This window comes from Pyrus communis, chromosome 2 (assembly GCF_041283825.1).
Source record: "Pyrus communis isolate YQ-2024b chromosome 2, ASM4128382v1, whole genome shotgun sequence".
Classification (NCBI taxonomy): domain Eukaryota; kingdom Viridiplantae; phylum Streptophyta; class Magnoliopsida; order Rosales; family Rosaceae; genus Pyrus; species Pyrus communis.
Genome location: NC_142566.1, coordinates 2,040,001 through 2,156,542, shown reverse-complemented (window position 1 = coordinate 2,156,542; position 116,542 = coordinate 2,040,001). Strand labels below are relative to the sequence as shown.

The window sequence follows — 116,542 nt, the reverse complement described above, 5'->3', positions numbered from 1 at the left end:
TTTAACAAAGAGTTTATGCAAAAGCTCAAATAGAGTTAGATAAGAGTAGAGCTACTGCAACATTTCACGAGGCCTTAATCATACCAAGTACAGTTTAGCAAGATTAGTTTGAGTAGTTCTTAATTTTTAGTTAGGAATTTAAAAATTCATCGGGTTTGCACTTCCACTGCTTTTAACTTCAGCAAACAGTAGCACTTATGAAACTGGGTAAAGTATGATCAGTATATCCACATATTTCTTGTACAACCATTCAAGTTTATTCAATTATATGAATTTTTACAAAGATCTAAACAAGCCTAAAAGAGTAGTTAGTGCCATATTAAGTTGCCAATTGGTTAGTGCCTAAGTGATTTTGGATTTGTCAAATTTTTGGCAAGCGTGATCTGTGAATGATGAATTTTTAGATGTGGGCAGTTTGAGTTTTTTATGTTTAGGTTTAAACATCTTTTGCTTAAGTTTCAGTATTTAGGGATGACAGTGAAAAAATCAATTGGATGCATGGAAGCGAGGAATGATGTATTTTTTTAACTTTTTGTAGGAAAGGGTATTATTTTACTTTAACTAATTTAAACTACAGGTAGAGCGATTTGTGCTCAGGTGGTGCATAAAGGGAGCACATCCACTCCAGCCAATATGTCTATGCTCAAGCTTGCGGGAAAGACATAATTTTGAACATAAGAAATATTCTATTTTAACTAATTTAAACTACGGGTATAGGGATTTGTGGTCAGGTGCTCAGTTCGAGGGGACAATTCAAACCTTGGAGGACATGTTGAGAGTGTCTATTCTCCAGTGGAAGGGTAGTTAGGATGGTTATCTGTCGTTGGTTGAGTTTGCCTCCAACAACAACTATCACTCCAGTATCGGCATGGCACCTTTTGAGGCACTGTATGGGAATACGTGTCGGACACCATTGTGTTGGATAGAGGTTGGTGAATGGGTGTTAGTGGGGCCAAAAATTGTTGATACCACTAATGCTAACATCTAACTGATTAAGAGAAATCTGAAGGCAGCACAAGACTGACAGAAGAGTATTGCGAACCGACATTCCAGGGATTGTGAGTATAAGATCGGTGACTTTGTCTTCTTGAAGTTGTCTCCCTGGAAAGGTGTGGTTCGATTTGGTAAGCGAGGGAAATTGAGCCCTCAATATGTTGGTCCCTACCAAATTACAAAGAAGATTGGTGTAGTTGTTTATAAGTTGGAGCTACAACCAGAGTTGGCGCAGATTCACAATGTTTTTCATGTTTCTATGCTTCAAAAGTATGTGCCAAATCCCTCTCATGTTATTTAGCCAAAACTGCTGGAAGTAAATTAGGATGCAAGCTATGTCAAGGAGCATGTGGCGATCGTCGACCGACAAGAGAAAACTGAGAAACAAAGTCATCCCATTAGTAAAAGTGTTATGGAGAAACCATGCCATCGAAGAAGCAACATGGGAAACGGAGGATTTGATAAGCAACCAGTACCCATATTTGTTTAGTTAAGGTTGTAATTTCGGGGATGAAATTTCTTTTAAGGAGGTAGATTGTTAAACCCCACCCCTAAATTATTGTAAATTTCACAATTTCCCTAAAGGTTTATTGAATTTACAATTTAGTCCCTCACTTCTTACCCAATTCGGATCCTCTTTCTAGATTATCTCCCTCTCCTTGACTACCACGTGGCAGCCCACTAACTCACCCTTATCTCTCTTTCTCGAGTCTCTCTTAACTCACTCTTCTCTCTCTCTCTCTTTCACTCTTTTTCATTCTCACAGATCTCTCTCAACTCACCCTCCCTCTCTCTCGCGGCGACGACACCCCCACACCCAAGGAGATCCATCGATGACGACAACACCACCACCATCACCGTGCTAACTCTCTCTCTCTTTCTCTCTTCCTCTTCACCTTTGTAAAGCACAAAGAACCCTGGCGAATCCTTAGACTTTTGAGCAAGATTCTGGCCATCTCCGGCCATTCCTCAACGATCCAAAAGTAAGAAACCCTTCCTCTTACCTCCACCTTCAATTTCATAGTTAAATCGTAGGGTAAGGTGGAGTTTTGGCGTCGATCGAAGCATGGAAGGCTCTAACCTCTTTCCCCAGCGAAAAACCAACCCAAGCCTTCGGGCCTAGAACCTTTGGGCTGGGCTTCCAAGCCCAAGGCCCGTGAAACCCCGAGCCCAAACGCTTTCGTAACCTAAACCAAAACCCTTGCTAGTTTAGGCCTTTAGGCCGTATAGGACTCGGGCCTTAGGCCCGTTAACCCCAAACCCAAACCCATTTAATTTTAATTATTTTATTTATTTTCTTTTAAAACCCAAAAACACTTAGGCCGGGCTTTCAAGCCAAGGCCCTTTGACCCAAAACCCTTTGGGCCTTAGAACCCAGCCTAGTTGTGAAGCCCAGGCCCACCGAACCTAAGCCTAAGCCCAATCCGGCCCAACCCAAAGAACCTAGGAACCCCAAGCGTGTAAACCTATGCGTGAAGGGTCATCAGTGCCGACGTGTGGAGCTCGCATGCCATTGTCCAAGGCGACGCCATCGAATTTTTCGACCACCCATGGCAGTGCGTGAGGCGACGCATGACCTACCCGAGGTCCCTTTTTATGTTTTTCGACGTCCTGAACTAGTTTATGACGTCTGTTTTTCGAAATTCAATCGTTTGAGTATAGTTTTGTTAATTGTACCCTATATGTGCCTAGGTGCAATTATTAGCAGCGATTCCGTCATTCTTTTTTTCTACGGCTCTTCAACGACGGAGTATCTTTGAGTGGACCCCTTCTAAAATGCATGTTTTAATGGTAGAAATGCATACATGAAAAGCATAATTTAATGATTACGTTTTATGAAATGTTTTACGAGATATTATGCTTACTGAGAATATTTTGATATGTCATATTTTATCGAATTGATGTTCTTTGTAGTATATATGATGGATGACTATATGCTATGAATATGTTTTGAGATATATGTACCTATGTTTGGAAAGACTATGTTAAATGATTTTGTGCATATCTAGTGGTCACTGTTCTACCTACGGGCGAGGGAGATATATGTTGATGGCTTTGGGCCGAGAGATATATGTATTGGTTTCGGGCCGAGAAATACTGATAGTGATACCACTAGTTTGCACACTGTATACGGGATATGTTTCATGAAAGGTTTTATGGCATGCTAGGGTTTTTGGAAAACCTATTACTTATTATGTTATATGTTTTCATAAAACTTTGGGGGTTCGTATGTTGATTAACTGTTTCAGTATTATATATATATATATATATATATATATATATATATATCAACTTGGACCACTCATGTTTGTTTTACGTCCCCTCATGACATAGGAACGAGGATTACAACCTGAGCTACAAGGCATTCCTTTACCAATGACATCGTGCCATCTCTTCTGCTTTGACATCATTGTAATAGTACCTTCCACTTGTATTCTGAATTAGAATATGCTCTGATCTTTTCATTGTTGGCAGTTGAATATTATTTTATTATATTAGTATTTCCACCGAAATTTATATGCATGTTTCACATGTTCTCAGCATTTGCATTCATAAATGGCTTGCGTGGGACATCAAGATTGGGGCGTGTCATGTGGGGATATCGGGGTTAGGGCGTGTCACTTCTAGTGTTCATCTATAGTAGTGCAATTATTGATCTCTTACCTATTGCTTAAGTCTCATAATATTTCTTACTAACTTAACCGTCTGAGAGCCTTTGGCCAGCACCTCCAATCCTTGGCTGTTTATGGTTTTTTGTTGTTTTACAGGCTAAACGACTTTGTGCATCTCCTCACACATGGTGTTTAGCGAATTTGGTTCCAACAATTGGTGCTTTCGTTGAGAGTTGAACTCAAGATCTTCCTGACCAAATCACTCTACTACCACAACCATGACTGGTGAAGAAAGTTCAGTTAATGCTAATGTTAACACAGTAATGGGAAACAATCCACTCACCGACGCATCCCTCACCCTGCTGAGAAAACCGCTTCATGACATCTTCATTGCTCTTGGTGGGGGTAACCAAACCCTGATGCTACAACCATCCCAGGAAATGATGAAGCTCCTGCAACTGGACTCCCTCCCACTATGGGTCATATTTAGGAGACTTTGTTAAGAATCAACACTTCAGTTGATAAACTATAGAAGACCCACACGTGTTCTCGGTAAAAAAAAACCAATGGGACCACTCCTACGAGACACCAATGCCTTGGACATTGCATGACCACATTGAATGGAGCCTCGTCATTTGAATTTCGATCACCAGGAATCCTGATAAGAACAAGAACAGCGCGTGCCGCATGTATTCACACTTCTTAAAAATTCCCACAATCTAGGGATTTAGAGTGCACTGCATGTAACCACATTTTTTAAGAGGACGTAATATCTACTATTGAATATCCACTGGAATTCTTCCGATTTGACATGGATTCTATATCTTAAAAAGACTCTATTTTGACTGTTATAAATACACACTTTTAGGGTTCATCTCTAATAACATAATTATTGTATATACCTTATTCTCTTACTTATTGCTTGACTCTCAAATGTTGCCTACTAACTTGACGGTCGGAGGCCTTTGGCCGGCACCTTTCCGGTTTCCATACATTTTCTCCTTCCATCAATTTTAAACCAATTTTTATGTAAGTTTTCTTTATTGTTTTATTTTCTTATAATTATCCACACACAATGTGTGAGCTCTATCTGATAATATGAATAATAATAAAATATCGTGCTGGCTTGCATAAATATCAATGATCATTTGTAATAAAAATTCTTGCTTAAATAATTAAAAATCAAACTAAATGTCACATCAGATTCATCCATCAAATCTTGTGTTAAATATGTGATTATCCGCTGCAAAAAAATTGTGCAAAGAAATGCATTTGTTAATTTACAAAACTAAAGGATCATATGCAATGACGTCGATATAGGGGCCGGTGTGACATCCCGTCCCGGGATTATTAAACGCACGTGTGAAATTACCTTTTTGCCCTTAGGTTGTTTTGTCACGTTGTGGGTTGTTTTGTGTGGTGTGGCATGTGTTGGACCACACACACACTCCCACACACACACACACTGACACTGCTCTCTCTCCCTCTGTCTTCTCCCTGTCTCCCTCTCCCCCGAGCTCCCTTTTGCCACTGTACATGTACGGACACACACCAAGAACCATTATCCCGTAGCAGATCGAGGAAACCAAGGGTGGATTTGTGATCGTGAGGTCGAGGGGAGCACGAATATACCCTTTTCAGGTAAGAACATCGATGTTTTCACGTCGATTTCTTAAACTCCGTTTTGGGTACTGTTCATGCAAAGCTTGTACATTAAGTTTTTGGGTTTTCTGAGCTCGTGGTTGTGTTTGTGAGGTTCCCAGGAGCGTCGGAGTAGCTCGTTGGACGACTTTGGACGTCGGGAGGGCCTGGTTCGAGGTTGGCCGAGCTTGGAGTTTTTGGACAGGTATAATCTCGTGGTTTTAGCCCTTAAAACTTGTTGGGACATGTTCTACTAGCTTAGGGCTTTAATTTGGTGCAAGAAACGTGGAAAAAGGTGGAGAAACGAGAGAGTTATAGCGATTTGCAGGTTTTCCGGCGACGGTGCCGGCGACGGCGACGGCGCCGGCGTCGGGGGCTGGCCGGAGAAGAAGCAGGAATATTCCGTTAAGTTTAACGGAATATTCCTGACGGCAGGGGTTAAGTTTAACGGAATATTCCGTCAGTTTGACGGAATATTCCTGACGGCGTCAACTGACGCCGTCAGTGTGCTGTGCACGTGGCCGCGCGTGGGGGCGCGTAGGTCCGTGCCTGTGCTGGCGCGTGGGGGCGCGTGCGGGGTCCAAAAATTATTTTAAAATTATGGTTGTGATCCTGAGGTTGTGTAGAGCACGTTGGTATATTCATTTGTCCATTTTGAGCAATGTATGAGAAGTTATTACGAGAAACGGGTTATGTGCTTTAAAGTTAACGTTTTTATAGTTGTTTCGCATTTAGGTGACACGTACCCAGAGGACGAGCGTGCACACGCGAGACAGGGGGGCTACGACCCTTCTACATACCAGTGAGTGGGCTTTTGTTTTCCGTATATACCTATATACATTTATATTCCCAGAAATTGATTTAAAAGGGTTATTTGCCTTATGCCATGCATGTTATTATTAACGTTTATGCATCATCACATTCATTAGTAGTAGCATGCATATACATATTTATATGTGGGTGCTGTGGAGGCATAGGTAAGTGCCAGGTAAGAGTTATTTAACGATTGCATTAAATAGTGGATAGAGATGCTTAGAGAGCTCATAACCTGTACCCCCGTGTTAGTGCTCCCGCCCTGAGCAGGGCACAGGCCTTCACGTGATGTTCACCTCCCGCACCTTAGGCTCAGCTTGGATCCAAGCTAGGTGCACAGGCCTGTCGTACAGACCACATTAGGTGGTTCCGACTTGTAGGTGACCCGCGATTATTCGCCCAGGCTTCACGTGATCGTAGCACTTATTTACACCCAGTCCTGTCGTACAGACCACTTTAGGTGGTTCCGACTCGTGGGCAGGTTTAGATATTGGGATTGAGATTTGAGCTCTAGATGTAGCCGTACAGGTCACGTAGGTGACTCCGGCTGCCTGATTTCATGATATTGATTATGATTATACCTGGGCACTTGCATATCACTTTGAGATTTTGGCATGGCATATCTTGAGCATGATTGGTATACCCTTGAGCATGTTTTGCATGTTTACACATACGTACATATGTTTATTTTCTGGGAAGTATACAGGTTTTACGGCGAGGGGTTAGAAAGTATTTTATGAAATGGTTTTCAAAGAGCTTTGTTTTTGCCCACTCACGTTTTTGTTTTGCGCCCCTCCAGGTTCTAGTTGCTTAGCCGTTGCGGTGGTTTCCCTTGAGAGCTTTTCGGCGTTCTGACAGACACTCCCCATTGTAGGGTCGCCTTCGGGCGTACTACTGTTGTTGTTTTAATTGGACTGCTATAGACCTGCTCTGAATTTGTATCGCACTAACTAGCACTCATTCTAGTACTTGCTTGCTAGTTTTTAATTATTCGTACTTTCATATTACTACTTTAGCTTCCGCACGTGCACATGGCTACGTCACCTTTGTGTGACGGCCAGCACGCTCCGATCTCGGTCGGGGTGTGTCAGTTTGGTATCAGAGCCTAGGTTTGGCAGTCCTGTGTCCTTGTGAGTATTCTAATAATTTTGGTGTCTTCTGTCAGAACTATGCCGCCTCGTCGGGAACCCCGTCGCTCTTCTGAGCCTATGTTCCCCGATATTACTCAGTTGGGGGAAGCTTTTGCTACAGCCCTTCAGGCAGTGATGCGCCCTCCCCAGAGGACTCCTCTGGAGACCATGTACAATCTGAAGTTGGATAAGTTTAAGGGCAGTGAGGGACCCGAGAGTGCAGAGCGCTGGCTAGAACACATAGAGAAGACTTTCCGGGTGCTACATAATCAGGGGAACTTGCCTATGGAGAGGTGGGTCGAGACGACCGCTTGGTTTCTAGATACGGAGTCGGCAGCTTGGTGGGAGCAGGAGCTCCGTAGGTTGACTCCGGATCAGAGGATTGATTGGAACGTGTTTACGGGGTTGTTTAGGAGAAGATATGTACCCCCTGAGTACATTGACCGAAAGAAGCAGGAGTTTTCCGAACTGAAACAGCGGAAGATGTCAGCGAATGAGTACTACCGTAAGTTTACGGACTTGTCCCGTTATCACCCTGATGTCGCTGGTAATCCGGCGGAGATGCTCCGTCTTTTCCGTCTGGGCACAAGGAAGAAGTGGCGTTCTATGGCGTCTACGGTCCACAGCGAGACTTATCGGGACTTCTATGAGATACTGTTGAGGATCGAGGATTCTGAGAATATGTCGAGCGATACGGATGAAGAGAAGGACGGCAACCAGAAGAAAGATGACAAAGGCAAAGGTCAGGCATCGCTCGGGCCCCGACAGACTCAGAACTTCAAGAGAGGTGGAGCTAGTTCTAGTTCTTCGAGTGGTGGCTTCAGTGCCACTGGGCAGGGTCGTGGAGGTAGATTTTCTGGTGGCGCTAGAGGCCAGAGGCAGGGCGATGGTGGGCGAGGCAGAGCCCCTATTTGCCGCAGGTGTAACAACCGACATTTCGGTGAGTGTAGACGTGGTAGCAACGGTTGTTTCACATGTGGACAGGTGGGACATAGAGCGGCAAATTGTCCCCAGGGTCAGCAGCAGCAGAAACCACAGCAGACCTTTATGCCACCGCCTGCACCACTCCAACAGATCCAGGGTCCTAGTAGTTACGGCCAGACGGGTCGAGGTGGTGCTTACCACTATCAGGGTGATGCTGTCCCTTATGCTCCGGGGCAGTATCAGTACCCTCAGGATCCCTATTCCCAGGGTGGCTATCCCCAGTATTCAGGCAGCTATATGCCGTATCCTCCAGCCCCAGCGGGTGGTTCACAGTGGTATCAGGGAGGACAGTATCAGCAGGGGGAGATTGCCATTAGCAGTGCAGGATCTTCGAGACAGTCAGGCCAGCCCAGTCAGGGGCGTGGTGCTCAGGGACGCGGTGTTCAGGCGAGCCGAGGCCGCGGTGGGCGTCAGCAGGGACAGGGGCGTCTTCACAATATTTCTCTGCAGGACGCCCAGAACAACCCAGACTTGATTATGGGTACGTTGAACATTCTTGGTTGTTTTGCTAGAGTCTTAATTGATTGTGGAGCTACACATTCCGTAATTTCTCATACATTTGCTCAAGCGACGCAACCTCGCCCCACACCCCTAGGGTATGATTTAGAGTTTGTTATGCCTAGGGGAGAGAGTTGCGTTGTAGATTGTGTGTACCCGGGGTGTCCAGTGATCGTAGAGGGTGTTGCTTTGTCAGCCGATCTTATCCCGTTAGATATTGTGGACTTTGATGTGATTCTGGGCACGGACTGGTTGCACTTCTATCGTGCCAACATTGACTGTTACGGGAAAGTAGTTACGTTTCACCGACCTGGACTACCTGTGGTTACTTTCGTGGGTGAGCAGAGTGGGGTGAGATATGGCGTTATTTCGGCGCTACGAGCGAAAAAGTTGTTAACTAAGGGTTGTCAGGGGTATCTGGCTCATGTGGTGCTGGATGAGGTTATTACTAGCAGAATAGAGGATGTGAGAGTGGTCAGACACTTCCCTGATGTATTTCCTGAGGATTTACCTGGGTTACCCCCAGATCGAGACGTAGAGTTCACCATTGAGTTGATTCCAGGTACCAATCCTATTTCTTTAACTCCTTATCGTATGGCTCCTGCGGAGTTAAGGGAATTGAAAGTTCAGCTACAAGAGTTAGTAGATAAGGGATTTATCCAGCCTAGTACTTCGCCTTGGGGTGCTCCAGTGTTGTTTGTGAGGAAGAAGGATGGAACTTTGAGACTGTGCATCGACTACAGGCAACTCAATCGGGTGACGATTAAAAACCGTTATCCATTGCCTCGTATCGATGATTTGTTTGATCAGCTGAGAGGTGCTTGCGTGTTCTCTAAGATAGACTTGAGGTCTGGTTACTATCAGCTGAAGATCAGTAGGGATGATGTCCCTAAGACGGCGTTCAGGACTCGTTACGGTCATTACGAGTTTCTGGTTATGCCATTTGGATTGACGAATGCACCAGCCGCCTTTATGGATTTGATGAACCGAGTATTCCAGCCTTACTTGGATAGATTCGTCATTGTCTTCATTGACGATATTCTGGTGTATTCTAAGTCGAAAGCGGAGCATGTTCGACATCTTACTTTGGTGTTGAAAAGGTTGAGGGAACACCAGTTATATGCTAAGTTTAGCAAGTGCCAGTTCTGGTTAGACCAAGTTGCGTTCTTGGGACACGTCATTTCTGCTCAGGGTATTTTGGTTGACCCTCAGAAGGTTGCAGCGGTAGAGAGTTGGGAGCAACCGCGAACCGTCACCGAAGTGAGAAGTTTCCTTGGTTTGGCAGGGTATTATCGGAGGTTCGTTAAGGATTTTTCGGTGATTGCCTTGCCGTTGACGAGGTTAACGAGGAAGGATGTCAAATTTGAGTGGGATGATAGGTGCGAGCGGAGTTTCCAACAGTTGAAGCATTGTCTCACTCATGCACCTGTTTTGGCACTCCCAGACGATAGTGGTGATTTCGAGGTTTACAGCGATGCTTCCTTGAATGGTTTGGGATGTGTATTAATGCAGCATGGTAGGGTGATTGCTTATGCTTCGCGGCAGTTGAAACCTCATGAGAGGAATTACCCTACACATGATTTGGAGTTGGCCGCTATCATTTTTGCGTTAAAGTTGTGGAGGCACTATCTTTACGGAGAAAAGTGCAAGATCTTTACGGATCACAAGAGTCTCCAGTATCTCTTTACTCAGAAGGAACTCAATCTTCGTCAGCGGAGGTGGTTGGAGTTGCTCAGCGATTACGATTGCACGATTGATTATCATCCTGGTCGTGCGAACGTAGTGGCTGATGCACTTAGCAGGAAGTCACAGGGCCGTATTAATGCGTTGTACGCTAGTCGTGCTCCTCTTTTGGTGGACTTGCGTACTACGGGGGTAAGGCTAGAAGCCGAAGATCGAGATGTGGCATTACTTGCTAATTTCCAAGTTAGGCCGATACTTGTTGATCGGGTGCTTGAAGCCCAAGTAACTGACCAGGAGACTCAAGAACTTATTCAAGCTCGAGAGCAAGGAAGGAGGCGGGACCTCAGAGTTCGGGATTCGGATGGCATGTTGATGCTAGAAGGTAGAATGTTTGTGCCTAAGAGTGTGGAGTTGAAGAAAGAAATTCTCGATGAAGCACATATCTCGGCTTATGCCATGCACCCAGGAGCTACTAAAATGTACCATACTGTTCGACCGTTTTATTATTGGCCGGGTATGAAGAGGGAGATAGCCGAGTATGTGAGCAGGTGTGCTGTTTGTCAACAAGTTAAAGCAGAAAGGAAGAAGCCGTTTGGGTTGTTGCAGCCGCTTCCCGTTCCAGAGTGGAAATGGGAAAATATCACCATGGATTTTGTGTACAAGCTCCCACGTACACATAATGGCTTTGACGGCATTTGGGTGATCGTCGATCGACTCACTAAGTCGGCTCATTTTATTCCTGTGAGAGAGAAGTATTCTCTGAGCCGTTTAGCGGAGTTATTCATTTCGAAGGTTGTAAAGTACCACGGTGTCCCAGTGAGTATTGTTTCGGATCGAGATCCACGATTTACGTCGAAGTTTTGGGTAGCTTTCCAGGAAGCTTTGGGCACGAGATTACTTTACAGCACGGCGTATCATCCACAGACCGACGGGCAGTCAGAGAGAACTATTCAGACCTTGGAGGATATGCTGCGAGCTTCGGTGTTGCAGTTTGGTGACGCTTGGCACCAAAGATTGGATTTGATGGAATTTGCTTACAACAACAGTTTTCATTCGAGCATTGGCATGGCGCCATTTGAGGCCTTGTATGGCAGAGCTTGTCGCACACCGTTATGTTGGTCAGAGGTTGGAGAAAGAGTTTTAGTGGGTCCAGAGATTGTCGAGGAGACTACTCAGAACGTTCAGGTGATTAAGTCTAACCTGAAAGCAGCTCAGGACAGGCAGAAGAGTCTAGCGGATCGGCATGCTACGGACAGAACATATGAGGTCGGAGATTGGGTATTTCTGAAGCTTTCACCGTGGAGAGGTGTTGTGCGGTTCGGAAAGAAAGGGAAGTTGAGTCCCAGGTACATCGGACCATACGTGGTCACAGAACGAGTTGGCGAGGTAGCTTACAAGTTGGAGTTGCCCCCGGAGTTGGCTAGAGTGCATAATGTTTTTCACGTGTCTATGCTCCGACACTATGTTGCTGATCCATCTCACGTGATACCTCCTCAACCGCTTGAGATTAACCCAGATTTGACGTACGATGAGGAACCGGTGACGATCATTGATTGGAAAGAGAAGGTTTTGAGGAACAAGACAGTGAATTTGGTGAAGGTTTTGTGGAGGAACCATTCAGTCGAAGAAGCTACGTGGGAGACAGAGAATCGGATGAGGGATTTGTACCCTCGATTGTTCTTTGACTGCTAGGGGGTTGCTGCGTTGTTGTTTTGAATTTCGGGACGAAATTCTATTAAGGTGGGAAGGTTGTGACATCCCGTCCCGGGATTATTAAACGCACGTGTGAAATTACCTTTTTGCCCTTAGGTTGTTTTGTCACGTTGTGGGTTGTTTTGTGTGGTGTGGCATGTGTTGGACCACACACACACTCCCACACACACACACACTGACACTGCTCTCTCTCCCTCTGTCTTCTCCCTGTCTCCCTCTCCCCCGAGCTCCCTTTTGCCACTGTACATGTACGGACACACACCAAGAACCATTATCCCGTAGCAGATCGAGGAAACCAAGGGTGGATTTGTGATCGTGAGGTCGAGGGGAGCACGAATATACCCTTTTCAGGTAAGAACATCGATGTTTTCACGTCGATTTCTTAAACTCCGTTTTGGGTACTGTTCATGCAAAGCTTGTACATTAAGTTTTTGGGTTTTCTGAGCTCGTGGTTGTGTTTGTGAGGTTCCCAGGAGCGTCGGAGTAGCTCGTTGGACGACTTTGGACGTCGGGAGGGCCTGGTTCGAGGTTGGCCGAGCTTGGAGTTTTTGGACAGGTATAATCTCGTGGTTTTAGCCCTTAAAACTTGTTGGGACATGTTCTACTAGCTTAGGGCTTTAATTTGGTGCAAGAAACGTGGAAAAAGGTGGAGAAACGAGAGAGTTATAGCGATTTGCAGGTTTTCCGGCGACGGTGCCGGCGACGGTGCCGGCGACGGCGACGGCGCCGGCGTCGGGGGCTGGCCGGAGAAGAAGCAGGAATATTCCGTTAAGTTTAACGGAATATTCCTGACGGCAGGGGTTAAGTTTAACGGAATATTCCGTCAGTTTGACGGAATATTCCTGACGGCGTCAACTGACGCCGTCAGTGTGCTGTGCACGTGGCCGCGCGTGGGGGCGCGTAGGTCCGTGCCTGTGCTGGCGCGTGGGGGCGCGTGCGGGGTCCAAAAATTATTTTAAAATTATGGTTGTGATCCTGAGGTTGTGTAGAGCACGTTGGTATATTCATTTGTCCATTTTGAGCAATGTATGAGAAGTTATTACGAGAAACGGGTTATGTGCTTTAAAGTTAACGTTTTTATAGTTGTTTCGCATTTAGGTGACACGTACCCAGAGGACGAGCGTGCACACGCGAGACAGGGGGGCTACGACCCTTCTACATACCAGTGAGTGGGCTTTTGTTTTCCGTATATACCTATATACATTTATATTCCCAGAAATTGATTTAAAAGGGTTATTTGCCTTATGCCATGCATGTTATTATTAACGTTTATGCATCATCACATTCATTAGTAGTAGCATGCATATACATATTTATATGTGGGTGCTGTGGAGGCATAGGTAAGTGCCAGGTAAGAGTTATTTAACGATTGCATTAAATAGTGGATAGAGATGCTTAGAGAGCTCATAACCTGTACCCCCGTGTTAGTGCTCCCGCCCTGAGCAGGGCACAGGCCTTCACGTGATGTTCACCTCCCGCACCTTAGGCTCAGCTTGGATCCAAGCTAGGTGCACAGGCCTGTCGTACAGACCACATTAGGTGGTTCCGACTTGTAGGTGACCCGCGATTATTCGCCCAGGCTTCACGTGATCGTAGCACTTATTTACACCCAGTCCTGTCGTACAGACCACTTTAGGTGGTTCCGACTCGTGGGCAGGTTTAGATATTGGGATTGAGATTTGAGCTCTAGATGTAGCCGTACAGGTCACGTAGGTGACTCCGGCTGCCTGATTTCATGATATTGATTATGATTATACCTGGGCACTTGCATATCACTTTGAGATTTTGGCATGGCATATCTTGAGCATGATTGGTATACCCTTGAGCATGTTTTGCATGTTTACACATACGTACATATGTTTATTTTCTGGGAAGTATACAGGTTTTACGGCGAGGGGTTAGAAAGTATTTTATGAAATGGTTTTCAAAGAGCTTTGTTTTTGCCCACTCACGTTTTTGTTTTGCGCCCCTCCAGGTTCTAGTTGCTTAGCCGTTGCGGTGGTTTCCCTTGAGAGCTTTTCGGCGTTCTGACAGACACTCCCCATTGTAGGGTCGCCTTCGGGCGTACTACTGTTGTTGTTTTAATTGGACTGCTATAGACCTGCTCTGAATTTGTATCGCACTAACTAGCACTCATTCTAGTACTTGCTTGCTAGTTTTTAATTATTCGTACTTTCATATTACTACTTTAGCTTCCGCACGTGCACATGGCTACGTCACCTTTGTGTGACGGCCAGCACGCTCCGATCTCGGTCGGGGTGTGTCAGCCGGGGTTTAAGTTTTGTAGGTCTATATGCGTCTTTTGATTAAATTTCGGTTTTTAATGTTGCTAGTGAAAAAATAATTGTATGCACAGAAGTGGGGAATGATGTATTATATGTTTTTTCGAATGATGAAATTGTATTTTAACTAATTTAAATAATAAGTGAGAAATTCGAACTTTTATGCATATATAGGGAGAGTACATCTATTTTAACCAATATGACCATGTTTGCGGGAATGATGCAGATTCGAATATAAGGAAATATTTGCATAACAAATACAAAGGATCGTGACAATCAATACGATAGGATACGATTTGACAGACTACGTTATGATCATATGTGATTCTAATTAAAATGGAATTGAAATGGAAAATTTATTCATGGATTTATGGCTTTTGGAAGACAAGAATAAAAAGAAAGATTTCAAACAATAGTTGTAATCTGACCTTCTTGGTGATGGTACAGTTGCCAAACCAAAATTTATTACACAATATGAATTGCATTAGACCTTTGGATTTGGCTCATCCTGTATGGAAATAAATTAATTTTCATGTCCATGGAAATTGTGGTCGAGGAATAAAATTGATTCCAAAATATCCAACGTTGAAGGAAGCAAAATCTGGATGTTAATGCACACAAGATTTTTGTGGTCCTTCATCCAACTATAAAGTACTCGTCACTGGTTACAATTATCATCATCAAAACAGAAACAATGGCAAAGCACGGAGCTCTCCTGTTTTCTTATGCTTTCTCCATTATTCTCTTGCTCACTTTGAGTTTACCGTCTGAAGCCGCTGATCAGGAAGAAAGAAAGACGTATATTATCTACTTGGGATCACTTCCTAAGGATGAGCTGTTCTCGCCATTGTCTCACCACATTGGTATTCTCGAAGGAGTTACCGAAAGCAGCTCTGCTTCGAATCTCTTGGTCAGAAGCTACAAAAAAAGCTTCAACGGATTCGCTGCAAAGCTCACTGACCGAGAAGGAGAAAAGCTTGCTAAGATGAAGGAAGTTGTCTCCGTGTTTCCGAGCAAAACTTACAAACTCCAAACAACAAGATCCTGGGAATTCTTGGGCTTCAATGAGAAGCACAAACGAAATCCTACTGTCGAGAGCAATGTTATTATTGGTGTCATCGATTCTGGGATATGGCCTGAATCTAAAAGTTTTAGCGATGAAGGTTTTGGTCCAGCTCCAAAGAAGTGGAAAGGAGTTTGCAAAGGAGGCAAAAACTTCACTTGCAACAACAAGATCATTGGAGCTCGGTTTTACACTGATTCCTCAGCTAGAGATGAGAATGGTCATGGAACTCATACTGCCTCAACTGCAGCAGGAAATCCGGTAAAGGGTGTGAGCTTTTATGGACTGGGGCAGGGAACTGCAAGAGGAGGCGTTCCCTCTGCGAGGATTGCTGCATATAAAGTTTGCAATTCTAAAGGTTGCTCTTCCGAAGGGCTCTTGGGTGCTTTTGATGACGCTATTCATGATGGAGTTGACATCATTACAATTTCAATTGGAGCCGAAACTGCAGCCCCTTTGGATCAGGATCCTATAGCAATCGGTGCTCTTCATGCAATTGAGAAAGGGATACTAACCTTGCAATCCGCAGGAAATAATGGCCCTGACGGAGGTTCTGTATCAAGTGTAGCACCATGGATTCTTGCAGTTGCAGCAAGTAGCACAGATCGTCGCATTATTGACAAGGTTATTCTTGGAAACAGGACGCTTGTCGGTAGTTCAGTGAATGCTTTCAAATTAAATGGAACAAGTTTTCCGTTGATAGAAGGCAAAGATGCAGGTCAATGCTTGGATTGTGAATTAGGTTGCATGGACCCTAATTTAGCTAAGGGAAAGATTGTGGTATGTTCTGATGCTGGGGGCAGTATTGAAGCTCATCGAGTCGGCGCAATAGGTGCGCTAACTAGCACTACCAAACCCGATGTTTCTTTCATTGTCCCACTACCTGCAGCAAGTTTTGGCAGTAAAGATTTTGGCGCCGTCGAGTCATATCTCAGCTCCACAGCCAACCCTCGAGCAAAGATACTAAAAAGTGAAGTCATAAAAGATCTTGCTGCACCTACTATCGCTTCCTTCTCTTCACGGGGGCCTAATTCCATTTTACCTGAAATTATCAAGCCGGACATAACTGCCCCGGGGGTTGATATTTTGGCTGCATATTCACCTGTTGCTCCTCTCACAGAGAGCTCTGAAGACCAGAGGCATGTAAAATACAGTATCTTATCTGGAACCTCCATGTCTTGCCCGCATGCTGCTGGTGTCGCTGCGTATATCAAGACATTCCACCCCAACTGGTCTCCATCTGCTATCAAATCATCTATTCTTACTACAGCTGGGCCTGTGAATGGCACCAACAATTCCACCTCACCGGGCGAATTTTCGTATGGATCTGGGCATATCAATCCTATAAAGGCTGTAAATCCGGGGCTTGTGTACGAAACTTCTAAGAATGATTACATTAAGTTGCTATGCTCTATCTTGGATGAGTCCAAAGTTCGACTCATTTCTGGAGACAAAGGCCCTTGCTCTGCAAGTACTGGCAATAAATCGGCCAAGGATCTCAACTACCCTTCGCTCGCTGGTAATGTTTCTCCGGGAACTTCATTTTCGATTAAGTTTCCAAGAACAGTAAAAAATGTTGGCGTTGCAAACTCCACATACAAGGCAAAGATCATCTCAAAGCTGGGAGTTAACATCAAGGTGGCGCCTCAAGTTCTTTCCTTCAAGTCTTTGAATGAGAAAAAGACCTTTAATGTGACAGTTTCTGGAAGAGGTATGCCATATGGTTCGTATGTATCTGCGTCATTGGTGTGGACGGATGGCACTCACAGCGTTCGAAGTCCAATTCTTGTAACCAGCTTCTCGGCTTGATCATGAGTTCATCAATGGGCCTTCATTGCTGCAAATAAAACGTATTTAGTGATTGTATATCTTTCCATTCTTCATTCTGTTCAAGTTGTTGTAATAAATATGGCCAGAGTTTTGAGCACCATGTTGAAAATCTGTTTGTAATATATAATTTCTCATTTGTGGAGCTCCTTGTTTTAGCTACTTTTAAAAATTCTAACAAGTGTTCTTCTACTGTTATTGGACGTTCTGAAACATCCACACATGGTAGCATAAGTGCGTTTGTTCTTGTTTACTTATTTCCGGTGTACAATCAAGCATAATTCTCTCATCACTGGACACCAAGATTTTATTTTGAAAGGATCTTGACAATCAATAGGTGAAGATTTGGGGTCCAATTAAAATGGAATTGAATAGTAGATTCGCTAATTTCATTGAGTTGAGATCACAATCTTTGTTACATTATCTTTCACTGGACATCAAAATTTCTAAACGCATTTTTTGTCCCTTTAAACCTTTTATTTTGGACGAAAATTCTAACAGAGTCAGTCAAAAAGACCATTAAGGCATGGGTTTGGGCTGCGTCTCCTTGCGCCTAAACCCTTAATTTTATTTATTTTATGTTTTAATTTTTGTTTTTCTCATACCGTAACTCCAAACTATCATCTTCATACAAAATATATATTCGGTGAAAGTTTTCTTATAATCTATCAAAAAATTCAAAACAAGGATATAAATCTAAATCTTAGGGTATTTTGAATCTAAATAAAGTAACGTTGGAAGAAAAAAAGAACTAATGGGGAAAGAAAAAAAAAAGGAGAAATTTTTTTTAAAAAAATAGAAAAGAGTACAATCGGTACTTTTGTAACGATTATCCTTGAACAGAGTCACTAAAAAACTAGCGACTATTATACATATAGTCGCTAGTTTCATACCGATCCATTCTTTTCAATTTTTTCCCATTCTTATTTCTTTTATTTCTCTTACAATAACAACAAATTATTATACTGATGTTCTTCAAATATATTTTCCGTGCAAAATCTATTATAATTCATAGTTTAACATTTGAAATCAACGATTTAAACCATAAATTTAAAGATATTTTTCTATTTTTCAACTTTAAAAATCAATAAAAAATAGTTTCAGGACCTAATAAATGGTAGGATCACATCCAAAAGGTCTTGTAATATTTCCTTAACTCCGACATAAAATCTTTCATAAAGCTAAAAATTTCAATTTTTTCACAAAAACTATGAGTTTAACCCCCAATTTTCTAATCGATTTTGAGAACTTTTACAACATTTATTATAAGCCAAAGTTTGAGTCATTCTACTCCACCACATGTTTCCTAAAATTAATTTAGGACATTCCCAAGATTTCGAACACCTACAATTTTTTTGGGGGCCCATTATGTAACATCCCACATCGCCCAGGGGAGTGGATCATGTAAGCCTTATATGTATATTCTCATCTCTACCTAGCACGAGCCATTTTGGGAGCTCACTGGCTTCGGGTTCCATCGGAACTCCAAAGTTAAGTGAGTTCGCGGGAGAGCAATCCCAGGATGGGTGACCCACTGGGAAGTTCTCGTGTAAGTTCCCAGAAACAAAACCGTGAGGGTGTGGTCGGGGCCCAAAGCGAACAATATCGTGCTACGGTGGAGTCGAGCCCGGGATGTGACAATTTGGTATCAGAGCCAATCCCTGGCCGAGTGTGTCCACGAGAACGTCGGGCCCCTAAGGGGGGTGGATTGTAACATCCTACATCGTCCAGGGGAGTGGATTATGTAAGCCTTATATGTATATTCTCATCTCTACCTAGCACGAGGGGATTGTAACATCCCACATCGTCCAGGGGAGTGGATCCTGTAAGCCTTATATGTATATTCCCATCTCTACCTAGCACGAGGCTTTTTGGGAGCTCACTGGCTTCGGGTTTCATCGGAAGTCTGAAGTTAAGCGAGTTCACGCGAGAGCAATCCTAGGATGGGTGACCTACTGGGAAGTTCTCGTGTGAGTTCCCATAAACAAAACCATGAGGGTGTGGTCGGTGCCCAAAGCGAACAATATCGTGCTACGGTAGAGTCGAGCACACCCTCACGGTTTTGTTTCTGGGAACTCACACGAGAACTTCCCAGTAGGTCACCCATCATGGGATTGGCTTCAGAGTTCATCGGAACTCCGAAGTTAAGCAAGTAACTCTCGAGAGTAATCCCATGATGGGTGACCCACTGGGAAGTTCTTGTGTGAGTTCCCAAAAGGTCTCGTGCTAGGTAGGGATGGGAATATACATATAAGGATCACTCCCATGGGCGATGTGGGATCTTACAATCCACCCCCCTTAGGGGCCCAACGTCCTCGTCGGCACACCACTGCCAGGGTTAGGCTCTGATACCAAATTGTCACATCCCAGGCCCGCTCCACCACTGTAGCACAATATTGTCCACTTTGGGCCCTGACCACGCCCTCATGGTTTTGTTTTTGGGAACTCACACAAGAACTTCCTAGTGGGTCACCCATCATGGGATTGCTCTCGCGCGCTACTCGCTTAACTTCGGAGTTCCAATGAACTCTGAAACCAGTGAGTTCCCAAAATGCCTCGTGCTAGGTAGGGATGAGAATATACATATAAGGATCACTCCCTTGGATGATATGGGATCTTACACCCCTTGTCCCCGTTTCTATTTTTAATTTGTGTTGAGGGGTTTTCGGCTTTATTACGTAGACGGGAGGAACGGGGATCCTTACATGGGGTGCGAGTAGCACCTAGTGCGATGCCTATATCGCATTTATTTTTTTACAGACGATACGGTTATTTTTTGTAAGGCTCCGGAGGATGAGGTTCAGAAGGTGATGGTAGTGTTACAGTGTTATGTGGAAGCATCCAGACAGGTTATTAATCGAGAGAAAAGTTCTTTGTATTTTGGGGCGCAGTGTTCGCGGCAGCTACAGAGGAAAATTATCACTTGTACTAACATTCCACATTGACCAACAAAGAGGGGGTGATGTGCCTTCTTCTTATCATTATTATTATTATTATTATTATTATTATTATTATTATTATTTTGTTAAAGTTTGTATTTCATTTTATGTTGCGTGGTTTCGGCGCAAATTTTATATGCATGTTTTACATGTTCTCGGCATATGCATAATTAAATGGGCTTCGTCACCCTTGGGTGTTGGCCAACACGTGGCCATCCTATTGTGTAACATTCCACATCGACCAACAAAGAGGGGGTCATGTGCCTTATATGTACATACTTCCCTCCCTATAGCACGAGGCCTTTTGGGAACTCACTGGCTTCAGGTTCCATTGGAACTCTAAAGTTAAGCGAGTTCGGACAAGAGCAATCCTAGGATGGGTGACTCATTAGGAAGTTCTCGTGTGAGTTCCCAAAAACAAAACCGTGAGGGCATGGCCGGGGTCCAAAGTGGACAATATCGTGCTACTGCGGAGTCGAGACTGGGATGTGATAGAATGGTATCAGAGCCATTCTGCTGTGTGGTGCGAGTATGCTGACGAGGATGTCAGGCCCCTAAGGGGGGTGGATTGTAACATCCCACATCGACCAACAGAGAGAGGGTGATGTGTCTTATATGTACATACTTCCCTCCCTATAGCACCAAGCCTTTTAGGAACTCACTGGCTTCGGGGTTCCATTGAAACTCCTAAGTTAAGCAATTTCGAACGAGAACAATCCCAGGATGGCTGACTTAATGGGAAGTTCTCAAGTGAGTTCCCAGAAACAAAACCGTGAGGGCATGGTCGATCGGGGCCCAAAACAGACAATATCGTACTATGATGGTGGAGGGGGCCCGGGATGTGGTGAACCCCGGGCCGGGATGTGACATGGGATCCCTTTGCCGCAACCCTCTCTGAGGTCGAATAAACCCAGTGGACACTCCATTGATTAAAACGCTATTGGACACCGTAGTAATACACTATGCAACACGCTGACAAAACTCCGGTGAAAACCCTATAGCATTCATCATTGACAATAAAAAACTCCATTCTACACGATCATAAGCCTTCGTCATGTCTAACTTCATTGCCAACGAGACCTCCTCATCCTCATGTGGGTGATTAAGAGAATGCAACTACTCATGCACCACCAAAATATTATCCTGATCTGTCTCCCAGCCACAAATGCCGATTGGTTTTGACTAATGAGCTGCGGCATAGCGATCTTCATCCGGTTCGTCAGCAGTTTGGCAATCACTTTGTAAACCACATTACACAACGATATCGGTCTTAACTGGGTCATATTCCTCGGACTAGGTACTTTAGGAATTAGCACCAAATGAGTGTGATTCAATTTCCGTAAAAGCCTCCCAGATAACCAGAACGCTTGTGCGGTGATTCAATTTCCGTAAAAGCCTCCCAGAGAACCAGAACGCTTGTGCTTCGAATCTCTTGGTAAGAAGCTACAAAAGAAGCTTCAACGGATTCGCTGCCAAGCTCACTGACGGAGAAAGAGAAAGGCTTGCTAACATGAAGGGAGTTGTCTCTGTGTTTCCGCGCACAATTTACCGCCTTCAAGCAACAAGATCTTGGGACTTCATCGGACTCAACGAGACGATCAAACGAAACCCTACTGTCCAAAGTGATGTTGTTATTGGTGTGATAGACGGTGGAATCTGGCCTGAATCGGAGAGCTTTAAAGACGAAGGTTTTGGTCCAGCTTCCAAGAAGTGGAAAGGTGTTTGCAAAGGTGGCAATAATTTCACTTGCAACAACAATCTCACTGGAGCTCGGTCTTATATTGATTCTACGGCTAGAGATAAGATTGGTCATGGGACTCATACTGCTTCAACCGCAGCAGGTAACCCCGTAAAGGGTGTGAGCTTTTATGGACTAGGGCAAGGGACTGCAAGAGGAGGAGTTCCCTCTGCGAGAATTGCTGCATATAAAGTTTGCGGTTCTCAATGGTGCACTTCAGATGGGATCTTGGCTGCTTTTGATGACGCCATTGGCGACGGAGTTCAAATAATCACAATTTCAATTGAAGGCGACCATGGAGTGCCTTTTGAGAACGATCCTGTTGCAATCGGTGCTTTTCATGCAATGGAGAAAGGGATACTTACCTCAAACTCTGCAGGCAATAACGGTCCTGTAGAGACTTCTATAGCAAGTGTAGCACCATGGATTCTTACAGTTGCAGCAAGTAGCACGGATCGTCGGATAATTGACAAGGTTGTTCTTGGAAATGGAAGGACGCTTGTCGGAAGTTCAGTGAATGCTTTCAAATTAAATGGAGCAAGTATTCCTTTGATAGAAGGAAAAAATGTTTCAAGTCAATGCTGGGATTGTAACGTAGGCTGCCTGGACCCTAATTTTGTTAGGGGAAAGATTTTGGTATGTCTTCGTTCTGTTGCCAATATTGTGGCTCATGAAGCCGGTGAACCCGAACCCGATGCTGCTTTCATTGTCCCGCTACCTGCAGCAACTATTAGCAGAAAAGATTATGATGTGGTGCAATCCTACCTCAACTCCACAAACAAACCTCAAGCGAAGATACTAAAAAGTGAAGTCATAAACGATCTTGCTGCACCTACTGTTGCTTCCTTCTCTTCACGGGGGCCCAATAATATTTTACGTGATATTATCAAGCCGGACATAACTGCCCCGGGGTTGATATTTTGGCTGCATTTTCACCTGTTGCTTCTCTGACAGAAAGCTCTGAAGACCATAGGCATGTAAAATACAGTATACTATCTGGAACCTCCATGTCTTGCCCGCACGCTTGCTTCTCTGACAGATAGGTCGGAAGACCATAGGCATGTAAAATACAGTATACTATCAGGAACGTCCGTGTCTTGCCCGCAAGCTGCTGGTGTCGCTGCTTATATCAAGAAATTCCACCCCAACTGGTCTCCAGCAGCCATCAAATCATCTATCATGACTACGGCTGGGCCTGTGAATGGCACCAACAATTCCACCTCACCTGGTGTATTTTCATATGGTTCTGGGTATATCAATCGTCTAAAAGCTTTAAATCCGGGGCTTGTGTACGAAACTTCTAAGGATGATTACATTAAGTTGCTCTGCTCGATCTTGCATGAGGACAGTGTCCGACTTATATCAGGAGATGAACACCCTTGCTCTGCAACTGGCAACAAATTGGCCAAGGATCTCAACTACCCTTCAATGGCTGGTAACGTTGTAGCGGGGACTTCTTCGTTTTGGATTACGTTTCAAAAAACAATTACAAATGTTGGCCTTGTGAACTCCACATACAAGGCAAAGATCATCTCAAAGCCGGGAGTTAACATCAAGGTGGTGCCTCAAGTTCTTTCCTTCAAGTCCTTGAATGAGGAAAAGACCTTCAACGTGACAGTTCCCGGAAGAGGTATACCATATGGATCACACATATCTGCATCGCTGGTGTGGACGGATGGTACTCACAGCGTTCGAAGTCCAATTCTTGTAAGCAGCCATTACGCTTGATCTGAATTTCATCCATGGGGCTTCGTTTTACAAATAAAAACATCTTTTCTGATTGTATTTCATCCGTTATACACTCTAGATTTTTAAGCGGTGTCTTTCTGAATTGCTGAGATTTCTCTACTCTATCTTGATGGTTGTTTGAAGAGAAACTAACGTCTAAGCCAAGGTAGTGTGCTCGCCCTTGCACACAAGTTCGTATCCCTCTTTACTTGGATCAAAACATCGTCTTGTCAAAATAAAAAGTATTGCCTATATATTATTTCCAACATTCGTTTGCTCTCTGGTTTCCCAGGAGCTGGAGGGTTTAATTTGTAGAAGTCTTTAGGAAAATTAAGAGGGGTAAAGGAAATATGTTAGGTGAGGGGATAGTTCTGTGCCTACAAGTAGGAATGTGCTTAGATTAGCAACAAAGTTTCATCATTTTGTTGGAGAATGATATCCAACATCAATTTTTACTTTCTACACACACCTCTTAATTGTGGGCCTCGATTCTCTTTTGATATGTTCAGTCTAATGCCTTGAAAAGAGAGACGGTGTGCAGAAATCCAAAGTAGTACGTCTCGTAACTTGAGTGCTTAGTTCTTAAGAGAAGATTACCAAATACCAGAGCAATGATAAAATCCCAAATCTTGATTTGCTAAATTTAAGTCAAGTAGATGTCGATTCATGAATTTCCAAATTTCCCAAACTGGACAATGTTTTAAAAAGTTCCCTCCAGAATAAAAAAGAACCAAAAAAAAAAATCAAATCCATCTGCGTACCATGAAGTGAAAACCTAACTAAAATTTTTATCCACAGATTAGAAAGCAAAAAACTACCGCAACATACAACCAAGACTCGCTTGACAGAGCTATCGATATAATGACTTCTACAGTATAACATACATCCATCTCTCGTGGTGAGTTGCAAACCTCGGCATCATAAAGGTCACGTAATTTCATTTCCTTCTAACTTTCTAGGCCAATGCGGGCTATTGATTAAGAGGCACACATTCAAGCTCGATCTCCAGTATACCCCTCTCAACATTCTGCAGCCTGAGAGTGATCTGCTGTCTCACTCTCCCGTCTACTAGGTTGATGACACCATCTTTTACGAGTGTATTTTCTTTGCTGGCTACCCACTTTCCAAGCTGCATCGGCTCATTGATTGAGGACTTCTCATAGGCTATGGCAGCACTCACCAAAGGTTGAATGTCAATCTCAGCCTCACCCATAAAATCATCAGCTTTGAACGTATCTTTGTCATATACCAGCTGAATGTAACGATAGAAACATTACTAGAAAACTTTGTCAAAGACAGAGATGTAAAGCACATAAACATCTTCATCAAACTAAGGGAATGCTTGTATATGACTATAGATTACGCCCATATAACAATGATAAATCAAGTAAAAAACAAAAGCAGAGAATCATTATCAGTTTCTTACGGTAGGCTATGAGTTTTACGCACTTTCCTGTAATTTAGAGGAAATTGCATGAACTGGGGGATTCAATCAACCGTCCCAAACTAAAGGGTAAAAGAGTTTCAAATATTTATTAACCGCTTCCTTTGACATTAGTGCTCAATAAACGATTAATTTCTGTACGCACACTGTAGGAGAACAAATCCACTGGATTTCTTCACTCATTTTCAGTTTATCAACTGTAATACCAGAAAATGTTATCCTGTTAAAAACTTCAAAAATCTGAGCAACTAATGACCTACGTTATTAACATAGGCCAAATAGTCCTGTTGATGCACAAAATTGCGTCTGCATAACTTACTGCTTAAAACACAAACAAAAATATAAAACAGGTCACTGCACAATGAAGAGAGCACATCTTTAGCATCCATACGTAATTAACCATCTTGCATTAAATAGCAATCTCAACACGACACACATGAAATTGCAGATATTATAATACGCAGTTTGAATTTCAATGTAACACACAGTGCATTGCGGACTTGATGTCATAGTATTTTCACAGGAACCGAGTAAAACTTACCACTTTTAGAGGAGGTATGTGATCAGGAATTGACAGCATCAGGCTCTCATTCCATACTGGATTAAGGTTGTTCTTTATGACACGCGTCTTCACCGACTGCAACAAATATATAGGGAAAACTGCATTTTAAGTTTATTGACTATGTTGAATTCATTTCATAAATAATAGCTTAAGTAGCAGAAACTTACTTGGTGACCCAATGCAAGGATGACGTAAGGGTCACTTGTCACCATATCCCGTACAACTAGGTTGGTTCCTCTAACCACATTCACCTTAATTAGTCCAACAAATTCAACCATACCTGCCTATAACGTACACATTAAGCAGTGAGATTCTACCCATACCAACAAAAATTTCAAATTTATTCAACCAACTTTATTTTATCCTTTGTGGTTGTCATGAATTAAAACTATGGCACAACTATTTCTGGTTCGCATTTCAAAAAGAAATTTTTTTTTTTTTTTTTTTTTTTTTTTTTTTTTCAAATAATGAAAACATAGGCATGGTAATGTAGAATAGACCCTCGCTCCAAAGGGACTAAGGGTATAAAAACAATTCAGAAATAACAAGATAAAACAACACAGTAAACAAACAGAAAGGCCATTACCATCGGCATTGAGTAGCCCTTCTTTGCGGTCTTATGTTCAGAGTCTTTTCTTCCCCAGCTGTTACGAAATGCCTGACCAATACGGTGTTTCGTTGGTTGTTTCTCATACTGTTTCTTATCTTGGGTAGAACTAACAGTTGAATTGCTTGATTTCTTATTAGGTGGGAAAGGACATGACATCTGTTCATCAGAGTTCAAGAAGTCTAGCAGCTCATATTTTCTCCTGCATATTCAAGAAGTAAATCTCAGATTTAGAATCGTATAGGTTTGAAAACAAAGTAATGAAAAAAAATCTGTACTTGAACTACCTAATAAAATAAAAGCGCTCCTCTATAGAAGAATCTGGTTTTGGTTTGCTGACATTTTCCGGCAAGTGAGCCTCATACTTCTTGTTTACAGTAGTATTTCCTCCCATACTTGCCAAGATCTCAACTTCATCATCTGTCCATTCATCTAGCTTCACTGATACAACCTATCATATGTCCAGATCAGATTAGAATATCCAAATTCCAATACTCAAACTTCTGTGTCATACAATTTTTGGGTAAATCCTGAACAAGGTTGCATAATCCACACCTTCGAAATGTGCACTCCAAGGCTTCTATGTACACCAGAACACTTTATACAAATAAATACTCCGAAGGTTAAAGATCTGATATGAATGAATTGGTACAGTCAAAATACAATGTAAGCAACAAAAACAGTCATAACTTACGTAAATCTAAGAAGAGGTGGTTGATGCAAAAATTCTAAATATGAAGTTATTTCATTTACTAGTCATCAATATCATGTTGAAAAACATCAAATAATTGTGCGCATGGTCAGTATTATGTACCCCTGAAAACCTACAGTTTCTTGTTGTAACAGCGAACTCATAAGTTGTGAAAAACTCATAGTCAAATTATTAAGCAAAAGATAATCAATATTACCAACAATTGTAAGATCAATCGTCAAATTCACAACTACTACTCATTAAGCATCATTCTCTAAAAATGTGTCATTACTCATTACTCATCACAAATTTTGCTTCAATCCACCTATGTGCAGGACCCACTCTCAAACTGTCAATATGTATGAAATTTGCACCGTCCACATTGTGATAAATAATTAACTCAAAATTGAGCTAAATAGGATGAAAAGAAGATTGTAAAGATATTAACATAATTAACGGTGAACAGAAAAAAGACAAGGTAAGATAATAAAACAAGTTCTATTAGGTTGGAATAACTTCATATAACTTTCGCTTCAGTTTTATTAAAATTGGAGAAGGATTGATGTCAAAACTTTCTCTTCATGAAAATATGATACTCACACCCATTTTGGATCTAGAGCTTCACAATCTGCACAGGACCTGTTGGCAGATTGATGCAACAAAATCTCCAGCCTTTCTTGTGGACCTGTTCATTGAACTATAGAAGTTACAAAATATAGGATGTGCTCTTATTAGAATATCACAGGGAGACCACAACAAACAAAGGAAAAACACCCGGAAAATAATGCTTATATCAGACAGACTAGAGAGCTTGGTAATGCAGAACTCATTTTTTGGGATTTAATTCAATTGGTACATGATTTTTAGATACTTATAATCCCACCCTGGGTTCTCTGGACGTATCCCCCACATTCCCACTAACACTTTTTACATCGTAAACCTTCTATTTGAACTTCATGTTGACACTTTCATTTGACCAATCTCCATGAAGGTAAACTAGAGGCAAGGCAACAAGATCAAGTGGAGGTATTAGATCTTCCATGAGCTATCTATATACTATATCTATATGTCATTTTTTTCAATTATACTGATCCACGGGAAAGATTTGACATGTTTCTTGGAGCAACTCATGTTGTTTACTAAAAGCTGATATCATAAACTTTTGAGTATCATCTTCAAATGGATTGAGTGAATTGTGACACGCCGCTAATAGCTAACTACAGCATGTCAAGACGAGGAAAATATTGGCAAAGTCAGAACACAAACAGATTCCTAAACAAGTATTTGATGTAAAGAGTAAAAAGTACCAGATAATGTACGTCGATCACTAGGGCATCTCCAAACCGGTGTGTCTGAACATAAGAGATCATAGAGGCAAGAACCTGAGCCTACAAATGAAACATATTCTTTCATTAATGAACCCCGGTATAATTCATTTGTGCAACACAGTGCAATAAATTCATCAAGTTTTGTATCGTAGAAATGTTGATATCAACAACTGCTGACATTAAGAAAATCAAAACCATATATAAGCGTCAAGATGCTGAGGAATAGAAGCAAATTTTCCCAAATAAGATGTTGACCTTACCGAAACCAACTGTTTCATTCAAGAAAAATTATCGTAAAGTTACTTTTCTTTAACAATTACAGTTGAAATCACTCAAGTGATCATTAAAATTTATACACATAAATCCTCTTCAACCTTACACACATTCTCCTCTTTAGGAGCATGAATCATGTTAATCCCTTCCAACTAAATGAATTTACAGGACAAATCTTCTCAAATATTAAAAATCATTCCAAAAATAAAATTTGAGGACGAGCCTTGGCGCAATGCTCCTTGGTAACCGAAGGGTCACAAGTTCAAAGTAGTGGAAATGACCTCTTTGCAAAGCAAAGGTAAAGTTGCGTACAATAGACGTTCCCCAACCCTCACAAAGCGGGTAGCCTTGTTGGCTTAGGGTCGCTCCTTTATTCCAAAAATAAAATTTATACCTGAGACTTTGTTGGGAACAGAATTATCTTGCTGGGTAGACATCTCCATCCTCCAATGATTCAGACCCAAATCATGAAAAAGTGCTACCTTCTGAGGACACCCATTTAATCAATCAGCAGTTCCTCTGCATCCAATTCCACATTAAATTAACAAAATATCCATTTAATAAAAAACTAAAGGAAAAATTAAAACAGATAATGAAATAAATAATTCAAATTAGTTCTTACAGATTGAAATATAGGGCAGCAAAGGAACAGTAGAATATGTTTTAATCTGAAACAAAAAGGGGTTCTTCTCTTCTCAATTCCTTGCCTGCATCAAACACAGCCAAGTTAGACAAATTGGTAGATCATTAAAATACATATTTCATAAACAATCCACTAAACAAAATCTACCCAGACGGGTTCTCACAGATTGAGAGAAATCCTTGACATTAAACAGTTGAAGCTCAAAATTTTGGCATATTGGAGGGAAAACACAGGAGAAATGGGGGAAGAAATGGTTGGGGGGGGGGGGGGGGGGGGGGGGGGTGGTGGTGGGGCGCCAAGAATGTGAAGAACAATAATTTTTTTGGTGGAATTTGGGAAGAAGCCAAAGCAGAGATTCAGGGTAAGAGGATAGAAACTATGATCCGCATGTCGTTATGTCAAATTTTTCTCAATCCTTCTATTTTCTCTCTTTAATTTTGTATAATAATAATAACTACATTTCAAAGATACAGGTTTTTGTTTTTGTTTTTGTTTTTTTTTTTTTTTTTTTTTTTTTTTTATCTTGGTAAATCAGACGCACTTATTTTTTTTTTTCTGTGACAGAATGGACCCTCTATATAGTCCATGGAAAACAAATAAAATCAGAGTTTGGCGTATCTTCCACCAAAAAGAAATAAAATAAAAATAAATAGTCTCTTTGCTTTCAATAATAGCAAAAAGAAAATCAAGCGTTGTTCAAAAAAAAAAAAAAAAAAAAAAAAAAAAGTCTAGGGAATGAAGCATTTCGTGGTAGTTGGGTGGTTGATTATCCATTCAAGAAGCATTCAAACGTGTTTATGTTTAGTCCTACCAAAAACAAGATATGAAGTCTCATACCATAAATAAAGAAAAAATAAATAAATGAAACAACACGTCTAGGATAAAGACCAATTCACCTACTCCTTGAGATATTTTTTTAGTGTGCAGAGAATACGGTCCAGTAACACTAAATATAACAATACAAGTGGTTAATCAATTGTATTATTACACTTAGTATGCAAGACCATATTTACATTGGTGTGTCAAACCATGTTCCCCACATAATAAAAAATTTATCCTACTCTTGAGTCTCCTATGCTTCCAATGCATGTATAATCCTTCTCATTTTTTCATAGCAAAATAGATTAGAGAAGAAAGAAGAGAATAGAACGAAATAATCAAATTTAAGACCTCAAATACGAGAATAAATATTATCAACGGTATTAATAGCCTCTAACATTTCCCATAAGTCTATGAGAATCTTATACCAAATCAACCCATTACATAATTTTCAGACTTATTCTTATCCTTCCCGTGGTAAACTTTGTAACAAGCCCTACTGACCTCAATAAAGCCCGACTCTTGTCTTGCCAACCATTTCCACCAAGGCCATGCAAAATGGGCAAATCACCAAAATGAAAATGATAAAAAACACTTTTCTAGCCTTTTATACACCTATGTTTAATTATGTTTGTTTTTTGTTTTGATTTATTTAATTTAATGATCAAAATAAATAATTTGTATAAGAACTTAGAGCATGTTCACCCGTTGGTGGAAGATAAGGACAAAGGCAACAATGTTGCCCTCCAGCCCAAAACTCCCCCCCCCCCCCAGCAATCCAATAAAGCAAGGGCGAGTGATGGGCCAACCACTGCCCACCCCAAAAACCTGTGCTAACGTTAGCCATGACTCTTTTTTTTGTCAGCCACATGTAATACACAAGGGAGAGTGGGCCGAAAAAATTGCAGCAGAGGACCCTGCTGCAGCAGAGCACTGACTGCTTATCAACGGCTTGGACATGTAGCGAATGGAGGGTCGTTGGATTTCCAACAGCCAGATGATCTGGACCGTTAGATTTCTAACAGTGGATTTCTAACAGTAAAAAAAATAAAATATTACCAAAGTTAAAAAATTTTAAAAATTCAGAAAAAATAGAAAGAAAAAAAACTATAAATTTTTTTTATATTATTATTTTATAAATACCCAACCATCTTCTCCATATCCCTATCACAACTTTATATGCATTTTTACTACAATCTTCTATATTTGTTTTCCACTTTTCAAATTCTTTTCTTTTTTTTCCAAAAAACAGGTGAAAAGGCAATTTGATCGATCGCAGAAGATGTTGCTTTGCTTGAGGTTTGGGTGCTTGTTACTCATGACCCGATCACTGAAAATGAGATGAGGATGCAGCATATGCAGAAGAAGTCATGCACAATTTGTCGAGAAGATTCAAGGCACATCCTAGACTGAGTAATCTCTGACGAGTATGTACAAACATCTATATAAAGATTTGAAAGCTTGACAATATCTCATTCCAAAAGCGGAAGGAATTTATAAAAGTGGCAATAATCTAGCCAATATGATAATATTATTTTATTATTAATATATTAAAAATGTAATTAATATGTTATTATTTTGACCTTTGTTACGAGCACCTATCAACCGTGAAGATAAGCACGTATTCTGTGTGACTGCTCCGAAGTCATCCGAAGGCTTTATATGAAGTTTCATTCTAGTGTGTCCCCTATGAACCGATGTTCACGTAATTACGTTCCATCGCCTTATGTTGTTAATTTCCCTCAACTCAAATACCTTCGACAAGCAAACTTTGTTCACTACTGTTTTTAAAGTTTTACCCCCCTGCTTGACCCCACAACGTTTGCTAGATTGTCACCGTGGGTGAGAGTTGAACCTCAGAGGCTTGGGAGCAACTCTCACCCACAGTGCGCTTGGGAGCGAATCAAGGACCTGACCGCTAGACCACTAGAGGCCGTGTAAACAAGTTAGGGTTTCCGATAAATATCTTTAATTAAGAGCCTACAGTTTCTAAACAATCTAGTTTACAACGTGTAAACAAGTTAGGGTTTCCGATAAATATCTTTAATTAAGAGCCTACAGTTTCTAAACAATCTAGTTTACAACTAGACTATAGGAAAATGCTAAAGAGATCATTAATCGATTTCTAGTATGGAGTAGTCCAGAAAAAAATAAATACATCATAGTTTGGTTTTCGTAAAACCAAATGCATATTAAAGTGAAGTCTTCTACGAAACGTAAATTGATGAGGAACAGAAAATCGATTTTAGACAGAGGATATATAAGTACGAGGAAAGCTACGTAGACTAAATTTTTCAACCAAACGATTTGTTACTAATAAGAAATAAACACGTTAATCAACATTTGAATAATAATCCTATATGGATATAATACTGACCATATTTTCTGCCATGTTACTCTACAAGAAATCAAAAGCGTGATTAGCACCAAAAAATGCTTCCGATACCTCTTACGAGGACACCTGCACTTGAATTAGTATTCTACCCCACTTCTACTACCCATCCATATTCAACTCATAAGAATTCGTACAGCGATAACAACCAGATTAAACAAGTCACCCGGTCCAGACGCTCTAATTAGTGTTGGCATTAAGCTCGTGTCAAAGTCGAAAAGTGGGAAACATTATACGCAACCACAACCCCAGGACGGCAAAGAAAAACAAAAAGAACACCATCCGCAGATGATCATTTCAACGGATATGGGATTTTTTACATTAGTTGCCAGAACGACATTTGTTCTCAAAACAAAAAGCAATGCTGTTTCAAGCCTCGAACCCAAAGCATTACAAATATAAGAACAACCGCAAAACAAAGCAAACGGGCGGTAGAGGATCCTATGCAGACGAAGCAAGGAAATTTCTTCATTTGTTAGGAATATGAAGAATCAACACGTACACAAATAGGTGTAGCGGATATGAGAATACTTCGTTAAATGTATTGGCACACAAGAAAGGATAAGATTAAGAACGAGGATATCCGAGGTAAAGTAAGGAGTAGCCGAAATTGAAGGAAAAATGAGAGAAAATCGGTTACAGTTGTTTGAACATGTGAAACAAAGACCTACAGATGCGATTACGTGACAGAAGTTCAAGGCTGAAAAGGTAGAGGAAGACCTAGAAGGACTTTGGAAGAGACTCTTAAGAAAATACTTAGACTATTTGGATCTAACGGAAGACGTGACACAGTGACACAGAACCGAACGCAATGACGTTCTAGGATTCATATAGCTAACCCTGGGAAAAAGGCTTTATTGTTGTTGTTAGGAATATGAAGTTAGGGGTTGAATTAAGCCTACCAACCAAGAAAACATATGGCATTTTCGATTGAGACTGCCCGAAAAGCATTACCATTCATCATGATTCAAGTGAAAAGTAAGCATATATAGCAATGAAATTCAAGTAAAAGATCAATCTAAATAAACAAGAAGCGAGCATTGGTTGATGCTTATATTAGGTAGAAACTAGAAAGTAATTCATCAAGCCAAGAAAATCTCTAGGTTTCCATAAGACTAGATTAAACAAAATCGACGCCAATAGTCTAAAACGACATGTAACAATACCCGAAACGACAATTCATCAAAAGAAAAGCATGAGACCTAGGTGTTGGTAGCCCTGGTGTAGATCTGCTGGCTGGCGTGAGCAGAGACCATCCTGATCGAGCCTCTGGCCATCAACTCCCTGATGGCCCTCCTTGCCAGCGAGCCGTTGATCCTGAGACGGTCGGAGAGAATGGACGGTGTGATGAGCTTGTACTTGGGTGCCTCAGTGAGGAGCTTGTCGTAGGTTCCCTGGTCGAAGAGCACCATGTTGTTCACCTTCTCCTTCTGCTTTCCCTTGCTCCACTTCTTCTTCTTCTGCTTGCCTCCGCCGGACTTCGCCGGCTTCGACGACGGCGGCGGTGCCTTGTCCTTCTTCGGCGCCTGAAATATCAAAAACGGAAGATTGTCAGAGGCATTAACGCAAACGGATGGTGGGCAATCTGGAAGATGATTGGATACGGACGTACCATGGGATTGGATTACAGCGACGGGGAAGGAGAGGGGAGAGGAGAGAGGAGGGTTCGGATTCCAGCGGCTGGGGAAAAGGAAAGACTGAATGAGGAAGCGATGTGAGTGGGGATTTTATGACCTAGGGTTTCACTGGGTTGTATCCTGACGACGTCGTTTTGATGTGTGTTGTGGGCTGGTGAGGTCTCCTTGATTGAGTGACAACCCATTTCTGAAAAGTTCAACATGTTTAGGCCCAGAACTGTAACTTTTTATTTTATTTTATATAGAAATGTAATTGAGGAAACTGGATTGCAACTAATGGCTCGTTTGGATATCTTTTTGAAATAACTCAAAGTGCTTTAGAAAAACTGTTTTTGGGTTCCAAAAGCACTTAAAGTGCTTCCTGGAAGAAGCACATAATTGATGCTTCTTGCATAAAGCACTTTAAGTGATTTTTTAGGATTTACTTATATTTTTACTAAGGATTGGTTCTACAAACATTTTCACCAAAAGCACTTTCAGTCATTTTAAAAGCACATCCAAACGAGTTCTAATTTATTATCGCTCATGAAAACAATCAATCAATCTGTTGGTCTTGGCTAATAGCGACATGCGAAAACAACCAAGTCGTTTAGAAGAGTCTAAAAGCCTATTCAAGGGGCCAATGCACCTTTTAACTAACAACTGAGTTCACAATTCATGCAGAGAAAGTCGTGCGTGGTCCATCCAACACGCCCACTCCGGACGAGCAATTGGAGAACAACATACCGCGTTCCTGCCTCCCGGACGTGCCGTCCCGCTGTAGCTCGCTCCCTGTGCATACCGGGGGGGCCTTGCTACACCCCTAACAACAAGGTCGCCACAGCCTCCGCAGCGATGAATGACCAGTACCAGCTCAGCGGGAGGAAGAGTAGCGCTGCCATGCGCTGTTTTGGAGAAGAAGAAGAAGAAGATTTGAAGAAGAATCAAGCAAGTTGGAATGTTTACTGGAAGGCGAACGTTGCAGCACAAAAGTTCTTGTAAGATCGATCATGACAGTGTATTTCACAGACTAATTTCGTCGGACCTCTTCAGGAATCAGAAGCATCTTGGAGTCCTTGGGAACACTCATTCCCTTCCATACTTTTACTTTGCTTTGTTAAAGCTTCTTCTTGCATCAACTTTCCACATTCAGTTTGTTCGTTTACTCCCCTTTCCGTGTTTATGTTTTAATTCTCTTTGTGTTTATTCAATCGTTCTAGTCCAACAACGAGTGCAGTTGAATTCAATGAATAAAACTAAAGTGTGAAAATCACTACCCGAAAGAAATCACGACAGCCTTGGTGGTTTCATTCAGTAACCTCTTTATCTTGTAGAAGACCAAACGGTCCAAACATGCAACTTATCCAAGCTCTTGATCTGATACAGTACCAAACATACAATAGTAACAAGCACGATACACATCATACTGATTATATATTCACAAAAATACAGAGCGAACAGTTTCGCGGACGTTTTAGATTAAAATTCTCGGTTCTTTTTTCTCTCGGTTTTTTTTTTTTTCCCTCTGTTCTAGCAGTTAAAATGCTAGGTTTTTCTCTACATCAGAAGCACAATTAAGGACCTTAAAAAAGGCTAATGAGAGACTAGCATACTAAATCAGTAATTCCAGTTGTTTGATACATATATTATCCCATGACTGTAGACCTTGACCTACTCCACAATTAACAAGTTATTTTTCGTTAATCCCTCACCAACTGTAGGGAATTCTGGTGATAGCTTCCATTCCCCATCAACCAAGAACTTGATTTCGTACCTTCAAAAATAAACCTACGGGTCAGAGTGAAGAAAGGGAGGAAGAGGAGGAATAGTTGAGCGATCGGATACATACTTTCCAGGTCTCAGCATTAATGTTGTCGAGAATGTGGTGAAAGAACCAGTGTACTCCGGAGATAAATCCTCTCCTTGACTCCATCCATCAAAAGTGCCCATAACTTGCACACACTGTTATTAAGACAAAAATACTCCGTCATCATTTTCTTTGCAACAAAGTGAACCATATTATCGTATTCCAGAGTCGCTAATCATTACCACACTCCCTTACTAGAGGAAAAGGAATTACACAAGTATCTGGTTTTTAAGTACCTCAGCCATGCCACACCAGAATAGGGGAACCTCCTTGGATTGTGCAGCACCAACATCCTTTATTTGTTCCTTCAACTTTTCATGTACAGCTTCACACATATAACAGTACTTTTGTCAGAACATAAGGAAAGTTTACAAGCAAGGAAACATCAACATAACCGCATTACAATTCAAAGAACTTCAATATAAATTGGGAAATAACAATTTTGAAATTAAACAGGGGTCCCCACCCAAATATCTTGCCAATGTTTATCCCAATTCCAAATACCAAAGCTCAAAGATGAGAACATAAGGAATAACCCACGTACAGGATATCAGAAATAATCTCTCTCAACTCAAGAATCCCAGTCATTTGCACAAAAACCATGTTGACTCCAAAGGACGGATGCCCAGGAGTTTTATGTACTTGAGGTAATCACTGCCAACATTTACCATGTCCAACCTATTTCAATCCCCAAATGCCAAGAGCCAACCAATCTTCTTCCTTAGGTTTCCGCTCTGAATCACCAACTACTAAGTGGTCCTTTCTCCAGTTGTCACTCCTCACTCGAGTGGTCTTTGTTCCTACATTATGTTTCTTATTGCTCTTCACTAGATGATTGTAGCCCATATATGACTTATTTTGATTATTCAAATAAAGATTATCTGAAAACGGATTTAAATTTTGATTTGAAATGTATTTTTGGGAAAAATGGAAAATCAGAGAGATAAGAGAGAGGGAACTGGATATTGATTCACATTTCAAGGCACCTATCCATGCTAAGCTCAACTGTATTTTGTGGAGAAGATGCACCTTAGGAAACATCGTGCTATTGAAAGAGAAGAAAATATATACTTTATTATCTTTGTGCACAATCATTTGTGTTGTGTTGTATGATGCTTTTTAACAAACTTTCTCAGTAATCAGGAGAGAATAAAAAATTTAGCAGCAACAGGAATGAGAGTGAGTACGAGGAATAAATAAATAAATCCAGATCAGCAAGTTACCTTCTAAACGGGAAAGAAGGTGGGATTGAATGTATTTCCCATTAATCTTTCTTGAACCTTCAGGAATAACAGATTTAGTGTTTTCTTCTGCTAATTTCACCAAAGCCTGCCCATTAGAACAACTAAAGGAATGATGACATCACAAGTCTTCAACTTTATTGAATCAGGTGAACCGTAATGCATGATAACACCATGTTCAAATGGTGCTAGTAGGTATGTTATTAGTAACGTACTAACGTGGTTGTCGTAAAAGTTCAAGGTTTATGATATATAGATCCTATGGTTTGATGTTTGACATTCTTAATGTTTAACTTGTTTTAACAGAATTCAATCAAGATGGCTTTTGAAACCAAGCAACTATAAACATCTAACTAAACACATTTTGGCAGCGGATAAGACCCCAACAACATATCAAAATCGGGACTGGAATTATTTGCTCTTCCAAAGAGTGTTCGACCTACAACCATTTTTGTACTACTAAAAAGATTTGTAGAATGCTGAAGAGACCAAACATGAACAGAGTCTCTCCCTTGGAACTTAGATTACTCACATGTGATAAAAATCCTGATCAACAGAGACTTAATAAGTCATTAGTGGTGACATATGTTCATGCAAGACGTGCAGACAACCACCACTAGTAAAATACGTAACCTGAATTTCAAGTTCCAAGACAGCAAGTTCACGTTTGAAGTTAACCAACGCATCCTCCTTTATATGCAACTGTGTAAATAACAAATCAAAATCAGATGTCAAATCTATTACACATGATAGAACTATCTAGACTGACGGACTGAAGAGATGTATAATTCAAACGAGATAACCTTATACACATCCAAGATGTCTCCATTTAACAGCATCCATGAATTATAATCAATGCGTGTTAGTTTTCTCAATGAACTTAAGACAATAGCTCTCATGTGGATTAAATAATCCGAACCAAAAATCCAAGCAATATATTTTCTGACATTTTTCTCATAACTCAAATGATGAAAGTGGTGGGGCGTGGGCGCATCTTTATCTTCCAGTATATTCAGTTCAACTACCTTCAAGTTTAAAATAACATTGTGAATGCACGAACCTTTATATCATATGCGAAACATGCCAACAACCCTATTTTCAAACTAATGCTTCATCGCTCAGTTATGATTTATTTTCCTCCTGTTATATGGTTTTTATTTATTTAAATGGAGCATTTACTGATAGAAAGGAGTATCATTGAAAAGCTGGACTCAACAACGTATCAATCCAGTTTCCTGTTGTGTGATAGAATCTTTACTCTTCGGTTTAATTAACATGTATACTGCTGCTACAGTGCATTACTAAGTGCAAAACAATCCAGTCAAATCAATGAGGATATCAGCAAAGATGACAATAACATAAAACATGGCCACTCTCATAAAATGATGAAGAAGAACTTAAATGACATATTGAATTAGGTGTCAATTTATATAAAGGACATTGCTACAAGATACATACAAACCTGTCGTTTGAGGAACCGATTTTGTTGATTGGCTTCACTTAGTTTTTTGACGAGCTTTGTTCTTTCAGAATCAGCTAGCAGTGACTTCAACTGATATATAGTTTTAACATAAGTTAGTCTTGATATCTAATATATTTCTGGAAATACCAAACAAACCCATGCCCAAAGTTAAGTCCAAGACCTTACTTTTCCCCAACCTTCCCTCTAATACTATTAAAAATCCTTTTATACCTTTCCGTCCATAACACTCACGTGTGGGAAATTACCATATACTTTAGAACAATCAGAATAAAGGCAGATATTGGAGTTAACACGTTTTCAATCATGTGGTGGTATTTTCCAGAACAATATAACCATTTTTCCTTTAGAAGAAAGCTCTCTATTTTCATTTACTTTCACTGAGCGACTGAAGGATTTAAAGTATGAACCACAAGTAGCCAGGAATGCTAAACAACTAGAAAAGGAAATTCATAAATTTGGAATGCTGTCCAGGATTTGTGATTAAAAAAATCAATAGAATAAAAATAAAAACCCCATTGCAAATTTGCGATAGTAGATATCCAATGCAGATATTATCAGTAAACTATGCTACAAAAATAATTTCACTAATCAGTTGAACAAAAAATATGGGTTTGGACTTTGGACCATGAAAATTATAAATATGGAATTTAAGGGTGGTGACTTTTCCATTTACCGCCCAATTTACAATGTTAAACAAATTAGTGGCACGGGTTACCTCATTACTTCTTAAAGGTTGAGGAAGAGGCTCCTCCTGCGAATCTTCAGTTGCATTTTCATCATTTCCGCTATAGATTTCTGCACGTACTGATGATGATTCCTCCAAACCAGTGGGAATTGAACTTATTCTCCAGAAGACATGGTTCAAGGGATGCTTCCTAGTACAAACTTCAGAACCTATCAGCCTCTGATAGCCCAACTTGAGTTTCCAAGTAGTTGCACCATGTGGAAGTGGGTGGATATTTCTCCAATCCAATTTTCTCGAGCTTTTTCTTGATAAACACAGGACCTGTTTGTCAAGGCAACACCTGTCAAGACTATGATGATAAGAGAATGAAATTCATAAATGCTTAACGACACGATCAATGCCGTGAATTAATGGAGATTGGTTATTACTGTCAGCACTGTTAAGTAGATTGATAGTGCAAGAGCAGATCATGCAGAATCAATGTTTCCGATAAGCGTCAATCCAAATCATCTATAGGTAAAACAGTGTTTGTTTAGTGATTTTTCAACTAGTACAAGGAGGACCAACTGAATTTATCTATAAAAGTTGAGAATTCTTACCGCACGGTACCCATCTCCATGTTGATAGATTCCATCTGAAAAATCGTTAAAACAAATAAACGTGGTCACAATCTTGCTATAAGATTGGATAACTCCACAATTCTCTAAAATCCCACTTGTCTGTCAAAAGGAAGCAATTACCAATGATGGTAATTCATCCAAAGGTTCGTTTACTAATCAGTAATCGGAATGCGAAAATTCACATAAAAATTGTTTCTTTACATGAATTAAGAGAAACCCCATCAGATGAATAATGGAACTGAACTCACATTTCAACTCTGGAAAATTTACATATAAAAAAGAAAAGAAATTGAAAGGACTTACAGCAGAAAGATGGAGCGGAGAGTAGTAGCTCCGGTTGGCGCTCAGGTGGAGATGGTGGCGAGGGAGACGAGAGATGGTTGGAGTAGGAGGAGGAGCTATATCAATGGAGAAAGAGGGGTTAGAAACTTCTTCAATCTTGAGATGTGATCCGGTGTAGTGTGGACTGTGCAGTGCCGGATAACATAGATTGAAGAGACATTCTGCATCCAATAAGATGACGCCGCACTTGTTGTTGTATGTATGAGTGCGTTTTTTCTCGGAAATTCTCTTTGTGAGGGTTGGATGCTTCAAAAATATTTATTCATCGTATATTATGCAGTTAGTTTTTATCAAATATTGTTTATATTCAATTTTAAATAAAAAATTTATAATGATTTCTAACCGTAGAATATATAATGAATATATGCGATTGGAAGAACTTTAATTCTCACAAACCAGCGCAAGGTAATCATCACCCACTTCCAAATCATGTCACTTCTCTATTTTTTTTTTTTAATACATATGATATATATATATATATATATATTTGAAATACGATATTTGTTAAACCGTAATATTAAGTGACGTCACCGTCCTAATATTTTTTAGAACCTTGTGCAGGAATGAGCTTACTCCAGTTATTTGCATATAGCCCTTGCCGCCACAAATGTGCCAAAATGATACCCGCCAATACTTCCATTCTCCACCCAAGCCCTACACTAAAAGTTGGGGAGTCAGCTATGCATTTAAATTCGTTTTTTTGCAATAACCGAATTTAAAACTTCTCACATAATATTAAGTGACGTGCCACTTCTCTATTTAACTAATGTTTTTAGACAATTTATCAATTATGTGATGTATAGCTAATAGGAAATAAGCACGTTAATTAATAAGTAAGTAATAACTCAATTATCAATAACCATATCATATGATTTGGAAAATTTGATTTAAATAGATGTCTCCCACGTTACCCCGTAAAATTGTGGGTTTGTTACTACAATAGTGGCCAATAATGCCAGTATACATTTGAGGGACCTAATTTGTTAAACAGTTCTCTGTTTGATATCCTTGTATTGACATGTTGTATAGGCAGGCATTACTATATCTATAAATTTCTTAAAGAGAGGTACCATAAGTGTGCAATTAACTGTCTATGCACAGAGAAAATTGGAAAAATAACCAAATTTCAGATCCCAAATAGAATTCTAACCACCATTTTAAATTTTTAATAATTATAACCAAAATTTGATATGAAAATACTAATACACCCTTAAAATAAAGTTTTCTAAAAAAAAACAAAAAAAAAAAAAAACCAAAAAACAAAAGGCTCGGCTGTCTTTTACCGCCATCCCTGTCCTTTCTAGACGATAATCCAAAACCACATAAACTCAACACAAGCACAACCAGCCGTAGCGTGCAACATGATCCCTCTCTCTTCCTCCTCCTCTTCCTCTTTTATACTATCACACACAACTTTCGTTTAGTTCCGAACCCCCAAAAAATTTTCGACCTCCTCCACATGAAGACGACCTTCACTCTCAGTCTCAGTCAGCTTCCTCCTCTGCTCTCCAATTTCTGATTCTCAACTATGATGATGTAATCCTTGAGTTCGAGCACTTGCACCACCAAGCTTACAACGAGGCCTTCACTCACTTCAATGTCCGTTGCCCTTCCTCAACATCAGCCCCTCAATTGGGACCTCCACTTCTAAGATCAGCTCCAGAACCAAATTGTTGGTGAAAAGCCCAAAATGCGATGGTCCCTTCTCTTTTTCTCTCATTTTCTCCAAGGGTTGAACTTTGGATTTTGTTTTCTTCTATGATTGAATTGGGGTTTTGGGTTGTTTAAGGAACTTCAAGGAGCACGGGTGGCTTTGAACTTATTCAATTCTACTTCGAATCTCTTGATCTTAATTGAATCTTGCTTTGTTTAATTTCTATGGATGACATTTTTTTTTTTTTTTTTTTTTTTTTTTGAGAAAACTTTATTTGAAGGGTGTATTAGTACTTTCATATCAACTTTTGGTTATAATTATCATAAATTTAAAAAGATGGCTAGATTTCTATTTAGGGTCCACAATTTGGTTAGTTTTCCAAATTTCCATTGTACAATAAAATATCTATATAGTCATAATTATGGGATAAAACCAATTTTATTAGGACGGTTATTACTTGCGAATAGCAGACTTTTTTCAGATGAGAAGAGTGCTAGATTGATTTATCGAGTTCTACTTTGTTAGTGATATATCAAGATCTATCGACTAAGATATTAGACTACATGTCACACCCGTTAAATGTGTCACTGGTATCAACTAAAAAAAGAAGGTGCCATTTGCGGCATGCCATAAACAATCTAAATCTGTATAGACCATATTTTAAATTTTATAAGAGTGCCTTCCCATTCACGCAATTAAAGCATGAACAAGCAAAGAGAGTTTGCTTCCTAAAATTCCCAAAATTACATGGCCACAAGAGACTCATAACCACGAAAAGCAACTGACCTACTAACTACGTAAGAAGATCGACCGAAGGAGTTTTGACGTGACAGATCGCTATCACTGTTCCTTCCATATCCTTCCGGTCACCCTAAGCTTCAATTCCTTCCGGTCTACCCCTGAGAAGAAGAGAGCCATATTGCGTTGAATAATGAGACCATCAAAACTGTCACGAACCTTCCGGTGGCTATCCCTAATGCTACGTGGCACCCCCTGCCATATCATCTTCCTCCCATTCCCGCCCACTTCTAGACTGTAGCTGTAGTTCTTGGCCTCGTTATCATCACCCATGAACCGCAAGAATGCTATGTAGACAGGAGCCATTCCGAGCTGGAAAGCTTCAAAATGTAGGCAAAAATACTGATTGAAGCAACTAAAAACCTGCACATTGGAAAAGATAGCAAACGTCTAAATATGCTTCGTTTGTGTCGCTTACAGCTTTCTCAATCTTTGTTTTCCAGTGTAGGTGTTACTCATCAAAGCTTTTACGCTAAATGGTTTTGAGCTGGCTGAAAAAATAAAATGTAGGAGGGGAGCGAAGAAGGATAAAGGAGAACAGTAAGAAAAAGGAAAAAGCGAAATAATACCGTTAGCATCCAAGTAGCGTTTTCAACTTCTTGTGGATTTGATTTTACATAGCGATGGTTGAAAGTGCTGCCATTGTGCATGTCAACTTTGTGATCATCTTTTAAATGGGTAACAAGATAAGGAATATCTCCAACGACGGTGCATTCAGAACCAGCATAGGGGCAGTTGTAGGGTCTATGGAGACACTGAGATTCATGCTTTAGCTTGCTGTAATAAGGGTATATGCCCATGCAACCAAAATTCTGGTATTTACACGGAAGTTCAAGAGAAGCAGCCACCTTCTCCAATGCAAGACACCTGATATTACCAAGTTCATGCCGGCAAGTGGGGCATTGGTTGTGAACCCTTGGTTTGCAAGCAGAACATAATGTGTGACCATTTGAACACTGCAAATAGGTAGAAGGCCAATTAAGTAACGAAAGGCATCTAATTTAAACATTACGCTACCATTTTCCAATATCATTGAGTAGCACTTGTGTATTTGATGCAAGTGAACGTGTATGGAAAAGCTGTTGACCAAGTGACCTGTTCGACTACTGCAATTTCTAAGACTGAACGCTTATCATTATTTTTGATAATATATTTGCTCACCACCATTATTTACCATTAGATCAATTTTATTTTTGAGCCAGATTCATCCAATAGCAAACATTGAAATGGTGAGCAAAAATGACCTCTATCATTAAATACAAAAATATCCAAATGAACCATAACTTTTCACTTCTCAAAGAAGGCATCCTCTAGCTTAAAGGAATAAGAAATTCCAGGTAATTGACTTTTAAGAAAACAGTATCTGATTCTACTTTCCAAAAATGGTATGTGTCCAGAAGCTTCTGGAAGCAAACTAGTCTTAAAAGGCCAAACAGCATTAAAACTGCAAAGTTGTAGAACGGTTTATAGTAAGATACCCCTTTTTCCAAGCATGAAGGACAAAGTAAGCAAAATGAGAAGCTGGAAAAACTTAACAGCCCATGATGCCTAAACTTACCATAACGACAATCAAACATATAACAATGCATGGAAGTTTATCTGACATCGCCAAAAGTAGACATTATTGAAAGAAAATATATCTATCTATTAATTGTTTCTATCTGCAAAAATAATGGGAGACGGAGGACTAAATGCACAGAAAGCAGTTCTGTTCTTGCATACTGCCTTCCATACCAAGGCCTTGGCCTTTAGTTCCTTTTTCTTCTCTAATAAAAAGTGCTACATTTTTTGCTTAATAAATATCTAACAAAATTCGAAAAAAAAAAAAAAAAACCACGTCACAGGAATAAATAAATTTGAACTTTCAAAAGGAAACGGTTTTAGAAAGAAAACAAATTTGCATCAAACAAAGGACTCCATAAAGAATTTATGTAAGTAGGATAAGGAACACCAAATAGACCAAGATACATAATTCCTTTTTTAGCTTACATTAGGGTCTTCTGATATCTTATTGCTTAAATACTGACATGTGCCAAAGACAGTATAGATTTGAGGGGAGAAACAAAATCCAACTCAATAATCAAAAGCACAACAAAAAGCACTTGGCAAGAGTTAGTAATGAATGAAGCAAATATGGCACAACAGAAACCCGTCTGCAAGTTTTCAGACAATAGCACCTCGTCTACCAGTTTCCCAACAGAACCCCTCCCACAAAACTATATTAAACAAGTCAAAACCTCACGCCACTTTAAAAGAATGAATTATTAGCATAGGCAAGAGTTAAGGGATCAAGTACGCTAGCTTCAGTTGTAGTATCTCCAATTAGTACGTAGAACAATTACTGGAATGAAAACTAAGGGAGTGAGTTTGACTTCATTTGATAAAGCAAAATTAATAAGTAATGAAACCTGATGAATTGGGGGGTACATAGCATTTAAGCATACAGGGCACTCCAGCAGCTCACGGACATTGCTAGAAACCATCACATTAGGTTTTAGGGTCTTTAAAGTAGCATCATCGACAATTTCTCCAACATCCAGCATGTCTTCACTTTGTGGAGGATCAATTACCTCAGATTTGGTCCGGATGTCATCAAAAAATGGACTACTAGATGCCATGCTGGCACACACAGCTACTAATCTGAGCCAAACACATAAAAGAAGCTCAATATATGGGTAAAGGCATGTTTTGATAGGAAACACACAACTACTTACCTGAGCCGAACATACAGCTACTTATTGTAGGAAACACCATGTTTAATTCACGCACCAAATTCTAAAGGCTCCAATCTAGAGAAGGGCAAAACTTTCTAACCATATCTATTTTATGAAGGATAACCACAAGTAGAGAAAAGAACCACATGTCCTTAAAAGCAAAAACTTTTTTCCATCGGAATATCTGGTTTTCTTTTCAAACTCTGTCAACATGCTATCAAAACGTGCCTTCATTATATTCTAAGTCAATTTATAATCAAAACATGACTTCTTATTTTCTAAGACGATCTTTAAACTTCAAATTAACCCTTATGTTGTAGCACACTACAAGATAAAGGTGTATCCATCATCCTTGGCTTGAGTGGCATGAGAAGGACAGGGGAGAAGTATATTGCATTTCCCATATAACAAATAACACCATACTTTCGTGGCCGCCTATTTTTTTAAACAAAAGTGCAAAAACTCCATAACAATTATGTTTTACTTTTAGGATTCAAAAAAACAAGAAACTATCATACATCCCAGTTCTCAGAATTTTGAATACATTCGGGTAATTCAACTTATTAACGATCAAGCAGATCAATGTTCAAATTTTCAAAAATCAAGTTTTGGAGGAAATGTACAGTAAAGTCTCTGAATTTCAACAAATCGTCAGGATTCAAAATTGTAAAACTTCAAAATTCGCAAAAACATGAAACGAATTAAAAAAACTAAACGATCAATGCAGATCGGAACAGAAACAAAGCACTTAAGAAGGGTTCGTCGAAATGCTACAATCAGACTCTAAGATCGCATGCCCACATGAAATTCAAAGTCAATTCCACGGACAGATCTATAATATCAAACTATTCGACCTTATATTCCATAAATTTCTAATGGGCCACCACAAATTGAAAAACCCATTAGAGAAAACTCAATATAAATAAAACCCAACAAATTTAAGCTGGAAAAATGAAAAATTTATACCTTTGAGATGTCGTAGTTGAATCAAACGCCCATTGCAGAGAGAGAAAGAAAGGAGAGAGAGAGAGGGAGAAGTTTGGTAGGTGGCCGACTATGGAGAATTGTCCGCTGCAGGCTGCAGTAATATATTAAGGGGAGACGAGGAAATGCGCGTTTGCGAACTCGAGGAATTTCAAATTAAAGCCGTTTGAGAGAGAAAGAAAGGAGGAGGAGGAGGAGGACCGGGGGAGCGTGGCTTTTAGGAGAAAGCGAGAGAGAGAGAGAGAGAGAGAGAGAGAGTAGAGAGAAAAAAATACAAAAGTGGAAAGGTCAATTGTCAAAGTCGAAGCCGGTAGAGATTTTTTATTATATAAATGATGGGATATGTGAGTTAAAAAGTTAATAATTTAAAAAATAAAATTTCTTATCATTTCTATTAAAACATGTGGTATACTATTTGTATTTCTATCACACTAAAAAATTTCTCCAAAAACGGAAGTGAGTGGGTCCCTGCTCACTGTTCTTGTCTTAATTCCGAAAGTATATAAACAATTTTCTCAAACTTTTTTTTCCTTTCAAATTGCAAATCATTCACACCAAACATAACCTAAGTACTTGGGTATCATTAAACTTTGTCGACACAAAGAAAAATTTAAAAGACATTAACTTTTGAGGGTGTGACCGTCTGAAATTTATTTACCCAAAAAAGCCCTCTCTTCCTGGTTGATTATGTTAATGATGAGTGGAGCTAGTTAATATGCTAAAAGATTCTGCATGGATAAAAAGTTAAAAATCCTGATGGGTTTATCATGGTAATTAAGTTTAACCTCAAATCAAAGAATCGATCACTCACAGAACCATATACATGAAAGAATAGAGTATCACTCACTATAATATCGAGAAAATGCATAATCGACAAGCAAATCACAGTTTGACATATGTGCATAAATTTTTCTTTGTGTGAATTTAACGAATTATTTTTGTATTAGTGTTAGACTGTAATTTGCAATTAACGATCGTGAAATGACTCTTTACATGTAAAGAGTCGGTGTTTGTACAAACATATCATACATACTACACAAAAAGTGCAGATTAGACTTGTATTGTATGTGACTCTCTAAAACTGTTGGGCAATCTACAATGGAACTTAGGTCAACATATATAACTCTTCAACCTGCCAATGCTCGTTTAAGTCCAGCTCTTTGGTCTGGGGTGAGTCTTGTAGGGAAGCTGATCTCAAATATGATCTTCAAAGCACCCCTATTCCCAGGCTCCTTTGCTATTGGCATACCTTCCCTGGCAACGACAAGCTCGTAGCCCGGGTTCACAATGTCAGTCACCGGAATTGATAAATCGCGACCATCAAGCGTGGTTAAGTTCACCGTGGTTCCGCCCAATGCCTCGGCCAATGTCACCTTTTTGTTCACAACGAGGTCATTGCCATCTCTCTTGTAAGTATTGTGTGCTTTCTCATCAATCACAAACACAAGGTCTGCTGGCAGGTGACCTAGCTGCTCGTTTCCTTTATCTGGGAATGTAATCTTGGTTCCCTTCTTCCATCCTGGCTTCACATCAATCGTCAATATTTCTTGTTCCATCACTTGGCGTCTGCAAAGCAAAATAAGTCGGTTGATATAACGTAGATATTTATATTGGAAGCTGTTATTGGCACTTTAAAATAGTCGTACAACAATCCTTCCTTAATGAAAAAGTTAACAAGGGGAGGGCGCATAATGACTATTTTATGTCATCGTTTACAACGAACGACCATGAATGAAACTATATCACGTTGGCTAAATTGATACATGTTCAACTAGCTAGCAAGCAATGAATCAATAAAGAAAGAAAATAGGAGAGTGTTAAAAATGGTTACCCATTTGCATCAATCACACTCCTTGATATCTTCATCTTCCTTGTTGATCCAGAATACAGCTCCTCAAGGCTGCATGGCAATTTGCTCTCAACTGCTTGTGGTTTCTTTGGTGTGACACCTTCACTATATGAGCGAAAAATATTTTCACCACCACCACCAAATCCCCCGAACGTCCCCCCTCCATCGGATGAAAACCTCATGGATTTCCCAGGTCCTGATGATCCAAATCCGAAAGGACTGCTTCCGAAGAATTCCGCAAAAATGTCCTCCGCGTTCCTAGGATTAAATCCCTTGGATCCACCTCCATATGAGAATCCACCACTTCCAGGTGGTGGGATATCTTTCAAACCTTCTTCACCATCCTGATCATAAACTTGTCTTTTCTGAGGATCACTCAACACCTGGATTCACAAAACCATTACGTTATTTTATTCACACTACTAGCTAGAACAAAATTGAATCTTAACTGCTTGCATATATAAATGAAGGAGCACAGACTGTGAGATGCTATCCAGAGAGAGCCATTTAATTTCCGCTCATCTTTTTTCTCCTTCTTCGTACTCTTGTTTATTGACGCCATTTGATTATTTTCTACTTTATTCAATATGAATGCTAGAAATAAACCGGGATGTGTAAAAACGGAAAAATTGTGACGTGAAAATCACTGCCTTTAATTTAGTGCAATCTAACTAAGCACAATCTAGGCTCATGGCCCCATATATTTGGTTGTAAATGCAGAGTTGTTGAGAAAGGAAAAGAAGATGCACACAGAAACACAGAAGTTTCTGAGTGCCTGAATCGATATTCTCAAAAAATGTATCTGATATATGTGTATCGATAAATTGTGTTGGTGGACATAACATCAACACATTATTGATGATATATTGACAATAATAAAAAAAAAACATACGTCCCTTCCCTAACAAAATTATAAATATAATTAAGTAAATGTGCAAGAGACATAGAGAAAAAAAAGAGAGAGAGAAATGCATGCATGCCTCATAAGCCTCAGAGATCTGTTTGAATCTGGCTTCTGCTTCTTTTTTGTCATTAGGGTTCTTGTCCGGGTGCCATTTCATGGCCAGCTTCCTATACGCCTTCTTTATATCATCTTCTGTAGCATTCTTGTTCACCTTCAATACGCTGTAATAATCCACCCCCATTCTCTCTCCCACTCTCTCCCTCCTCTCTCTCTCTCTCTAGAACAAAATTATGAACATAAAGATTAAGACTTGAGGGTCGATCATCAGAAAGAGGAAAATGGTGAGGTGCAGGGATTTCAATTTTGATTGGTCTTCTTCTTCTTCAGAGAATCAGAATATGTCACCAAAAAAAGAGAGAATATGAATGTTTGATGTCATGCTTCCTCCCTCATAAACTTTTTCCCTTTTTTAGGTTGCAGTGAAATTATCGTATATTTTGTTAAGACACAATGACGGCATGAGTCCTATTTACAAGGAAGGAGAATGTGGATCATGGGACTTTTTTGGGTGCTTCTGAGTTCTTGATATTTTGAATGTCTTAACCGTTAGATCTTTATTTTAAAAACACAAAAATTAAGATATATACAATGTTAAAGCGTCCAAAATACCTAGTAATCTGGAGCACCCAAATTTTTTTATAGTATCATTTTTTATTTTAGTTATGTTTCTACTTTAGTGTTGGCTTCTAAAATTGTTGGACTAAGTCATATAATGGTGTATGATGGTGTGTAATGATCTTTCCATCTACTTTCTCATTTCATTTTACGAGTGTATAATGGTGTTTGATAATCAGAACCGTCAATTTTCTAAATCATTTTTTTAACAAACGATATTATCTATATTAAGAGAGAGGTTGACTAAACCTCATAATGAGCTAGCAATAATGTGGTTGAAATTGGCGAGAATCGAACCTAAAACTTCTTACTTATAAATGAAGAAAAATATCACTGGATCACACTACTAAATGGCTCTAAAGAATCTTTAAAGATTAACTTCTTAAAAAATCAACCGAATTAGAAATCGATTCCCGGTCAGATCAATGATGTCGTAATGTTAGTTTTATACCATGTAGCCCAAAAATCTCATAGATTGGATAGCAGCCCATCACTGCCCAACAGGGCCCAACAGTAGCCCAAACCTGTCCCCACCACCTAATCCAAGGTTTTCTCTCTCTGGGTCCCTCTCTCTCCTCTCCCTCTCCCTCTCCCTCTCAGCTTCTGCGTGTTCTCTCTTCACTCTCCTCCGGTTTACTTTCCTCCTCCGTCTTCGATTCCGCAAACTCACCTTCTTCTCGGCCTCATCTTCTTCGAACCCGTCTCCTTGTTCTTCTCAGCCTCTCACAGTCGCAGCATCACTCGCCCACACACTCTCTCACTCACTCCAGGTACACCTCTTAAACCCCCTTTTGTATTTTTATCTTTCCTGATTGATGATTTAATTTGGGTTTTATTAATAGTTTAATTTGGATTTTAATTGAAGGTTTAATTCAGGTTTGTAGTTGGGGTTTAATTGAGGGTTTTACTTAGGTTTTGAATTAGGTGGGTTTTTGGTATTTCAGCTCCCCAAGTTTTTCACTTTCATTGTGGGTTGTTGTTTTTGGATTTAATTATCTTTGGGTTTCATTTTTCTCAAATTCCCAGCTGATTTGGCTTCCAAATAAAAACCAACAAATCACCTAAAAAAATAGCTCCCATTTGTAATTTGAGGAGCTTTGTTGGGTTTTGTTTGGTTGCCCTAGACGACGGATAATAAGGGTTCTGTTTGAATGTAATGATTTGAAGTTTATATCTTTGAACATTTGCAGGTTAAATTTGGTGATAGCCATGCCAGACGTGCATTCCCTTGTGAATGATTTCCTTATTAAGCTTAAAAAGCGGTTAGTTGTTCTTTGGCGCACTTTGATAGACTATACTGGCACAAGCTGCGTGCTCAAGAGACTATACTGGTTAATAGGCATCTTTCATAATTCATAATTTGATTGCGAATATTTTGTTGTTGCAGTAAAATTGAGGGCTCGCTGGCCACCGCAAAACAGACGGCTGAATTAATTCGGTCGGTAATTTCAGCGCAGCGGGTGCCCTACACAAATCAAGCTGGAGCATTGATTGATGCTGTGAAGGCTGTTGGGGAGCAGCTGATTGCTGCAAATCCTGTTGGTAGGTGTTTTGAAAGATGGTTCAATGTTGCTATTTTTAATGGGTAAATTTTGCCATTAGTACAAAGGTCATTTATGTTACTTGGACATCTTTGTCTGTAATGTCTGAAAAGACACGGGACTGTGGATGGACATCTCATCTCAATGACTTGTTACTGTTTAAAATAGTTGTTCTTTGTAGCAGTCATTTTGGAGGAATCATATAGCTTTCAAATTGTAGTAATATGAACTTCAACACTTTTGCGACCATGTTTTTGTCGCCTTTCAAATTGGACTTTATCTTTGTTAGTGATATGAGTAGACTTAGAGTTGTTATTTTATCAAGTTTGGAATGCAGATATAATAACAGACTGTCTTCTTTTTAAGTAGCATAAATGCAGTGGGCAGTAGTGAGTATCAGGGTTGATAATGTTATATTTTTACCTTTTGTGTTGCTGTAGTTGGTACTTTTGATAGAGTACTCATTTGACTTTGAAGAATATGGTCAAATTACATAAATATATAAGTGTACTACAGATTATCCTGTTAAAAGGATAGTTGATTTACAGTCTTCTTTCGTTTCGAAAAAAAAGAAGGATAGTTAGTTGATTACAGTGACCAATTTGTAGTGAATCATCCAAAGCTGAGAAGTTCCTCTCTGTTTACGGTCAATCAATATGTATAATAACTTTTATTTCCTAGGAGGAGAAATGTGGAAGATAATGTTTCTTCAGCTTTCACGTGGGTCCTCTGAAGAAAAGCCAATAGTAACCTCTTTTCTAGATAAGCAAATACTTTGATACAAAAATTCTGTCCTTGTTTTTGTTCAAGGAGTTTGGACGGCTAGAATTGGCAAGGGCAAGTGTCAAATTCCTTGTGGGTGTGGGGTTAAGTGCTCTGCTATTGGAGCTATATGCCTCCTAGCATGCCCTCCCCACCAAAAAAATACCTCTGCACGAGAAGGGAAAGCTAGGTTATGTTGTCGCTCCTACTGTATATGACCCATAAACCTTAACGAAGTTTGAGATATAATCACCTAGCTTTGCGTAAACGCAACCCCTACTTCTTCCTTGTTAATATGAAGTCCTTATTTGTTGTTTAAAAGAAAAAAAGGAGGGGACATGGCAACCCTTATTGAAGCTTATGTGGCACTTACATAAAAGTTTATAGATTCGTTTGAGAGATAAGTAGTGAGGATAACTTGATCATTTTCAGCACATAAAGGGGAGTTTTAGTAGCAGTTAATTGGACAGGCTGTTGAACTAGATGCTCAACTTGTTCTTAGAAAGATATTTGAAATGTACATCTTAGAGAAGCATGAAGGAGGTTATTATGCACATCTGTGCGTGTCTTCATTTAATTTTTTTTTTGTCAAGGGCATTTTTAAGTCAAAGCACGTGAATGTTTATTTTCTTGCAATCCTATTGAAACTATAACTTTTGTTAGCTAAGTCTAATGATTATGTTAGCCAAGTCTAATTATCAAATTTTCTAGAATTCATTGTGCATGCAAAACTTTAGCATTTTGCCATTTTTATTTGTGTATCTTTAGTTAATACTCATGTATTACGAAACAAAATGATATCTCCTTATATCCAAAGAAAACAAGTGATATATCTCCCAGGCATATAGAGCAAAGGTACATGATGTATGCATTTGAATTTAGATATATTTATCTTAAGATACGCTGCAAAATCTTTTTCTTATAATATGGACGTAGAGGCTTATTTTTTTTATTTTCATAATAATGTTTTGCACATATGATTGCAGAGCTTGCTGTGGGTAATATTGTGAGGCGTGTTTTGCACATTATTAGGGAGGAGGAACATTCTCTCACTACTGCTGCTATGGCTGGGTTGAACATGTCAACTGTTAGTGATGATGAAGATGATGGTGACCATGACAACCATCCGGTTCTATCTGCCGCTGTTGTTGCGGCTGCTGCAAGAAGCACACTGCGTCCACCTTCTTTGCAAACACTGCTTGAGGACATACCTGATGCAGCAGCTGTTCCTCGCACTTCTTCATCTGGGGGTGATTCTGAAGAAAAAACCAAATGTATGATTTTCATTCTTAGCATCATTGAGAAACTTCTTTAGATACACCTTTCATTTTCCTCTTTTGATTAGAAAAAAAAAAAAAAAAAAAGGTTAAAGGATATACACATTTGATATTTATTTCTGATCATAAATGTGGTATTTGTGTTTGGAAATTAGTCAATTAAAAACTAGTTTTTTAGTGGTCTGGCTTGTGGTGGTGGAATCGAAGTTAGTACCTTTTAACGGCAGATTATACAGCCATGTGACTTATAGATATATGTTTTCTTTCATAGCTGCTGAAAAAAGTTCAAAAAGTCGGAAGCTGAAGCATGGTGTTATTGAAGCAGTCAATGAACTTATACAAGATATTGGCACTTGCCATGAACAGATTGCTGAGCAAGCAGTAGAGCACATTCACCATAAGTATGTATTGACCTCAAGCCTTGGCTATTAAGTTTGTCTCACTGTTACAGTTTATTTTTTCTTTCAACTAGAAAAGCATCCTTCAGTCATAATATGCTTAATTTCAATGTAAAAATGCGTATGAAATATAATAAGTGGTGCTAAGTTTGATTTTGCGTGAGATTGCTATGTGCTATTGTTCTAACTTCTAACACGTATATGAGGTGGTTAGACTTTTTGGTGATTTTATTTTAGGCTCAGTGTGGTTGAGGTGCTAAGATAAACTCTTCAGTGTTCGACGTAGCAGCGGTAGAAAAAAAATTTCGAGTTTAGCTACTAAACATAAATTAATTAGGGCCAAACGTGCTTCCATCTGTCCATCAATCTTTCAAGCACCCTTGCGACCGAGTCACAGTCACATCGTATTTCATTTGTTTGTATTTATTTGTATTTATTTAAGAAATGCAAAATTAAGCTACCTTTTCTTGAGGAAAGATTTCCGTATCATGAGGGCTCTTTCTTATTGATTCATGCACATTTTTATTCCTTTAGTTGGTGTTTATCTTTAGGGTTGAATTAGTATCTAGGATATAGGCCTACATCGGAAGTCCTGAACCCTTAGAAACCCAGAACCTTATGCACTCCAGTGACACTCTCTGGTAAGCACATCATTCTCTTCATACCAAAAAAATAAAAAAAAGATATCATATTTCTCCAGAAAAGAATTAGACAGGGCAAAGATTGCAAAGATCGCATATCTTGATAAATAGGAGACTGCAAAACATGAAAAAAAAATGAGACCTCAATGAGAATATTTTGCTAGAGTGGCTTGTGGTTGATTTTAATTGATGTTTCATTGTGGTTATTTAAATCATGCTGCTAACTGCTTTTCTTTTGCAGTGAGGTTATATTAACTTTAGGTAGTTCAAGAACAGTACTGGAATTTCTATGTGCCGCTAAGGAGAAAAAAAGATCGTTTCGGGTATTTGTTGCAGAGGGAGCTCCAAGGTTAGTGTAAAAGTCTGCATATTTGTTACAGCGAATAGGATCCGTACTGATGTAATTTTGATAAATTATTGGTAACCATTGTTATTAATTGATTTGTATTAGGTATCAGGGGCATCTTCTTGCTAGAGAACTAGTTGCAAGAGGTTTACAGACCACGCTGATAACTGATTCAGCTGTTTTTGCCATGATATCTCGAGTCAACATGGTATGATGTGATCTTAGTATATTTTTTCGGTTTTTCCCAATATGAAACTCTACATCCTTGTTCACCCATTCAGCTTCATATTGATTTTTTAATGTTAAAGGTTATTGTTGGCGCTCATGCTGTCATGGCCAATGGGGGGGTCATAGCACCTGTCGGGTTGAATATGGTAGCACTTGCAGCACAAAGGCATGCTGTCCCTTTTGTTGTACTTGCCGGCAGTCACAAGGTAAGTCAATTCAATCACTGTTCGGCGTGCCTTGGAGATTCTATAGACTTGCTGTCATTCATAAATTGGGTTTCTTTTAAAATCAAGATGCGAAGCTGAAGAAGTGGGTTCCACCATTAGAGAATATTCAATGAATAGATTAGCATGAGATAAACATCTTTTGGGGTTCTAGGAAATAGAGACACAAGGGAAAGATGAAAGAGCAGGTTAGAAAGGCATGATTCCCATCTGCATCTTAGAAGGACTATTTAAACTCAAACAGATCTACCTGTGATGAATGAGTATTGCCTAAATTAAGTTACTAAAGTAAAATTTCAGTCCCATCTATCTGTTAAGTGTCCTCAGACTCAAAACACGCAAAAAAAATGGAATTGCAAAGTATACAACAATTTTCTTGTCTTGTAGTACTGTTTAAAATGTCGACCAATACACTATAGTTTCTTATAATTCCAGTTCAAACTATCTTGAATAATTCACTTTCTCTATATATTCATGGCATTCTCACATCATCCAAAAAGGCATCGTGATATTCATCTTACCGTCTGAGTTATTTTCTAAAGTAGGCTCTGTTAACGTTTAGTTGTTAACTTATTCAAGTTTTTAATGGCTGCTTCCTAGTATTTTATTAGCCTTGTTTTTGCTTGTTTAGACTAGATTGGGGATCAGATCCTATGGGATTTTGTATATGGAGTTGGTGTTAACTGGATTGAATCATTGAACTGGGCGTCATTTCATCTGCAGCTCATTTCTTGAACTTTAGCCCCAAAGCGTTTTCTTTAATCCAATTCTTTTCCTGGTGGTTTACATGACAGTTGTGCCCTTTGTATCCTCACAATCCTGAAGTCTTACTTAATGAGTTAAGATCTCCTTCTGAGCTACTGGATTTTGGAGAGTTCTCAGATTGCATGGATTTTGGAAGTGGCACTGCTTCTTCACTTCTTCAAGTTGTCAATCCTACATTTGATTATGTGCCACCAAAGCTTGTCAGTCTATTTATCACTGATACGTAAGTCAGCTAATTTCATGCACCAAATGGAACTGAATTCATAGATTAAAGATTTCACTTATTGAATTTCTAGTCTATTGTTTGTAGGAACCAATGAAAAAGGAAAATTAATATTTTGGTCAGATGTAATCATATAAAATTCTCATCTGAGGATTTCATACTTATTAGTTTTCTATTTCCCGACTACCTAGCTAGTTTGTAACTTACCATTGTTATTCCGTCACAGGGGAGGGCATAATCCTTCATACGTGTACCGGCTCATCGCAGATTATTATTCTGCTGATGATTTGGTGGTCCAACGAAGACCTGCTATGGGCAGTTGAGTTCAGCTCCCACATGTTTATCATATTCTTGGGTAAGTTTTTAGTCTAATTTTAGTCTCACAACCATTGGTATGTGTCTGGTGTATTCACGTAAAGTACATCACTTTACAACCGTTTTGAAATCCAGTACCAGAAAAAGTGAACTTTCAAATTCTAGGATCAGTTATAATTGATTCACACAGCACAAATTTATTCTCTACGCCGAACTTTGAAAGGCTGTTTTTCGTTTTTACCCTTCTGAAAGTTTGACATGTTCAAAGTTTTATTTGAGTGTTTATATCTGTTGTATGCTCTTTCTGGCTTCTTATGGTTTTTGGTTATTTCCGCTAATTTAAGTTAGTCTTCGCATTGGGTTCAATGAAGAAAAAAATCTCGTTTTAATATCCTCATATGTATTGATTCCATTTTTGTCATGATCCGCCTTAAGCCGCATTTTCTTTGTTTTTGTAGATTAGTCCAACTAATACAGGTGGAAAGATGTTCCTGAATTTTGATTTCAATCCTAATCAGAAAACTGAAAATTTTAATAGAATAGCTAACAATAATGTAAGGAACCTGATCTAAACTTTTTGTTTTTATTTAAAAAAAATGGTGCCTTCTGTTGTATGTGTTCGAAAATTCTCTTATTTTTCTTTTTTGGGTTGAGAGGAAAGGATGCAATCAAATTAGGACAATTTTCAAGATATGGACTGTCTGAAGTGTATTAAATCTTGACAGATATACCGTTGGGTGTGCGTGTGCCTCAAGTTTCGTCACGAATGTTTATTTACTGTATATGGAACTAACATTTTGCCTGTATTCTAGCTTCAGGTAGTATAATGGTGGTGGATGGATGAAGCGGAAAATGAAATTAAACTATCGTCGTGCTGAACCATGGGGAGCGTTATCATCATGCCCGGGACATAAGAGAAACAAGGAGAGCCAATTTTGTGTATGTGGCCATTTAGGAAACGTAGAGCTGTATTGATACTGAAGTGAATAGACAGTGGTGATTTTTGCGATTGTGGAAGGACAAATGGAAAGGCATATTGTTTCCCATAACAAGATGTGTTGCGTGTAGGCTTTATCTTTTTGCAAATTGTTCTTCGTGCTCCTGCTCTTCTTGTTGCTCCTCGAAAGAAAACCGAGTGACAATTTCTAAAGGAAATTAATTTTTGCAAATTGTCACTCGGTTTTCCTTCCCTACACATCCTTGTTTGTTTCTGACCTTTGGATCGAATAAATCAAATTAGAATCAAGCGACGGAAAACCAGGGATGTGTAGAAGAAGAAAAGTGGTGCGAAAATTAGTTCCTTATACAAAAGGTGTTTTTTCACACAATGGAAGTTAAAATTCATGATAACGGTTATTCCTTTCAAGCAAAATCTAAACAATAACCTTACTTTAGGAGAGAAACGTAAGTACAACCATTTGGCCAATATCCAAGAGAATCACGTACTATCATGCATTTTAAATTTCTTATCGAGCTGAACAATCAAACTGAAAGTCTATTACTAGTGATTATCTAATTTCGTTAACGACGATTATATTGTATCTTTTAAAGATAAAAATATCTAAATTGGAAATTATTACAACACTTGAAACAAACTGAACATAGTCCCGTACAGAAAAAAGAAAAAACTGCAATGCTATAGTACAATTTTACAAGCGCCCAGTAAGAAAATCAAGACATTACTGGTGCTCTACGTCAAACCAGAAAAAGATTGACGTCCGAGCATAAATAACTCGAACTCGCTGCAAGGTCAAGTCTCCGCTAGTCAAGACAGCCTTGGCACCTCCTTCAATTCGAGTTCGAAAAACAGAAACGCCATCATTAGAACATTTCACAGGGGAAGATATTACCGTCTGGGCACTAGCTGTGCTCACAATAGGGCACGAAAGATGGTCTAGAGGATTCGTCTCGCATTGAAGCACACACCCCTCTATCGTCACCCTTCCGCTCCTATGAAGCAAGCAACAGCCAAGCTCTGCCTTCACAGTCAAGTTCGCCAATTTGCAGGTCGACAGGAGCTCCAATGCACTGCTCAAACAAAATGAACAGTGCATGCCAAACCATTTTCTCATGATAATAACAAAAGAAAAATACAGTGCGGTCATACTTTCAGGAGCACTTCCGGACTGCTACAGTAACAACTAAAAAAACCATCGTGATGATTTATATTTTTTTTTGTTTAAAAAACATGAAGAAGAAGAATAGTCATTTGGACTGACTGCTTCAAATTGAAACCTGTCCCGCTTTAACGTTAAAATCAATTAGCAGTAAAAGTAGGAAAAGTGGAAAACCAACAGGAGGACCACAAATGGTCCAAAATCATACAATGTTGGCTAAGGCCATCCCTTGGGCTGATTTTTTTTTGAAAGAAAGGATAAATTTATTGTATTTCTCTGATATCGAATTCAAAAATAAACTTGTATGTGGTAGAAAACATATAGGAAATAAAACCGGGATTTCAATTTTAAGAAAAAGTCAAACATCGTCTTACAATCACGAACCGAAACCTCTAGGACTATTAGTATTTTGTGATATTTAAGGAAGCAAAACTTTGAAAAGAATAAACAAAACAAACGATCAAAATTTTTATTTTGCTAGCATTCTGTCTTACATAAACCATAAAAAAAAAGATCCAAAACAAAAAGAAAAGTAGGAAGAGCAAAAAGTTACTAAAATCTTTTTCAGGCAATAAAATTTCTATCCTCAAAGAGTAACAACCACAACTTTAACTTTCTGCAAGTAAAATTTAGCAGCACGGAAGTGGCTCCAGGAAAGATTTGATATTGAAGAGAGAAATCTCATACAATCACCGCACAACAATAAAAAGTAAAGCGTAGCCTTAAACACACATACCTGTCAGAACCTCGAGAACAATATATAGTCGTCTCATCAGGTTGCTCACCTGCACCAATCTGAACAAAGAAACTTGAAGATAGTTGGAATAATCTGCCTCTAGCATTTTGATAAATGTATCCTTCATCCAGGTGATGTAGGATAATCAGAAACAATAGGAATGCAAGAAGATATTTAGACGCGCTCCAGCCTTTGGCATCACACCAAAGGCGTATGCGAACCACTCTAATAGAGAAATTAAAAATATTTCAGCATCACACCGGTGGTGCCTTGAAACCCCTCCAATTGAACCTGTGCCTCACACGGATACAAGAGATCCATAATTTCTTTTCACTCGCTCTCATTTTAAAATCTTACAATGCACAAATCTGTAAAGATCCACATTAATCTAGTTGAAAATCCTAAAGACTAATTTATGACACCTGATACATTAACCTGCAGAGTACATGTGCAAACTGCATTTATTACATAAGAAACTAAAAGGCCTCTAATTTCTTAAATTTTAAACTTGGCTCCTGCATCACCAGGACAACAGCACACACTGCGTGTGCAAGCATGCTAATTGAGTTTAGGGTACTTGGAGACATACCAGGCAGAGTCGCTTTTTTATTTGAATATTATAAGCAAGATGTCTTCCGCCTGCTGAAATTAGAATAGTATCGCCTGGCCTGTAAGAAAAAGTACTGAACAGTTTAACAGTCCTCCACATGAACAAAAGACTCATACAGACAGATTTAACTTTCCAAACCTTGCAGCCTCAACAGCTGTCTCAAGGTTGGGGAAAACCCCAGGCTCCAAAAGATCTTTGGCGGACCGGTCAACTCGCAGCCACAAGCGAGGGTGACATGCCAAGTAAAGCCATCTGTGGCAAACGAGGGCGGTGTTATACCGATCTGCAAACTCAATAGCAATTTGAGACAGAAGTTGAAAAAAATTGATTTGAAACATTTGAGCTATCAATATCTATCACAAAAACTTGATACAACTGAAATAGACAAATTTAGACAACCATAACATCCATTTTAGTGCCCGCCAAATATATACAGGAACAACCACATCTTTCCATCATAACAACGCAAATATAAAATTGCTAGAAAATTCAAAATACTCTGCCAACATCTCCAATTCTCTACATTCTACAACTAAGTCTGTAACTTGACAATACCAGATGCTTTAAGCAGCCGTGCGGTGAACGCAGACCGAACTATTCTTTCGCCTTTTACTAAAAATACTGTGTGCAACGCCGCATCCAGCGGCATACGCCAATTTTTTCGAGGGATTTCTCTTCTTAGAGAAGCCCCACAAAAATCTTTTTAACAAAGGGAAAACAAAGAACCATATCTCAGACCATAAAATCGCTAAAAACCAATAAAACCACAAGAATTATGCAATAACAAATACCCAATTTACAGACCGCAGAGCAAAACCCTAATGCCATAATTGACCGAAAATATCAATGAAAGTGCAATTGAACCAAAACCCAGAAACTGGCATGGTGCAATGACTCATAAGTGGAATTAAATATTGGGTTTTTGCATAAAAGTTTCAATCTTTTCGAAAAATATAAGAAGAAGAATAAGAGAGAAAAGAGAGGCACCTGGAATGGGAGAGAGGAAGCTGAAGATGTGCATCAGACATCCATCATCAAGATTATTTATAAGGCATGAGGACGACTTTGAGGAGCTCCTGCTTCTCTTTGTCTTTGTGAGGCTTCTCTTCCACCTTTTTTGCTCTATCTCCTCCACCACGTCCTCCATAGCCTCTTCCCTCTCTGCGTCTCTAGACTCTTGCAAGAGAGATCTCTTTGGAATGTTAAGGCTGTTGACTACGACAAACCGACACACTTACCACTTATCTCCCCACACGTGCCAATTTACTTCATTTTTTATTTGGTTCGTCGGACAATTTATTTTTTATTTTTTATTTTTTTTCGGACAATTAGTAACACGAAATTGCTCTCTCAATTGGAAGTGACACTTATTAAATTTACAATAAACACTAATTCACATGCCAATTTGTTGTCAAATTAAGTTAATTAACTAAACAATATAAGCGTGATCACATGTGCCAGGCTTTTGATTTCTCTTTCGTTAACTAGGTTTTGGGTTTTTATCACAAGTGGTTTTTGAAATTGATCTACCCTATTAAGATGATCTTTAAAATAGAAAATCGATCAATGTAATCTCTAAAAATGGATGTCGCACATCAATGTAGTAATTCCATTACAATTCCGTACATTTTTTTGTTATATGCTTATGATCGGGTTCTAAAAATTTAATTAAATATTGCAACGTAAATTTAAAATACTTAAATAATAATAAAAATGTTCTATTTTTATATAGTTTATCCAAGGGAAATAGAGATGTTAGTTTAAGAGTGGTAAGGCACCTAAGTACTACTGATGGGTCTTGCAAAGAGTAGTGCCCTCAAATGCATTCAGTATGATTTTTCATGCACGACGACGAGTGAGTTCGTTCTTGTCTGAAGGGATATAGAAAGAGAAATGCACAGATAGATAAAGGGAGAGATAGAGGCGCCGTGAGTTTGAAGGTTTGTCCCTCGGAAATTCATCAGAAGCTCGTGTATTCGAAATTATAAACATACAAGTACATGTGATACAACGAACATTGGAACACTAAAGGTCGCTCCTCATTGATCATCGTCTTCTTCCGATTCTACTTTAATCTTGCAGTTAGTGCAGTACTACTACTAATGAAAAATACATTAAAGTGGTAGTGGATCTTTCGTTGAACAGTACTGCAGAAGAGCGTTAATCTACTTGTTCACGTTTTATTTGGATCTTTTCCTCTTTTCTTGTCAACCAAGAAACGGCTTGATTATATTTGTTATACTGGAAAGGTTACATATGCAAAACTTGCATATACAAAATCTTAGTAACTGAATGATTCCAGTTTCAAGCCAAACTCATGAAACGAGATATGCGCAGAAGATCTTGTTCGTCATATTAATTTTTACACCCTTCGGAAGATGTAATACGGCTCGATTAACGGAACATCTTGATGCAAACACTCAAATCTTCCGCTTGACAAAATACCCACCAAGGAAACCCTGCTTTTGGTTTATTTTGGGATTTTGTTTGCGCTCTCGATTTTTAGACGACGGGCCAATTAGTTGAGATTTGGATTTCTTTCCCTTTGTCGAAACGCACAAATTTTGTTTCGGTGGGATCGATCTCGAATAGCTGCGTGTGTCTACCCTTTCCAAGGTATGGTGTTCACCGATGGCATGTTTTAGTGTGTTTCTGGATTTTTTTTTTCTTTGTTTTGTATTTCTAATTTATCGTTTGCTGCTTGACAATGGTGATTGTATGTTTTAGTTTGGATGTTTTTCTGATTTTGGGTAGGTCAGTTTTTTTGGGCTGCTTGAGAAAATGTGATCCAATGTTTTGATTGAGTGAAATAATTAAGAGATAAAAAAAGACTGGAGAATTAGTGTCAAGAGTAGTGATGGAAAAGATGAGGAAAAAACGATAGATGTGGAAGAAAGGGGGGGACTAGAAATCGAGGAAAGTGACGAGAAAAAAAAAAAAAAGGGGGTTAAGTGAGCAGCCAAAAGAGAAAAAATGAGGAAAAAAAAAAGGCTTAATGTGGGGAGTAGGCAAGAGAGAAAAGCAAGAGAAGGGAAACAGAACAGGAACAAGGTGTAGTTTTGTTGTTGGTTTTATCCAAATTTTTTTATTTGGAATTTGATTTGAAGCTTATGTGTTATTAGTTTAGTCTAATTCAGTGTGGGTTTATCTAGGTTTGTAGCTAATTTAATGTTAATGTTGGCTGATCTAGGTGTTTTAATTTGTTGTGAACTTATATGCGTTTCGTTTTTTAATTGTTATTTTACAGTTGCTATTTTTTATTTTTTTTAATTTGAAGATTTAGTGTCATTATACACCTTTTGCACCACTGTTTGTTCTGTTTTTCTCGGTTTCTATACATAGTTTTGGTAGAATTGGACTGTTCTTTTTAACTTAATTAAAGTGTTTGAGACTTAATTGAATGAAAGTTTAGTTTGGTTTGATCACGATGAGGTGTTTGATGATGGGTGTATGATCCTTAGGTCCAATGGAAATGTGTAATTCCCATCTTCCAGTGATAAGCTTTTAGGATTTTACAAATTGTGGTACATAAAGATCATTCACTGTATAGAAGCATTATGATTTCTGGGGTTTGATATTTCATTTAGTTTTGTTATGTTTGGAATATAAGTTTTTCAAATTGTTTGGTTCTTCTTGGGCCGTGCTATGCAAGACGGCTATTGAAAGAATTTTTACCAAGGATTCATTGAAGAGCTCTGTGTGTTTACTGTAAGGTATGATGTTCATCGATCTAAACGTCTAATTTGTTTCTCAAATTTTTATAGTTTTGGATTTGTAAAAACCCTCGATTGAATAGGATACTGGCATGGTCCCTTACATGAGAAAAAAAGCTTCATTTAAAAAAAAAAAAGAAAAATTTAGTTTTTGTTAATTTTTCCAGGGGAACTCAGGCGGTAGCTGTATTACTAATTAGCTACAGAAGTTATATATTCTTATGAGTACGCTATGGATGCTGGTTTGCTATGTCACTTTTTGGGATGAAATTACTATAAATACACAAAAAAAATTGGATTGATATTATTGGTTTGTTCACAGAAATACAAAGTACCAGAAATCTGACGTGGAAAAGAAAGGTATCCATATCTTTTTCTTCGACTTTTGCTTCGTTTTTACCTCTTTTTCCATTTTTGGGTGACATTTTGTGCTTCATAATTGGCTTTAATACAATTTTTTTGAAGCTACTAACCACCCCCCCAATTAGTTCTGTTCGATTGATTGTCTATTTAGGATGTTTTTAAGTTTTGCTTGGTGGGTTCAGATTCATTTGGGTTTATATGTGATTCCCAATCGATTATTTTTTTATTAGTTGCAGATAATATTTACTGTGGAAGTTTGAATCTTTGTGGTTGTTTCAGTGTAGTTCTTGGGTACACACACATTTATCCAATAAATAAGTTCATGACATTGTTTTCAGGGGATGGACAGAAGTCCCAGGCAGCAATCTCTCTGTAATCATTACGGGGAAAATATCGTGGTCATTTTGAGCTCAGATTCAACCAACATGTGGTAAGCGTTTCTTTTCCGATTACTTTCATTTGTTTATTTGTGAATTAGTAACTTTTTTAGGAATAATGAATGTCGCAATTGCTGATAAATTGATACTTTGTTCGGAGCTTGAACTGTAGATCTGTGCAAGACATCCATATATGGATCAATGCTATGAACTCTTCTCAACCTATGGACCTCAAATTTCAGTGCGTGTTCTATCATTTCTCCTACCTCACTATTACATTTGCAATCATATTAATTCCTTGAAAACAATATTTATATTTCTCTATAAACTGCTAATTTTGGAATATACTATCGTTTCATTAAAATGGAAATATGAAAAGTAGAACCGATCATCGCTCGGTTCTCTCTTTCGACTGTGTTGTTTGCTTTACCTATCGTTTTCACTTTTCTGTTTCGCAGCTCTCTCACAAATATCTTATTTAGTCACTCTCGATCTCGCCTGGGGGTATTGCAGGTCGATTCGACGCCTACGAGGCATTTCGTTTAGGGCTATCTGAGAGAGAGGTGTTGCTTGTCTGAGACAAGGGGTTTCAGGGATTAGGTTTGGGTGGGATTTCAGGGATTAGGATTTGGTGGGATTTGAATGATTAGGTTTGGGTTTTTGTTTGTGCGATTGGCACAGAGATGAGGGGGGTCCAAGATAGGATTAGGAGATTTGGTTTAGGGTTTGCAAAGTGAGAGATAGGGGGTGTCCAGGAGAGATGTGGGAGGATTTAGGCGAGGGATTTCAGGGATTTGGTTTAGGGTTTGTTTTCTGCGATTTGCAAAGACAGAGAGATAGGACAAGGGTGAGAGAGATGGGAGGATTTTCTGCGAGGGTTGAAGGGAATGGGTATGGGTTTTTAGGGCCGGTTTCTAGGGATTTGTTTGTCTGCCCTTTTGATTCTTTCGTGGTGGCTGCCGCTCAAGCATCCGCTCTTGTAAGTCTCCTTACTCTACCTTTTTGTTCCCCTCCAATGCGTTTAGGCAACTAGGGTTTTGGTTTCGTGATTTTATAGTTTCTTTGTATCATCAGATATGTGTTTTCTTCAGCAGAAAAGGTACGCCCTTTTGTTTCATTTGATTTGAGGATTTGCACAGGATTTTGAGTTTAGGGTTTCGTATTGTATGATTGCGGAAATTGCATTATTAATTTGGGTATATTATCAATTTCCCCCCTGAACTTGTGACCATTAGCCAATTTCCCCCCTCAACTTTAATTTTGGCCAATTTCCCCCCTCAACTCTCATGATTAGTCAATTTCCCCCCTCAACTTTAATTTAGCCAATTTCCCCCCTCAACTCTTATAATTAGTCAATTTGCACCCTACTGTTAAATTTTTAATTTGATCATAATTAAACAAGTGTGTGTAAGAAACTAAATAAGATGTATGTTAATCATGTTCCTATATCTTTATTCTATTACAAATAGATTAAAATTTAGAATTTTACAATTTATCATAGATAGTATTATTAGTCATAATAAATCAGTATGGAGTAATTTTATTTGATTTTTGACTATACAAAATTGATAACAAAAAGGATTGATGTGTAAATTTTTGTATGTGAATACAATTTTCTTTGTAAAAGTGAAAGCTAAGTTCAAGTAAATTGCGGAGAATCGAGCTTTAGTAAAAAAATGGCTAGTCTATTCATAATTTTCGACTCCTTATTAAGAATAACCCATTTTATTGAAATAGGTTTGATCCATGAGTTTAGGATTATTATTTCTTTTTGTTATTATTTCTTCTTCTACATGCTTTAAACCCGATTCATAACTTTTTCTTATAATCAACCCATGTCACATACTAACTGTATTATGTTTTTGTACATTTTACCCTATATTATGCAGGTGAGTTTATGTTAATTTTAGTACTTTGTTGGAAGCTATTAGAAAGATTGAAAATTAAGAAAAGAATAGATGGAAAATTAAAAAAAAAAAAAAAATTAACAGTAGGGTGCAAATTGACTAATTTTGAGAGTTGAGGGGGGAAATTGGCCAAATTAAAGTTCAGGGGGGGAATTGACTAATTATGAGAGTTGAGGGGGGAAATTGGCCAAAATTAAAGTTCAGGGGGGAAATTGGCCAATGGTCACAAGTTCAGGGGGGGAATTGATAATATACCCTATTAATTTTGCTATGTAAATTCTCATCTAATTGGATATGATTTTTTTTGCATCATAGGTAAAATCGTTTTATTCTGAATTTCTTTTCTTTGATTGATTTTGGTGTGTTTGCAGCACCCATTGTCAGATTTTGAGATCAACGGGTCAGCTCACTGCTGCGGTCGATGTTGGGGAAGGTGATGCGATGTTAGAAATTAGGTTGCGAATAGGTTCTTTGACCAATCACCAATGTTCTTATTAATGCTGGTGCATTTGTGCTCGCAATCAAAAAGGTTGTTTGAATGTCTGTGTTTCTGTGTTTCTTCTTTGAATGCAATTACAATTCTGAGTTTGTATTTGTTGCAACTTTGAGGAGTTAAGTTGTTATTGCACTGATTATGTGTAATGTTTTATGGGCTTTAGGATCCACAGATGGCTACTCATGTGAGTGAGAGATTTACAGAGACTAAGGGCTGGTTTGGTATTGCTGTGCTTTGAAAAAAAGCTGATTCTGCTGTGCTGTGAGAATAAGCGGCTGTGAAATAAAGCAGCAGAGTGTTTGGTAAACTTTTTTGTAAAAGTGCTTTTGAAAAAAAAAACAGTATTATAGTGTTTGGTAAACCTTTATGTAAAGCAGATGTGAAAAAAGCCGATTTTTCAAAGCTGGGTTTTGCAGCTTCTTGTTTTTGGCTTTTTTTCACCCAAAACTGTGAAAAAAAACTGAAGTTGAATGTTTACCAAACACAAAAACAACTCCCAGCTTTTTTTGATACCAGCTTTTTTCATAATCACCTCAGTACCAAACCAGGTCTAACTGGTTCAAGGTAAAGCCATATTTTTGTCATATCTCAATATGTCTTATGCTACTAAGAAATGAGCTCTCCTCTGGCATTCTGGACAATTGGAAATTAGGTTTTATGATTTTATGTTTTAATTGCCGATTCAATTATGATCACTTTAGCAGGTTTTGTCACTTAAATCTGTAGATTTTGAAAGAGGATGCCAACGGGTAGGTTGGAGAGCAGTCATTTTCTGTATAAGTTTTCCGTCACCAAATATAGGTTGGAGAGCATGATCATTTTCTGTTTGCACATCGCAATGTTTGTTTTGAGTACTTCTCACGCCGTTGAGGCACAAATGTCTTCCTGCATTAGTTAATTTTCTTTATATCAAAATTGAATAAATTTAATTTTCCTTTCTATCAAATGTATTAATGTAATTGTGATTGAAGTTTGTTTATGTCTGCTTTCCAAGATTTATTTTTTGGTTACTAGATGTCTTACTCCGTTTTTGAGTGCTTTTTAGTTAACTGAAAGAATGCTTTTCATTCTTTGGTTTTCAGGACTTCATTTACTCTTTACAAGTCAACCCCACAATAAAAAAGTACAAAAGAAGCGAAGATTTGAGGTAATTTTTGCTCTAACTTCTTTGGATTTTATATTCTGGGTTAATTATCAACCAGTTTCTGTTACTAGATTGAGAATTGTAATTTGGTACCACTGCTGCCACCTGCCACTTGAGTTTTCACATCCTAATGGCACAAAATGGTAATTTTAAATTCTAGGTTATGGGTAAGGTATTTGGAGGCACAAAGTCTTTTCAGCCACTGAACTAAGTTTCAAAATATTTTTTCGCGTAGCTTAAATTAATCTAAAATATAATTAGAATACAAAAGAAAAAAAAAAAAAAAAAAAAAAAAAACTTGGTTCTCTTTATCTCATTGTTTCTTGGGTAATTTTCTAGAAATGAGGTTGAAAGGTTGCACCACTTCTTTGCTCGATATATATGCACATCCTTATAATATTTACACTAAATAAAGCAAAGAAACATCATGATATTGCTAATGGATTTGCTATGTTTTGGAATTTCAGGAATTTCGATTGTTGGAGGGAGAAGTTGGTTTTTTGGCATTTTCAGGTATGTAATTATGTACCCTGTTTTTTATTCAAGCCCTATTTTAAATGTATGATTGGTTTGTGTGAAATGAATGAAAAAGAGAGTTAGAATTCCCTGTTTTGGATTTTGAAAAAGAGAGTTAAAAATGTATAAGGATGTCCATTTTATATACCCTGTTTTGGATCACTGTGTGTGTTATTTGAAAAGGAGAGACATGAATGATCGGTGTGTGTGTTATTTGTTCAAGGAGACAACCTTATTTGGATTTTCTCGCAAGCCTATTTTATATACCCTGTTTTTATTCAAAGGCTGCTGCCGTTTGAATATGATTTGTGAAAACGTGCTATAATCAACAATTTGCATGAAAAACAGATTTCACTTTGTTTTCTTCACTCAAGGTGCTTTTCAACGATGTTTCTAAGCTATGATTTTCATTACTGTTCTGTAAGTTAGTGCTATTGAATTTGCTATGTTTGTGATTTTTAGAAATTTGGATCGTTGGAGGGAGCACTTGGCCCCTTGCCTTTTGAGGTATATTATTTATGGTGATTTTGCGACTGTTGTTACATTTTTTTTCATGCACGTTGGGACTAGATTTGCCTATATAATTGTGGCATCCTTTGACTATGTATGATAACGGTGGAATGTGTAATTGCTATCTCTTAAGTTGGTATAATGTTAATGGTTTGCAGATGCTTAGCAGACTATCAATAAAATTGCTATCGATGAAATTGGGAAAGAAACTTGGGGAGATAATGTTAATTGTTTGCAGATGCTTAGGAGACTCTGAAACTACTTAAATTTTATATATTGAGCTGCATAAAGTCCACTAACATACGCAACCAGAGTCAGATTACCACCCTTAGGTGGTGGTATTATCTTTGCAATGGATTTAAAGTGGGGATTTAGAAATCTAATAATAGAACTGAATTATATGTTCCATGCTTTTCGTTTTCATTTTGGGTTAAAAGGTTGGAGCTTTGGATTGGGATTTTCCTTTATTAAACTATAATTTTGTGCTTAGGAGGCTATATGAAACTGCTTAATTTTTTTTTAAACGTTTTACTTTTTTTTCACTGTAATCTGTTTTGTTAAAGGTAATGATAAAGATTTATCAATTCTGTTTGTTTGGGGGGTTTATGGTCAGAACCCTGATGAGACCTTCAGTGTGAAAGGCTTTTGGTTTCATAAGTCACAACAAATTGAATACCAAATGAATAAAAATCTGGCCATAAATGCACCACTTCTTTACTCCATATTTATGCACATATCTTCCAATATATATGCACTGATGAGACCTTAAGGAGGTTACGATATGTTTCCTAATTATTAAACAAACCAAGATAACTTAACAAGTTAAGTTCGATATCAGGCTCAATTGTAGGTTGCCTTTAATTATTATATCTGTATAAGAAACATTAGCTTATATGTGCACTAAGTAAACTAAGGTCATCTATTATAAGTCTCCCTATGTCTTCGATCTCTTTACAGTGTTTTTTGTGTCTGATTGGTTTTCCCCCTATATTTCCCTATGTTTTCTATCACTTTATATGTGCACTAATTAATTTGATCAGTGTGTGTGTATTATTTGTGTCTAATTGGTGTTGGGTATTTTCCAATTTGGGGTCTTTATTTACTTAGTGTGCAATACAATGTCTTATCTGGTTAGTAGGATGTCTGATATCTGATCCAATCTGGTTCTGTAGATATGCTGAATAAGTACGGACTGTTTGCTGATTTAGTTGCATATCGAGTATCTAGAGATTGTCTTTTATCAGTAGATGATTAATTGTATATGTAATGCCCCTTAGTAGAAGGAAATTAAGGTGCATTAACAAGAAAAATCAAGATAATGTGTACACAAGTGGATTAGTTTTTTTGCTGTCGGTGTCCAACCTGATGCAAGCATCTTTTGAAGTGTGTAATATCTTTTGAATTGTATATAAAAACCAAGCTGCTTATCTTACCGACCCCGTTCACTCATCTATCCCTCCGTTCATTCAGGATAATGTTTAATTTATTCAGGTTAAATGTATGTTATTCATGCAGTTAAGGCTGGTGCATTCAAGTCCCGCGGCAACGTGCGGGCATATTTACTAGTATTAGACCATAAGAGGGGGAGTAGGGTTGCTATATTCAAGCTCTCTTTTTTTTTTTATTTGAATTGGATTTCATTTTTTTTTTTATAGGTTGATCATCATACATCATTCGTGAGAAGTGGGATGGTGAGTTGTTTGTAAAAAATGTGTTTTTATTTAGTTCATTGCAGATTCTTATTCTTTTATTTAGTTCACCATTCATGCTTTTAAAGATAAGAAGTGCAATGCTCTCTCATATGTTAGTTTTGGGAGACAAAGTTTTGAGCTTTCTGCATTAAATGTCCTGTTTTCGGGACAAAATTTGGTGTTTTAAGATGTCATGAACAAATGGTTGTTGCCTAGGTTTTGTGTTGTTTCGAATTTACTTGAGATCCTCACTTGATATATTCTTACTTCTCCCAATTTCATGAGCAGAAGAAGATGAAAATCGAAGATCTTCGACGTTCCCACAAATGCCTAAGTTATTCTGGTGAACGAAGATCTAGAGTTCAAGTTTGTACATCTGATTCTCACAGGCTAGATGGATGGAGAAAATCAGCAGGAACTTATTCACTGTCATACAAGGTATACTTGAATCAAAATCTATTTTGTTATGCATTCGAAAGTGTTCCTGTTTTATGGGGCCACAACTTTACTTCCAGATAACGCAGTGATCCATCTAATCATGTCATTTGTTGTGACTGTTTTTATTTCAATCAGTTTGACTGCCCTTCTAACCCTTGAATAAGCAATGCTCAGTTGAATGTATAAGAAAGCCAAATTGCTTATCTTATCGACCTCGTTCACTCATGTGTTCCTGTGTTCATTTATGATTGTGTTGAATTTATTCAAGTTAAATGTGTCTTATTCATGCAGTTACGCCTGAAACAATTGGTTCCCGCTACAACGCACGGGCTTATTATCTAGTTGCCAACTAAAGAACATGGGATAGTATTATTATTATTAGGTGCAAGAAACTAGAAGCAGATCATCAATTCAGTACTGTTTAAAGAACCAAAAAGCCTCAATTACCATTGGGTGCCGAATTTTTATTTTTTTGAAGGAAAGCAAGAAACAGGGAGGGAATAAAATGAAGAGTACTACAGCAAAATATAAATTGGAGGGAACATCTGGGAAGAAAAAAAGGGGATAAGAAGAAATTAAATTGATTTTATGATGGATATTAATTAGTATAAAATTAATTATGAGAATGTCATATCTGAAAAAAATGATAAAAGACTATATTTAAACTTGCCACATTGCGAGTTTTGAGTGAATTGTAGTGTCACTCAATATTGGCGTTTTCCTCCACTACTGGATCAAGAATCCCTTCTTGACGTTTTCCTTTGTTAGAGGGAGAGGTGCTCCTCTGAACAATAACAGGGTCGCCATCAAGAAGGCAAAGGCTCCGCGTGCAAATGGTTGCGGTGAAATTAACATCGTCGTGTAGACCACCAATTTCAACTTGTTTCCAACTTTTTTTCTCTAAATCAAACCAAACAAACTTTCTTAAGTCTATCTGCACAAGAACACTTTCACCATTCTTTGAGAGCATCACGGGTTTCCAAAACCAAGGATTAAACACATTGGCCCGCGCAATCGAATAAAGCAGGGTCCAAGATCCATGTTCCTTCATAATCCAACCATCTCTGGTGCGCCAACGAACAGCACATAGCGAGTCTCCCAAGACCTCTAAACTCCAAAAATCACCATCCCTATCAACCGGCGGGTTGGGAAACCAGTGATATTTCTCACTGGCAAGCTCAAAGGTGACAACATAGAATTTTTTATCTAATACGTTATATGCCTGCCAACTTAGAGCACCGTTCGAAAACACGATCTCACTTAAAGCGAAATGCAACTCATCACGAGGCATGTTTTTTGTCTTTCTCCATGAGTTGGATTTTAGGCTATAAATTTGATATTGGTGCACAACAATATTCATGTCCCAATTAACCAAAAACCTTGCAATTCCCAAAAGTTTATAGTCGTCGTTTGCTGAATCATACCCGAATCCATAGCGACAGTGCAATGTATCTGACGATGGAGGCTGCTCAAACGTTGGGGAGGGTATCTTTTTGAACTTGTGAATTGACGGATTCCACAAAACAATTTCCTCGACCCTGTCCGGCGTCTCGGTGCGAATGCAAATTATCCCATTGGATGAGACCAACGTGTAAGGAAAAGGATTCCGGCCTTCTACGTCTTGCAGAGGCGACTGCCCGATTCCCATGGCTCGTTCTATAGTACCGTCGTTGTAAATATTAGAGAACTTCAACTCACTCCCGTCGTGGTAAACACTTGCAGATACTAAAAGAGAGCCAAAAGAGTTGGTTTGGATGGAGCGTTGGAGATGGGATTTGATAAAGCTTTTGTCATGGATGGTAGCATTCCAAGATTTGGAAACACACGAGCATCGTAACAAGTCCTCGGGCGGGAGCCGTAAAAGGATTTCAAAGATCAGCTCCGGTGGGAACTCCGCCATGGTTGAGACTTGCAGAATTCTTGTAGGTTTAGTATTAAGCTTCCTTTGTGCGTGGGTTTTTATGGTTTCGCTTCACTTGATTTTTCAATGTGTTACACCACGTGTCTCTATACAAGTAGTGAGATTCTTGTGTTAAAAAACAATAACATAAAAAAATAAAATTTCCCATCGCTTATATAATAACCACCTGTGTTACGTGCACAAGAAAAAATTTCTCCAAATTTTGGGAGAAGTAAGCCACTAGTCTTTCATATGTTGTGGAACTTTGATCGCTTACGGAAAACTTTTCTTCAACCTCGCCTGGTCAAGGCACATTACAAGCATTATGAAATATAAAAATTCTCAAAATTAATATTATTATAAAAAAAAGTTGTTAGTCTTAATTTCATCAGCAATGTGATTATGTAAATTTTAGTATATTATATACAGGAATCCTATCAGATGTAGAAGATTCTTCCTTGTACAACTTGTATTACTTGGTGTTCAAGTTTTTCTTTTGCTTATTAATATAAACAAAGGCACAAAACTCACGAATTCCTCAAGCCTTTCTATCTTCTCTACTTGTCGTATGTTGTCTCCTTCTATTTTCCCTCAATAAAATAGGATTAGAACACACGATCACAACACATTATCAGCCCCCTCGTTGTGCCAAGGAACTGAAGGATTTGGGAAAAGGGGATCTTCTACAACACTTGAAAGCTTTCATCGTTTCCATCCAATATAGGTTCTTCTAAAAGACGAAATCAAAGTTTTATAAGCCTTAATAATGTAAAAGTATTCACCATGGCACATGAACTTTTTTTTTGCCTATGTGTGAGTACGAAGAAAAACAAGAACATAGAACCAAGAATATGTGTGAGTACGAAGAAAAACAAGAACATAGAACCAAGAATCGGAATTTTAATACCCTAATTTGCGTGTGAACCGCGACCCGTAGCAGTCAAGCCGCGCCGGCCAAGCCACGGCTTGGAGCATTTCCAACAGTGCTGCCCTACCAAACCCAAATCCAAACGCGCGTAACGAATACGTTTTCTAGTCGTCCCCAACCTCTCGATCCCCTGCAATTTTATCTATTTCCCAATGATTTTCCTGCCTCCGACGACGTCATGCAGTCTTCTTGAACTTCGAGAAATTGTTTCCATCATGGAAACACGAGATTCCAGATGAATCTTGAACGGATTCTATCCTCGAAAGTCGAGATGCCTTCGTCGAAATTTTTTTGTGTTTTCCACCGACGTCTGCCGTAATTGCAGACCTACAACAGCCGATTCATTGACAAATAAGAAGATACCATCGTCCAAGTTGACGACTTTGATGAATTTCCAGAAACACTAGCATCGGGTTTGGACCTGACCGTCGTGAACCATGCTCGTCGGAGTTAGGCTGCTCCGACAGTCATCCTTCTGGCGATTCTAAAGTTAAAACTTTTGGTTTGCGGTCCACTTTTTAAAACAATTTTGGCAGTTAAAGGGACTACACTACTACAATTTACAATTTCTAGTTTGACATTGTCGTGTTTTAAAAAAAAAAACTGGTTGTGTTGTAAGAATAAACAGTTATAAAATAAAGTTGTTGAGTGTTTAGTAAACATTTGTGTTTGTAACTTAGGGTTACAACATTATTGCTTGGAATCCAAGTATTAAACTTCGTGAATTGATACTTGATCTTATTGGTTGATTAACATAGTTATATTATGCATCTTTGAGTCATTGAATTGATTATTTGTTGTAATTATGGATTTGTGTTGGAAAACATTGTGATATATGTGAATGGCGACATGACAATCTCTCTTTAAATGGTTGACTTAAGTAGTTTGGAATCTAGTGAGCCATGCTCATTGAGTTCCATTGATTGATTGTGGAACTCTATGTTTCTTGCTAGTAATGCCTTCAGAAATTTCAAAGCTTAACATAAAGGTGAATTTGCGAATGGCTTGATCCTCTCGTTACGTAGTCAGTCTAACAAAAATGTTAGATGTAGCCATGAAATAAGAGGAAATGTATGTTATTGAACCGTTGGTTTGTCTTTGGTCATGTCTCGGAAGCAAGGCATGATAGTTGAATAGGACGTCACGTGTCGATCTTAGATGTATCTCTGGATCGCAACGTGACAGCTATATTGTCTCTCTCATTGTATGTCACATTTTTAATTACCTGGTCAATGATGACGTCTGTTCAACGAAAACAACAGAGTAACATGCAACCGTCGTCTGCTTAATGCCATAAATGACCAAAATTGTACTAGCATTCATCACCTCTATTCTCTTCATTCAACGAATATGATCCCTACGTTTGTTATAAAAAACATATATGGTACTGCGGAATGTTCATTTCTTTTTCTCTTCTGTGTCCTGTAGTAAAATTTATGTTTGATTTCTCAGCTGGAAGGCCTAACTGCTAAGGAACACCACCTCTTCTTGTTTCTCATTAGATGTGCTAGGCTCTGGAGGGCTATCAATTATTAATATAAACTAACATCTCTATTTCCCTTGGATTATCCATCTTTACTGTATGAGTACGTAGTGAAAAAAGCTTGTTAAAACCCTAATTAATGAAAGAGAAATCCAGAGCCTAGCACATGTGATTGAAGATTTTTTGTTGAACACTGCAGAAGAGCGTTAATTTACTTGTTTTCATTTTATGTGGATCTTTTTCTCTTTTTCTTAACAAAGAAACGAATTGATTATATTTGTTATACTGGAAAGGTACATAAGCAAAACTAGCAGATATAAAATCTTAATAACTGAATGATTCCAGTTTCAAGCCAGACTCACGAAACGAGATATGATTATGCGCAGAAGATCTTGTTCGTCATATTATTTTTTACACCTGATAATTTAGGCAAGAGAAATGGAAGATCTAATGCTGCTCGAAAAAAGAAATATCTTGATGCAAAAACTCAAAAAGAAAATTTGAAACAAGCTTATATTGGGGCCGAATTTGGTATGTTTGAGGTTCAAGCTTGCAGACCATTGCTTGCGAATTCAATTAAAGGCGCTGTGTTATAGCTTCATGAATATTACCAACTAAAGAAGATGGGATATTATTATTAGGTACAGGAAACTAGAAGAAGATCATCAATTCAGTACTTTTAGTAATGCGAAAACAACCCGAAACTCGTTCCTTTGGCCACTATGCAACCAAGTTGAAAGTTGAAACGACATAAATATATATATGTATGCATATATATATATATATATATATATATATATATATATATATATATCATTCTGTTGAATTTCTCAGCACAACTATCAACTTCATTGTATGTTTTGCACATAGTGTTGCCCTAAGTTAACAGAAAATAATTGATTACCGAGATTAGTTCGCATACAAGTTGAACCAGAAAAATACGTACCTTTCTTGTGCCAATTAACTACTTTTCTCCTAATTATTCCGATCATCTTCTGTTGCTCTGACTACTGGATCAAGTATCTCTTCTTGAAGTTTTCCCTCTCTTAGAGGGAGAGGGACTTGTTGCTCTCAACAATAATTGGGTCGCCATCAAGAAGACATAGGCTCCTCATGCAAATGGTATATATGAAATGAAGGTATAGACCTGCAGTTTCAACTTCTTTCCAACTATTTTTCACTAAATCAAACCAAGCAAACTTTTGTAAGTCATTCATCAGAAGAACACTTCCACCATTCTTTGAGAGCAGCACGGGTTCCCACCAACTAACCCAACTCATAGCGGCCTGCTCTATAGAATAAGGCAGGGTCCAAGATCCACGTTCCTTCATAATCCAAGCATCTATGGTGCGCAAACGAAAAATACATAGAGAGTCTCCCAAGACCTCTATATGCACATTCTCATCAACCGGGGTGGGAAACCAGTGATATTTCTTACTGGCAAGCTCAAAGGTCACAACATGCATTTTTATATCTAACATGTTCTGTGTCAGCCAACTTAGAGCACCGTTCGAAAACAGGATCCGACTTACAATCATATGAAACTCATCGCAAGGCATGTTTCTTATCTTTCTCCATGAGTTGGATTTTAGGCTATAAATTTGATATTGATGCATAGCCATATTAAAATTCGTAATTCCCAAAAGTTTATAGTCATCGTTTGTTGAATCATACCCGAATCCATAGCCGAGGTACATATGTTTATCTGATGATGGAGACTGCTCAAACGTTGGGGAGGGAATCTTTTTGAACTTTCGAATTGACGGATTCCACAAAACAAAATCCTCGTCCTCGTCCCTCTCGGTGCGAATGCAAATTATCCCATTGGATGAGACCAACGTGGAAGGAAAAGGAGTCTGGCTTTCTGCGTCTTGCAGAGGCGGCTGCTCCATTTTCATGGCTCGTTCTCTAGTACCGTCGTTGTAAATATCAGAGAACTTGAACAAACATTTCTTGCAAGAAAAAGTTGCAGATACAAAAAGAGAGCCAAAAGAATTGGTTTGGATGGAGCGTTGGAGATGGGATTTGATGAAGTTTTTGTCATGGATGGTAGTATTCCAAGCTTTGGAAACACATAAACATCGTAACAAGTCCTCAGGCGGGAGCCGTAAAAGGATTTCAAAGAGTAACTCCGGTGGGAACTCCCCCATGGTAAAGCTTGCAGAATTCTTGTAGGTTTAGGGTTAGGCGTCACTTGTGCGTGGGATTTTATGGTTTGGGTTGGCTTCCACCAATTACTCAAGTTTTGGGACAAGTAAGCCGCTAGACTTGCATACGTTATTATTTTTTGGCTTAAATGTTAGGTCTCTGTGTTTTAGTCATCAGGTCAATTTAGTCTTTATGTTTTCAATTTGGTTAATTTGGACATTGTGTTTATTTTCGTGAGCCAATTAATCATATTTTCATCTAATATCTGTAAAAAAATTCATAAATTATTATAAACTTAGTTATTAAATTATTTATTTGATTTAAAATATTTAAAAATAAATAAAATTTTAAAAAAAATCTCCTCCCAACTCTCCAACCTCCTCCCCAATGTTACTTCCTTCTCTTTTCTATGTGTTAACCTTAATAATTTTTCACATTGGAAGTTTTTTTTTCTTATATGTGTTATTTCTCATTGATTTGAATTTTTTTTTTGTAAAGACAAAAGGGTAATTATATCTCTTATAATTTTTCTTATGAATTTTTAACAGAAATTGAATGAAATGTCCTTAATTGGCTAAGATAAACACAAACACTAAATTAGCCAAATTGAAAACATGGAGACTAAATGGACCAAATGGCTATAACACATGGACCATTTGACATTTAAGCCTTCTTTTTTTTGAACAAACGGTGTTATCTAGACTAAGGGGAGATGATAAATTAAGCCTCACAATAGGCTAGCGATAATGTGGTTCAAATTCGCATTTGGCGAGAATCGAACCTAAGACTTCTCACTTATAAATAAAAAAACATACTAATAAACCGTAGTACTATTAGTTGCGCGTTTGTTTGCCCTTCTTAGCTTTCACTGGACTACACTAAACTAAATGGTAGTGTAATCCTGTGTTTGTTACACACGGGGACTAACTTTAATGAGACTCGCTCCGACTAAACCGGACTACAAGCTTCACTAGAGGGTCTTAGCAAGATCCCCCAAAATTGGGCGGACTGCTAAGCCCAACTCTGCAACGCTTCGCCCCTCCATTCTGCTCCTTCCTCGCCTCCTATAACCCTTTCAAACCTTGATCCCGCAAAACTCGAAACAAAAAAGCAAAACTTTTTCCAATTTTTCCCTTTTCAAAACCAAATCCAACTCCCAAAATTTGAACCCATAAAACCAAAAAACCGATAAACCCAACCATTATTCAACCCCTATCTCCCACCTTCGAGCCAATAACACATGCATCCTGCCCCCCAGCTAAAAATTCAATCCCTACCTCACACACGGAGGCAAAGAAAAAAACAAAGGGAACATCAAAGTAAGGAGCAACCTGGTACAGAGAACATGAGGGTGAAATAAGTGAGAAAAAAAGAGAGAGGGGAGGAAGACAGTGGCGGAGAAAACAATAGGAAAACATGATTCTAGAAAAGAACAAAAGAAAAAGTAGAAGGTTTTTTATATTAGCAACCCACAAAATGTTGAATGCATCTCACATTGAAATTTTAATATTAAATGATTTATTTATCGTACTATGCAATGACAATTTTGACCTTATCATGTTTTTAAAAAAAAAAAAAATCTAAATACACCCCAAATCACTTTTAACGTATTATTTATCTTCTTTAACTATCAAAATCCCTTTGACCCTCCATTGTTGAACAAAATCTTAACCAATGAAACTACAAACATGTTGATTGAGATAAATTACTTTTGACAAATGAAACATGAAATCGATGTTTCTGAAGCTTCACATGAGGTAAGACTTCATATTTTTTTTATTGCTTTAGTGATTTTGACGACATCAATAATTATTTAATCTTGCTTTTGCTGTGTTGTTCAAGCTTCTATGTTCGTATTCATCTTTTCGGGTTCACGAGGATTACATGAAAAATTAAACACCTAAAATTACCACCAAATATTAAAAACAGACAACATGAATTTTAATGGTGGATTGTGGAATTGAAAACAACCCACATTTTAAATCCTAGGCGGCATCTTTTGTCAAAATTTCAGTCAGCATTTTTTGTCCAAATTAAAAACTTTATAAGATTTGAGAAATGTGGGGTGTATAGAAAATATGGGGTGCATGTAGAAAATGTAAGGTGTATATTGAGAATGTGAGGTGTGAGGGTATTATGGGAAAGTATATGGAGTGTACTAAGATAATTTTTCATTGAAAAAGCAAATGTGGGGTGTATTAAGTATGTGGAGTTATTCAACAATTTGTGGGATACTAATATAATAAGCCAAAGTAGAAGTAATAATATAATATTAATAAATTTAAATTAAATTAATAATAAAATATTAATAGGTACAAATTAAATAATATAATATTTGAATCATGTTTCTTAGTCCGACACTACATCAAACGCTTCATTAAATCAGTCCAGTTTAATCTATTCCAATCCAGTCTAGCTTAGTCCTTGCTGCTAGTCCTGTTCAAAATAATCCAATGAAACAAACGCACCCTTATTGTACTTTAATTGCTTACGGAAACTTCTCTTCAACCTCCCTAGGTAAGGCCAAGTGAAAACATATATAATACTATTATAAAGGGGTAGTCCAAATTAATATTATTATATAAAAAAATATTATTGTTGAATTAATTTCCATGAAAAAGACAGAACTGCATTACACCTTAAAGGTTTGGGAGAGATTTTTAGTGTGTCTGAAACAAAGACTGGTGTTAGAAACTTATAAAAAAAAAAAATTCAATTAATTGTATTATGACACTTAACATATCAAGCCTATGTCACTAAAATATTCATTGAGGTTTGGGGATGCTTATCAAAATGGGCCACGACGACCTCTCGGTTTTGCCCATATACACCCTTAGGTTTTTAAGTTGCACCATTTAAGCCTTCTGTTTGTTTGGCTGTTTTAGATGCTGTTAAATAGTGGCTATGGAATCCATTTGGTGCTGAAGGTATAAAAGAATCTCAGTTCAGCTCTGGATTTATTTTCACCATCTGAACGTATATATTTCTTAAAAGCCGAAGAGAGGCGAAGAGACGGATCCAATGTGCACTGGCTCCCGCCCTTCGTACAAGAAAATATTACTTACACAGGTTTCAAGTATTGCCTTGAATATGTTTAAAGGAAACACACCAGCTAATCTTATGACACTAACTCTTGCAACGTGCATATATATATGCATGCAACCAGTTTTACAGAGCACAATGATTTACAGGACACTCCCCGTCGGTAATGACTGATGTCCGAGACTGAAGCTCCACAAACACTAAGACAACAACACAACAAAGCCTTTTCCCACGAACACTAAGACATCGAAAGAAAATCTCCACATTACCAGTAAATCCATACATCCATGTACGTGAAACGTCTTAAAGTATTAACAAGCATGGGAGAGATAAAGGAAGGAATTATACCCTTGTCGAATTCTGAGGCGCAAAGATTTGCTCACAGAGAAGCTTCAACCTTCACAGTTCCACCATGCGCTGGTGCCGGACCATTGTTCGATGCGTTTTCCGAGATATCCATCAAATGACTATTTTTAAACTGGTCCACAGAACCGGGATCAGCCGATGGGCAACAACTTTCAGATCCTTGGCGAGGAAAGCACTGCTTGATCTTCACACTGTCAGTAAAGCATTCATTTGACAAGTTCACTAAGCCTGCTGTCTTGCATTCACACGGCAACTTGGTAGGAGTAGGTGATTCAGATGCAACGGATTTTTTTCCGGATGAATCCAACGGTCTATGGAAGAGCAAATGAGCCACAGTTCGATCTATGGGATTGGTCTCTGTTTCCAAATCCGGTATCCCACCAAACCTACAATACCATAGGAATAACAGGAAAAGTGAGTGAAGAAACAATCACTAAAAACAAAATGTTTCTTAGCCCCAACCCAAATATAAAATTGACCGCAGTTTGTACACCACAAATAGATAGAGCAAAACAAAAGCTCGAACATTCAGCAATACAAAGGCTATCGAGTATAGTCAAGAAGATGTAATACATGAAGGACTGGAGTAGCTGTGAGTGTCTGTAGAAAGTTAATAGAAGATAAGAAATGTATACAGCATAAGGTAGTTTTCTTTATCAAATTTCCACGGACCAACCAACCTTTCCACCTTTGTCTCTGTACAAGAACCTGGCTGACCATTCCACTTTGGTGAAGATGTGAGTATTCAACACAATATCAATTGGCAATGTGGAGAGTCCCAAGATTTTTTTAAGCATTTAGATTGCATCCTTCGATATGAGATATTCTCAACACACAACCTCACATGGACCATTTTTATGGTTGACATGGCATATGTGGGACTATGGAGCATGCCGCGGACCGTATTAAAATATGAGCATCCAAGCCAAAAACAGTTGGCATGGAGAGGCCCAAGATCTTTTAAGCACGAATGCAAGAGTTCCATCTTTCGATGTGGGACGTGTAAAATCCATGAAGGCATTCAGCATACAAAGGATAACCAACACTTGCAAAATGAAAATGTAAATAAAAAAAAAAAAAACCTATGAGAACAAAGAAAGCTTTTTAACCTGTTATGACTATTGATTTCGTCCTTTGCAACAACTTCATCCTCATCCTTGCTAATTTTGTTTGAATTGCTAGTATCACTATTATAATGCCTCTGCACTGCACTTTGAGCCAACCGGAACAAGCTATCCCGTATGCAAAGCCTTATTTTGATGTCCAACTGTAGTGAAACATTGTTTTTCGGTTGTAACTAAATCCAAGTTATCTTACCAGGAAGAGAATCTACTTTGAAAGTGAACTTGAAAGTGAACATACCTTTGATACAATATCTTGAAGCCTATAAAGTATTGTATCCTCCGCTGAGTGATCATCAACTGCTGCAGAAACCATATCGGAATCATCTTGTTCTATGGATGAGTTTGGGTCCAGAGAAGGAAGAGTACTTAAGCCTTCAACTTCCAGATCAGCTCTCTCAAAGTGCTGAATTTGATTTTCCTGCGGACATTTTTGAGAGCTAGACTGAGTGGTACTAGAGATTTGATGACTAAGTTGTTGCTGTTGCTTCTGAATGGCAAGCATTGCCTGTAGTTGCTGCCGCCTCCTCAACTTTTCAATTTTTTCTTGAGGAGACATGGTTAGCGGCTTTGCAGAAGTATCTAATGACTTGTTTATAGTATTTGCCTTTCCAGGAGAAACTTCACAACCAGAAAACAAAATTTGATGCTTAAATTCCCCAGGCTGAATGTGAGATGACACATGCATAGATGGATTAGTGAGGTTCCCATACATAGACTGGGCCACACTTTTGTTTGAGATATGCTGGTAGGGTAAAGACTCGGGTCCTTGAAGCTGTCTCTTCTGACTGAGAGCTGCAGAAGGAGAAGATTGTACCATGAAGCGTTCCGATTGGTTTTCAAAATGTCCAGAAGGGGTTCTTGATGAAGGCCAAGTACCATAAAAATCTTGCACTGATTTCTCCTCATTTTCTTCCTCCAACTTTTTACGACACCTCATTAACTTTTTCTGCCTAGAAACCTGCATGTATGAAGGGAAAAACACTATAACCCATTTGAACGATGAATAAATACAAACTATAACAGTAGTTTGATACGTCGTCATCAGTAAAGTCTTTCCTCGAGGAAATTATGGTGTCAAAGGAAATGTTCAAAATATTACATAACCGTATGAATCCATAGAAGAATTAAAATATATCTTTAAAGTCAGACGGATAATTAGAATGATTATGACATTTCTACAATTGGTGTTAAGTACATCATTCTCTCTGAATGCGAGTCGATGAAATGTGAAAGTAGTACAATTTGATCTACATAGTAAGTAAAAGATTAATGATAGTACTCTAAATACCGCTGGCACCTAGGTTCTAAGGGGAAAACTCTGAAAAACACGATATAAGATGAAAACAACCATACTTTGACTAAGGATAACCAGGCTATGGACACTGCGCCTCTTTAACAATTTGGTTACTAATTACTCTACCTCCCAGCTAAACAGACTTTCATTACAAAAAATTGACACTCCGTTTACTTTTTACTTTCATAACTGATTTGCCTCATCACAGGACCTTGACATATCAGAACATAAGAGTAATAAAAAGAAAAAAAGTGGCAGTACCTTATCAGCTATTTCATTTGGGAAAGAAGAATTTTCAGCATTCAGGTAAGGATTTGTCAAAGTGCTTTTTCCTGTGTCCATATCTGACTGAAATTCAAATACAATTATGAGATCACTTGGCCTGCTTTATTAGGTGAAAGACATGACTACGCTATGGACTAATCATGTTTAGATTAACCCTTACCTGTTCCTTGTCCACAGGCTTACTTTTACCTGCAGCATATTCTACTTGATCAAGAGTGTCATGCACATTCTGCAGACCATGACCTGTAGAATAATCCATATTCCCATAGCCTGGGATGATCGACTGGTCATCTTTCTGGATATAGTCTGATTTAATTTCCAAATGCTCAGAAGCATTTGTTACCGCACCTGATGTGAAACTCTGTGAATCTGAAGATACAGGAAAGGCTTTGATTGGACTGTTAGTTGCATCTCTAGAAGACCATAGCTCTTCATTATTACCAAGACTTATGTTGCCAAATATAGTGTCATCATTGCTGCAAAATCATTAATAGTTTGAGACTACAGAGTCGGATGGATACTATTAATAGTATTTAAAAAAAAAAATGGAAAGTAGAATAATCTACGTAGAGGAATGGATAGAGGAGTATCATCACTTATTAATATTTATTTCATGGTCTGAAATTTTAATGCAATTTACTACTGTGTATTTTGCATATGGTGTACTTTCAGTTTGTGAACTTGTACATCAGCGGAAAAGGAAAAATGGGGTACTTGAAAGGAAAAAGGCCACAACCGTCGCGGAACAAACCTAATTTTTTTAGGCATGGGTGTTTAGAAACTACTGAGAAATAATGAAACTACACAATTAGTTTTCATTTAATTAGTTCTGCAGATCGTGCCAGCTTGTCAATTCTGAAAAGAATAAGACTGCGCTGCAATTTTTTTTGATAGGAAAAAATAATCATTTATGTCAGAATGTTCTCGAGTCAAATATGCTCCATTAACAATTAAAAAAAAAATGATGTCATTGTAAATTACCTGAAAATCTGATCAAGATCATCAAAACTTCCAATGTTAGCCCATCCGTAGTCAACAAGATCACCTTGTTCTTTACCTTCATTGGAGTTTTGAAAAATTTCACCATCTTTATCAAGTTGGATTCCCTCAGCTGTTAAAAAGGGTCAACATTTTATAAGAACCACAAATATTGTAAAATCCAGCTGAATAATATATAAGATGGATGAAAAATTCATCACTTCTATACAAGAACAACAGTCCCCTTCCCCAACACACAACAAATAAGGAGCTGCATTAACAGGGATTCCTTTATAATGCTTTGACAGCAGACACCATCAAGAAGCTAAAGGTTTATCCTACCAATTTAACTCCACATCCTCCCCTCTGTCCTCAAAGAGCCTTATGTTCTGTTCTAACCTAACACTCCGCATGAGAGAAAAATCAGCACATCTCTAGACTGAGCACCATTTTGCTATCCTCCTTCTGCCCAACAACCCTCCGACAATGATAAAAAAACAGATCCTTGGACCACTCACAAGTCACAAAAATAAAAACACCACCAACATGCAAGCCCAAATCTACCCAGTGAGTCAATGTAGAAAAAGTAGTCATAAGGCCTTCTTCTTTGGAACAATTTATTTCTAAAATCATTCCTCTAGCTCAATCCGATACTTAGACTCCTTCCTCATCTAACAAATCAGTCTCCTTAGTCATGCTCAAAATTGTGTTATTTAACTCACATCACCAGAAATTTTCTTATTACACACTTTCAGCTTGTTAAGCTCATTGCAATTTCTTTAGAAACTTAAAACCTTCTTTCAAAACAACTTAAAACCTTCCCATCCCTGAACTGAACACTCCAGCCACCATCTTTCAAAACAAGCCCTGAAAGACTTATGTTGCAACCACTAATCATCAAATCTAATCACAAGATGAATCCACCAGAACAGTATAACGGTTAGTCCAAAAACTAGGGTTGTCATCCAACATCCAGCTACTCCCTCTCCCAATCAAGTGCAAAAATGAATCTGTACAACTTAGAAACCAAACCTGTCATTAAAATTGGACAAGCAGATTGATTGTCCTGTAAGACCTACAGAAACTTCTCGGCCTCCCTAATCAGCCTGTCAAAAAACTTAATACTTCTACTCGCTTCTCCAATAATCATGTAGCAAACCATGCAGGTTCTATTGAACAACCAAAGGAAATGTGAGAGTGGGTATGTATGCATGCAGGCACAATTTATAGCTATTTCCTTATCATGTTGCTATTTAGCTTCTTTGTCATTTTTAGAAAGACCACATCCCACATTTTTTTTTCATTGAATACAAGTTCATGTTTTTGACTTCTAACTTCATTTTGTTGATCTAGCAAGTTAAAGACACATGGAAATCACCATGAATATTGTTTAAAGCATATATTCTACCAACATTATGCCACATCAACTCAATTAAAATCTCATATTAAACAATTGCACCACACTATCACTAATATTCGAATTTCAAGCAGTTCGATGCAATTGAGTTTTTCAGGTGATTTAACGAGTTAATCAGAGATAGTCTAATTGTGTTCACAACTTCATAGAAAAAAACTAATGGAAAGATTGACGTCCCAGAAAATAACAACACTTAACTAAAAAAGACTCAGCATTTAATAAACTATAAAGGTCCTAGGAAATAATAGAAGGACCAGTAGTAAATGGAGCTGAGATAAAGACCAACTTTTCAATAGGATACAATGAAGCATAACAAATTAACCTAAGCCTGAATAAAAACAATTGATTTCCATCGTCAATCAGAAATGTACATGGGTTAACTGACACTCAATTATCAATCCCCTCTGACCGGTCTCTTTGTGTGTTAGTTTGTCAGTGTTTGTTTCTCCAACATCTTATCCAAACCAAACTAAAGATGCTTTATGATTAAAATATAGATAAATAATAAATCTTAAATGAAGGTGATAATTTCAGTTAAGTTGTTGTTAGGTGCTTCAGTACCTATGCAATGTTGTTCACTTTTTGCAACATTAGATAATGATAAATCAGGCCACGAGTCCATTCCAAATTCAGAGGTAGAAATTCCTTCACCCATATCAAAATTGGAACTGCTTTCCAACTTTCTGTCTTGCAAGTCAATTTTGGACCCATGGATCTTCTGTTCAGTAGGCTTCATGGTGTGAGATTCTTGTTTCCATTCCTTCTTGTTGCAATAATCATCACTTGCCTCGTTATAAGGCACAATATGATCATCACTCTCACCTGCCTCACCCCATATTATGTTTGCAAGCTGCAAGAACAAAAGAACTTTAACATTAGCATGAGGGCATGCCAAGAACACTATTTAAATAGTATCGTTGAAAAGTTGGTATAAACTACTTAAATGATCACTGAAGGTAATAGAAGAAGATTCTGTCAGCTCGGTGGCTTATCACTTCTTGAGATTGCATAAATATCAGAGATATAGAGACAAAATCAATAACTGCATGAGGATTAATGTGCACTCATTGGACAACCACAAATCTTGAAGCTTCATGATCTTTTACAAATTTGGACATGACTTCCACCATCCTGAAGGTTAAAACCCAAAAGAAAAGCATGCAACTTCGCAAATTTGAATGGAGAACAAAATGCTAACATTATCCAAGCACATTTGCATGAGAAACATGCTCATTGCATTCAAGCATTTACACACCTGATAAGCCTACATCCCTTTTCCCAAACATATGCCAATTCTGCAGTTCCACAATACAGCTTTCGTAGTTTTCATTGTTGTTTATGTGTTCTATAACTACCACAGTGTGTGTAACAGCCTTCGAGACAGTGCTTTATAGCTTTCAAGACTAAGACTTTATTAGTATTTTTTTTTCCTTGTACCTTCTTCACTCTTATATTTTCCAGTTACAGTATAGAAACCCTAACGAAACACATTTTCCATAGAACTCCATATAACCCCTAAAGCTCAATATTTCCTGCATAACTTCCACTTCGAGCAACATCAATTCTGAAAATGTTGTTTATCCGGTCTTCATTTCATTTCACTTTAATGAACCCTAGTTCTGCCCGATTCTGGTTTCTTCGCCTTGCTTTCACTCCACCAAGGACCTATGTCACCATCATGTATAATCACTTTATCCCCTACTTTTGATGACTACATGCTCGTATCCTCATACTAACAAGCAGTGACTCCAATACAAATTCAAATTGGCATTCCAAACACCTTAACAACATAACTGATATTCCGTTTGTTCAACAACTAAACCGCCTTCGGAACTGTTCATTCTTGGATTCTCTCCATTGTGCTTCAATCGTTTTACAAAAATATAGTCGAAAATCTAATCAACTTATTTCGCAAATTTCTCACTGAGTTCAAAGTTTACTAACAACCATTTCTTTAGCTCGGTTTCTCATTGGCTAAATTGTAACACAAATTCAAGAAATATAACTATTTGACTCTTGTTTTTGGTGAATAAACCCAAATTGATCACCAAAAACACACAGAAATTCACCTAAAATTCAACAATAGCAACGGAAACTCATATCTTTTCACTCAAAAACCAAAGAAAAATTCAAAATTTTAATCATTAACGCAACAAATTTAAATGTTTTAATCTTATTGCTTAATAATCCAAAAAATATTGCGAAGAAGAAGAAGAAGAAGAAAAGGCACACCTCCTCGTCGTTCCAATCAAACATCTCTGAAGAAGCCACAGTTAATCGCAAAACCGAAACCGAATTCAGATCGACGCACACAGTTTGGTCCACACATCGCCAAGAAACTTCACACTGTCAGCATCCAATCAAACCTTCCAACACGCACAGAGATGAAGAGAGAGACAGAGAGAGAGAGTGAAAGAGCAGAAGCACAGCCCTTCGGAGCTAGAGAGAGAGAGAGAGAGAGAGAGAGAGCCTTCGAGAGCATGGCAGAGAAGCGGAGTCGGATTTGTGGTGCGTGGACCCGAAGTCACGTGAGCCTCACGTGAACGGGTGAATTTTGGGGACACGAGTGACGGGGAAGCGTATCTAAACTCGTGGTCAGAGAGAGGGGTGATCTAATGCTGCGACCTGATTGGCCGGAGGACTTTTCGAGGTCCGGTTTTTCACTTGCACTTGCATTTCGCACCGGTTTTAATTATTTTAATTTGGTTTGTGGTGGACGCTGGGTCTGGAGGTCGCTTTCGAAAGTGGGGCTGGATTGAACCGAAGCCACTATTTTTGCCCACGGGCTCTTTCGATTTTGGAGTGGGTGGGGTGGGTGGGTCATTGTGGGCTGGGATTTTAATTGGGTGATTTCGGGTTGTGATTCAAACATGATTGAAATTTCTATTTTAAGAAACACTCCATCTCTTCTTTTGTCTATTACGACTTTCCCTTGCACTACTTTTAGCTTCACCTGCAATTGAGAGATTTTAAATTTGAATTTCGTAAATAATGAGTTTGTAATTAATTTATTATCTTATTCTTTTAAATATATCAGTTTATAAGAAATATATATATATATCATTTAAGTGGCGTTATTTGTTTATTTATTTATTTATGACAAAAATGATAAAGTGTTTCATTATTAAGAACAACCAAATACAAGAAGTGCCTGATGGGTACAATTTTAGTGGCGCTATGTATAATATAAATGATTGTCATGTATTCAAATAGTAACTAATTATCCTATTAGATGGTACTCACGGTATAAGAGTATTTTCTTATAGAGCGAGCATGTACCAATTGAATGGTTTTATTTCAAAGTCCAACAATAAAAATTTTAAACTATAATAAATAACATACAAAGAAATGATTTTGCATAGACCGCCGAATTTTTCATCTGAATTTGGTTTGAATTCGGTGTAGTTAACATAAATATATAATGTTTATCGATATTTAAAATCTGATAATTTAATTATGATTTGAATCCGATATGTGCTAACCTAACAAACCAATTATTGATTTTAGTTGATCTGGTCCAATTATAAATCAATTTTAAGGAGCCATGTTAGTTCCTTAAGGTCCCTTTTGTTACACATCTTTAAGTGGGTCTAGGCTGATTGAGTCAAATCTCTACATCTTCATCATGGTATGTGACTCACTGAGTTGTTACTTGTTGAGGTATTGGTCTTTGACCCTTTATGTAACATTCTATATCGACCAACGGAGAGGGGGTAATGTGCCTTATATGTACATGCCCACCTCCATATAGCACGGGGCCCTTTGGAAGCTCACTGGCTTCGGATTCCATCAGAACTCCGAAGTTAAGTGAGTTTAGGCTAGAGCAATCCTATGATTGGTGACCCACTGGGAAGTTACTCGTGAGTTCCCAAAAACAAAACCATAAGGGCATGGCCCAAAGTGGACAATATCGTTCTACGGCAGAGCTGGTATGGGATGTGACACCTTATTTGTTTGAAATTTTGAATGATGCAAAATTGAAAATGTAATACATATGAATTCTGGTATGTTGGTTACTTGCTTAATATGAAAATATGGAAATGTTTTGAATATGAGTGTGTTGATATGTCATGATAGGATTTTTACCACCTACAAAAGTAGAAGTAAAAACACTTAAAAATACTAGCAAGAGAACAAGATAATTGTAGTATAGATGGCTCAAGTAAGGTTGTTCTCCACATGAATTATTTGAAACCATTTATGTAAAAATTAAATCTTAATTAATTACTTAAAACAAAGTTTAGAAAAAGCTGATTTTAGAATTAAAAATAATAAAAACGAATTTTAATTAACCATTTTAAGGAAATCAATTTGAAAGTACACGGTTTTTAAAAATCAAATTTTAAAAGCACTAGGTTCCGCTATCACCTTAACAATCCTATATAGTTTTGCCAATTACTTATGAATTACAAGTGCAACTTTGAAGATTAGGTTTTCCTAATGCATATTCTACTTGTGGCATTCAAGATGGAACGTATATCAAATATGTAATCCGTCTGTGACATTCAGATCAACATGCATGACTCATTACGTTTTGTGAAAACCCTTTGAAAAACCCTGAACCCTTAAGACGTGGCATCTGCCCACAAGAAGCATTCCTCAATTTTCGAGTCATGGCATCTGCACTAAGACGTGGCATCCGATTATTTATTTAAACATCCTAATGATCAAGAAGCATTAGACACAAATACAATTTAAGCATAGTGATTAATATTTCAAAATATGGAAGCACAATAACATAAACAATTGAATAAAAGACTACATATTCATGCTAAGGCTAGTGGCCTTGCCCTAGCAAAAGAGAATTAATTATGTAAAATCATAAAGCAAAATATCATTAAGAAAAGGATAGAAAATACCCTGTAAAATAAAGTTTAATCGTCAAAAGATCTCTAAGTCCAGTTCTCCAAATTGATGTGTAGAGGAACCTAATGGCTAGGTATCTACAAATTAAAATCTTTCATTGCAAAGATCTTCTAAAAACTAAGAAACAAAATAAAATAAAAGAAACTACGAACTGTTGTAGCCTATTTTATTTGACAGGGTTAAGGGGGCCGGTGGCATGGAGAAGAGAGAGTGAGAGAGATGTGTTTGTAGAATTGTAGGGGAATGTGTGTGTTATCCCTTCTATATAGTGCCTTTATTTATAGTAGTAAAATGAGAGAAGATATTCCTTCATCCCCAAGGAATACAAGATGTAATAGGAAATGATAACTAGAATTAAATCTAATCTAAGATTTACACAATCACACTTAAACTAGGAATGTTTACAACACTTCCCCTTGAGTGTGTAAATACTTAAGGTAGATTTAGCATCATGCAGAAGTTGAGGAAGTCGACTCGTCGACACTGATTCCAAGGAAAAACGCTTATTCTCAATAAGTTACGAACTTGCATAAGTAAATAAGTCTTACTGAAAAAACCCTAAGGCTATGGCAAAAACCCGAGTAGGGACAAAATCCATAGTCTAAGGAAAAATGCATGAGAAATGCAAAGTCAAAAGGAACATCTACAGGATGTCATCAGGGATATAACCAGCCCAATGTGGGCACCTCGTTAAAACCTAGTCAGCTAGCAAAAGTCCAGTGGAAAAAATGCTCCTAATCGTAGAGAAAAAAAGTACATTAAGATCAAACAAGTATCTTCAGGATACTCCCCCTAAGTTTGACACAATTCCAAAGAGAAATAGCAATGTTACAACTCAGAAAGTTTACGCATAACAATTCTATGAACAAGCTTCTGAAACATCGTCTTCGACAGTGATTTGGTGAAGAGGTCGGCCAAATTGCCTTGTGAACGGATTTGCGTGACTTCAATATTCTAATTCTCTTGTTGTTGATGTGAAAAGAAGAACTTCGACGCAATGTGCTTGGTGTTGTCTACTTTGATGTAACATTTCTTAAGCTGTTCAATGCATGCTGTGTTGTCTTCAAAGATCGTCGTCGGGACATCAATGGTGGGATAAAGATCGCAGGAGCTTCGAATATGGCCCACAACTACTCTCAACCAAAAGCATTCTCGAGTTGCTTCATGTAAGCTGAGAATTTCAACATGGTTGGACGAAGTGGCAACTAAGGTATGTTTAGTTGACCTCCAAGAGATTGCGATGCCTCCAACGATAAAGACATAACTTGTTTGAGAACACACTTTGTGCGGATCAGATAAGTATCTTGCGTTGGCATAACCAACAAGGTGAGAATCGACTTGAGAAGCAAGGATTGCGGCATCACTCGAGGATCCATAGGGATAGAACAAGCCCAAATCCATAGTACCCTTAAGGTAACAGAAGATGTCTTTCACGCCAGTCCAGTGTCTGCATGTTGTTGCATTACTGTATCTTGCCAAAAGATTAACAGTGAACAAGATGTTGGGTCTAGTGCATTGAGCTAAGTACAGTAAAGCGTCTATTGCACTTAGATAAGGAACTTCAGGCTCCAAAATCTCTTCATCATCCCCCTTCGGACGGAAGAGATCTCATTTTGCATCTAGCGATCGAACGACCATAGGAGTACTCGAAAGCTTCGCTTTATCCTCATTAAAGCGACACAACACATTCCGGGTGTAGCTCGATTGATGTACTAGGATTCCATCAAAACAATGCTCTATTTTGAGACTGAGACAATATCGAGTCTTATTTAGATCTTTCATCTCAAATTTCGATTTCAGGTGCGCGGTAGTTCTCACGAGCTTTTCAGGAGTTCCAATGAAGTTTATGTCATCGACATATACTGCAACAATAGCAAATCCGAAATGTGACTTCTTAATGAACACACAAGGGCATAGTTCATTGTTCACATATTCTTGACTAGTCAAATACTCACTCAAACGATTATACCATATTCTTCCAGATTGTTTCAAACCGTAGAGTGAACACCTCAGTCGAATTGAGAGCGTGTTCCGGGGTTTAGAAATATTTGAACCACTCAAAGTAAGTCTTTTGGGAACTTTCATATAAATTTCCGTATCAAGATCCCTATAGAGATACGCAATTACTACGTCCATCAGCTGCATACCCAGTTTTTCGAAAACTACCAAATTGATAAGGTAGTGAAAAGTAATCACACCCATATCGGGTGAATAAGTTTCATCATAGTCAAGCCCGAGGCGTTGTGAGAAGCCTTGTGCAACAAGACAAGCTTTGTAAGGCACAATTTCGTTCTTCTCATTACGCTTCCGAACGAAAACCCACTTGTAACCAACATGCTTCACATGTAAAGGAGTAGGAGCTACATGTCCAAACACCTTATGTAATACCTTGAAAATTTAAATATATGAATTTTATATTCATAATTGTGAATATGTGAAGAAAATTGAAATTAAATCGATATATGGTCCCAAAGATAGAAATGGGGAAAATCGTAAAGTTTTGTTACGGGAATTATAAGAATGTACGTATTCGTGGTATTGAGAATTTATGTTATTTTTCGGGAAATTATATTAATTTATTTGATTTTAGTTTTAAATTAAACTGTTTACGAGGTTTAAAGTTTGGAAATTAACTATTTAAAATTCGTAGACCTTTTTAGGTCACATTTATATTTTCAATAGGGCTTGAACTCACAAATGTGTAGGCACAAACCATTTGTGAAACAGAGGTATAACGAAAGAGTTATTAACGTTTAAAGTTAGGGATATTTTTGCAATTTTGCTCTTAACTAGAATCCTCCAAAAAATCTGGAGTCTGAGGTGTGCCATTTGTGTGGCTGAGATGAAAAGGAAATGTTAGAAAGAAGGAAAACGGGGGAAGGGGAAGAGGAGGCCGGGAGGAAAAAGGAGGGATGAGGGTGCACACGATCACGAATCCTGGTCTAAAACCCGTGCGACCCGTCTCCTCAACCGACGGCTCCTCGCCGGTTCTCGTCCAATTTTTCAACGAATTGGACCTATAAACCGCTCCCAATCATCACCTTGGCCCTCTCTCTTCTAGTTCCACCAAAAATTAGAGGGAATTTGATGGTATTTTGGTACAAAAATAGTGATGGGTGCGGCGGGAGACCTTGCCCAAAATCCATCAATTGTGAAATGATTTCTTACAATTACCTCCACCAAAACCCTTCCCTAGATGGCTGGAACAAAGCCTAAACAATGGTAGAGGTGGCGGGGCACTGGAGGTGATGAGTTGAGGCCACCCATTTATAGCGTTTGGGCGGTTTCGAGCCAAATTGGAGCCTTTCCAGGCCAAACTGGACTTGGCTGCAGGTATAAAGTTTGCTCTACTCTTTGAGATCTTCATTTTTGCAACTTTTGAGAATTTTTAGAAATAGTTGAATTTTCCGACGAGTCAGGGAGGCCGACCACCACGCACGGCCAGGGAGCCGACATTGTGTTTTTATGCGAATTTCGCAATTCTAATTATGCTTTTGAGATCTAACTGCTATGGTTTGAATATTAATACGATTGTGGTATATGTGGGACTAAATGAATACTTTTGGATTTGGTTTGAATTTTGAATTATGAACTACGAATGGCTTGATCCTTGTTTAGGATACGTAGGCAGTTTAACGAGACGTTAGATGCAACCATAAAATAAGTGAGGTTAAACAATTCGAGGAATAATTTTAAGAATGAGAATTGATTTATAAAAGAAAGTGGTGGGAAGTGAGAACAAAATTAGTACGTTGGTGTGGAAATTTTTAATTATGAATCATGGATAGAGACAAGGAATATAATTAAAGAATTACAATAGGTGGTACTCAAATAATAGAGAGGAATCCTTTGTTGTGAATTTATACTAAATGAAGGAATTTGGTAAATAATTGGAGTATTTTACTTATGGTTTTTAATTAAAGGTTGATCATGAATTTAATGTCAAGGATCAGTGAATTGAATTAAGAAATCAGAATTAATGGTAGTCAACTAAACAAAAGTTTAGTTTGGGCCTTTCACCAATATCATTTCCCGAAATTAATAATTTTTGGGGCCGGGGCATGACAAATGGTATCAGAGCAAATGATCATCCTCTAAGAAATGTACTATTCGTGAATCTTGTTGGTGTGAATTATGACACGCATTATGGTTGCATTAATTCATATTTTTAGGAATAAAGTGGCATTCATGATTTATATGTGAAATACATATATAAATTGTATTATGATGGTGGTGCAATTTCCTTGGTAAATATGGAAGTTTCGTTAATGGGAATTGAGATTTGCGTTTATATTGCATTATTTCATAAGTTCTATGAGTATGATGGAAATTATGTGGAATGCATATATTGTGAATTATGATGCTTTGAATTGAATTGAATGGGAGTATGAAAATTTTAAAATATCGTATTCATGTTATAGCTTCAAAGTTGAGCATTTGATTAAAGTTTTGGATTAATCTTGAATTGAATCGATATTAGGCTATGCATTATGAAAATGTTGAATGCTAAGGTGATTGTGAGGTGGTGATAAGTAGATGGAGAATTTATATTATACCTGGCACTTGAGAAATTGAATTGGGCGAAAAGGCCTGTGGATATAAGGGTGGATACGTGAGATTGGGCGAGAAAGGCCCGTGAATGTGAAATGGGGCGAAAAAGGCCCGTGAATGTGAAATTGGGCAAGAAAGGTATGTGAATGTGAAATTGGGTGGAAAAGGCCCGTAAATGTGAAAAAAAAAAAAGTGTGATGTATATTGGCCAGGTATATTACAATCTTTTCCAGCTTACAAGTCATTGATTGAAATAAAGGAAAATGATGGTGGAATCATTATTCTGTCAATGATAAGTGTGGATATAAATTATAAAATGTTATGGCCAACGATAAATGTGGTTGGAAATGTTAATATTTGTGGAATGAAATTATAAATTGTGATTATGGTTTGCCATTCTAATGAGAATGGTGGGTGGATATGAATGAAATTATGGAATGAAATTTGAGTTCATTTAATATAAGAGGAATTATGGCATGAAATTATGATATTTTGTTAGCCACGATAGTCATGGTTTAGAATTTGACTTTAGATTTGTAAATGTAAGAGGAAATTATTGGACCACTATTAGTTAAAAGAGATTCATTGATGCCCTATTTTCTACACAATTTGTTGCCTCTTGACATGCCAAAATACGTATGTGGTGTCGTGACAAATTTGGGGGGTGTCGTGTGGGTTCATGACAACATGTTCATATACTTCTTTTTATTTTCTTACCAAAATAGTGACTATGGTTTTGGTTGGAATTTTTGCTAATGTCAATTTTAGTGGTTTGGTTTGACATTGTGATGTTTACTCAGCCACTGATGATTACAGCTAGAATTGATGGAGAAGTTTGTAAATTTAATTTTGATTGGTTTGGTTACCACAATTATAAATTGTCATTGTTGAATTGGTTATTACGAACCAAGTTGAGGACGAGCACTTATTCTCGTGGCTATGTGATAAATAAGGTTTAGTTTTGTTGGCCAATAGAGTGTTACATATTTCAATTTTCTCTTTTAATTGATGACATGTGAATGGCATTCTGAAAGAGTGAGTCACTCATTTATTATATTTGTGGTTGCACTTTGAAGTAAATTAAAAACAAAAGCGATTGAAAGAAAGATTTAAAGGGCTTTAAATTTTTACCATGGGCAATTTAGTTAATTGCGAAAAATGAAAAGAATCATAGAATGAGAATTTATGTTAGTGGTGCTGCGAATTTGGCTTTAATCTTCTTTCCATTAATCAGTGAGTGTGATTGGAAATTTCCAATGAATTTGGTTGAAATTTTTGATATTCGGTTTGTCAATTATAAAGCTTTGGCTTGAAATTTTGAGATTCTACTAGGTTACTAATGGATGACTTCGAATTTTGATATTAAATTGGCCGAAAATAGTTATGGCTGGAAATTTATAATATGTATGCTGCCAATATTGAGTTTTTTTATGTTGGTATCGTCAGTGATGGTGGTTAAAAATTTAGAAGAAGAATTGTGGTAACGGCTGTGTATAGCCAATGGAGGCAATGAGAAATTTTGGCTTAATGTGGATATTTATTCTGCCAATGGATGTGGCTGAGAATTTGAGAGTGTGAGTGAGAATCACGGTTATTATTCATTGAATGCTTATTTTGGAGCTTAAATAAAGTCGTAAGATTGAGATTGTGATATCTTTCACCATTAAAGGAATGGTGGAAACAATTCCAATTCTTTTTTGCTATTCGATGGCTGAAATCTCGGGGACAAGATTTCTTTTAATGGGGGTGATTGTAATACTCTGAAAATTTAAATATATGAATTTTATATTCATAACTGTGAATATGTGAAGAAAATTGAAGTTAAATCAATGTACGGTCCTAGAGATAGAAATGGGAAAATTCGTAAAGTTTTGTTACGGGAATTATTAGAATGTACGTATTCGTGGTATTGAGAGTTTATGTTATTTTTCAGGGAATTATATTAATTTATTTGAGTTCAGTTTTAAATTAAACTGTTTACGAGGTTTAAAGTTTGGAAATTAACTATTTAAAATTCGTAGACCTTTTTAGGTCACATTTATATTTTGAATAGGGCTTGAACTCACGAACGTGTAGGCACAAACCGTTTGTGAAACGGAGCTATAACGAAAGAGTTATTAACGTTTAAAGTTAGGGATATTTTTGTAATTTTGCTCTTAACTAGAATCCTCTAGAAAATCTGGAGTTTGAGGTGTGCCACCTGTGTGGCTGAGATGAAAAGGAAATGTTAGAAAGAAGGAAAACGGGGGAAGGGGAAGAGGAGGCCGGGAGGAAAAAGGAGGGGATGAGGGTGCACAGGATCACGAATCCTGGTCCAAAACCCGTGTGACCCGTCTCCTCAACCAACGGCTCCTCGCCGGTTCTCGTCCAATTTTTCAACGAATTGGACCTATAAACCGCTCCCAATCATCACCTTGGCCCTCTCTCTTCTAGTTCCACCAAAAATTAGAGGGAATTTGATGGTATTTTGGTACAAAAATAATGATGGGTGCAGCGGGAGATCTTGCCCAAAATCCATCAATTGTTAAATGATTTCTTACAATTACCTCCACCAAAACCCTTCCCTGAATGACTGGAAAAAAGCCCAAACAATGGTAGGGGCGGTGGGGCACTGGAGGTGACGATTCGAGGCCACCTATTTATAGGGTTTCGGCGATTTCGAGGCAAGTTGGAGCCTTTCCAGGTCAAACTGGACTTGGCCATAGGTATAAACTTTGCTCTACTCTTTGAGATCTTCATTTTTGTAACTTTTGAGAATTTTTAGAAATAGTTGAATTTTTCGGCGAGTCAGGACGGCCAACCGCCACCTGCACCGGCGCGTGCGGTGGCGCATAGCCAGGGAGCTGACATTGTGTTTTTATGCGAATTTCGCTATTCTAATTATGCTTTTAAGATCTAACTATTGTGGTTTGAATATTAATACGATTGTGGTATATGTGGGACTAAATGAATATTTTCGGATTTGGTTTGAATTTTGGAATTGTGAACTACGAATGGCTTGATCCCTGTTTAGGGTACGTAGGCAGTCTAACGAGACGTTAGATGTAGCCATAAAATAAGTGAGGTTAAACAATTCGAGGAATAATTTTAAGAATGAGAATTGATTTATAAAAGAAAGTGGTGGCAAGTGAGAACAAAATTAGTACGTTGGTGTGGAAAATTTTAATTATGAATAATGGATAGAAACAAGGAATATAATTAAAGAATTACGCTAGGTGGTACTCAAATAATAGAGAGGAATTCTTTGTTGTGAATTTGTACTAAAGGAAGGAATTTGGTAAATAATTGGAGTATTTTACTTATGGTTTTTAATTAAAGGTTGGTCATGAATTTAATGTAAAGGATCAGTGAATTGAATTAAGAAATCGGAATTAATGGTAGTCAACTAAACAAAGATTTAGTTTGGGCCTATCACCAATATCATTTTCCGAAACTAATAATTTTTGGGGCTGAGGCGTGACACCTGACGTTTCGTAAGCGAATCAAGTTCAACTTGGATTGTTTGTTTCCAGTTTGACCAATCAGATCTACATCGACATTCATCAACGGAACACAGTTCAATGTTATTGCTCAACATGATCTCAGTAGCTACTGCATATGCTAATGCATCGTCAACAATCATCTCATTTATACACCACACATCATTTAAGCTAGCTTAATAGATCGAAATCTCACGATTCTCAGAAGGATGATTAGTCTCTTCATTGACGCTTCCATAATCTAGAATTTCTTCATGAGTTGGATAGAATGAGTAAGCGATAGTCGGATTCACGATAGGCTATGCGGGACCTTGTGCCGTGGTTTTCCTTTTTCGAGGGTGTGAATCCTTTGAACCAAGGGATCTGCCACGCTTTTGTGTAGGGGCAGATGATTGGCTAGCCGTTAATGTACGTGGATCACCAAGATTGGTGCCCCAGGCCTCTAGGAGGGAAGTCCGTTGTACATTTGGTACATCCATCTTTGCAGGCGTGTTCGCAGCTGGAATATGCGATCTTGTCACTCGCGCTAGATTGGTGAAAGCATCTGGCATGCTCTAAGCTATGCTCTGGAGATCTAATATGCGCTGCACTTCAGTTTGAGACTGAGCAGTGCAAGGATCTAAATGAGACAAAGTGGGAGTCGTCCACAATAATTCGTGTCGTTCTTCAGGAACGTTGACATTTTTATCTCTTCCTAACGACCGGAAGACTGTCTTATAGAAGTGACAATTCACGAAATGAGCGATAAACAGATCGCCTGTCAAAGGTTCTAAGTAACGAATAATCGAAGGAGAATCATATTCGACAAAGATTTCCATCCTTCGCTGAGGCCCCATTTTTGTACGTAAGGAAGGCAAGATTGGCACATATACCACACAACCAAAAACGCGCAAATGCGATATGTCGGGTTTGTATCCAGTAACCAACTGAAGAGCACTAAATGGTTGTGTCGCAACAAGCATCAGGCGGACCAACTTTGCTGCGTGCAATATTGCATGGCCCCAAGCAGCGATCGGGAGCTTGGTACGTATGACCAACGATCAAGCAATCAATTGTAAGCACTTATGGAAAATTTGTCCAACCACAAATCAACTACGCTAAGAATATAAATCAAAATATCAAAATTTGACCAAAATCATTATCAAAATATACTAAGAATGCGACAAAATATATAATAAGAAAATAACTCATCAAGATGATAATTATGTATCTCCTTGCTGAGATAATAAATATGAACATATGTTATTCTTTGGTAGGTTGAATATGATTATGGAAATGAATATGTTTTCAAGACGAAGGTAACTCATCCGAACGAGTTCGACGTTTATGATTTGACAAAGTACAAAATCTGTTTTGTTGTCACAATTTGATGTCAAATTCATTGATTTTACCATGACTAAAGGCGGTTCGAAATTGGCATATTTTCCTTAGAAAATTGACAGGCTAAGCTTGGTCATTTAGTCACACTCACAAACTTTGTAATTTATATATTTGACAGCCAAGCCACTCATATACGATCACGTATATGCATATGCCAACCACGACCGTCCATATGATCCATTATTCTCAATCGAGAGGTCTTTGGTATGAAATGGTGACACTTCTTAGACTCACTCGATAATAAACACTAAAAATGCAGGCTTTTCGAGTAAAATATGTACTTAGAAAGCATACGCACACGTGCTCCAAACAAAAATGAAGATACTCTTTTTTGGAAGTAACTAAAATATAATGTATATATATTCGTTAGCTGTATACAATCTAGAAAGTATGATCATTCAATGTAAAAGAAGAAAAAGGAAAAGTGAGATCGTATTTTTTAATATTAATAAGTTGCAAAAGAAAGAAGTTTTATTGAATAAAGAAGGATGGAAAAAATGGAAAAAGAACATCTCATGTTAGAGTTGGTAAACGGGCTGTGTTATTTGTTTTATTTCTTTCGTTTTCGTGTAATACTTGTTATTTTAACTGGTTCTTAACAAATGATTAGATAATGACTTGATTCGTTAACAGGTCGTGTAAATTTGATAACTACCTGGCTCTTCCTAATGGGTGACAGATAACTACCTGACTTGTTAATATAGGTTGATCCAAAAATTTATTATTTTTGTGTCATTTCATATTAGATTAATAGATTGTCCAAAAAATTGCCAAACCTATCCCACATGTCCGCCATGCAAATTTTCAAAGGCAAAACACAATTAAATTTATTAATTAGAACAACTTCAATGCCAAAAGACAAATAAAAAAGAATAATTAGGTGCGAAAACCATAATTTTATTATCTTAAACCTCGGGGGCAAATTGCACCAATAGTCTCCATGATTTAGTTGGATTTTCACTTTCGTTCTCATAGTTTAATTCTTGCAGTTTTATCGTTATATTTTCTCTTTAGCTTTATCAATTAAGTTTCCATCAATTTTGTGCACATCTTCTTATTTTAAAAACCTAGCTTAAATAAAACTTTATTTTATTTGATGAAATGAACCGACGCTACTAATATAATAAAATACGACAAAATAGCTACAAAGATCGAATTGAAAATCCGAATAAACTACGAGGACTACCGGTATATAAATAATCCTTTTCTTCACTTGTTTTCTAATAATTGTTGGGAATAAAGGCAACTATTAGGATAATTAAAAGATATATAATGTTCATATGTAAGGTAAGAGGAAGGTCTAAAACATGGTTTGTGTGAGGTGGCGTTAACTTCAATGGTGAAGCCTACAAGAAACCTAGCATTATATAAAGGGTCACGCACTTGCACTAATCACCCATTCACATTTTACTCACCTCTTTAATTCCCTTCCTACCGAAAACGAAGCAAAAACAGCATAGCAGTTTACGATGGCAACCCTCACTGTTCCAGATCACTTCTCTTCTAACGAGGATGCAGAAGCTCTCAGAAAGGCATGCAAAGGTACTCTAGTCTCTCTAACAATTTTTAGCCAGTCTACATTTGGTCTACAAATTCAAAAGCATACGGTTCAGATCATTGAAAAATATAACTGTGTGTTCCCTGATATTCACCTATATATGTGTGTACAATGTATGTGTGTGTTGTGTTCTTCTTTTGTTAGGTCTCGTATGAATGTTGACCTCAGTAGGCTGACCGATTTATCAATGTTTTTTTTCTTACAAGTCGATCATCACATGTTTCTCGTTTAGATTTGAAGTTTGAACTCTCAAGTTTGATCTACTATGAGAAAATGAAAGAAAACAAGAAAAAAATGAAGTAATTAATTAATTAAATGTTTTCTTAATCCAGAAAAGGTGATATAATCAAGAAATGCTGTATTAATTAGAGATTGCCATTTTGCAACCTCCTATTAATGCCACACCAAAGCCAACCAAAACTCACCTAAACACCACCTCATTTGTGGACAATTAGTAGATATGCTAATTAATATATATTCGTTTAAAAATTTGCTATAAATATTATTGTAAGAGCAAGAGAATAAGAAATTAGTACGAGAGGAGTCAAACAAACCTAGAAATTATCTCCAACAATGGCTACACTAATTGCTTCTGAAAACTTCTCTCCCATTGAAGATGCCGAAGTTCTTCGAAAATCCGTGAAAGGTTTAATTATAGTTCAGCTATTTAATTCTTATTTTAATTTGCATGCAGATAATTAATTGCAAAATTATATACATGGTAAATTTATTTTGTTTTTTTTTACTGTGTAGGATGGGGGACTGATGAGAAGGCTATAATCTCTATTCTGGGACACAGAAATGCAGCACAGAGAAAGCAAATCAGGCTTGCTTATGAGCAGTCTTATCAAGAAGATCTTCTCAAACGCCTTGAATCCGAGCTTTCTGGGGATTTTGAGGTTTCTCATATTCTCTCCTTAGTCAATATTACCATTGCTATTGTTATTTTTTCAATAAAATATTTATTAGTTGACAAAAATATATTTATTAGAATAAATACATGAAATTATCTTTTGTTTGTCCTTGTGTATCACAAAACATAGAGATCTCCGAATGTTTTTGTCCTTGGGTAAAAAAAAAAAACTAAAATGTTGATTGGTTAATGTATGGTCATAAATCGATCGGTGTGTCCAATTTTAATGTTGGTTGGTTAATGTATGGGGAGGGACGCAAAATGGAAATGATATTACGTTTTTCTTATGAGATTTTTGTTTTTGACTAAAATGTTTTGATGGGATTAAAGGGTATGTTATTTTACTTTGGGATCCGAATGCCCTTATATTTTTGTATGAATTCTATTAGTTTTGTATTTCTGGGTTGAACAATTTGCGCGATACTAACAAAATAAATTTCATTTGGGATTGACACCTATATAGAAAGCTGTGTACCGTTGGATCTTGGATCCTGCAGATCGAGATGCTGTTTTGGCTCATGTGGCCATCAAGAAATCTGGGTGTAACTACAATGTCATCATCGAAATTGCAACCATACTATCTCCTGAAGATCTCTTTGCAGTAAGGAAAGCTTACCAAGTTCGCTACAAGCACTCCTTGGAGGAGGACTTGGCTGCCCACACCACTGGTGATATCCGCAAGGTACAAGCATTATTAACAACAATATTTTTTTGACAAACAGTCTGACATGTTATGTTGTCGAATTGTAGATTATGTGAGAGTCGACTTTACTATTAGACAACATAATAATAAGTTGGAGAATTTTCCATTGTTTGCCTTCTCTTTTTTGTATTAGGTGAACTACCATTTTGGTCTCTGTGTTTTTCTCGAACTGTGTTATGAGAATTGTTGAACTAGAAGAACTGCTAATGTTGTTTGATTTTTTTGTTCAATGTTACAGCTTCTGGTTGCTTTAGTGACTGCGTATCGTTACGACGGTGGCGAGATCAGTGCAAAACTGGCAAAATCGGAAGCTGATATTCTTCATGATGCTATCAAAGACAAGGCTTTCAATCATGATGAAATTATTAGGATCCTCAGTACTAGGAGCAAGACTCAGCTCATGGCAACCTTTAACCACTACAGAGATGACCATAAAATTTCCATCAGTAAGGTATAGACCCCCTTACGTCAAAGTTAGGGCATCCAACTCAGAACTAATTAGTAATTACTTACACAGACTTCCTTCTACCAAGAGTCTAAGATTCAAGACTGCCGAGTTTGACCTCTAAGTTTTCTTCTTTTATCACAGACTTTGTTGGAAGAGGGTGCTGATGATTTCCAGAAGGCACTGCATGTAGTCATCAGATGCCTCAATGACCACAAGAAGTACTTTGAGAAGGTTCTTCGCAATGCTATCAGGAGGCTTGGGACCGATGAGGATGCTCTCACTCGTGTGATTGTGACGAGGGCTGAGAGGGACTTGAAGGACATCAAGGAGGTTTACTACAAGAAGAACAGCGTTCCTCTTGAACATGCTGTGGCCAAAGACACTTCCGGGGATTACAAGGACTTCCTCCTTACTCTGTTGGGGAAGGAATAGATCGTACTGAAATTCTTCTCTGAGTAAACTAGTATGATCAAGTGCTATGAGTGCTTCTGTTTTTCTGTTGGTGTTTGATGACGGTCATTATTTTCTGTGTTTGTGTTTCCTTGTGGTGCGACTATCTACCTTACCTTTATCTATGTTTGGTGGAGTTTAGGGTTTTTATCAAGAGTTTTCGTTTTCGGATGTTATGAAGTATTAATAAAAGTTGTCTGACAGCTTTTTAATCAAGGGTTGGATTAAGCAGAAGTTATATTAATAATCTAGCAACAGATTTTGATTAACAGCAACCGAAGGAAGTAAATAGATGTGATGAAATTCAAAACTCCTATGTTTGATGATTAAATATGAGGAGAATGGATATGCTGAACAAAAATATATGATCGTGACTTCCATAAACAATGACCATCTTGTTCTGCTAGAAGTTGGGCAAGACACTTTTATAAGGAGAACAAAGACTACAATCTGTATATTTATCAGAGATACAGGACAATGGTCCACTTCCAACAACATTGATATTGTTCCCAACTTGTTAATTATCACTTGCATAATCTGTCAGGTGTGAGATTTTATTACAAAAGACCTTGGTATTAGTTAGAGTGGGATTAGGATATTCAAACTCTTCTTTTCTCAAAGATACAGCCTATGTGGATATTTCAACACAAACTTGAACAAATGTAAATCAATAGTATCAAAATCCGACCAATCCTCCCAGGTGGACTTAATAATCCCAAATACTAATAACATCTGTATCATTAAACTGAAATCAGCTGAAAAAAAAGACAATAGCTAACCATCTCTTTTAGCCTGTCAAGCAGCAACTCAATCAACGGCCCAAGAAACACCTCCGCCATGCCCACCATTGTTTCTTTGGTTGTCAAGCAAGGATTGCAATGAATGAAGATGGGAAGGGTGAACAAAAGAAAAAGTAGTGAGTACTAGGAACTAAAACATTAAGCACTGGACACCTTGTCAAACTAGTTAGGCTGAGTACTGGAAACTGTGTTAATGAAGACTTCAATTCATTGCTAATCGCATTGTAAACCTTACACTTTCCCAAAGCTTGAATATTTTACTTTTGTATTTGAGGAATCCAAAGGCAAAGGTGCTTCAATCCACGGAAAATACTAGGAAATTCTGCATAACAAAAGGGCTTATTTACTCCAACGCTCCCAGGAACTCAAACTTCTTCTCACTCTGCCTCCTGAAATTTTGAGTTTCATGAGGTAAAATGAGAGAAAGGTTGAGTTTCAGGGGGCTGAGTGAGAGGAATGTTGAGTTTAGGGAGCGTTGGTGTAAATAAGCTAACGAAAAAGCTTATTCCGGACGATGTTGAAAATCCTACTTTATTCCCCACACAGTAAACATAATTTACCATAACGTCTTTTTTTTTCCACTCAGTTGATGGTTTAATCGTACTTTGTACATTCTATTTAGAAGACAAACGTTGCATTGTAAACATAATTACAATCTAATGCTGCAATTTGAAGTGGTTTGAACACGAAAATCTGCTTATTGAAATGGTAAAATATCTCATTGATCGATTGATTTATTTCAGTTTCTTTTAATGATAACACAACACTCATACAGAACACTAAAGCTATAACAGCCATGAAGGGCCAAACAATTGAAAAGAGTAACACAGAGACCCTTCAAGTAATCCCAACAAACCCCAAATTTCCGTCCTGCCGTTTTAGTCAGCCTCCTCGTGCAAGCAAGGTGAGTAGGAAATCCTTATAGTTCCCATTAGCCATCTCTTCAATTTTCTCGACTAAAGAGACTCCATGGTGGTTCTTGAATTCCTCCTTGATCTCCCTCATGTCCGAGTCAGCTTGGGTAACAATTACTCTCGTCAATCCCTTTTTGCTATGCTTATGGACATCAGTTCTCAATGAAACTTCCAAGACCTGATGAAGAGCACAAGAGTTTAAGAATTTCATGCACAATGTTGCCTGAGAGGTTATATGTAATACTGCATGAGTAACTTCATACAAAAATATACGACTCTGGCTTACCTTGCTGAAATATTTCTCAGGAGTACAAAGGCATTGTACTGTCTCTTTTAACCTCACAGCATGATCAAGATCCTAAACAAAGCAACAATATGTGATTTTAGAAAATAGATGCAAGAGGCATATTCTGAGTATTGGAAGTATTTTGGGTTGACAAAATTTCTGGATAATGTTGTACAGCCAACTCTTTCCCCCAACTTTTTTATCTTGACATTAGTTGGGTTGCATATCACATGCCATGTAAGTAGGCGAAGAAAATTCGGAGAAAGCTGGGAAGTTAAGCGTTTCTCTTTGGACCTTGTATACATACCTTATCAATGTTGTGGCCAGAAATCTCCTTGTAGTGTTTATAGACTTCCTTGAGATGGAGCTTGCTCCTTGTTGATAGTATCCTGATCACCTCATCATCTTCATTGGGATGCCTCTTATCGGCATGCTGAATGGCATTAACAAGTGTTTTGGCCTCTGATTTTGCAGTGTCGTCCTTAACCTTTGATCCTTCATACCTATAGGCACTCACAAGAGCAACCAAGAGCTGGACAAAGAAATCAAAACACCAATTAAATGAATTCACATGTTCATTTTATATACACACATTTTATGATTCATATATATGTTCATTAACAAATCATTTCTTTATATCTGTTCGACCGATGGAACCTATGTACTGCACAGTCCTAGCTGTTAAACTACCATACTGCGCATTTGGTAGCACTACCAGTACTATCCAGTTTTGAAACCTATCTTTGTTTAAGACGTGGTCAGTAAATATGGAAAAAGTAGTCGCGCAGTAAAAATTGAATTACCCCTGTAGAAGAGGATCCTGTCAAATTGAAAAAAAAAAACCACAAAATACAAGGCCGATATCTTTCAATCCTCACTTGGATGATCTATCTCAAATCAAAATTAGCAAATAGGAACTATTATCCATCAAACGAATGAAAACTAAGAGACAACTATGCAATTGTTACGTACGGAAGATGACATTTACCTTGCCTTCAGGGCCATGAATGTGGTAGGCAACATCTTCCTCAATGGAGTGATCAAAGAGGGAATGGTAAGCCTTCCTAGCTCCTAATAGCTCCTCGGACGATCTAGTGCATGCAATCTCAACAAGAATACCATATGATTCTGGACCTTTTTTCAAGGCCTCCTTTGCCAAACGAGCATCTCTTTCCCATGGATGCATTGTCCATAGCACCACAGCATTCTGGAAAAAAAAAAAAAAAAAATCATAACAAAGAGCCTCATCACTCCAATCTCATCATTTGTGCATAAATTTGAAGACTAATGTTTCTTATTAGACTAATCTTACGATTCAAATTATTGGACTGCGAATCTGAATCACATATGCAAACATAATTAACTTTAATTTACCTAATGAGATCTAATGAGATTCTCAGGCCGCCTTCCTTTTGAAAGGAGGGATGTGCAATAATGTGTTGATGAGTATCAGTAGAGTGTTGATAATCCGTTGATATCAATTTGTTATTAACTTATTAGCATTTAACTTGTTCAGCTTTATCAAGTTGTGCAAGCATGTTAAATACGTTGGTAGAACTCCACAGCAGACATACAATTCTAACCAAATTCGGAATGATAATTAGAAGTGAAACCCAATAATTGTTTGATCGATAAAATAATCTCTTGTTGTCAAATAAGAAGTCTCATGTTCGAATCTTGTTTCTATCAGAGTTGAGGGATGTGATAAGAAAACCAAAGTAAAAATGCCTTAAAAATAAGATAAAATAAAACGACCAGAAAGTTACCTTAAAACGCAGGAACTCATGCTTGAGTAGCTTGACATGGTGATCATCCCAGCGCTCAAAGGAACGTTCATCTACCTTGAAAAAGTGGGGAGTTGCTTTCCTGAAGGATTGCCTTTCCTCAGGATGCGATTTTCCCAGTGTTGCTACTAGTGCCTTCTCATCAACTCCAAGTCCTGCTTCAGTTAAATTAACAGTAATTAAATAATAAAACAATTATTAATAATTTTTAAAAGATTAGTGAAAAAATTCAAATTCCCGTCAAATTAACTACAAAACGGGTTTATATATTGACTTCATATCACAGTGAGAAGGAATCGGGATAAAAAGTAATCCAAATGCGAAGTATAAAAATTACCATTTGATGGAAAATTGGGAAAGAATTGGATTTTTGGTGTTTTTGAAGCTACAAAAGATTAGTCCATATGCTGTAAATTTTTAATTTTTCACAAACCAGCATTTTGCATTTTGGGTTAGCGGAAATCAAACTCGGAACTTCATGAATGAATGTTCATAACCGACTGAACTGCATTTAGCTATAACATTAAGCAAATGGGGAAAACAAATATAATCCATCAATGTGATTGACTAATTTTCTAAGAAAAAAAATTTTGAAAAAAAGAAAAATAACACTAAAGAAATAAAAGAATTAAAATTGGAACGTAAACGAATTGTAATTGTAAGAGAATTAACGCATTGAAATTGATATGATAAAATAAAACAGAAGAAAATTAATATTTATGTGGAACCTGAGAAGGCCTTGGTGAGAGTTTGCAACTCAGGAGTAAGAGCCATCGTTTGTGTTGATTCTGTTGGTGTAGAGATCTTCTGACAAATGCTGCAATATATATGAGCCCGAAAGGTTATAATTGTTATTTCCTGAAGGGTACTTTAGTAACTTTACCTATAGTATAATAGTCAGTAGACTATAGTAATGAGGGTGTAATGAACTGATTAAACGGCAATGAAACAGAAGTAGAGTTCAATGTCGTATTTTACAAATGTATAAAAGTGAGTAAATATATGTGTCATTAATCCATTTATTCATGCAGCGTTTCTCACCTGTACATTCCTTGTCTGCATATTTTGGTTTCCCAATATTGTTGTAATTTGTAGCTAGTTTTCACCCCTAAAATTTTGATGTTGCCTAAATCAAATAAGAGGTGAAGAGTGATGGGAAATGGGTCAAGATTGAATCACAATACTTGTGCCATGACTTGCCAATTTGGTTTAAAATTTCATGCCTTTTTTACAATTTTTTTAGCAAGCTATTATTATAGCGATGATTAAATTTGAGAGATTATATTCATACATCTCAAATTTTATCTTCCACACTCTTTTATTTTTTTAATATTTTTCTATCAAGGGTTAGTGGTGTGTAGAAAATATTAAAAAATTAAAAAATGTGGGAGAAGTAATTTGAGGTGTGTGAATATAATATCTCTTAAATTTTGATACAATGTAGTCATAAGATAATATTCTGTAGCAAAATTTTAAAACTGTGGAAACCAAATACAATTACTATGATATGAATGTTTGAGTTCAGCTATTACAATTATTACAATACTGATGTCCCAGTTCAACTTTTGTATTCGTTGTCTTGTTGGCCTCTCAAAAAATACCTACCGAGTGTTTTCCCTATCTACAAAGACTTCCATGTCAAACTCCCTCATTGCTTCCATGTCAAACTCCCTCATTGGGTAATTAACCTTAAGGTAAAACCTAAATACATTCAATAATGTTAGAGTGTTACTATGCTCACCACCTATTTCATTTTTCTTCACGCACTATATAGATATGGCATCTTTATTGAAAAAATTTAGTCTAAGTTTTTCATTGAAAGTTTGTTGTGTAGTTGAATGAAAAGGAATAATAATATATGATATATAATTATATACAGTTGGTGTTATAAATTATTTTGTTACAACAAGTCTAAACACAGATATGAATGTTCATTTTGAAACCCCATGGCATGATAAATGTGACCCTATTAATTTGTTAGTGACCATATCGTGCAATGCGTATAGTCAACAACTCAATGCTATATTGTCTATTAATTCACATACGTCTACACAACAAATACATGACACATGCCTTATCTAGAAGGGAAATCCATCTAGCACATGGACCTCACAAGTCACATCCACAATGCCAAATATAAATAAATCAAGAAGTTAAATGCAAGTTTGAAAGGTGCTTTTAAATGATTTGAAGAGATTTTAGAAAAAATATGTTCATAAAATAAACGACTTACAAAATTATAAATATAACTCAATTAACTGAAGAAAAAAACACCATAAATTTAACGAGACGGTTGCATAACCCGCTAGATTATATTGTGAATTATTATTGTAAAAATAATGAATACAAACACTTATAATTAGAGAAAATTAAGTAAATCAAATCTTAATTCTTAACGGAGAAGAAATCCGAATCCTTGCCTTCCAGCATATGAACTATCTTTTAGCAAAGCTGTATACGTATATGTATATCATACGCCTATAAAATTGCTATTTTCCTACTTTTTCTTTAAGGCAGCACGTAGTGCTCAACCATCCACGCGAAATTCCTAATTTTCTTCTTACGTTAGCCCCACGACGTTGGTCTCTAACCAAAAAATATAAATGCTTGAGCTTCAAAAGCTTCTGGTTCAATGGGTTCATAAAACTCACTAGAATAGGAGGTATTTTTCACGTGGGAAAAGTATTAAAGATAAGCAGTGATCCATATCATATATAATTCTAATGTAAAATATTTTAGTCGAGAATCTTCCTCTCGAGTGAAGAAGCTCGTGGGATTTTTCTTGTTTAAAGTAAAGTGCCACCTGAAACACATGCAGGCAGGCACAACTAATAAAAACAAGAATTATTTAGTATTGTAGGGCAGCCTAATCCCATCATTTTCTGCTGGTTGTTGAACTGTTACCATATGATTGCATGCACATAATTGCTAGTTATAGGTAAGAGTCAAAATCTTAGGGTGCAGGTACAGCTGGGGATAGATATCGATCAGATATGATCATGCTATTAACAAATAAAAAAATTAGAAAATTATCATAAAATTAATTGATAATATAAAAAGTACATATAAGATTATTTTTTTCTTTCTTCAATATAAAATTCATTTTCCAAACTTAAATATATGGATAACAAAAATCGAATAATGTAAAATGTATGTACACTAGGCTTCGCATGTGGAACAAACATAAAATTAATTGATAATATAATAATCAGCCCTACTCATAGGCAAATTTAAAATTTCCTGTTTCCTCTTCACTCTCCAACAAAAGTGTTCATATTATTGTATGTGATTTCTGGGATATTGTGGCCATCACTGATTCATCGTTTGAAACCTGGAACAGGTTGTCTTATCTCGTTTCGCATTATTTTAAATCATTGTGATTCTTTTAGTAAGTATCACGATTCACATATGTTTTAATAGGGATTTTGTGCTAATCTTGTCCGATAAACAAAAGTATCACGACAATCTTTACGATTTTTTTTTATTTTTTTGCATTTGAATGCTAGCACATTAATATAATCTAATTTTAATTTATTTCCGTCACCTTCCTCAATTTAAGAGGCTATTAACAATATTATAGGTAACAATTTCAAATGAGACATCGTGTTATCCCAAGATGGAATTTACAATGTTGAGGAACTATCATTTCCCAAAAAATAAATAGAGTTTTAACGAAAAGCTCGCGGTACTGTTCACTTTAACGAAAAACCACATTTTTACACTAAAGAGTCAATCCTGACACTATTTACTTTACCTTTTATTTTGTCATTATCGTTAAAACTCAAAGTTTTCAAACTATTTTCATTAGTTTTCCTAAAAATAAATGGCCGACGAGTTGGTTGGCTATTGACAAAATTTTCAAGTACATATTCAAATGATCGAGTAAGTAAAAATATGAAATTATTTATGAATCCGGATTCTCGTCGGATATTCTTTGTGAGGATTCTAAGAATCCGTGAATCGTGTCTATTTATGCAGTCAGAAATTATTTTACACGATTTACGGATAAGATCCTTACTAAAAGGATCCGAAGAGGATCCTGTTGGATTATTTATAGACCTAAACTCAATTTCGTAAGTAAAAGTAAGGGATATTTTTGGTCTAAGAATGCCCTGAAAAACAAAGTTGCAAAATATTCCCACAATATGTATGGGCGATCAATTATGTAAGCAGTCTTCTTTCTTAGTGTTGGCCCCTTGTAGTATATAGACGTCATTACACATGACACTTTATTGCAGTGACATTTCACCAATTTTCCTCATCTCTTATATTTAATAATTTAACTCACTAACATTGTTGGTTGTCAAATAAATAAAAAATGGTAATCTTGTTTTTTTATGAAGATATTATGGGATCTTACCAAGCTTGTTTGTTGAAAGTTGTTACTGCACTCAAACTGACATGTGTTTTATTATGGCCTTTATATCCCTATCAAACCAGCTATTATAATAACGCACCAGAAAAATATCTATATATGCATTGATGAATGATTACGATATTGAAATTGATGTTTATTGCTCGGAAAGGGCTTGGAGAAATGAGAATTTGGTAACCGACTGAATGTGCATTTGTAGTGGATGCAAATTGAAGAATAAAAAATCTCCATGGTGAACAGAAAAGTAACAAAAGTTTGTGGTCTCTAGTGTTAAAAGCACAATTTACAGGGTGCAGTTATATTTTGGACAAACACGTGCAGGGACTTTTTCTTTGCTAGGATTGCCCTATTTATTTTATTTTCATTACTTGTTTGGTAACCAAGAAAAGTACCTTGTAGCAGTAGCACTAAAGGGTGAGTTCAATTAGGGATGACAATTCTAACCGTTAAATTTGATAATTGTGGATAACCGTCTGAATGGATTGAATTTGGGTATGGAAATTCGGTTATATTTTGGGTATGGGAAAAAACCGTGAATATTATTTAGTTATGGTTTTAGATATAGTTATAGGGATCCCCAATCCATATCCGTACCTAAATCCGAACCGAATAATATATAATATTAAAGTATTATATAATATATGTATATATATATATATATATATATATTCATTATTCACCGACATTATATAATATATGTGTGTGTGTATATATTCATTATTCACCGACTATTAACTTGGGAATACAAAAATTGCATTATTCACCGACTATTAACTTGGGAATACAAAAATTGCATTGTGTGAGTTGCATTTTATGGCAAAGTTCAATAGTTTTTATATGAATCAAAATCTATCAGAATTTAATGGTATTTATGGGCGATATCAAAGATCAACCAACATTATCAATGTTTAGCTTTAATATACATGCTCCACAAGATCCATTAATTAAATCATTTTATACATCAAATATTTAATAACGAAAGTAATATTTACTAAATTATCATGTGTCAATTGGGTGAATATATTTTTTGTACTAACGAAGATGGATATAACCATTAACCGATAGGGAATACGTTATTCAGTGGGTATGGTTATGGATAATACCTGATGGTTAATTTGCGGTTATGGATATAATTAATTTTCATGGTTATGAGGATGGATGTAACATTTCTGTTCCCAAACCGATCCATTGCCATCCCTAAGTTCAATCCTCTTACTTTTTTCCTTACCTTAGTTGTGTAAAATTGCGGGTTAGCAATATAAATTTTTAAATTCAAGTTTGGCCAATGTAGTTCATGCTATACATGTAAGGCTCACTGAGGGCATGTCCAACGATGCAAAATGATTTAAAATCCGTATTTGCATTTTTGGTTGACCAAAAAGTTTTTCAATGAAAAGATGTAAAATAAACATCTTGGTCAGAAAAAGGAAATAAAAACCTAACGTAAACATACTTTTTACATTTTCAATGGTGCGTCCTGGTTCTGCAATCAAAGAGAGAGAATTAAATGAGATTGTAAATTTACATCTCTCTCGTTAGAGTAGAACTCCATTCTAGATTTACAAAAAATGTAGAATTAATGAGATATAAATATGATTTTGCATCTCTTCATTTTGATAAAAATGACGTTTTTAATAGATTAATATCAAATATCAATAAGTCAAGTTCAGAATCGACGACCAATATTAAGTATAAAAAAAAAGTGATATAATGAAATTAATTTTTTTTACAATGATATATTTACTTTAAACGGTGAGAGAAAATAACTCAACACATAACACGTCATCATTGGTCATAATCTCTAAAAATCAACAAAACGGCTAAGTCAAAATTGTCATAATTCCGCAACGTACAAATACCAAATTGTTACAAATAAAAACACGAGTTAACCATCTTAAAATCGTAATGTTCAGGTACTAGAATGGAATTAAATAGCCTCAAAATATTTCATCGCAAATCAGGGGTAGTCATGTACATTCAAAATATATAAGATTTAGGGGCAACTTTTCTCTTGGTCTGAACTAAGGGCAAAATTGTGAATATGAAAAGATGATGATACAAAATCTTTGATTTTCCAGCGAAGGTTGAGGCGGAAGAAGAGCAAGAAAAAAACTGAATAAGGAGAAGGACACGGCTAAATGCGGAGGTTCTTTGGTAAAAAGCGTACCTCGTCACTTCCCAAACAAAACGCTTCGACTGGAAGCTCAGCTTCAGAGAAAGATTACAAGCTGCTGAGCGGATCAATGGGCAGTCTCAAAATACCAGAAACTGTTCCTCCTCCCGACCAAGACTGTCAGAGACTCAAAAAAGCCTTTGATGGTCTTCTTCTCACTCACTCACTCACTCTTACACATGATTCAATTAGTATTTACGATGGTTTCGATGAATGGTTCTGCGTCTGTCTTTGAATGTTTTATTCAATGGCTGAACTGGGTTAGCGAAGTTGGCTAGAATAGTGTGTTGGCTCGTTCTGCACTTTGAATTCCTGTCGATAAACTTTAGGCTGGATTAGATTAGAATATCGCTTTGTCGAAGAAAAGAAAGTTTTATTCAATCTTGGTTCACCAACTTTGTTGGGTTACGATGAGATTTCTGAATCTCTTTCTGAAATTTGAATGGAAGGAGTTTTGATTTCTTCATGGTTTTTAATTGGATGAAACATTTGTGGCTTTATTATGCATGTCACCATCTTCTCTTATCTCTATTTTTTTTTTTTTTCTTGATGCAAAAGAATATGATTATTTTATATAAAATTGATTTTATTAATTTTTATTGTAAATGGATATAGGATTTGGAACGGACGAGGATGCTGTGATATGGATATTAGGACACAGGAATGCAAGCCAAAGGAGGGAAATAAAAAACACCTACCAACAGCTTTACAATAAATCCCTCATCGATGATCTCCAATCTGAACTTTCGGGAGATTTCAGAGTAATTTCTCCAACCCTTTATGCATCAAATTTCGGTCTTAAAACGAGTAACTGAATTCATCGAGTCGCAGATTTAATCCTTCATAAGAATGTCATGTTGTTATTATTTTTATTGATGTTCTTCCATTGGTTTATTCGTAACAATTCAAGTAATGATGCGTAACAGGATGCGGTAATTTTGTGGACATGTGATCCTCCCGAAAGGGATGCTAAGTTGGCGAGAGTTGTACTGACGAAGAAGAAGAAAGTTGTAAAACACCTAAAAGTGTTGGTTGAGATAGCTTGTGCATCTTCGCCGAGCCACTTGATGGCAGTGAGGCAGGTCTACAGTTCACTGTTTGATTGTTCACTTGAGGAGGACATTGCCTCAACCATTTCCCTCCCAACCAGAAAGGTAAAATCATATTTACCTCTCTCAAGAACAGCAGATTCAAATTTTTGGTAAATAGTCGTCATTATGATGCTTGGCAACTACTAACAGTTCGTCTGGAAATATCCTAAAAATCGGTGAAGATTCCCAAATTAATCGTCTTATGTTCCACTCTTACGTTGCATCCTATTGACTCATCATGCCGGTTGGCACAGCTTCTCGTTGGTTTAGTGACCTCCTACAGGTACGACAAACAGCTGGTGGATACAGGCATTGCCGATTCAGAGGCATCTAGGTTACACGAAGCCATTGAAACAAAGCAATATGATCACGATCATGTTGTTTGGATACTCAGCACAAGGAACTTCTTTCAGCTCAGAGCAACATTTGAGTGCTACAAACAAAAGTATGGACATTCCATTGACCAGGTATTTATCACCTCTACTTCTGCACCCTTCACTAGTCAGAATACTTGCGTTCTTTTCAATCCCTTGTTCTTCCGTTCAGAACTTGGCACTTTTCTTGACAGGACATTAAGAGTTGTGGCAATGGAGAATTGGAATCTCTCTTGATAGCGGTATATTGGTGCATAGC

The 116,542-nt window shown here is 37.7% G+C and overlaps 14 protein-coding genes, 2 long non-coding RNA genes, 1 other non-coding gene and 1 pseudogene across 27 annotated transcripts in view; 8 read left to right on the top strand and 10 right to left on the bottom strand.

Moving 5' to 3' along the window:
• The first annotated feature begins 15,043 nt into the window (after positions 1 to 15,043).
• LOC137748059 (subtilisin-like protease SBT4.13) lies at positions 15,044 to 17,376 on the top strand. Its single transcript, XM_068488158.2, has one exon. It carries the CDS (start codon positions 15,044 to 15,046, stop codon positions 17,219 to 17,221), a length of 2,178 nt encoding a protein of 725 aa, XP_068344259.1. The 3' UTR covers positions 17,222 to 17,376.
• Positions 17,377 to 21,363: 3,987 nt separating this feature from the next.
• On the top strand, positions 21,364 to 23,655 carry LOC137748060 (subtilisin-like protease SBT4.13 pseudogene; annotated as a pseudogene).
• Positions 23,656 to 24,286: 631 nt separating this feature from the next.
• Positions 24,287 to 29,828, bottom strand: LOC137748246 (putative ADP-ribosylation factor GTPase-activating protein AGD11). 3 transcript variants are annotated; one of them, XM_068488366.2, is made up of 11 exons: positions 29,356 to 29,828; positions 29,172 to 29,256; positions 28,944 to 29,068; positions 28,256 to 28,336; positions 27,549 to 27,633; positions 26,813 to 26,888; positions 26,545 to 26,708; positions 26,237 to 26,459; positions 25,818 to 25,934; positions 25,630 to 25,725; positions 24,287 to 24,896 (listed from the first exon to the last, which is right to left on the bottom strand). In XM_068488366.2, exons 3-11 carry the CDS (start codon positions 28,990 to 28,992, stop codon positions 24,615 to 24,617), a joined length of 1,173 nt encoding a protein of 390 aa, XP_068344467.1. In that variant the 5' UTR covers positions 28,993 to 29,068; positions 29,172 to 29,256; positions 29,356 to 29,828; the 3' UTR covers positions 24,287 to 24,614. The 3 variants fall into 3 exon arrangements, with proteins under 3 accessions (XP_068344467.1, XP_068344468.1, XP_088536864.1); XM_068488367.2 differs by having other exon boundaries at positions 29,340 to 29,735; XM_088680738.1 differs by lacking the exon at positions 29,356 to 29,828 and having other exon boundaries at positions 29,172 to 29,296.
• A 3,594-nt stretch (positions 29,829 to 33,422) lies between these two features.
• LOC137747600 (small ribosomal subunit protein eS25y) lies at positions 33,423 to 34,147 on the bottom strand. Its single transcript, XM_068487736.2, has 2 exons — positions 34,016 to 34,147; positions 33,423 to 33,929 (listed from the first exon to the last, which is right to left on the bottom strand). Exons 1-2 carry the CDS (start codon positions 34,016 to 34,018, stop codon positions 33,606 to 33,608), a joined length of 327 nt encoding a protein of 108 aa, XP_068343837.1. The 5' UTR covers positions 34,019 to 34,147; the 3' UTR covers positions 33,423 to 33,605.
• A 1,272-nt stretch (positions 34,148 to 35,419) lies between these two features.
• On the bottom strand, positions 35,420 to 40,456 carry LOC137748061 (protein PTST, chloroplastic). The gene is made up of 9 exons (XM_068488159.2): positions 40,219 to 40,456; positions 39,895 to 39,929; positions 39,326 to 39,635; positions 38,590 to 38,679; positions 37,761 to 37,829; positions 37,110 to 37,215; positions 36,123 to 36,211; positions 35,869 to 35,981; positions 35,420 to 35,793 (listed from the first exon to the last, which is right to left on the bottom strand). Exons 2-9 carry the CDS (start codon positions 39,927 to 39,929, stop codon positions 35,691 to 35,693), a joined length of 915 nt encoding a protein of 304 aa, XP_068344260.2. The 5' UTR covers positions 40,219 to 40,456; the 3' UTR covers positions 35,420 to 35,690.
• A 2,080-nt stretch (positions 40,457 to 42,536) lies between these two features.
• LOC137746689 (E3 ubiquitin-protein ligase DIS1) lies at positions 42,537 to 46,700 on the bottom strand. Its single transcript, XM_068486696.2, has 4 exons — positions 46,390 to 46,700; positions 45,118 to 45,349; positions 43,279 to 43,665; positions 42,537 to 43,072 (listed from the first exon to the last, which is right to left on the bottom strand). The coding sequence occupies exons 2-4, from the start codon at positions 45,325 to 45,327 to the stop codon at positions 42,752 to 42,754; spliced, it is 918 nt and encodes a 305-aa protein (XP_068342797.1). The 5' UTR covers positions 45,328 to 45,349; positions 46,390 to 46,700; the 3' UTR covers positions 42,537 to 42,751.
• Positions 46,701 to 47,342: 642 nt separating this feature from the next.
• Positions 47,343 to 49,641, bottom strand: LOC137749025 (uncharacterized). Its single transcript, XM_068489204.2, has 3 exons — positions 49,237 to 49,641; positions 48,239 to 48,639; positions 47,343 to 47,973 (listed from the first exon to the last, which is right to left on the bottom strand). Exons 1-3 carry the CDS (start codon positions 49,399 to 49,401, stop codon positions 47,535 to 47,537), a joined length of 1,005 nt encoding a protein of 334 aa, XP_068345305.1. The 5' UTR covers positions 49,402 to 49,641; the 3' UTR covers positions 47,343 to 47,534.
• A 684-nt stretch (positions 49,642 to 50,325) lies between these two features.
• Positions 50,326 to 57,641, top strand: LOC137746688 (uncharacterized). 3 transcript variants are annotated; one of them, XM_068486693.2, is made up of 11 exons: positions 50,326 to 50,605; positions 51,026 to 51,097; positions 51,223 to 51,377; positions 53,125 to 53,412; positions 53,687 to 53,816; positions 54,696 to 54,803; positions 54,906 to 55,008; positions 55,109 to 55,234; positions 56,047 to 56,240; positions 56,467 to 56,595; positions 57,368 to 57,641. In XM_068486693.2, the coding sequence occupies exons 2-10, from the start codon at positions 51,045 to 51,047 to the stop codon at positions 56,561 to 56,563; spliced, it is 1,254 nt and encodes a 417-aa protein (XP_068342794.1). In that variant the 5' UTR covers positions 50,326 to 50,605; positions 51,026 to 51,044; the 3' UTR covers positions 56,564 to 56,595; positions 57,368 to 57,641. The 3 variants fall into 3 exon arrangements, with proteins under 3 accessions (XP_068342794.1, XP_068342793.1, XP_068342795.1); XM_068486692.2 differs by having other exon boundaries at positions 57,014 to 57,641; XM_068486694.2 differs by having other exon boundaries at positions 50,419 to 50,605; positions 57,281 to 57,641.
• A 430-nt stretch (positions 57,642 to 58,071) lies between these two features.
• SKIP5 (SKP1/ASK-interacting protein 5) lies at positions 58,072 to 61,244 on the bottom strand. Of its 2 annotated transcripts, none has more exons than XM_068486698.2 (5): positions 61,006 to 61,244; positions 60,157 to 60,301; positions 59,998 to 60,076; positions 59,409 to 59,467; positions 58,072 to 58,583 (listed from the first exon to the last, which is right to left on the bottom strand). In XM_068486698.2, exons 1-5 carry the CDS (start codon positions 61,163 to 61,165, stop codon positions 58,235 to 58,237), a joined length of 792 nt encoding a protein of 263 aa, XP_068342799.1. In that variant the 5' UTR covers positions 61,166 to 61,244; the 3' UTR covers positions 58,072 to 58,234. The 2 variants fall into 2 exon arrangements, with proteins under 2 accessions (XP_068342799.1, XP_068342800.1); XM_068486699.2 differs by having other exon boundaries at positions 60,157 to 60,270; positions 61,006 to 61,193.
• On the top strand, positions 60,588 to 60,706 carry LOC137749088 (U5 spliceosomal RNA). The gene has a single exon (XR_011070164.1). It is a non-coding gene; the product is annotated as a U5 spliceosomal RNA (small nuclear RNA).
• A 3,261-nt stretch (positions 61,245 to 64,505) lies between the features above and the next one.
• Positions 64,506 to 67,043, top strand: LOC148698345 (uncharacterized). 2 transcript variants are annotated; one of them, XR_015953788.1, is made up of 4 exons: positions 64,506 to 64,524; positions 64,644 to 64,712; positions 64,930 to 65,450; positions 66,750 to 67,043. It is a non-coding gene; the product is annotated as an uncharacterized LOC148698345 (long non-coding RNA). The 2 variants fall into 2 exon arrangements; XR_015953785.1 differs by having other exon boundaries at positions 64,644 to 65,450.
• Positions 67,044 to 67,424: 381 nt separating this feature from the next.
• LOC148698344 (uncharacterized) lies at positions 67,425 to 71,418 on the top strand. The gene is made up of 5 exons (XR_015953792.1): positions 67,425 to 67,438; positions 67,957 to 68,021; positions 68,486 to 69,041; positions 70,700 to 70,735; positions 71,024 to 71,418. It is a non-coding gene; the product is annotated as an uncharacterized LOC148698344 (long non-coding RNA).
• Positions 71,419 to 71,873: 455 nt separating this feature from the next.
• LOC137748062 (F-box protein CPR1-like) lies at positions 71,874 to 73,073 on the bottom strand. Its single transcript, XM_068488160.1, has one exon. The coding sequence runs from the start codon at positions 73,071 to 73,073 to the stop codon at positions 71,874 to 71,876; it is 1,200 nt and encodes a 399-aa protein (XP_068344261.1).
• A 3,457-nt stretch (positions 73,074 to 76,530) lies between these two features.
• Positions 76,531 to 77,634, bottom strand: LOC137748064 (F-box protein CPR1-like). Its single transcript, XM_068488161.1, has one exon. It carries the CDS (start codon positions 77,632 to 77,634, stop codon positions 76,531 to 76,533), a length of 1,104 nt encoding a protein of 367 aa, XP_068344262.1.
• A 2,954-nt stretch (positions 77,635 to 80,588) lies between these two features.
• On the bottom strand, positions 80,589 to 88,819 carry LOC137747138 (agglutinin-like protein). Of its 4 annotated transcripts, XM_088680696.1 has the most exons (10): positions 88,371 to 88,765; positions 86,700 to 86,988; positions 84,725 to 84,854; positions 84,092 to 84,219; positions 83,904 to 84,013; positions 83,720 to 83,806; positions 82,403 to 83,122; positions 82,150 to 82,307; positions 81,023 to 81,426; positions 80,589 to 80,912 (listed from the first exon to the last, which is right to left on the bottom strand). In XM_088680696.1, the coding sequence occupies exons 1-9, from the start codon at positions 88,392 to 88,394 to the stop codon at positions 81,054 to 81,056; spliced, it is 2,019 nt and encodes a 672-aa protein (XP_088536822.1). In that variant the 5' UTR covers positions 88,395 to 88,765; the 3' UTR covers positions 80,589 to 80,912; positions 81,023 to 81,053. The 4 variants fall into 4 exon arrangements, with proteins under 4 accessions (XP_088536822.1, XP_068343266.1, XP_068343267.1 ...); XM_068487165.2 differs by having other exon boundaries at positions 83,904 to 84,219; positions 88,371 to 88,793; XM_068487166.2 differs by having other exon boundaries at positions 80,589 to 81,426.
• A 12,983-nt stretch (positions 88,820 to 101,802) lies between these two features.
• LOC137749015 (annexin-like protein RJ4) lies at positions 101,803 to 104,702 on the top strand. Of its 2 annotated transcripts, none has more exons than XM_068489195.2 (5): positions 101,803 to 101,956; positions 102,726 to 102,871; positions 103,349 to 103,567; positions 103,827 to 104,039; positions 104,178 to 104,702. In XM_068489195.2, exons 1-5 carry the CDS (start codon positions 101,884 to 101,886, stop codon positions 104,466 to 104,468), a joined length of 942 nt encoding a protein of 313 aa, XP_068345296.1. In that variant the 5' UTR covers positions 101,803 to 101,883; the 3' UTR covers positions 104,469 to 104,702. The 2 variants fall into 2 exon arrangements, with proteins under 2 accessions (XP_068345296.1, XP_068345295.1); XM_068489194.2 differs by lacking the exon at positions 101,803 to 101,956 and adding an exon at positions 102,477 to 102,618.
• A 1,278-nt stretch (positions 104,703 to 105,980) lies between these two features.
• On the bottom strand, positions 105,981 to 109,062 carry LOC137746511 (annexin D4). Its single transcript, XM_068486535.2, has 6 exons — positions 108,999 to 109,062; positions 108,253 to 108,425; positions 107,475 to 107,693; positions 106,794 to 107,018; positions 106,487 to 106,558; positions 105,981 to 106,378 (listed from the first exon to the last, which is right to left on the bottom strand). Exons 1-6 carry the CDS (start codon positions 109,042 to 109,044, stop codon positions 106,169 to 106,171), a joined length of 945 nt encoding a protein of 314 aa, XP_068342636.1. The 5' UTR covers positions 109,045 to 109,062; the 3' UTR covers positions 105,981 to 106,168.
• A 5,542-nt stretch (positions 109,063 to 114,604) lies between these two features.
• Positions 114,605 to 116,542, top strand: part of LOC137746513 (annexin D3-like) — a 2,532-nt gene continuing 594 nt past the window's right edge. The window contains exons 1-5 of the mRNA XM_068486537.2: positions 114,605 to 114,964; positions 115,434 to 115,579; positions 115,745 to 115,972; positions 116,164 to 116,376; positions 116,478 to 116,542. The exon at positions 116,478 to 116,542 is cut by the window's right edge and continues 25 nt beyond it. Coding sequence (XP_068342638.1) covers positions 114,784 to 114,964; positions 115,434 to 115,579; positions 115,745 to 115,972; positions 116,164 to 116,376; positions 116,478 to 116,542 — 833 coding nt within the window. The 5' untranslated portion in view covers positions 114,605 to 114,783. The remainder of the gene's footprint in view (positions 114,965 to 115,433; positions 115,580 to 115,744; positions 115,973 to 116,163; positions 116,377 to 116,477) is intronic.

Coding starts and splice junctions, on each gene's coding strand:
- LOC137748064 (XM_068488161.1), bottom strand. CDS start 77,634: ATGGGGGAGTTCCCACCGGAGTTACTCTTTGAAATCCTTTTACGGCTC.
- LOC137746688 (XM_068486693.2), top strand. CDS start 51,045: ATGCCAGACGTGCATTCCCTTGTGAATGATTTCCTTATTAAGCTTAAA. Junction 54,804..54,905: donor GTTGCAGAGGGAGCTCCAAG/GTTAGTGTAAAA, acceptor GATTTGTATTAG/GTATCAGGGGCATCTTCTTG. Junction 56,241..56,466: donor AGTCTATTTATCACTGATAC/GTAAGTCAGCTA, acceptor ATTCCGTCACAG/GGGAGGGCATAATCCTTCAT.
- LOC137749015 (XM_068489195.2), top strand. CDS start 101,884: ATGGCAACCCTCACTGTTCCAGATCACTTCTCTTCTAACGAGGATGCA. Junction 101,957..102,725: donor TCTCAGAAAGGCATGCAAAG/GTACTCTAGTCT, acceptor TTTACTGTGTAG/GATGGGGGACTGATGAGAAG. Junction 103,568..103,826: donor CCACTGGTGATATCCGCAAG/GTACAAGCATTA, acceptor TCAATGTTACAG/CTTCTGGTTGCTTTAGTGAC.
- SKIP5 (XM_068486698.2), bottom strand. CDS start 61,165: ATGGAGGACGTGGTGGAGGAGATAGAGCAAAAAAGGTGGAAGAGAAGC. Junction 60,077..60,156: donor ACAGCTGTTGAGGCTGCAAG/GTTTGGAAAGTT, acceptor TTTTTCTTACAG/GCCAGGCGATACTATTCTAA. Junction 59,468..59,997: donor TAAAAAAGCGACTCTGCCTG/GTATGTCTCCAA, acceptor TTCTTTGTTCAG/ATTGGTGCAGGTGAGCAACC.
- LOC137748059 (XM_068488158.2), top strand. CDS start 15,044: ATGGCAAAGCACGGAGCTCTCCTGTTTTCTTATGCTTTCTCCATTATT.
- LOC137746511 (XM_068486535.2), bottom strand. CDS start 109,044: ATGGCTCTTACTCCTGAGTTGCAAACTCTCACCAAGGCCTTCTCAG. Junction 108,426..108,998: donor TCTCACCAAGGCCTTCTCAG/GTTCCACATAAA, acceptor TAACTGAAGCAG/GACTTGGAGTTGATGAGAAG. Junction 107,019..107,474: donor TTCATGGCCCTGAAGGCAAG/GTAAATGTCATC, acceptor TTCTTTGTCCAG/CTCTTGGTTGCTCTTGTGAG.
- LOC137747138 (XM_068487164.2), bottom strand. CDS start 88,394: ATGTTTGATTGGAACGACGAGGAG. Junction 86,989..88,370: donor TTGATTGGAACGACGAGGAG/GTGTGCCTTTTC, acceptor TTGTTCTTGCAG/CTTGCAAACATAATATGGGG. Junction 83,123..83,719: donor CAAATGAAATAGCTGATAAG/GTACTGCCACTT, acceptor TCATACATGCAG/GTTTCTAGGCAGAAAAAGTT.
- LOC137749025 (XM_068489204.2), bottom strand. CDS start 49,401: ATGGGGGTGGATTATTACAGCGTATTGAAGGTGAACAAGAATGCTACA. Junction 48,640..49,236: donor AGATCTCTGAGGCTTATGAG/GCATGCATGCAT, acceptor TTGTGAATCCAG/GTGTTGAGTGATCCTCAGAA. Junction 47,974..48,238: donor AGTGTGATTGATGCAAATGG/GTAACCATTTTT, acceptor TTTGCTTTGCAG/ACGCCAAGTGATGGAACAAG.
- LOC137748062 (XM_068488160.1), bottom strand. CDS start 73,073: ATGGCGGAGTTCCCACCGGAGCTGATCTTTGAAATCCTTTTACGGCTC.
- LOC137748061 (XM_068488159.2), bottom strand. CDS start 39,929: ATGGAATCTATCAACATGGAGATGGGTACCGTGCG. Junction 39,636..39,894: donor ATGGAGATGGGTACCGTGCG/GTAAGAATTCTC, acceptor TAGTCTTGACAG/GTGTTGCCTTGACAAACAGG. Junction 38,680..39,325: donor AACCTTTAAGAAGTAATGAG/GTAACCCGTGCC, acceptor ACTATATATCAG/TTGAAGTCACTGCTAGCTGA.
- LOC137748246 (XM_068488366.2), bottom strand. CDS start 28,992: ATGGAGATGTCTACCCAGCAAGATAATTCTGTTCCCAACAAAGTCTCA. Junction 28,337..28,943: donor TGTTCCCAACAAAGTCTCAG/GTATAAATTTTA, acceptor TTTCATTTGTAG/GCTCAGGTTCTTGCCTCTAT. Junction 25,935..26,236: donor AGGGCTACTCAATGCCGATG/GTAATGGCCTTT, acceptor TGTACGTTATAG/GCAGGTATGGTTGAATTTGT.
- LOC137746689 (XM_068486696.2), bottom strand. CDS start 45,327: ATGGCATCTAGTAGTCCATTTTTTGATGACATCCGGACCAAATCTGAG. Junction 43,666..45,117: donor TGTACCCCCCAATTCATCAG/GTTTCATTACTT, acceptor ACCTATTTGCAG/TGTTCAAATGGTCACACATT. Junction 43,073..43,278: donor ACGCTACTTGGATGCTAACG/GTATTATTTCGC, acceptor TCCAATGTGCAG/GTTTTTAGTTGCTTCAATCA.